At 36.6% G+C, this 144,179-nt stretch overlaps 1 long non-coding RNA gene across 1 annotated transcript; it reads left to right on the forward strand.

Moving 5' to 3' along the window:
* Positions 1-18,998: 18,998 nt before the first annotated feature.
* Positions 18,999-111,336, forward strand: LOC120587702 (uncharacterized). The gene is made up of 4 exons (XR_005649065.1): positions 18,999-19,344; positions 28,766-28,900; positions 67,460-67,537; positions 110,631-111,336. It is a non-coding gene; the product is annotated as an uncharacterized LOC120587702 (long non-coding RNA).
* The last annotated feature ends 32,843 nt before the right edge of the window (positions 111,337-144,179 follow it).

The raw sequence follows: 144,179 nt of genomic DNA on the forward strand, positions 1-144,179 counted from the left end.
CGATAAGGCTTTTAAGCTAAAATGAAAGAAATGACGTGGGGTACTTGGAGGTCCAGGCCATTCCAGATAAAGAAAATATTATATTAATAAATATATTAAATTATAAGCCAATAACATTAACTAAGGCATAAACCTAAGAAAGTATAAAATGGGCATGTGAAACTACCTGCTTGGCTAAAGTGAGGAAAAAAGATGAAATTTGTATTAGGCCAGCTTGTTTAGAATTCTTTCTTTAGATAATTAGTGAAAGTGTTATGTATCTACATATCAAACAGGAAAGTTACACAGGGACTGTATTTAGAATTAATATGGCAGTTGAGTATATGGTACATTGCTGAGGAGACCATTGCTATAGTTTAAATTAGAGGTAATAGGGCAAACACTTGCTTCATGGTCCTAGGCAAAAGAAAGAGATAGCAACACCAAGTATTTGGGGTAAATTTCCAGAGAAACCGATGGCACCATTAACAGAATTGGGAAATCAGAAAAAGGGGAAGCTTTGCAAGAGAAAATGAATGAGCTCAGCCTCAGATTATGCCTTAGAGATCACAATTCTGATAATCTAACTCAAACAGGAGTTAGAAATCCAATCTTGAAACCCAGGAGAGAGATCAAGATGGTAAATATAGATTCGAGAGTCACCCGCTGCCTAGATGCAATCACAGAAGCTGACAGATCAGATGAGAGTGTTAAGGGAGTGATTGCAAAGGGAAAAAGGCAAGTCAAGGACAAAGACCTTAATGTCTTTCTTTGGGGAGTGAAGATGTTGGCTTTCAAAATAGAATCTGCTTCACGAACTGAATATATATATATTTTTTTACTTCCAAAATATAGTAGGACTTTTGGCAGCATGCTTAAGAAAGAAGTTCTCAATACGTTGCTTACCAGTAGTTAACATTGTTTTTCTCTAGAGATTGGCTCTTCTAGAATTGCCCTCGTGTGTTATATATATGACATTGGTGATGATGTCGATGCTGGTGGTTATACATGTGTAAAAGCCAGATTTTTCTTAACAGAAAAGCACTTGATAGGGAAATGTATACAACCATTTCCATCATAATATTAACAGTATTACTAAAAGCATGAATAGTTCAATGCTATGCATTAGGAAATCTTAACCATTATATTTTCTTGTTTTGAGGTTATTTCTGAATCAATGGTAAATCATAGTCTGCTAATTAATCTTAATATCATTACTTATTTATATTTGCCTTATTTAATTTCATTTTGAAATATATATACAGTAAAATTGACTATTTTGGAATACAGTTCTGTGAGTTTTAGCACATGTATAAACGCATGTAATATTCATCCTAATTAGGATACAAAACAGCTCCATTACCCCCAAAATATTCATGGCCCTCTCCCTTTTTAGTGCTTTTTAAAAAAAGTACTTGAGGTAAGAGTAACGAGTTGTAACAGCTAGAGGAAGCCATCTTGGTTATCCACGAAGAAACTCTTTCAAAACTATGCTGCAAGTAAAGAAAAGAGTCCCCTCTCACCACCCCCCCCCAGCTATATAACTGCTGTGGCAGACAAAATCTAGGAGTCTGTTGATCTCCAGAAGTTCATAGAAATCATCTATCATCCTCCACAATCTACCAGGAAGGCATTCGAGGCCCCCATCCACTGTGACTTGTCACATAGTGAGCTTTTTCACGACTGAGGTAAAAACCAGGCTCCTTAACTCCCAGGCCTCGGGAAAGTACACTTCTAGAAAGGGAAATGAGACTCTTCTCTCAGGGTATGCCACAACCTTAGAGAGTAAAACTAACAATTGTACTTAGACTGTTTTAAAGATGAAGATATATATGCTGTGTTTGGAACTTTAAGGATTTTTCCAATGGCATACATGAGTATGTTTATCGAAAATTTCTCTATTTCAATGTTCTGAAATTATAAACACTAATTTAAAGTCTTCTATAAATATTTAAATATGAGTGATATCCTTTTTTAAATATAACATTATGTAAAGAAGTTGTAAAGTGCTGGTTCCATTCTTGGCATTTTGAGGTCATTATATGTAAACCAAATGTTTAATGGTAACCAAATATCTCACTATGTTAATAACTATGCCTCAAGTTACACTAAACAACATGAGCTATGATAGCTTATGAAGTCTATACATTTAAGAGCAATGTTCACTTGTTATACCTCTAGTAATTATTATAACATATTTGCTCACTATTTGGTGTCATGAAATGCTTTGTTTTGAGATCTACTGAGTTTGGGAGACAAAACAAATACTAAAAATTCTGGTATTTTTTACTGAAAAAGAGAAACAAAAAAAAAAATGCACTGGTTGACAAAGGTATATTTAAAGCTAAAGTTCATTTCTGCTTTACATGTAATTTCAGTAAAGAGAAATGCTGTCCCTGGAAGTGTAAATTTAATGGGAGAAGGGATGGCAGAAAAGGGTAAAAATAATGAGACTACTGTCCATTTGCCTAAAGATTAGTGATATAATTACACAGAAAGCAACCGTAGACTTCTTGTTTCAGGTTCCACATGTAAAGAGCTTGGATGTCACCACTCTGTCCTAACAACAAATAAAATGCTGAACAGAAAAATCAACTTTTTTAGATTCATAAGAAAGGTTATGGCATAGGGAAAACAGTTGCCCCCAAGATTGGAGAGGTAAAAGGGGGGGATGTGGGAGGCAGTTTCCTAGAGCAGGAACTCGAGAGGAGAGGCTGGAAGGAAAACCTGTAACTGACAGTTGCTGAAGGCTCCCTGAGCACATCTCTGAGAGTTAAAGACTTTTCTTCTTTACCTTAACATTGTTAAAAACTACAACCCAATCATACCTCTCCCTACCCCACAATAACTCCAGAAAGCAACTGTGGCTAAGAAGACCAGAGATCTGTGACCTCTGAGAATCTGCTGTGCCTTTTAAGCATGGACCAATGTCCAACCCTTTTCTAGCTAGTGAAAATGAAGACAGATTATGTTCTGCATAGATTGTTTATTTCTTTTATAATAAAGACAAAATAAGTCATTGTTTTTGAAAAATACAGGAAAATGATGAAAGCGCAAGCTTAGAGAAAAGACCAGACAAGTCATCCTGGATGCAAAGTATAGACCCTCATGGAGAGGTGAGGAATGGGGTGGTACCCAGAGCACAAGACAGTGCCCTGGGAAAAGCCAACATCTCTCTGGTGACAACTGATAATCTCAATGTTTCTTGACAAACTAGTTTTTTGAATATTTCTTAATAATCATGTGCAATCTATTGATTTGATGTTTGATACTATTTTATTGCAAACGAAATGCATATTTTTAAAAGCCCAGGTGAACCCTCAGTGATCTCTTATCTGCTCTCTAAATTCCAGTGTCTTAAGACTGGAATGAGGAGGACTTACTCAAGAGTGTAAAAACCAACAGACTCAGCTAAGAGTAGAGTTTGGAAGGAGTGTTGGACATGGAATTAACCTGAAGGGTCATAATCTGAAGGAACAAAAGTAAAAATCAAATTCAAAATACCAGAGCAAGTGCTCCTTAGCTGAGAGTTAAGAGTAGATTTTAGTATTAATATGATTTTTGATAATAATAAACTAATTGACTATCTGTTATTTATTTATTTTTTTTCACATCTTGCCTAAGCCAGATGGTCTAGAAATAGATGCCTGCTTTTCATTCACTGATTAACCTAGGGTTAACATTTGTTAACACAATTAGGGCAAAATTCTATATATAGGCTGAGAGAACTAGGGGTAGCAAACTGTTGTGGAACAAACTACTTTCTCTACCCTTTGAAAACACTCCGCCATAGAGATTTAAGTGGTCAGTGTGAAAGTCTAGGCTCTTTTTGGTTCCTATGCATTCTGACCAGACATGTTAACAGGATGACTGTTAACTCTCACATGTGACTCTCACTATTTTCAAGAGCTTTATTCCTTATTGCTAGAGGGATTTCACTGGCCTTAAGAGATACACTGCCTCTTTCACAATGGAACACACACAAAAACAGCTGAAATCCAACATACACACATATGACCATCCATTTATCCGGCGCACAAATACCAGTGTGAGTAGGGTAAGTACAGCTGTACTTAGAGCCAGATTTAACCTTTATGAAAGCTGTTTTACAATAGGCAATTATACTGTTCATCTTTGGAATTGAACTGAATAAGGAAAGAGTGTTTTTAACCTATTACCCTTGTCAATTTTTCCAGATCCTCCTTAAATAAAAAAGCTAAATTCAAACATCCACATTTCTGGAAGGCACCTTTTAACTTTTCTAAAAGAAATCATGCTGTAATTATCATATTTTTTAAAATTCTGACATAAAAATCTCAGCATTCCTGAACACTAAAATACCAAGTATTTATTTTTCAAAATATTTATTTTTTAAAAATTTTAATTATTATTATTATTATTTATACCTACAACACCTGGTCTTCCTAGGTGGTCTCCCATTCAAGTACTAACCAGGCCCAACCCTGCTTAGCTTCTGAGATCATACATCAGCCTTGTTCAGGGTGGCATAGCCGTGCACCATGAACAATGGCTCCACTGCTGTGTGAACCCAGGACCTTCTGTGTGTAAAGCAGATGTGCTAACCGGTACACTATGGAACCATGTCCTCAAAATATTTCTTTACCATCGTCCAAGTGAATATATATTTTCATAGTTACAATCATCATATATTCTACTTCTTTCTTACATTACATCATATTCTTCGCCTATGTTTTCTATATTGTTTTCAAATTTATAACTTCCATAATTAGTAATTAATGATTTAGAACTGATATTGTCCCTCTACATGATTTAAGACAGAACATGTTGTATTTATTTACAAATATAGAAGAAATACATTCATAATAGAAATATAGATGTCAATTACTAAGGCCATGTTGAAATAATAGAAATTCTTGGCTATAGCTCTGTAACCAAGGCTACTTCTTTGATTTGGCAGCCTAAGTAATTTAAACTGATTTTGTGTTTTTGAGGTGCTCGGTAATTGAATTTAGGTATAATTTTCTAGTACATTGTATTAATCTTAGATATGATGTGAAAGTTTATCATATGTGATCATTCATATTGTTAGATACAGGAAAGAAAAGTTACCTAAATATGTTGGTGACTCACCTATCACTAATCTCCTTCACACGGAGTAGAGAGATTCTTATGTGTACCTTGAGAAATACTTTGAGAATAAGTGAGCCTTTGTATTTGATTCTTCAGGTAAATAAAATAGTTGCAACTCTTTGGATTGATGACAGCTGCTCTTGCAATTAGCCCTTCCCCTGACCTCATGGTCAACCACAATAGCCTTGGAGATTTTGAGAAGGGAAACTATTACTTTTAAGATATCTAGACAAGACCTGTAAATTAATAGAGTAACTGTTTTCTGTGCTTTATTCTCTTTTTTCTCTCTTGGTTACAAATTGTCCCCATTCATATTTGACAGGAACATCTGGATACCTACTCTAATGGGTGAAGAAATAGATCTAACAGGAAGGGGAAGCCATATAATACTCCCCAGGAATATTTAAAAGAGGATTCCTCTGGCTTTCTCAGAAAACAGGAGTCTTAAGGGGACATCCCAGGCTATTCTCCTTACTTCTCTTAGTTCAGAAATAGAAGTATGTAGAATAAGATGTTACTTACTAGGATGGATCAAGAGTATAACAATACAATACAAAAATCACGGTTTTTAATAGACTGATGATAGGTTTGTATTGAGCTAAACTTCCTTCCTTTCCTTATTATCCTCAAATCGCCTCATCTCATGGAGGGATTGTGGGCTATGAATATTCACTCTATTCAAGTCTGTCTGCTTAGTCCAGAAGGCAGACTGTGACTCAGAATCTAGTTTGGAGTCATTTTGGAGGTGGTAAACAAGCCCTAGCTCTATTTATTCTTCATGCTGCCCTTTGATTTCAGTTAGATAGAGTTGTCTACAATCTGTGAGAAACAGAGTTGAATTGGAGAAGGTCGATCATTCAATGACCCCTGTCTGTATAAGCCTAACACATAAAAAACCTAAGAGTGAAGAGTAGAATTAGAACAGTAAGGGAATAAGGACTGAGGAAGGCGGTGCTAGGAGCAGAATAGATGGAAATATGGTGCTGGAAGCTGCGGGAGAAAGAAGGGAAGTATTGAAAGCCAAACTTCGAAGCAGATGAATGGTGAGCTCTTAGCAGAGCTGACCTGGTCAGCAACAATGGTGGAAGCTTAGGTGCACTATATTGGAATACCATAGTAAAGCAGTTTTCTAAGCTCTTTCAGGGGGTGACATATACACATTTGCCTAAACAGGTCAAGGAGAATAGGAGTGGAAAAATAAATGATAGTCTCAAAGGAAGTGAAAAATGAATTCTCATTATTTTCCTGAAGGCCTATGAAAACAAGATTCCTGAAGTGCTGTCCACTCTTCCTGGTCATACTCCCAGAATTTTACATAATAAAAGTGAAAACATAACTACCTTTTCCAATTATATTTTGTATATTATGACAACCTTATCTAAATTACTTTCCATATTTCCATAAAAATATGGAAATATAAATCAATAAACATCAGGAGAGTTGAATTAATAAAATAAGGACATTTTTATGTAGTACTAGCCAACTAACCCAATAACATATCATAATCAAATGATCATGACAAAAATACATTCTTTGGAATTATAGTTTTAATCTACTTTTATGTACTATAGTTGTATATTATAATTTCTTAAAATATAGAACATGCTTTTCACTTTTACTGTTAGAGCTTCCTTAGTTTCCAGGGCACATAGAGAAACCCATGGCCTAAAAAATACGAGTTTATTTGATTAACTAAGTATTATATGACAATGTACTTAGTGTGACCATGGGGGCTACAGTATTACACAGGAAACATTTCGTAAATGTTTGTCAAATGAACTAAGTAAAAAAATAAAGGTAGTTGCAACAAGTATTTAAATAGCAGAAACAACTTTTAAATAAATGAAAAATTCAAAGACAGTTCTAAGGGGAAAAAATACTCTCCTCTAGTTATGCAACAAAAAGACCCAAGTACAGACAAGAAGTGAGACATCAATGACAGTGGTCATTCCAGGAATTCCCGATGAAGTTAGCATTTAAAATATTTCCAGTAGAATTAAAATTTAAACCTTCCTGTGAAATATCACTTGGCAAATGGCTTTATCCATGGGGGTCAGAGAGCACTCTCCAGAAGACAAGGAGAATAGATAACTCTTTTATTTCAAGTCTCTTATGCACACTGCCAAGCCTTCTGCAGCTGTCTATATTTAAGCTTCATCAGAGCAGTGCCCTAGAGATTTTTAGATTGGCCTGAAGTTGCTGCTTTTACTGTATTAATGATATTAAACCAATAAGTAAATGGATTATTCAAATTGGTGTCCTTGAATGAGCTCTAGACCTTTATAGCAAGTAATTTCTAGGTGCTAAGAAATTTTACTTAATTAATGCTAATGGCATTGATCTTTAATGAGAACTTTTCTGTAAAAACAGTTGTTCGTTGTTGTTGTTGTTGTTGTTGTTTTTAAAGATAGAGCTGTAACATGTACACCAGTTGTTCTCACTTAGAGTCAGTTTTGTCCCCTGACCTCATGGCAATGTGGCAATATTCGGTTGTCACAACTAGCATCTAGTGAGTAGAGGCCAGAGATGATACTAGACATTCTGTAATGTGTAGACTAGCACACTTCCACACACCAAAGTGTTTTTAGTGACACTATTGAGAAACTTTGATATACACGTATGAAGATAAATCATCATGCACTTTTAGGGAGCACACAAATGACTAAAGACACTTTGAAATTTTGATTTATGGTCATAAAATATTCTGACATAATACATTTCTCCTATGCCTAAACTACTCCCTAATAATAAATTAGATTTCTTTTGACACTGCATTAACTGTTTAAAACCACTAGGGAGCTATTCAGTGTGTTACCACTTTGGTGTATTAAAGACAGCCTCAGGGTGTTAAAAAAGTTAACGGAACTTTCAAAAGTAACTAATTTACAGCTGAACATTAAGAGAACCAACACATGTGAAAAAGACATAAATGCACTCAAAAGAAACACATAAACAAGCTTAAATGTTCAGAGGACATAAAGTGATCTAAGTTAGGTGTGTGCTTATGTGTATTGAACAGAGGGGGGTCATTAGTTTGGAATGGGCAGAGGTGAGTTTTGATCTGGGTTTAAAGGAAAAGAAAATTGTATATTAATTAGGAGGACATTCTAGCAATTCAGTAGCCTTTGTTAATATAAAACAGAAAGTATTTAATTGGTAATTCAATTTCCTGAGAGAGTTTTCAACAAATAAGAGTTGAAGAAAGTGATTAGTGTCTACTGAGTGAAAACTGTTTCAAACTAATTTATCTTTTGATTAATTTTAAATGGATTTTTATGATGTTTAAATGTCATGATATCTAGAATATGGTTGATTACTTTAAGGTAAATCTGCTAATTAAAAAATTATAACATTTCACTATGTCACATATTTAACATATTGATCACACGAGAAGAGAAGCTAGCTCAAATCTATGCTGGTATTCTTCATTTAAAATTGACAAATTTTAAAAGTAGTCCCTTTAACCATGGGAGTTTAAATGCAGTGAAGATGCTTTTTATTTTTGCTTTTTTACAGATATTTCTGGATAAAAGAAGAAACAGCTCTGATTGTTAGATCCTTTCTCTTACTTGAATATTCAGTGGAATACATTTCGCACATATGAAGAGAGATAGGAGGCAGAATCAGACAAGTTTGTGAAAACCATTGATAAAACAGTATACTTAAGAGCAGATATTATCTTTTATTTTCTGAATACGATTTATACATTAACCTTGGTAGATATAATATTCCATCTTTTGAGAGAACTTGAAGAGTGGAAATAATTTCATGACTGAGTGATTATTAGGGCAAATTAAGAATTGTGGAGTATTACTTTCTCCTCTGCCAGGGCCTTCCAACTTTTGAGCTCTATGGTGAATAGAACCCACAAAAGAATACAATTACTATCTCAGCTATCAACAGACTTGTGATGGTCACTGTTATCTGTCAACTTGGCTGGGCCACGGTACTCAGATATTTGGTCTAATATTATTCTAGATATTTTGGTGTATTTTTACAACGAGATCAATAGCAAAATTAAAAGAGAATCACACTGCAGATGGTACAAGCCACCAAAAAATTATTAGTAACATGTTATAAGTTCCAGTAAATACAATTATTTGGACTAAACTTTTAAAATTTCTTTTAAAAATAGCTTACCAAAACTGAAAAAAAAATAAATAAAAATCTGAATAATTTAAAATTTCATAAAGAAATTGAAACTATTAGTAAAAACTTTCTCACATAAAATATCCAGGCCCATTTGTCTTCAATGAGTAATTCCTCTAAACATAGTAGGTAGAAATAACACTAACCTTCGGTAGACTTTTCTTAGAAATGAACTAGTATTCAAGACATTTATACTGAAAATTCAAAAGATTATTGAGAAGTTTGAAAAGACTTAAAAAAATAGAGGATATGGTATGTTTATGGATTGGAAGATTCAATATTGTAAAAAATTTAATTCTTCCCCAATTAATCTGCAGATTCAATACAATCTTAACAAAAATTGTAAACTCTTTGTAAAATGCATATGGAGATGTAAAGGGCTTAGAATAGCCAAGGCAATGTGAAATTGCAAAGTTGAGAGACTTAAAATAAGAAACGTCAAAACATAATCAAGCTAAAATTATTAAGGCAGTACCATACTGGTTCAAAGAAAGACAAATTGACTAATGGTAAAGCATAGTGTCCAAAAATTAGTCCATACGTATAAACATCTGACTTATATCAAAAGATGCTAGAGTGCAGTAGAAAAAAATTATCTTTTCAATAAGCAATGCTGGGTCAATTTGTTATCCATATGGATTAAAAAAGTGTCCCTTGGCCCTCATTTCACATCATACACAGATACAATTCTAGATGGATTTCAGATCTAAGTGTGAAAGGAAAAACAATAAAGTTTTAGAGGAAAACTGAAAGACATCCTTGTGACCCTGGCACTGACAAAGTTTTTGTAACCAAGACACAAATGGACCCAGCTATAAACAAAGAGACTAAAGATAAATTTGTTTTTACATTAAGAACTTGGGTTCATCAAAAGACACCATTAAAAGGGTAAAAATACAACTCAAAATTGGTAAAAGTTATTCTCAGTACTTATATGTCAGTGAGTCACTTCCAGAATACATTTAAAAAACCCAGGAAATTAATAAGAAAAAAACCAGATAGCCAAAAAGGAAAAAAAGGGCAAAAGAATTGAACACACCTTTAAAAACAGACGATATTAAATGGCTAATAAACATATGAAAAACTCTTATTTCATAATCACCAGGTAAATATCTACTAAAATCACAAAGTGATAAAACTACACATATACCAGAACTGCCAAGATGAAAAAGACATTCAATATCAAGTGTTGACAAGGACATGGAGTGACTGGAACTCTCATATATTACTTATGAGAATATAAGTGGTTTATTTGGAAAACTGTATAGTAGAATCTTCTATAGGTAGACATACACAAATCCTATGATGTATCAATTCTCCTAAGTGTACATGAATAAGAAAGGAGTTCATATGTTTACCAGGCCCAAAGTGAAAACTACATGAATGCCTATTAACAGTACAATGAATGAAGAAGTTGCCATATATTTATACGATGAAATTACACAGCACTGAGAATGAACAATAATATATACCCATATGGAAAATATAAATGAATCTCACAAATATGGTATTGACCACCACCAACAACAAGCTAAACACAAAAGAACACATACTATCATATACACTTTCATTTATTTAAAGAGAATAACACAGCAAAGATAATCTACAGGTGGAAATCATAATAGCGGATAACCATATCAGGAGAGTGTTTAATCTGCTGTAGGGAAGTATATGGACCTAAAGGGGGGCACGAGGGCTACTTCTGGGGTGCTGATAATATTATGTTTCTTGAACTGAATGTTTGTTACATATATGGGTTCAGTTCATAAAAATTATCAAGCTGTATACTGGTTATGTAACCACTTTTTTGTGTATATTATTCTTCAATTAAGGAAAGAAAGAAAGAAAGAAAGAAAGAAAGAAAGAAGAAAGAAAGAAGAAGAAAAGAAAGAAAAGAAAGAAAAGAAAGAAAGAAAAGAAAAGAAAGAAAAGAAAGAAAGAAGAAAGAAGAAAAAGAAAGAAAAGAAAAGAAAGAAAGAAAAGAAAAAAAAGGAGGAGGGAGGGAGGGAGGGAGGGAGGGAGAAAGACAGACCTGAACTCTGGAGACAGAGTGCCTGGGATGAGGTCATGGCTCCCTCGTTTAGTAGCTATGTAAGCTTAGGCAGGTTACTTACCTGAACTGTTCTTGTTTCCTCATATGGAAAACAGTCATAAAAGAGTACTTAGTCTCAAAGGATCACAGTGAGGATTAACTAACCAAATGCATTTAAAACACATAAAACACTGCCTAGAATAAAGTTACCACTCAATTAGTGGTTGTCAAAGAATGGCTCATAGAAACCTTTAGCTAGAACTCAGCAGAAATTTACTCACATAAAAAGGAGTACAATCAGCATAGATTGTATCTCTTAAAGGTGAAGTTTAAAAGGTGAAATCTACACATGATCTATGAAACAGAGAATCTTATTTTATTTTATCCTAGGATAAGCTGATTGACTAAAGATATCAAGGAGGGCAGTTTTCCCTTGGAAAGTCGAGCAGATTGGAAGAGTTGCCGGGGAGACAAGTGTAATTTGTGGGTTTTCTAAGAATCCTGCGCTCTCTAGGTGTAATGGTGGTATGCTCCTTTGGTGGGTGCCTCCACCTTAAGCTAATTCTGCAGTGTCTCTCCTATTATGATTCTCAAACTCCTCTTCTGGTCAACCTCAGCTTCCGGAGAAACTAAGCTAAATTGCTGTTATCAGCTGGATGCCTGCTCAGAATAACGGTTATGCAGTATTTAGAAATACCTGCAAATCAGACAGTATAGGGAGGAAAAAATATGAGGAACATCACATTATCATAAGAAATGCCTAGAACTTACTTTGTTTCGAGCTTTCTTATTGGTCTCGGCCTAACGAAAAGAATAGTCCCAAGGATTAGTTTGGTTGACTTTAGATAACCAGGTGACCTTTTATTGCAATTGATTAATTGATTGCTTTGCTTTTTCTGAATTGCTTTCCCAGATGAAACAAGATATTTCGGTAATTGCACAGACTCCACCTTTGATCGACAGTAAATGATTGAGAGCAAGTCAGTTGCCTAGAAGTATTTTAATAGATTAATGTATGCTGTTCTAATAGGACTTTAACCCTTGCGCTGTTTTATTTTCCATCTGGATCATGTCAGGAATAAATTGCATAACACAGCTTACTTTGGAAACTCCGAGCCAAAGTAGAATTTTGTAGAAACCAGTGAAATCTAGTGTCTCAGACTCCTTCTAACAAATGAATATAGCTTTGTCTTAATAAAATACAAGCGACCTGGAAGTTTGCATTGAAAAAGAGCTAGATGGCCATATATAAGGCACAGGTCTAAATTTGTGGTGATGAACACAAGAGAGCATCTTATTTCACAAAGAAGAGTAGCCCCAAGGGTACAAAATGAAGGGATACAAATGTGGCTTATGGTAAATGATAGGTAGAAACTATTGTCTGAATTTGTTGTTCTCATTACAAAAAACTAATACTTTGGGTGGAGTTAAATCATATAATCATTTCTACACAGTTAAAGGAGAAAATAATTTAACCCTAGTTTCAATTAAGACATGTAGGTTTGTTTGGTTTAATGATGTTTATTCTTCTATTGAATGCAACAGGAAATATGATTATTACTGAGAAACTTCATTGGCCTTGTGTGTCTGGCTATAAGATTCGTATTAGAGGGCACAGGTGCCAGATGACAAAACCAACAGTTTGAAATTGACACAGATGCTTGGGAAAGGAAAATTAGGAAGTTGAAGAGTTTGTAAGAAATAAGATAATTGAGAAAGGGGCAAAATTTTACATAGTCATTTTAATTATGCATTGCATTGAACTAATACAAAAGAAAGAATATAATAAGCAACCAGAGAAACAAAATAAGAATACGTGAGAAAGAAAATAAGAAAATATGACTGCCCCTCTAATTATAGGTTTTAATTCAAAGGTCTTAGATGGGAGTTACCTACAACTGATATCATACTTTTGATTTAGAAACACTTGAGAAAACTCTCTACTTCTGGATTGAAACAATTTTGAGGCACTTTAACACATTTTAGCCTCAGAGCTTAATCTCCAGAGGGAATGGGTATCCAGGTTGTAAGATCCGTAGGACATTTATACTGGGAATTATAGATCCATAAGAAATATGCTCTGTAGTTGAAGAAGCCATTAAAGTGACAAACATGATCATTTCCAATGACTCTGGATGGTGTCTTTTTTTATAAATCTAATCTCATGGTTGTATATTGGGTAGGAGTGTGTCCAGTTGTGTCACTTTTAGAGTAGCAGCTTACACCTGTTGGGCATAAGGCTGTGCATGTGACAATCATTTTTATAGTGCCTAACAGAATCAGAATATAACAAGGTTGGCTCTGACAAGAAGTCCTTAGCTTGCCACTGCTGTTAGAAAAAAGCCAATTTACTATACACTGCCCTTAAATTCCTTTTCCTCTCATTTTCACATGGGAGCAGGAACTTATTTTTCCAAAAGCTTGCCTTCAGTATAAATTTCATTCCAGATGGCCAAAGCAATGAACTTAAACAGCTGTTTCACTACCGTAGGCTGTGTTGATCCCAGTTCTTGAATCACTAGATTTTCAGGGCCTTAGTTTCTATTGAACCAGAGAACCAACCTCAGGTCCCTTCCATTTTCTTGACTTTTGCTTTGTTGCTTGCTGTCCATTCTCCGTTCCAAACTCTCTAATGAATAGGGGCAGTGATGGCAAAACCCTGACCCTGACGAACTTGGTCCTGAAAGGAATATATTGGGTAGTTCGTAGAATTAACAGGACATAGGAGAACACAGTTCTAGAAATGGACAGAAAGCAAAGGCAGCCAGAAATGCTGAAAAGACCCTATACTAAGAACAGCTGGTTAAAAATACTGTGGTCACTGCTCTAGGGTGATACCCATACTGTGACTAATACTATCATGACAACTGCTAAATACTTGTCACCATCACCAATATCACTGCTGCAAAACTACTGGGCACAGAACGAGTGGTTTTCTGTTTCTTCATCTGTGTGTCACTGCATTTAAATTCAAGGTTCAGGATGGGAGCATTAGAGTTTAGATTTTGCGTTTGTGTTCTAGATGCCAGATGTCTGGGAATGTTGAAAGAATAAGAGAATACTTCACAATATCAGGGAAATTTCAGAACCTGGTAGGAAAAAGAAATGACAAATTTTCATTACGCAATCTATAACACAACTTTCTGATAGATTTTATGCTAGGTAAGGAAATAGATACATAGGTAAATAGATACCTGCATGCATGCTTCAGATCTTACAGGCTTTCTTCTCTGGCTTAAATCTTTTATACTTCTTGCTTCCTTTATCTGTTTACTATGGTGTATAGTCCTAACAACACGGTAAGGTCCATAAGGAAAGAGAATATATCTTATAAATCTAGCATCTTCTACAACTCCAAACAGAAGATGTACAGAATACATCCCTGATAAGCAACTATTGATTTATTGATTCTTTCTGTCAATATCTCCTTAGACACCAATTGATTCATGAGCAAAAAGAAAGGCTGGGATGTCAAAAGTAACCTGCAGCTGTGAAGATAACTACGGATATCAAGCCATGGACAAGTTCAGAGAGTGTGGCATTGAATCTAGTAGGCATGAAAAAGACTCATGAGTTTTTTCTTTGAAATCCAGGAAAGACAAATGGAAATCACAAAAGACTGAGATTGATCCTACGTGATTCATTTTTTAAAAAGTACGCTCAATGTAACTACAATATCTACTCATTCAGATACCATATTCAACTATCTTAATAACATACAGTGGGTTTTGCTGTTTGTTTTTCTTATTTATTTGTTTGTTTTGTTTTTCCCAAGAGAATAAGTAAAGGAAAAAATGTTATTTTATCTCAGGCTAAACCTAGATTCATCTGTTGTTAGATAAGCATAATTTTAACTTGTAAATCTAGGCATCTAAAGTAACTAAAATAACCTTGTAAAGTATTTTGTCCTTGCTTACTTCATGGCTTCCAATTTTGTATTTGCCATTTTGTGCTAATTAGTATTGGCCAACAAAATTATACAGATTACTTTGACCCTGAATGATAAGTTTTACCCATAAACTGAAACAACGGCAAATTATTTCAGTAGCAGACCCGATTGTATTTTTCAAGCAAAATCTGAGGGGGCAAATTTTTACAAAGAAATATATTGAACTCTTTAAAAGCCAAAGAACATTTCTTAATTAAAATGTCATTGCTGAAAAATTCAATTATACTTTAATGTTTACTCAGCTGGTTGTATTGACATATAGAGATGTATTTCAACATGACGGCAGTGTTGAATGGTCTAGAATTTTAATATGCAGAACTTATTAGTGATTATGAAAAGTAACTATGAGGCAGATCAGCAAAGGTTTAAGTGACCTAGGTCATGAGTAAAAATTTTATGTGAGAAGTGTAAAGATTAAAAAAATATAACCTAAAGTCCTTGTAATACTTCTTATTTCAAAAGAAAAAAGAAAGTGATAGGAAGACATAAAAGAAAGCATGCTATATTTGTACCTATCGAAATAAATTTGTACATGCATGTAAAGATATTTGAAAACCAAACCAGTTTGTGGAGATGAAGTGTGCATTGAGAGAGAAGAGCAAGCTTGATAACATGGTAACCCCAGCAACCTGAGTCTTTAGAAAGAATGAGGCTGGTTTACCCACAAAGGAAGCATGAGATGGAGAATGGATGTGGGAATGTTCTCATGGTCAGGTGTAATGCAGATGATCAGGACCAGATATCCATATGCTGTTCTTGATCCTTATCCTCAGTCCCAGAAGGATAGATGCACAGAGGAGTCTCCCAGGAAATAGAACGATGCCTATTTCTAGATGGTATTTTGTGTTGAGGTCACTCAAGGATCTCCTACTCCTGAGAAGCTGGAATGAACCCACTGAGACTCTCCTAGCCTCTTTACTGCAAGTTCTGGTCTGGAGGAGGATTGAAGTGGTCTTTGTCTTTGTTCCTTTTACCCAGGTCAGCACCTGGATATTGGCCCTTTGGATCTCTGTACACTGCAAGAAGGGACATGCAAAAGGGAGCACAAAGAAAACTTCAGCTCAGACTTGAAGCAGACGAGGTCTTCTCCACTGATCTTTTTTTTCTAATATACCTTTCCACGTTTCCCACTTAGCCTTCCTAAAATTGGAGAGGCCATATGATTCAGGTCAATGGTTCTCAAATTGGGCTGTACATTGAAATTACCTGGGCAGATTTGAAAGCTACCAATGCCTGGGCTGCACCTCCAGATATCCTGTTTAATTGATCTGGGTTTATGGCCTGGACATCAGTTAAAAGCTCCCCAGATGATTGTAATAGATAGCCAAGGGTAAGGACAACTGAAAAGGCCAGGGGTAATAGAATAGCTGCAAGAATAGAGTGACAGAAAGAGCACAGCAATCTGGAAGGATCGTCAAGAGACAGACAAGAAAAAGTGATCTGGTAAATGATAGCAAACCATGGGAAAGGGCTTTTTTTCATTTCTTTGCTGAACCACAATCCACTTCCTGTTAATTCTGATTATCAAATCTGTTTTTTAACTCTGATTTTAAGTGGGCAGCAGACAATTTCGCCACAATCAGATTTCTCTTGAGATAAGAGGGTTTGCTTATGGCCTATTTGCTTTTATTCAAAGATACAAGTACTCACATCACTTTATTATCATTATTCTCTTCAAAAAAAAAAAAATTGGGCTTGGTTAATACAAATAAAAAGAGAAAAGCCTATCCCTTGAAAGAGTGTCTTTAACAATTTCTATAGGCAGTCAGGTTTCCTCAGAACAAAAAGTTTTTAAACTTTTTAATAGCGTATCAAATAAGAGCTGACTTTTATGAGCAAGAAATGCCTACACACTCAGGAAACACGATGAGAGGAAGGGACTCTGCATGCGTTAATAGGCTTGGGTGGCTGGAAACAAAACTCAACTCTAACGGACCTTAACAATGAAGATGTATTGGTTATACAAAACAGAAAATCTAGAGGTAAGGGAGGTTCTACAGCTTGGTCAGGATTCCAACTCGGTTTCTCTTCAGTCCTCTGTTTTGCCTCCTCTCGTGTTGGCCTTGTCCTCAGGCTACTTCTCTAATGGTAGCAAAATGGCAACCGGCAGCTACAGGATCCCCTGTAAAAATCTCTTTGGTTGGTCCTTTGCATTTGTAACAAGAAGAAATCTGATTTTCCGACTGTGCTCTTGCAAGAGTTGGAAACTTCATTTCCTAGCAAACGGCTCACAGAATCTTATTATCTCAAACTGGATGTTAACGCCCATCCTATCACCATGGCTGGTGGAATGAAACGCACAGAATGGCTTAAGAAAGTCAGAGCCCAGTCCTGAACTGGGGAGTGGGGCTAGCCTTTCTAGAATCATGAGTCCTCAGATGTAAAAATATATGAAGAGAGAGAGAGAAATGGGGCTTGGTGACAAACATATGTGCAACACCAACTTCTAACAGGAAACCCACATGGAAACCAATGTAATTAGGTTCCGATTTAAATTCTGCCAACTGGTTTTGTGTCCTTGGTTGAATAAGTTACTTACATTGTTAAAGTAGGTGTGTTTGACAAAGCGATCTTACTTTCGGGGTCCCGTTTAAACCTAAAATCCCTTAACTTTACAACTAAAATATCTTGCATCTGAACCGCTGGTTTTCAGTCCTATTTTTTAAAAACATTTAAAGGAATAGATCTGATTTATGGTCTTGGTCAAAATTGTCAAAGGAAATTAAAGAATGCTTTCACTTTTCTTCAGTAACATGGGACCCTCTGTTCTCTTTAGCGTCTACTGGTGGAGCTGACTCCTCGTTTCTCTTCTACTGCTTCCCAGGGTGACTGATAAATCAGAGCAATTGCTCAGACTTGTAGAAGAATGGATTTTCCTGTATTTGTTTTAAGACTTCCTAGAATGGTTCATTTTGGTACCACAATTCTGTTGTGCTCGCAAAATGTTATGTGACACTGCTAAGGTAAATTTATTGAGGCTCTCAATTTTAATTAGTTTTTTTCTCATATTTTCTCTGAAAAGTTAATCCTCTTTTAATGAAATTGTAAAATATAAGCAAATCTTACATGACACTTTTATCACCTGCTCATTTGAGATCAAAAGTCTAACTGGACTGCCTTCTAAAATTATACCAAATTTTAAGTGCATATTAAAATTGTAATTTTTATCTTGGATCAATGGTTGAGCTTTAATTTATTTGAGCAAAATAAAAAAATGTAGATAATGGTTTAGTGCTGTATTTCAACATGTTTTATGATAGTAAGATATTATTATAGTGATTTTATCACTGTTTGAAGTATAGTAGGAAGCAGATTCTTAACTTGAAAACTTAATACGTTGGTCTAAACTTTCCATCAGAAATGAATCTGCCAAATAACTTCTCTACGATGAAAAGGAGAGGTACTTTCGTATTGCAACCAAGTTTTATGATGTAAAATAGTGCCTGCTGTTACATTTCTGGTGATTGTAAAAAGCCGGTGCATGTGTGACTTTGCCAGTTTAATAGTGTTATTCCTTTAGCTTAGTGATAAAGAAAATATTTGTACCGTAATCTTTCTTCTGAATTTTCCAACCATATCTCTTACATTGAAGACCTGAAATGACCTTTTTGGATCTAAGAACAGAATTGTTATTCTCCATTTAATTGGGGCACCTCAATTCATATTGTTTTAGCTTTCTTCTTTATTTATGATCAAAGTATAGGCTCACTTTGTAGCATTATGCTGACAATTTATGACCAGCTCATAAATGCTCTTAGTCTTGTGATTTATGCTGGGCCTCCTACTTTCTGTCTATGACCTCTTTCTCCCAGGTCCCCATTGATTGCTCATCTCAGGCAGCCAGTTGAAATTCATTAGCTGAGGTACCTGTTGAAAAAGGAAAGCCAGTATTTAAACAATGTCCACACTATCTTCAGGGTCTTGATGCCAGAATTTGAAAAGAGTGGAAGATCACTGTTTGGCCTGAGCACATCTTAGAACATAACTTTGTTGAAAATTTTAAGTAATGCTCACCAGAGGAAAAATAAAAAACAAAACAAGTTTTGGTGATGAAATTCATTGAGAAAAAGCCAGTTGAGCTGTCAAGAGAGAAGAACCTTGAGAAGAAAGGCAGCCTCTAAAGGTCAGTACTCAGCATGCCGTAATCTTTACCATCTGTGTTCTTACTGGTATGATTCTGAGACTGTCACAAGCAGTGTTTTTTTTCTGAAAATAACAGACAAGGAAAAAAAGGCTTGTTCCACAGGGAGCCTGGATACACTTAGCTGGATAGAAAACAAAACACTATATGGTATAAAACAAAACACTATATGGTATAAACTTAGGATGACCCTTAATTTTCTTTCACCTTGACCTACATGGATCTACAGATAGTTTCAGAGAAGTAGTGCCACAGCAAGGTAAAATAATTTCACCACCAATGGAATGGAATGTGACATTTATAAGGCAGAACACCAGGCAGCTAGAATCAACGTAAGCACTGTCCATCGTCAGACTCTGTATTTTGATGAAGGTTGACAAGACCTTCTCCACCTTTTTCTAATAAAAAAAATTTAAAATAAGTAGAAAATAGATTTGGGTTCTTAATATCTAAAAGTTTGAAAGATATATTGGAAATCTAGAATCTCTATATAGAAACATGTTTCTCTTGTTAGAACAATTAGAGGTTTGATGTTCTATATGCTTTTTAGAAGATTTATAATATACCAAATGTCATTGTTACTAAAAATCATAATTCCATACACTCTCATTTTATGAATCTGTAGTATTTTTACACAAATAATAAATGATTGAAAGAATAAATTATGTATAATATTTATATATGTTTATATGTAGTGTTTATATATACTTACACATGTATATGTAAATATTACATAACTATTATACATTGTTATTTATTAGATAAATTATCACATAAACTTAGAGTGATTTTATTAAAATTTTGTGCATTCTGATTAAAGAAAGTGTAAAATACTCTGTTTTATCTCCCACCATTATATATAAAGCCAATGTTTTCAATAATATTCTTGGAATATCAATTTTCATTTTTTTCTAAAAATCCAATCCTTTGAAGATTTTCAACTCTCACTAATTCTTTTTCTGTAGTATTACCACCATCTATCTATTACCTCATCTGAAGAGCTTTTTTTATGCATATTACTTCATTTACATACGTAAATCTAGGAGATTCGTGACTACATATGTGATTTTAAAGAACCGTGTTGGCCATATACGTCTTCCTCATGTATCATAGATACTATTTTAACCATGATAAGAGTGACAGATTTTACAAAGTATGCTAACATCTAAACTTCATAGATAAAGCTGAAGGTTATTTGATTTGTTTTCCCTTCTGTGAACCCCCTTGCTTTGTTTTAGAAACACAAAATAGAAGGCTTGGTCTCAGTTACATTTGTCACTGCTTCCACAGCCTCCGAGGAAAAGAGAACCCATAAAGTCTGAGACATAAAAAATAATAACACTCTCTAAATGCTAGTTAATAAAAGGCTCCACCTCTTTAGGAGAAAGAGATATTTTATTTGTATTCATTAGGGTGACCTAACCACTCACTTGTACGCTTTATTATACCTCTCCTGTGTGATGTAATAGTGTGAACACATGAAAATAAAGCATGCAGATCGTATTGTTTTCTCTCTCCACATATTTAAAACACAGATACTCCTTGTTTCTCCCTTTCCCCACCTCCCTTTTGGTTTCCTCCTCTTCCCCTTCCTCTCCTGTTTCTCCTCTTCCTCCTCCTTGTTCTGCCCACCAATGACTCCCCTAACGCGTCATTTCATTTTTATGTTCTAGAGGCAATCTTGTTGGTTAAAGCCCCCAAGAGATTACATGAGCGGATTAGGTTTATTTTCTTGTTGCTTTGACATCTTGAGTTACATATTACTCGCCTCTACTAGCTTATGTTGACCTAAAGACCTTTTCTTTTTGGAAGAATGCATTTTTTTATATCTAATAAATAACCAGGAAATAATCTCAGTTCATGAAAATATAACTACAGAATGACAATCTGGTTCTAGAAAAAGAGAACTAGAGAAAGAAATAAGCCATTTACACATAGGGTGCAAAATAGATGTCTCTTTCCCTTACTTTTGGGGAAATAAATCTTACCATTAAATGATACTCTCTGAGCCCATTAGATAGACTATTATATGTCACTGTCAATCACTTTGTAATCCACAGAGCAATAATTCTCCATAATAACTGCCAACTCTAGTCAATATATTTGCATCATTTTACTTTGGAGGCTTATGAAATGCAAATGAAAATTCTAATAATAATGCTTCTTATTTAATTAGTTCTGCCTGATGGATATTCTCTTTCTTCAGTAAAACCTTAAAAATAAAAATTCCAGTTCCAAGCCTGATATGGCCATTTGCCCATTCTTTGTTAGTATTGCTGGCCAGGCCCATTGCTTTTAAGTTGTTGACCAAGGAGATGAGAGTCACAATGTCCGAAATGAGACTCTTTCTTAAGAAAAGTTGCACTCTACAGAAATCTTTCATTCTGTATTTTAAACCCAGAAAAAAGGCTTGCACCTATATCATATTCTTAACTAATTTTTAAAAAATCTTTGGAAAAAAGATACTGTGCTTTCATAGAGGTCAGAGCCATCCACTTTGAATGTCCTGCTTTGTACTGGATGTGTGCGCAGGTCTGCCCAACATTCCTCATTTTGAGAAGTTCCTGCTTTCCCTTACTCCATCATAATTCTACATATGCATATGGTTGACAAGTGACACAAGTGCCTAATCAAAATACTTCATTACCCTGAGCACAATTAGGGATAGAGGTCGTACAGCTCCTTGCTTGTAGACCCTAGAATCTGCTCTGCTGCATAGAAAGGATTAGTCGGTGCACCAGATTTCTATGCTCTTTTCACAATCTTTGGTTCCATGGAGCATGGCTTCAGACCAGGATTGTCAAGGAGGCATGGACATTGAACTGTACTCTGGACCCTAGGTTTATACCATGAGGATGAGGTGTTCACCAGCAATTGGGAACAATATGTGTCACACACATGTGATATTAAAAACCTTTTATAGGACATTCCATCCTATCTTTATCATTGATGTGACACAGTCTTAAACTAATTTATTTTGGGGAGTTCAGGAAGTGGTATCCTTTGTTTTTTTTTCTTTTCTAACCCATTTATAACTACTGATTTTACATGTCTCCAACAATATATTTTGCAGAGAAGTGAAGCTGCTTTGGTAGAGCAAACCAGAACCTTTTAATTATTTAATTTAATTTAATTTAATTTAATTTTATTTTATTTTATCATTTTATTTTATTTATTTTATTTTATTTTATTTTATTTTATTTTATTTTATTTTATTTTATTTTATTTTATTTTATTTTATTTTATTTTATTTTATTTATTTTATTTTATTTTTACTTTTGCTGTGCCTGCACTTTTCCAATCTCTTGTACTCTTATGTGAGTCCCAAGATTACCTTCTGGAAGCATGTCTCCACAGAAAATATGCTTAAAAATTACAAAATTATGACACTGGATTCTTGAATGTATAAGAGTCATCTCTTCGGGCTCACTAATTCCAAGTAATATATTCCGATGGCATCGACACTGTCGCGGTTCGGTTATTCATTTCTTTAATAGAAATATATAGAAATAGGTGGGTGAGAGGGAGGATGGAAAGATAACTGAAGACAGGTAAGTATTAGTGAAGGAAAAATGAAAATAGATAATTGCAGAGTACTGAGTAGAGGTGATGGTCATGCTATAATTAAGGGAAGCCCTGATATGCCAGCAACATAATTGTGGGTCCCTACAGAAAAGAGGTTGATTTAAAAGAAAGGTAAGAATAACAGACATGAAGTCAGGAGTACATTTCATCTACTTTCCAACTTTGCTGAGGGATAGGTCCTGCACAACCGACTTCTTCCTTGACTTGGTATTATATAGGCACAGCCACTGCTAAAAATAAGGGTGGACCCATTTTGGGCATTAAGAAACTGCTACCCACACCCATATGTGCTAATTTGTTTCCTGCCAAAACATGTCTTTTGAATCATGTAGGCTTGTGCTAAGGGAAAAAGCAGGCAGCATGTTCAATGGGATATAGAGAAATATTCATGAACTCATGGGTCTGTGACTTCCCACAGGAAGTTTTGGTTTCTGCTTTCAAATTAACCTGTCCAAATGCTGCTCAGAGGCATATAGATTATGGAGATCAATCCAAAATACCCACAGTAATTGCTTTTGTAGTTAAGATTCTGAGTTTCTATTAGAAAATTCCTAAATTGTTTGCAGAACAATAGGCATAAAATATATATCACAGTGCTCAAAACATTTATTGGACTCAGGGGTCTAGATAGGTTGTTCCAGTGTCAGGGAGGGACAAACAAAACAAAACACAAAACCTGTAGTTCACACTTAAACCCTCAAGGTAAATATGCACAAAGAATAGACTATATTTTTCTAAGGCATCTGGGTGTAAACCTTTTTTTCCCCCTCTTTGCCAGAAACCATAGTGTTTATAGGCATGTTTTACTGGAAATCTGCTGCTTCTCACAATGTTTCCTGCACAACTGTCTTAGTAAAACTACATCTGGAAATGACAAGCACACAGTTGTAAATCTGGAAGTCAGTGTGTCGTAATAGCTTGCAGCTACAATATGGCCGTCTTGCTGAATGCCAAAGAGCCTTACAAAGACAGAGGCCAGCTGTAGCTACTGAAATAGATACTATTTTTCGGAGGGAATAGAAGGAGTTTTAAGAGGGTTATAATGTCTCTTGTCAAACTGTCAGATGAACCAGGGTAGCATCGAACTTATTGTCTCTTGTACAAATCAAATAAGTTCAGAGACTTTAGCCACCAGATTGGGTAGACCAACCATGGTTTGTTGGATGGTACAAAAACAGATAGAGAGCCATTGAATTGTAGCTTTCTAGAGTTAGACTAAGTCCTAGGGGACTATCTAAGGCAGACATCTCCTTGAATAATGAGCCTCCCTTCTCAAGAGCCACAAGTTGCCATCCTCAAGTAATCAGCTTGAACATCTCATCAGTTTTTGGTCCTGGATTACCAATGTAATCCATATAGATCCAAACAAAGCAATCTATGTGGTAATGCTGAAACTTGCTCCATGTGTCTTTCTCTGAGTCTTTTAAATTAATCTGGAAATCAAAGAATGATTTATCACTATGGTTGGTTCATCAACTCTCATTTTTATATAAAAGCCACGAGTGAGAATGACAGTAATAAATTAAGTAAACACTATTTAGTAATGAAAAAGTGAAAAAAAAAATCAGGCTACTCCTTATTTGCTTATTATTTATGTAATAATTGAGTATTGAGTATTGGTATAGATACCATGAGCTTTGGTTGTAATATGTAGGTATTTGAGTTTTATTTATCTTTTAAAATGGCTTCCACTTTCAGTAATGTCTCTAAGCCTGTGTTTAAAAGGCATATATTTCAAATAACTAGAGTGCCTTGCCTCTTTCTTATTTCTACCTTACTTCTACTCTGTTACTAGCATTCTCTTTTTTCCTTCCTTTCTGTCTCAGAGGAAGAGTAGGCTCTCTCTCTTTATTGGGCTATGCTTCCTTTTCTTATTTTCTCTATTTCACCTCATTCCACTCCCAAAGGTAATTTGTCTTCCATTATTTCTTTTTTTCTTGTGTATCTTCCGTATTTGAATTCCCTCTTTAGACCCTTTCTCCTTGCTTTCAACCATGCATAAATCTTATCTATAGAAAAGTGAAGGTGGTCCAAGGTGCAGACTTTCAGTTATAAGATAAAGAAGTGCTGGGGATGTAATGTACAGCATGATGATTATTGTTAACGATGCTATACTGAACATTTGAAAGTTGCTAAGAGTTCTCATTACAAAAATACAGTATCTTAGTATGGGCAATGGATGTTAATTTATTGTAATTATTTTGGAATGTATATATCAAATCATTTTGTATATCTTAAACTTACATAATGTAATATGTGTCCATTATATCTCAATAAAACTGAGGAGAATAATTTGTAAGTGACTTATACAGCCTACTGAATCTGCCAGAATCAGAAGAAAAAAAAAAAAAGAGCTTTCAAACAAATGTTTTTGTAAGATGTGTGAGGCATGATGTTAGGGCCAGTGTCTGTGGTTCACTGGTATTCCCAGTATCTAAAAGAATGACCAGCATAGTAGATGCTCAATAAATATTTGTGAAACAAATAAATGAAAACAGTAAATGAATAAATATATAATAAATGTATGTATACTTGCTATCTCAACTCCCTCATAATTTACTGGGTGTTTTCCTTTTCCTCCTGCCAAATTTCTGAAAAATTACCTTTATCTGCTAGCTGCTAAGTCATGATTCCAATAGCCTTTCCATCTTCATTTTCTCGTCTTCACTCAATATTTGACACTGTAGACTCCTTCATCACCAGTATCACTTCCTCAGCACACATACATACACACACACACACACAAAATATACACATACACATTTGAATAAATGTCTCTTTCCTCTCTTTCATGATGGGACATCAGCCAGTTCTTATCCACACTGTTTATGCATCTCCTTCACTGTCTCTTGTTTTTCTCAGAGACACTTTCCCCTTGGTTCCGACTCTTTAGGCATTGAATTTGGACTTGTCTCACTTCACATCCTGGTGATCTAATGGCCTCACTTTCCTGAAAGGGAGGAAAGGAGTGAGGAGGAAGGGAAAAGCAAAGGCTGAAAAGGCTTACGTAGGAGTTTGTAGTTGGGGAACGCTTTCTAAGTGACCCAACACTTTCCCTGCACCTACTTCCACACTCTATTTGTTTCTCAAATGGTGACCCCCTAGACGACATTTATTTCTAGGCACTACATTAGTCTCTTAGTCCTACGAACACAGAATTCTAGAGATGGGACCTCCCAAATCTATATTAAAAAACGAATACTCCTTAGATGATTCTAATTTACAGCCAAGTTTGGGGACCACTGAACTATATCACACTATATAGAGGAGGATAAAGTTAAGAAAAAAAAAATGAGGGATGAAAACATGCATTCAAAAGCAATGGCACCTGGGTCATTCATCATGACTGACAACATTTTGTGCAGCCCCCTTCCTTTCCAGCTGAATAAGGGTCCTGTATTGAATTTAGCTATGTTCAGGGTACTGAAGATGATTTGTCAACTTCTTACCTTCACGAGGACACCTCATTCTACATGAGACAACTCCAACAAATAGCTTTCTCTCAAGTCAACTATGACGTTTCAGAGAAATTGCCTCAACTAAATGCAACACAGCAAAAATTCAAATTATATGACTTGCAAAGACTCTAATATTTCTATTTTATTCAAAACCCTTCAAATCTTTGCTTCTTTTTAATCTTCACTTTTTATCTTTACTACTATATTTTTGATTTTCAAACTCAAATCGATTTTTAATATTTCTGTTTTTCAAAATGAAATATTTTTGTGATATTACATATATTAGCAACAAACATACAAATTGCTCTTTAAAAATATAAGGGAAGGCATCATTACAAATACTTGCTATAGAACATGGTTTACTTATAAAGCATAAGCGTATGATAATGGGACAAGTTTATTGCGACCCGCAAAATTAGTGACAGTTCTATGTGACAACACATGTAGAGTAGAAAAAGAGAGAAAAGAGAAAAATTGATTAACAACCAATGTAGTGCTCATTAACATTTGTTCGTTGATATGCACATGACTTTACTCTGTGAAACTCCCGAGGAACAAAGGGTGTGTATGCTCATTGGTTCCAGTCCTGTCCCAGTTCCCAGTCATGCCGCTCTTTGGCATTTAACAGTGATACCTCTCCTTAGGGACCATGCATGGTGTATCCCCTATGCATGAGGAGAGGAAATACTGCCACGAAACATGGGTAAGTCTAATGCCTTCCAGAGGACAGCTTGGTTAAGTTCCTACAGCCTTTTTATCAGGCCTTTAAATTAGAAGAAGGAACACATAAAGTTTCAAATGATAACTATGAGCACTCGCTCTTAGTTTCTATGCCTTGTTTTTGACTTGCTTTTTGTTTTTAGTCCTTCCAAGCCACTATTCTTTGAGAAGCTCCCAGTAATATCTAGGATGAGACATCAGGAAATAAAAGCATCAAGTCATAGAGTATTAGATGGTTGGCCGTGTTTTAACCTTGACATTTTTAATATGCGATCCAACCTCACCTACATATGAGTTGTCTGTACTCTAGCTATTTCTGAAATTTGGGAGCCATTACCTATCTCGATGCAACTTGATTTCCTTCTTCTCGCTTGGGAAAAGCTATATTCCTGTTATCATCTTTATCTCTTTTTTTCTATGTCCTTCTACTAGTTTGTTAATGTTTCTCTTCCTAAATATAATATTTTTAAAAATATAGAAAATCTTAATGTAAAAAAACACCTCAAAATGTCATACTCCTCATAATAACATCACTCAGAGGTACTTATTGTTAACATTTTAATACTTCTACCCAATTCTTTTCCTTCTCTGTCTTTTTAGAGTTGAAATCATAATATGTATTTTTTTCTATCTGGATTTATTTTCTTCAGCATTTTGTTATAAATATTTTCCATTTAATTAAAAACTCTTGATAAATATAATTTTAATGGTTATGTGATACTCTACTAAATGACAATAACAATTTATTTAAACATTTTCCTAATTGATAACATTTAAGCTATTCCCTAGAGTATAAATTTCATATATTTGAGAGATGAACATAAAGGAAGATGTATGTTTATACATTCTTAACTGATTTGTTTTCCTGGGACAGTTTACTGATGAATCGGTAGATCGAAGAGTATATTTTTATGTCTCTTGACACATGTAACTTGTCCATTTCCAAACCTGATTTTAGATTTTATCTTACTCTAGATTATTGTGACTACAGGTAGTTAATATTTATTTATAAGAATTGTTAACTAAACGTAATGGAAATAATTGGGAAACAAATGTAAAAAGAGGGGAGTAGTTTTCTAGAAATGTCTACATTGAGGAGTTGTTTTGTCTTTGATTAAATATTATATAAATTTTAAATAAACATTTCTCACCATAGGGAGCATGCCAGTCTTCAGTTTTGCTTTAGAAAAAAATCTTTGGTGTTTTTCCTGCCTACTCTCCATTCTACTTCTTAGATAAGTTTAGACTCACTCTTCTCTGTTGTGATGCAATAATGTGATCTGGACAAAGGAGAAGCATTTCTTATTTTTTTCCCTTATTACTTGGTTCACTTTCAACTGTAACACAAAGCAAGTTATCCCTCTGATTGCTAAACATTTCTATGCCCTCAATTCTACTCTGTCCTTCATATTCTGTTTGGCTGCCTAAAATCTCTAAGTTCGTTCACTTACAGACACTGCAGGATGATACTTGTTGGTTAAGGTTAATAATCTTATCCAAATGGTGGCTTGAGAATTATATACTCAGAGGGTTGTCGAATGTCATCGTTCCACAATCTTTTAGTGAAATTTCTTTACACTGTGTCAAAAGGTTGTTAACAGTCTAATATAATCCCTATCTTTTCTCTCTTCACGAAACAGAGCTGAGTCCCTGCTGAAGCCCTATCTTAGAGCACATCTTCCCTCTGGAGACAGAACTATGGAAGCTCAAAAACAGCTCGACATTGCAACAGTGACTTTCCCTGACAAGCAGCCTGTTAAACAGTGAACAGGAAGGTGGGTGTACATGGCTTCTCTGACTTGGCTTTTGTGTGCCTCTGAGCAACTGATGGCAGTGGGATGGGTAGAAACTTAAGAAACTACTCCTTTCATTTTCAAATTGAAAACAACATCATTTTACTAATGCAATTCTACATCTAACAATGTTTCTTAGGTAATTAAGCTAAGAATTCAGTAGTGAGAGTCCCTGGTGTTCTGCTGGAGGACTTCACTAGTCTTCCCTGTGACAGATTGCTGGAATGTAAAGCATTTGATTTTTTACAAATGCTTTTACTGGGGTTGGAAGCCCTGATCTATGTTTCAGGTCAAAGGCAAGAACACGCTTTTCCCTATCTGTTTCCTGTCTCCAAGCGATCAATCATTTATTCCCCAAGAGAATTGTAGTTCTTAGGCATGTGGCCTGTTTTCCATTGGCTTCTATTATCATTTGCTAATTAGATTACAACTTAGTATTTACTTTACTCCATGGCTTTGAGACCTTCCCCTGCAGTGTTTTTCTGTTAGCTTTACAAATGCTGCAGATCATGCCTTCTTGGCCTATTTTCTTAAATCAGGCAAAGTGGGGAACTTTATATTCACATCTGATTTTTTGGGGGGAGGAGAAAAGTAAAAATTTACAATGAAATTAATCTTACTTTATGCTCAAACATGATTCAACTTTAAGAATATGAACTTAAAAAATTTAGGGATTTTGCCATCCCTGGACTACCTTAGATTTTAAAATATAAGTCTTAGCTTGAATTGATATCTTGTGTAAGCTTGATAAAAATTTGGTTTTTTGACATGGAATAGTATCATGTCCCACTATGATGATTAATTTTATATGTCTACTTGCTAGGCTATGGTGACATATTGTGTGGTCAAATACTGATCTAGATTTTGCCGTGAAACTATTTTTTTAGATATAATTAATATTTAAATCAGTAGACTTTAAGTAAAGCAGATTACTCTCCATAATGTGAGTGAGACACATCTAATTAGTTGAAATGAATTCTGCCTCAAGATTGCAAAATAGAAACTTTACCTGACTTTCCAGCTTTTGTACTCAAGACTTCAACTCTTGCTGATTTTCTAGACTGCCCTGCAGATGTTGGACTTGCTAGCCCCCACATTCACAGGAACGAATTTCTTAAAATAAACCTCTGTATCTCTATATGTATATATCCTATTGGTTCTGTTTCTGTGGAGAATCTTGACTAATACACTCACTCTTCTTCATTCACTTCTTTTCTATTGCCCATTAAGATTCTATTTATCAAGGAAATTTCTTCCAAAATATGACTCCACGGACCAATATAACTTAGTTTCTATTTTATTCTGGTATTGATAACATTTGTTGTTGTTGAATTAAAAACTATTGCCCTGCGGAAGAGTAGGCATCACAAGGGAATAAAAGATAGCCTAGATGCTAAAGGCAAGAGCATTTCTCAGTAGCCTAGGGGAGACATTCATTATGATAGGATTATTGTCTTTAAACTGTCAAAGACACATTTTCAAAGTAGATGGAAACTTGTTTGCTCACTAGCATTTTTTAAAGTTGGCTACAGAGGTTTTCTGTGCGTTTGGGGACGTGTTATGGAGCATATATCAGAATATCCTGTGATATTCTTGTGAGTTTTCCATTTCATTATGAGAAGACATCTTATTGGGTGGATCTCTGCTCATGTTACTTGCCAAAGCTTCCCAGGACATGCCCACAAGTACTTGTTTTCACCATTTGACTAACCCTGGAATAGAACAGGCAGAAAAGAGCTTTCAAACTCAGAGAAAATTTCCATCTAAATGGGCAGTCTAATTTGTATGATGAAGACTGGTTTTCAAGGATTGTTTGCAAATTTCTGTCCAGGAGTCTTGGCAGGATTGATCATTTCTGTCTAACTCCCAAACTCCCAAAACTCTTTCTAACATAGTCTAGAATACTCATTATAGGGTTTATTAATTTCTTATCTTTTATTAAGCATTTGATTACAAGTGGTGTTCAGGGTGAATATGTGTAGGATGAATCTAAAAAATACAAACTAGCTGAACAGTAAGACATTTCACGTGGCTGAGAACTCTAAGTAACTTCAGGAAACAAGAATGTGGTGTATCTACCTTTGCCAAGATTCCAATTTCGTTGAGAACAGAGGACAAGAGACCCAATAAACATAATGATAGTACCCCAGGACTGTAGAGTTTCCCAGCATGAAGTTCTTTTAGGGCTAAAACTGAAGAGTCCCTGGCAAATAGGGCTGAATTAGTTACTTCAAGTATCAGGCAGAAACTAAGAATGGTAAAAATAAAGAGGAAGCATCCAGGTGAGGCTGATTGGAGAGAGAAGACCTCCTGGGGTAGAGAACACTTTAAGAAATTAAGGATGAGGCAGATTTGCCTAGGCAGGAGGAAGGAGTCATTCCAAGCAGAAAACTCAGCAAGAACCAGGAAACAAGGCAAGATAAAGCCCAATGTGTTCAGAAGACAGCAGGCAACACTGGCTGATGGGGAAGGGAAGGAAGTAAGAGATACAATTGGAAAGGCTGGTCGTGGCCAGATCCAGGAGTTCAGATTTTATTCTGTTAACAATAAGAACCAGGCAATTCTGAACAAGTCCTGTGATGGTCTGAAAAAGGTTTTAGTTGTAGACTATACAAAAATTTGGATAGGAGATAGGACAGACTAGAGTCTGGGAGATCTGGTTTTTACTAAGTAAAGTTTGAGGAAATAATAAGATAAATTAGTCTGATTGCAATAGAAATATAAAAGTAAGAACAAATACGTTAAAGAAAAAACTAGCAGAATCCTGTAACTGATTAGGAATAGGAGTGAATAAGGAAAACGCCACCAATGATACCATCAGACTTTCTGGAGTCTGAATTGCTATGAAAATACTGGCAGCCTGAGAGCTCATTCCCTTTCTGGGAAAGCTGATGTCCTCAGCAATTAAGATGGTATCTTCTCTAAGGGCAAATAAAGAAATTTAACTTACTATTGCTAATGCCTTAGATCGTTCAGTGACTGATATTGAGTGCAGGTTTGTTTTGGGTATATCACTGGTTGACAAACTAAAAAATTTCTGAGTATATTTTAACTTAATTTTTATTTTTAGTTCACTTGAGCCAGGGCAGCAAAATATTAAAATCAGGCTTTGGAACCATAGTTCTTTTCCTAGGACTATATCTAAAGTCTGAGTATTTAAGGCAAAAAAGAAAAAGAAAAGAGAAAAAAGAAGAAAAGAAAGAAGGAAGAAAAGAAAGAAAGAAAGAGAGAGAGAGAGAAAGAGAGAAAGAGAGAAAGAGAAAGAGAGAAAGAGAGAGAGAAAGAAAGAGAGAAAGAAAGAGAAAAAGAAAGAGAGAAAGAAAGAGAGAAAGAAAGAAAGAAAGAAAGAAAGAAAGAAAGAAAGAAAGAAAGAAAGAAAGAAAGAAAAGAATGGGGAAGGGGCAGGAACAATCTGGGCTTCAAGTGTTCTTTCTAGGTGGTCCCTGAAATATCAGTCATATTCTGGAATTTCATGCCAAAATGACCCTCATCTTTTCCAATTAACCTTTGCATGGCCAGTGTCCCATTCAGCTATGTCTCTACATTGTTTGTGGGCTTACATTCTGCAGCTTTTATGGTTTGCTAGGGCAAGAAATTTCTACCAGTTGATCTAGGGTTCCAGCCACCTCCATTTACTATGCAGCCTCTTTCCTGGAGTCTATTTGCCACCATGATGTTCTGTTCTTCAGAAAGGAAGGGATAGAGCTCCGTTAGCTGGGGCTCACTAAGTACTCATGCATTCTTTGTATACTTACCATCTAGTTCAAGACCTTTCAAACTCTTTGTGATGAAGCATCAGTCTGTCAGTCCCCCCACTTTGTCATGGATCAATATTTTTATAAACAAAAATAAAAGTGAAATTTTAAAAAGACAAGGTCATTTATTTTATTATATCATGCTCAACAGATATGCAATTACTGTCATATTGTTATAAATATTCCTAAACACTTTTTCTCAATATCCGTACTTACTTCTTTGAGGATTGTTCCTATGCATGGGCCTCAATCCATAGTCTACACCATAACTGGCTCAAATCTCATTCTCTATTGTTGCCCTGGAAGTATCTTTTCTGCTTGGGGATGGAGTAGAAAAGAAATCACATAAACTATCAAGAGGAAAGTAATATTTCAAGATATCTTGCCACATACTCAGGTTTCAAGTTATGGTTGTCTGAGCATTTCATACACCCCACCCCACCCGACTCCATACACATGAAATTATTTTGAAATTATAAACCTTGAAAACTATTGAAACCCTGAGAACCTCATTCATCTCATTTATAGAATGTAATTAAGCATTGTACCTATGAGGATTCATAGGTACATGAAGATTCCATAAGGAAATGTCTGTAGAGCATCTGGCATGTCATAGGTGATTAGCAATGGTGGCCATTACTATCACCGTAAAGACACAGGCTCAGGGAAAAATGAAGTTAAGAGCAAAGGGACTCTGCCGTCCATTTCAGGAAATAAGGTTACAAAAACAAGAAGAATTAGACCTACTCGGTATGTCTTTGGGTCTTATGGAGCTCTAAGTTCTTGCTAAGTGTAATCTAATTAATCTTCCCCATACTTATGGAGGCGTCATGTACTAAATCATAGCGTAAACTATTGGATCATTAACTACTGGGATCCTCACCACTTCTGTGACTCAGACAGCTATCTTCTAGATGGCTTTACCACTCGAAAGTTATATGAGTCCCTGGTATTTATGGTTTTTAAAGCACTTTTGGATGCTGGAGGATTAAACACATTGTAAGAATATCTATATTGCAGTAATAATATCATGGTTTATTCTTGCAATGTTAAATAACTCAAAGTACAGGATATTCAATATAATCTAATGCAAACAAATCTTTAAGCTATCTTTCTTGTTAACTAAAAATGACACAAATTTAAATTAATAACTGATTTAGCAATAAAGCTGCTAAAAGATAGGATTCATTGTGCATTAAGCTCTAGGTTTTTTATTTAGGTTGGAAGTGATTATGTGATAATAGGATAAATGCTTTGCTAAGTGTATAAAAACTAAAATACTCTGTATATCACAGAGGCACATTACATTTGCAGGGCATTAATTTACTTCATTATGCAATAAAAAATTTCTTTTTAAAGTGAAATCTCAAGGAAAAATTACTATGCTGAATAGAGCTCAAGATATGTTAACCTTGGATAAAAATCAGCATTTGGCATAAGTTCCATGTCATCGAAATGGCTTTCTCTTTACCTTTAAAAAAGAGGAAAAGATTCTAGAGAAATCCAAACACACCTTGGCAAAGCACCAAACATTCTATTCTACTCATTCAAGAATTTATTCTCAGAAGAATTATGTCTAATCCCTAATACTTACAGATGATAAATTAATCATCATTTTGAACATGGGTACTGCTATAAGTAAGAATAGTTTAGCACTATTTTGAGAAAATAGAGTAAATAGTTACAATTTAGTAATGACTACAAAGTTAGTGATTAAACAAACAAACAAAAATCTATGGTGCTGCTTGGGTTAAAATATGACACTTTCATATTGTTTGACTACTGAAGAAAATACATTCTGTGGGGTCTTTGTTAAATGGCCATGGAAGTAACCAGAAACATAATCTATTAGGTTCTTCAAGTCAAAAGTCAAAGAGTTAGCTCATCCCTCTCTCTTTATTTCCTTCACTCTCCCCACATGTAATCTATCATTTATTGTTAAACTTCCAAACTGCATCTCAAACTCATCCACTTTTTTCTATATTTTCCAAAATCACAGTCCAAACCACCAACATCTCTTGCTGGAACTCTTCATTTGCTTCCTACGTTTTCTCCTGCCCCATTAAAGTCTACTCTCCACATAGCAGACAGAGAAATACATATATATTTAAATGTAAATCCTATCATACCACTCCACCAATCAAGACTCCAGTGACAGTCTAATACACTGGGGGAAAAAAAAAATCTATGTCATTTTCTGGGCCATCTCTTTCTCTGCTCTGGTCTCATACCACTCTCTTCCCTTTTCACTATGATGTAGTCATGTTAGCCTACTTTCATTTCTTCAGATTCCCCGAAGTTGTTCCCAATTTAGGGTCATTACACATGCTATTCACTCCCTTGGAATGTTTCTCCAAAATTCTTCACGGCAGGTTCCCTCTCATGAAGCATATCTTACCTTCTCAGAAATGTCTTCTCCACCCACCCGATGGGATGTGATCATTCCTACTTACTTTCTATTCTATTATTTTCTTTGTATCACTTATCGCTCTCTGAAATAACTTGTACCTTGGTTGGTTGGTTTGTGTTCTAGTTCCATGGGCCAGAGTCTCTGTAGGACTGATTAGTGATTGGGTCTGTCTTGTCACTGTTGTATCCTCTGAGCCAACACAGTATCTGGCACTCATTAAGCACCAGTAAATTTTAACTGGAAATGTTCATTGACTAATGTGTGTAAATTCTGATAGGCACAGTGCTGGCTGGTTGAAAGGGCTTTCTGGCCTGCCCAAAATTGAAATATAAAAGGACAAGTATCCAACTTATTTGCATCATCTTAACAGCTTTCATCAAAGACCATTTTCAAAGAAGCAAATTCATTTAGAAATGATTGGGTTGTTAAGCCCTTTGAACCATCTCTAGAGGCTCATGATTGCCTGATGACATTTCCTGCACTTTTTGAAAAGAGTTCTTAATGTTACTACATTCTCTCGTGGACTATTTCAGAATTTGTGTTGCTATTTGCCATTTTTATTTTCACACCATAAAGTACATAAATCAAAAATGATGTTGCTATCATGGATGATAGACATTTTATCAATTCTTATTGCCAGCATCAAAACTAATGTTTGGACTGTTCCCCTGGGCGTGTAGTCAATTCTCTTGATAAATTAATGACTGCCTTGGCCTCTGACAGAATAAATGAAACTCTTCTTAATCTCTGCAATTAATGAAATGAGCTCCTATGTATGTTTGCTTCAGGATGCTAGCAAGACAGGCATCATACTGCCAGAAACATAGATTCCAATAGGGAGTTAACCTGAATTACTTACAGCTAAATCCACTCAGTTTGCCTTAAATTGTTTAAATAATGCTGAAATGAAGTTGAGAACTCATATAGGGAAGTAGATGGAGGAAAGTGTGGCCTTAAGGAAAAATGACATAAAGAAAATGAGAAAGCAAAATACAAAACATAAACACATTCCAGTTTAAAGTTTTCAATAGGATTAAGTAAAAGAACATATTTTGGAATCAATATACATATTTCCACTTATCTTCATTGGGAAGTCCCTTGAGATACTGTTTTATCTAGGTTTCGGTTGGCATTTTCTCCTGTCCCTTTTAAGAAATTTTTACTATTACTTCATCTGGAATGTACCTCCAAAGGTCAGCCTTCTCTCCAGAATGATCCACAAATTTTTTAAATGTCAAGGATCAATGGCTGAGGGTGGGCAGAAGTAGAGGAAGTATATAGGTGCATATGGGAATTGTCGGCTAGACAGGAGCATGGAAGAATAGGAAAGGTAAGCTCAGGGAGATGGAGTGAAGTGAAAAGTACAGAATATAAGCATGATGACATCAGGGGTCAGAGGAAGCCACAGCCTGACACAGAGTCAAGCGAGGTTGTCTTTTATGTCTGGAGGAGATGGAGGCCTGTGAGATGTAGATCACAACTTTAAAAAAAAAAGAAAATGCCAGAATGCAAGGCAGTAAACCCAGCTGGTGCAGAGAATGGGCAGGCCTGGATATTTCCTACCAAGGTACATTCAGAGTGTACTTATTTCTAAGGCTCACTCAGGGCCTCCATGAAGTCAGGGTGATCAAAAGAAAGTTAGAAAGTGCCTAAAAGATATATAACATAATTGTCATTCCTCTTCTCTTGTTTGGTTCTTCTCCAAAATTTCTTTCCTAAGGAATCTTCTAAGTATCTTTATGCTTTTAATATTTAACTGACATTTTCACTTTCCTACTACTCCCTTTCTCACTGTTTCTCTGAGTACTTCCCCAAATTGTTCTCCATCTATACTATTGGATGAATAGTCAATAACTTAGTATAGTACTACCTCTTTTAAGTATTAACCATCATCAGACCCTTAAATTAAAGAGATGAGAGAGAGTGAAAATTTAATGGACGATAGTAATACAGTTTGCTTGATTTTGTTTACAAATACAACTGTTATTTTCAAAAGATCCATGCTTAGCCAGTGTGAACTTTGGGTTTGCAGAGAAAAATCTGCAAGAATTGTGCATTTTTCTTTTTTAGATCAAATGAAATAACAGTAAGTCTCCATCCTTGTAGGGAGGTGGGATAGTCAAATTTAGACATCACCACTCCTGTGCCCATTCCCTTGATCTGACTCCTGGTCAATTCAGATGAGAAAACAGGATATTTATGTGATGCCCAGAAAGCAGGGGCATAAATGTCCCTCCTGGTGTCTGCCTTGTCCAGGCCTGAACAGGCTCCTTGACAGCAGATAGATGTACTGCTTCTTAGCCACATATGAGGCCAGGGAATCTTTGCTGAATCCCAGCTACATTCCTGCCACTCCTTGGAATATAGCAAAGGAATAATGGGAAAAGAGAAAGATCCAGTCTGGGTATCTCTGGGAGAAATATCTCCATCTGTTCTCTTTCCTTTTCAGAAGAATTCCTAGTCGGCCTCTCATCATCCTCAAAATTCCTCAAGAAATCTCACAAATAAATTCCTTTTCTATTTTTTTTTTGTTACTACCAAAGTTATGACATAACACCCAATCATAAGTCATTATAGGGATCGAGCGCTAGCTGTTGAAGAGGTCTTCTCAGTTTGTTGGGTCTTGTTTTCAGTACAAACTGTCTGCTCTGCTCTAGACATCTGCTGGGACCCAGCTGGCCCACCAGGCACAGGAAGCTGCTTGGCAGAGAAGTTAGAATACCCTCAGCCAAAGCCCAACTAGGGAACAGGCTGCCATGTGCCACTGCAGAGGACCTAAGAGATCCTGCTGTTTTAAACTTTGATAACTTACTTTTGGCTAGTTTGTTTGTGGACAACTCTATTCTACTTCAATTTCTCTGACAATCAGCAGAGCAGTCCATGTCAATCTTTTTTATTTATTTATTTATTTTTCATTCTATCAGCCTCTCTCCCAACAGCATACACACATACAGGTATAATTTTTTGTCTGCCCAAAGCTGTAAGATATGGAAATGTTCTGATTATATGTACATGTACATATATATGTATATATGTATATATGTGTGTATACATATGCATCTGTATGTATATATGCATATTCTGTACATATATATACACTCATGTACATCATCGATGTGGGCCGCTTGAGACTTCCTTCTCTACAACCTCTGCAAACACCATTTAGGTGTCTACTCCATAGCACGGAACCTGATGCTTACCACTTAATAAGCCAAATTATTTTTCTTTTCTATAAATGATTTTGGAATATGTGGCATTGACTTGACTTCTCTCGGTTCATTCTTAATAGAGCACAAAATTATTTCTTGAAGAATGTCATCTATTTCACCCAAAAGTAACCCTCATATTCTAATACCAATGAAAATATTAGGAGGAATGCCTTATGGTTTTTATATCTATATTTAATAGAAATCTAGCACTATCTTGAAAGAGGGGGTATAGTGCAATCCATTCTGAAAACGACTTTACTGGGTACTGGTAGGCAGTATTAGTCTGTAAGCATTTGTAACATAGTCTTTTGTTTTGGGTTCCATTTGGATATTCCAGCCTTTTACAGAGTCGGCGAGGTGGTTGGAAGCTTAGTAGAAGCTTTTCTGCTCATTTCACTGTTTTTCCTTCTCCAACTTCTCTCACTAGAGGAGGGGTTTATTTTTTCACCCCCTCTTCTACCTTGCTGGAGGAGGAGGCAGCAGATTGCAGAGAGGTAGATAGGAGTCCCCATTTGAGACACACTGGTCAATGGCAGCTTCACAGGGAGGAGGTCATTTGAGCCAAGACCTGCACGATACGGAGTGGAATCACGTGGAAAGCTGGACTAAGAGCATCATAAGCCACAAGATTCTCAACATAGAGTGGGATTCCTCCTCCCAGGGGTCCTTTTGCAATTGTGTTGGAGTGTGTTTCGCTGTCAAAATGACTGAGTGGGCAGCAACTAGAAAAGGAAGCACCGGTGCGGGTAATTAATTAGTTGATGGAAACAAGGAAGCCCAATGTCCTGCAATCCATAGGACAACCACAGACAATGAAGATCATTCCAACGGAAAAGGCCCGTAGCATCCTCATTAAGAAATACTGAATGTTAAAAGCAAGTGCGAAAACCTTGAGGCTGAGGTTCCACCCCCACCCCATATACATTTCTTCTTTACCTAAAGCAGGACTACTGTGATCCCCAAGTCTTCACATTTTTCCCAGCTGCCCTATAGCATGGCCCTGGAGCAGCTTGTGCTGCGTGTCTGCCCCTCTGTGATCTATGTGTTTTATCCCAGGGCTTGGAGTAGAGTGCAGTGTTAAGAGCCCCAGGATGGGGGTGCTCATGGTTGTCCTTCAAACTGTAAGGTGAGCTGCTGGTAGTGACTAATTCAGTCAGAAAAGACCAGCAAGAGACCAAAGGTCTCACTCATCTTGTGCACATGCAAAAATTGCCTATTGTCTGGAGAGCTATTTCTTAAAAAAAAAAATAGGTGAAGTTATACAACATAAAATACTCTCAAGAATTTTATTCACTGCTGGAAACTCTAGCACAAATTAACAAACACTTTCCATTGGTAATTTAGACTTAAATTGATCAATTTATGGGCTGTGCTTGTGGAGAAATGATGCATTTTGCATTTTCCCTTCACATATATGTGTGTTCATGATTTCTTTGGAAATGAATTCATCTGGCATAGTTGCCATCTCCTTCAGATATAGTCTATAAATTTGTTCTTTCTCATTTTAGTATAAACTTCTAAGATAGTAGGAAAAAAATATTAGGCTATACTTTGATAAATCTAACTCTTTAAAAATAAAATAGACTTTCTATGGCTTTAAAATCCATTTACTATAATCCTTAGATATGTTTGAACTATTCTTCCATCTCCCACTGAAATCTTACATGTTTATTAATAATTCTGTTGTTTAAGCACTTATGAAGATAAACAGGTATAGCCAGATAAGCAACAGATTTTATTCTTATTTTTTTTTCTTTTTTTCCTGAACAGAAAGAGGTATTAAAAAAATTGGCCTCCAACTAAGGTTCAAGCTCATTGCCTCACAAGAACCTGTAGCTAGCAAGCCATGCTATGAACAAAGTCTCTGTCAAGGGGTTGGTTCCAGTAAACAGAGCTACCCTGGTTGGCGAGACCCATGCTTCTATACCAAGACGAGATAGTTTGTTGTAAATCAAAGTGAAGGCATGAATTTAAGTAGGACTGGAAGCTTATCTCTGATCATTTCCTCACTTGATCAAAATCAAAGACATTTTCTATTCTCTTGTCATTCCACACTCTGATAACTCTTGCAGAATTGGCTTATCAGAGTTATCCTCCACCTAATTTTCTTCTCTGCATCCAGAAGGCCTTAACACTGCATCTCCTGTAGCACTTTGCTCTTTGCATGTTTAACCTGAGCTTATGATCCGTTCCTGGGAGGGGCTATTAAACTCACTGATAGCCTGGGCAGCAACTATTTTAGATAATTTTCAATTGTTAATAGAGAGAGATCAGTCAATGTGTCGGTCAATGATTTGGAGCACTTTGGATCCGGAAATCTAACCTATGGCCTAACTTTTCTTCCTCAAACTGATGACAGCCACATTTTCATAAGGACAACATTTAAGTGTTTTACTTGGTGAAGAATCTAATTCTTCTCCTTGTGGGCTCTCATACATCTCTGGGATAAGAGCCTCACTGTCTGCACTGGAATGAGTATATGAATAGCATAGAGTAGCTCTTTGCGCTCAACTCTGTACCATCCAACTTAGGGCATGTTTAGAGATTCTAGGTGATGTCTAATATTTCCAAGGGGAAAGTGCTAAGACCTGACACTGTCATTACCAAAAACATTGAAGGAAAACAGTTTCTATGAGGTCAGAAGTTCTTCAATAAAACCCCATAATTATATCCACTTTTGAAGTCTTGTTGCAATTAACTCAAACTTATTATTAACTCATAACTTATTATGGCACTCATTTCATTCTTTCTTTTACTAAGGTTATTTTTCTGCCTGATCTTTCCACTTGGATTATAAATTCCTTGAATATTTTATTATCTCTGTTTTTCCATGACACCTGCTAAAACTAATATAGATGCCCATGAAATGTGGGCTAAACAAATAAATTAAAAACTGGTCATATACCTGTCCGGAATTATTATGATCTCAAGAATCTTGAAGGATGATCATTACTAATAATTTAAGACACAGGAGTTTCAGGTAGAATAGCTTGTTTTAGTAAATATAAACTTTGTTGAGTTAATCAGCTTTTAAATGAAATGCGATACAAAATATTTTCATAAACAAGGAGATTTCTTCCCTAAGATGTTCACGACAACTCATAAACATTATCCATTATCAAAATAAATGTGTCTGTGGCCCTAACTAGAATATGAATCTCATTAAAGCAGGTATTCTGTCTCCTCTAACTAGAAATTAAATGCATATATAATGTTTATGTGTCAGTGCTTTACACATGGTAGGTGCTCAATAAATGTCTAAATCATTTTTAGCAATTTTTCATATTTTGGCCCTAAAGTATATGAAAAATTATTTAACTCGCTTCCTCTCTCACCAATATGACTTTAGACTTTGGGGTCCAATGCATGGCATTTAAAGAGATAAATGCAATTGAATTATCCCGGTGTGGCATGCCACCTGTGTGGGGTCAAAATAACCAATCACTTGTGACCTTGGTAAAATCTTGCCTCTTCCCCAGTCTTAGGGTGAGTGTTATGGTTAATACAATCTTACTCATGAGAATAGCTGGAGCATCATGGCAAACTGCCAATGACTAGGTGAGTATGGCAAGGCAGGGCTAAGGGAACTAGCCTCATAGATGAAACCACAACGACCCCAATCACTCTGTCCAAAATCTGAGACCTGACCTGACCCAATCTGACCAGGTAGGCTTAATCTGACCACATAGACAGGGACCTAGCAGCAGGAATATTTGGACACTAAAGATAGTCCTTTTATAATTGCATAGATCTCTAGAGGTTCACTTTGGCTGCAATAGGGCCCTGATCTGGGGTCTGGCATTGTTAATGCATACACAAAGCCTAGGAGGAGGTTGCCAGTAATAGCTAACACCAATCAAAGATTATCTGGCAGTTGGAATAGTGCAAAAACAGTTGAAGTGGTAGACTCATCCCCAAATATGAAGGTTAGTAGAGGAAGCTACAGCTCACTGACATAAAGTTACAAGGAGGTGATTTTTTATAAGATCTCAAGTTAGATTCTGATTGGTTCAAGGACTGGGCTATGCTGAGAATGTAGGCCTCTGTGCTTAAGTACAGGTTACCCACTCAGTCCTAGGTCTTTAAACTCTGACCCTACTTCAATTCCTAATGTGTCATCTCATCATTGCTCTCACATCCTTAAACCAATTCTTGGTCAGCCATTGGTACGCTACTTCTAAATCACCAGGCCCACCTATAATAATGTCTCTATACAGTCAGCTTCTCAGCTGATTGGTCTACTAAAGTCTCCTAAAAGGTCTTGACCTCCAAGTACTTGATAAATCAAGCTTGTCCATAGATATGGTCATTTTCATGACATGTGTAAGAAATCGACACACAGAAATGATTTGTGACTTGTCACAGAGAAATTAATCCCAAGGCTGGGAATATACTAGGAGCTCTAAAACTCTCTATCATGCAATGTTATTTTCTTTTCCATTTCCAAAATGATATTTTGCTCTACTGTGTTTGACAAACTAACACTCATTCTAAACTAGGTCCTCTCATTTCTTTACTTGCTGACTCTAAAGAAACCATCTGTAGCTAGCTTCAGGTTAAGTTTCCCTGTCAAAGAGCATAGAGAAGTAATCACAATATTGATATTTTTAATGAAAGAATCACCAAACCAACCTAATTAAAGAAGGTCAATTAAACATAGCAGTAAATCATCTGAAGTACAAAGACAATTTTCTATTTAGAAACTCAAGATAAAGCAATTGCCTGGTTAATTTGACATGTAACCAGGATGTAAATTCGCAAAGCACAATCCTGTTTCTCAGACTTTTGAGTAGTTACTTTATACTGATTTTTCACAAGCATTCATTTATAATGTAATTTTTTTTCAAAGTTTGCTTTGGAAACCACATAGTTGAGTCAGATTTTAAAATCAGTTTAATGTAGTTCGCCTCCATCCTGTTGTTATCTTACCAAGTGCATCTTTTGGTCAATTCTTGGTTTAGTATCCAAGTGGGAACATCTTACTAAAGTTTTTATTTTTATTTTCTGAAAAAAGCAGTCAAGTATTCTCATTCTTCACGAATTCAGAAAACTAAAGTGGTTCTCAAAATTTAGGGTTAAAATATCAGCTGGAATTATGATCAAAATATAAATTTTCAGGCTTTCCAGAAATTCATTCGGTCAGAGATAAGGTGCAAGAACTTGCATTTTAATAAACACACACTAGCAGTGTTTTTTAATTGTTTTAATTTTTTTTTTTTTTTGCATGGGTCCACAGACTACATTTGGAATATTCATTCATTATAAAGCTAATGAAATATTAAATACTCTCCAAACCTTCTTCATGTCCCTACTCGTCTCAATTTATGATATTAACCTAGGTTGGATGGTCTCATGTAGTAACAATTCCAAGGACCAGAAGGTTTTCCAACTCTACCTACTACTTTGTAATTTATCTTACAGAGTTAAATAAAAGCAACAACATCTTGAAAATACATCATCTTAAGTTTATTCTTCTCTACTCAGAAAAAAGTCCAGAACCTGTATATATGAAACCTAATCTCCTTAATCATGTGCTTCTCTTGACTTAAGGTTTTTATTTACTACTTTTCTATGTCCCTACAGAATTGATTACTGGGTGAACCATTTCTGGCTGTCTCCTAAAGTTGATTTCTGTGTGCTTTATAGATTTGGACAGGCCCATCAGGAGTCCCAAAGATATTATATAGGTGGCTGCATAACATTTAGAGTTAACAGGGATGTGAGAAAAAGTCCCACAGGGTACACAGTTTTCCTTTTTTTTCAAAAACAGAGTATTGATGTAAACAAAACATTAGCAAAGCATCTATTGTTCAGCATGATACCATTAAAAAATTATGGAGAGCAGATATATGAAAAATAAACCCATTTGTTTTTAGGGCTCAACAGTATTTAATATGAGGAACTGTCTAAATAGTGCCGCAAAGAGTGCTTTCCAGCCTGTAATCTCTCTCTTGTTCTGGTGAAAGTGCCTGTTCTCAAAGCACGGACCTGGGTCAATCTTTACAAACTGACCTGAACTCCAAGCCCATCTCCAGGGCAGAGGCTAGGCCTGGCTCAGTGCATCTGAACCTCAGATTCATTACAAAATGCAGATAACCCTTGCAATGGGGTCCATTTTAGCTCTACTTTAGACCAAGGAACACCTCGTTCTGGAGCTGTTCCACACCTACTACTGGCACCAGGTGGCCTGGGACTCCCTAAGGTATGAAGTCATGATTCCGAGGGAACTGCTTGGTTACATTATCCATGCATCTCCAAAACAAGTCACCAATCCAAAGAGCCTATGGAATGATCCATTGGCAGGCATTCCTAGTTTCTAAGCAAATTTTCCTCGAATTCAAAGCGAAGTTTTAGGACGGCTAAGACCCCAGGACTTTGAGCTGCTAATAAATGTGCCCTTTGCCCAGAATAGGTTAGTGGTATCTGTAAACTGTTCATGTGCTCTTTCAACTACCCATCATCAAAAACTGCAGACCTGCAGGACCTCAGAGAATACTAAATCCAAGAATAACCCATTGCTTTTCAAACTGGCAGATACACATGTCCAGGACTAATGGTGGTGTGCCAGGGAGGTCTGTAAGTTCATAGGATCTAAGCGTGGTATGGTTTTCTTCAACCCCAAATTAGCCTGAAAATTATAAAGGAAAAATTTATTTTTATATTAACCTCCAAATACTATGGTATAGGGCACAACATTTGACTAGATTCTGCAACGAAAATACGATTCCATAGAAAATTATTGCTTATATTGGCCTCTTGGAGCTCTGCCTCTTAAACATCTTAGAAAATGTGTTTACTGCCTTCTGTCATTCAGGATGTATGTTTAGAAATATTGCGAAGCAATGTGCCAATCTTCTCATTCTGCAGATGAGGAAACTGGGGCCAGAGAGAGTAAATCATTTATCAAAGTCAACAATGAGCCAGTGTGAGAACTAGCTGTGATACCACTGCACGGGCTCCACTTTCTGATCACTTATTCAATCTCCCCTATACACCCTAAACCACATCAAAGGTGATTCGTCAGATTTTTTTTTTAAGGCTTAAAATGCAAATAATCCCAATAAAGATATAAAACATTGTTATTTGGGGTATAGATGATAATACTTATTCATGTCTTTAACATTTTATAAGAAAAGGGAGAGGCAGAATATGATAGGGCTTTGGGAGTGAGCATGATTGCTTTCTTAAGTGTGTGTGCGTTTGTGTACACACTTTGCATGTGTGATTATATAAATGTTTATGGGTCTAAGTGACTGAGTTTGTCTGTAGACATGCAGCAGAGTGGAAGAAATACAACACACCATAGGGGGATAACTAAAGAAAACATATTCCTATTTTGTTGTTTTGCACAATGTAATAGTAGTTGATATAACCCAAGTGTTGCTTGCCTACCTTCAGCCTTTTCCTTGGAAAAATCTTTACTTCTTGAATATTTCCATCACTCGTGTGAAAATATCACTAAACGTCTTTCCACTTGCCGCTGCTTGAAGTAATGGATTATGCCTTTGAACTTGCCAGTAAACTTCACAGTACCGGCATAAATATCAGACTTGTCAAACTTGCTTTCCAAGGAAGCCCTATAATGAAAAGCTTATCTGTTTGGGGGGGTAAGTTAATGCCTCAACTTCATCTCAAAGTCAGATCCTGAGAACATTTTGGTTGTAGAGAGCTTCCTGCCTGCTCTTGGGGGTCATCTCTGGCCAGGCCCGGGGGCTGGTTTTACCGTTGGGACTTGGACGCTTTCCTGGCTTCCACAAAGTCGGGCAATCTTGCCATGAGCTCTGTGCCTTCCTCTGCTTTACTCATTCCCTTCCCTCTGAATAGGCACATCCGAGAATCAAAGAGGTCTGCATGCCAGAGGTGCCACCAAAAGAAGGGGAAAGAGTTGGTGAGGGTGTGAGGGAATTTTAGCCAGAGACCTATGGGGTGGGTGCCTAATGCTGCCCCATAAGCAATGCAAAAAAATAATACTTAGCTTGCTCTTTAACAGGCCTCCGGTGGCAGTCTTGTGGGGCGGGGAAGGTGGGCAAGGGAAATTTCTCGAATCTGAAATGCAATGAGATAGCCAACAGTTGTCGTCTTTCTGGGAATGAGATCCTGAAAGAAAGTCTGCCTTTTAACAACAAAACCACCTCTCAGTGTCAAATTTCAGAGGGTCTAAGAGTATTTTTTTAAAAAGAGGCGTTAGAACAGAATATTATTATTACTAGTAATAAGAATGGCTTTAGAGTAATTGACTTACAGATCTAGTTCTTGCAAACATTCATGTCTAAACCTCGTTTTCACAAGGAAACGCTTGCTTTATCCTCACACAAGGGCTGTTGAATTCTTAGCTGTCTCCAACTAGGTGCCGGCCATTTGGGTCACATCAAGAATCCTCTGTGGGAAAGTCAGGAGCTTTTTGTTTTCCCCTTAGGTAGCTGAGGAATGATGGCTAATGAGAACCTTCTGGTTTCTTTAGACACCTAAAGTGTTTCCACAGTATGCCCCAGAGAAAGGCTGTGCGTTTAAGGCACTCTGTGGTACTAGACAAAAGGAGAAACTCCGTGAACAATCGCTGATAATCAGGCCAGGCCCTCTGAACAAATGTTTCTACCTGGACTCACTAATAAAGACACCAGACCTGTTGTTTCTTTTTCGTTTTCTTTAAAAAAAGAAAAACACTTGTAGATCTGTGGCCAGCTGTATTGTAGTTAAATTTCAAAATACTCATTTGGCAGCTTTGTACAGTGGTACTATAATGTTTATAAAGCCCCTGGTGCTAGTTTGAAAGTGACACGCACAGATATGCACTTTAAAGGGGGCATAAAATGAACAAAATGCATTACCAAATGCAATACACAGTATTAACCACATTCTTATGAGTTTTGTATTTGATCCAATAAACCAGTGGTGCCAGATGTAAAATTAGCCTGTAAAACTTGCCCTCCTCTTTAACCATCCACTGTTACTACTCTCAAATACTTATGTACAAAGGTGGCATCTTTCTTAAAAAAAAAGTGTATAAAACATATCACATACAGCACACATGTGTTTATTACATACAATATATGTTAATATGTATAACATATACAACCTGTTGCACTATATGTAATACATAATAGTTATAACAATTTCAATTATTGAGGGAATTAAATGAGGTTCTTTCAGTCCCAATTTGACTCACTTCATGTCAGAATGTGCACAAAAGCCAGGCCTGGTTAAGTGGGTCACGTGGTCTCCACTGCCCACAGGTGTTTGGTCAGGATGGCCGTGTGAACCAAACCAGAGCCATGAGATGTAATACAGGCTTCTGTTAGAGTCTTTGAGAAGAGAAGACGCTTGCCTCATGAAACTTGAATTTCTGAGGATATTCGCGTATGGCTCACATGAGGACATCTTCAAAACAGAGGCTGCCCAAGAATGGAGTTGACTCAGAAGACAGAATCAAAAACAGAGAGAAGCTAATCCCTGAGGGCATTACTTGAGCAGCCGGCTCCAGGTGTGTGGAAACCAGTTCTTTCTTGAAAGTTTCAGGAATGAGTTGACGAATCCCTTTCTTTGCCTAAGTCAGTTGGAGTTAGATTTTCTCTCTTGCAACTGGAAGTATACGACAAATTCATCTTTATTTAGTAGGTTCCAGTTAATTTCTCTCAATAATCTCTGAGGTAAATATTACTATCTTCATTTAACAGATTAAAAATCTAAGACTCAGATAAAAACCACCGAGTTAACTAAATTGCTCAAGACCACACAAGTAGTAAGTCATAGGAGCAAAATCTAAGTCTAAAACCTAGGTTTTTTAAAATATAAACTCAAGGTTTTTAATGTCTTCAAATGTAAATATTTTTGGAAAAAGTAATAATTTAAGCAAGTTATAAATTTAAATTTAATAAATGAAAGACCTAATTGTACTTTTAGTAAACAAACAAAAATGAGATTCAAACCAAGGTGGCCTGAAAGAAGGCTGATGCATATCTGTGCTGACTGGCAACCCTGGGAAAAAGCAAATGGTAAGAGCTGACGTTCATTGAGGGAACATGTAGGAATTGACTTCATTTTCTTCCAAACTTTGTAAGGTGGCTACTATTATCATCTGCACTATACAGTTGAAAAAAAACCGAAGCATAGAGTCCATATCACGTCTAATATCATGTTCAAAGTTATCCAGCTCCTAGATGTAGGCAGACCTCCACATTTGATTTTCATCTTAATGTATATGCAAAAACAGTAGATGAGTTCTTATATATAATGTGCTGACAAATACTGGTTAATTGTTCCTCTATAATCCTACAATTTCTAGAAGGTGGTTTGATAAAATGTCATCAAACAAATAATTCATTTTTGATACTTGATTTTAAGAGAAACTTGCTATTGTATAGAAATGTATTATAAACAATTATTTTCCACTGAGATATTTGGATAGGTAGTAATTCCAATTATAAGGCGCTCACCACTAAGAAGCTTTTTTGGCATCATCTGATGTCCTAGGATCTTCATATTTTAGGAAAGAAGGGAGAAAACTATCAGACCTTTCTTGCAGCTTAACTGCCAGAGATAATACTGGAAGTCGTTTGCTAATTACAGACTCTGTGCTACAGAATCCGAGGTACTCAATAGAGTTTCCAATAATTATTTAACATCATTCTTGAGAATTTAGGTAAGTTCTGAAAATATGAGACAAAAATGGAATATGGGAAGGAGTAGTCATAGCTGACATATCTGTACTAGTAATCTCCAAGACTTCAGAAGGTTTATTGATAAGGGAAGGAGTAAAAGTTATTATCTAAAATACTTCCCTCTAACCAATATGGATTCGAGTGATCCTGCTCTCAGTCCATATCCAGTGGGCTATGGCTTGTAGGCAGCTACAAAGAGAGCTTTTTCTAAGCAGGTCTTTAGATAGTCTTGTATGACCTTCCCCTAATTTCTCAGAAAAACTGGGCTGATTTTTTTTTTTTTGTAAGAAGTCAGGCAACATTGTAAAAGAAGATAAGAGAGGTGCTAAGAAATAAAGAAAATGTAATCCTTTCTAAACCTTGCCGTAAGCTTACCTCCAGGTGCTAAGCATAATATTACATTATAGGTGCCTGCTGCTTTCAGGTCTTTTATGTAAAAATAGCAACTTTAGAGGAGCTTTTATAATGGTCATTTTGACGTGCTGTAACAGGGTTCTTTCATATTAGGCCTCAGCTCTCTGACCACAGCTTCCCTGGACATGACCGAAAAACAAAAAATGAAACAAAACACAAAAACTCTCCAGCCTATGAAAATGCTTGTAACTGCGTTTTAATGGAGTCCTCTGCTTACGAGGGATGTGTAAGCAAGACATGAAGGAACATTGACTAAGACTTTTTTAAACATCTCATTTAATTTTTCTGTGATAAGATGGAGTCAGTCATTCAAAAGAATTATTACCTCAGAAATGGAAATAGACTTTTCTAGGAGACTCTAAAAACTTAGAACTACTTAGAGTCTCATACTATCTGATTTTGACCCTAGAGATTTTTTTAAATATATAAAGAAATGCACTCCAAAGTTCACATTTATTTCTCCCTTTCATTAAGAATAGCCAAGGTGGAAAAAAAAAAAAAAAAAAAAAAAAAAAAAAAAAAAAAAAAAAAAAAAAAAAAAAAAAAAAAAAAAAAATAAAGAGAAAGAAAGAAAAAAGAAAATGAGCAAATTTGTAATGGAATCCAAATAAAAGCATTGTTCTCTAAAATAGTTTACTTAAATAGAACTTAATATGTCTAAAATATAATTTTATTCTTAAAAAATTTTTTTCTTGCTACTTACCAGGAAAATATCTTACTAAGTAAAGCAGATTTCAGATATTACTTAAATCAAATTTTATTTTCGTTTCTATTTTCCTCTCAAATGGAAGTATTAACTAACTGTGTGGGGGAAAAAAAAAAAACACTTTTTTTTTTTTTGCCATCAAAACTTAATATTTGGTAGATACACGCTAATGCAAATACTTCACAAACTATAACATAGAGTGGAACTCAGAAACAACGAGAAAAAAATAGTTATAACTATCCTATACTACACCTATGTAGGGTGTTGGATTATCCATATTTTGGTTCTTCATTTGGGTGGTTAATGGAGGAGAGACTATAATTGTATTCAATTCTGTAAGGCTGAATGCAGTCTTAAATCCTAACTCATTAGCTGACCATTACTCATTAGCATCACAAATGCTCTCTTCTCTTAAAATGGGTGCTCTTAGATTCTCTGAAAGGCAGGATTTTATTAATTTAAGATTTAAGAATTTGCCTAATACCCTTAGAAAATAAAGATTAATAAACTCTGCCCTACAAAAGATAAATTAAGCATAAAATAATTATATTCATTTTAATAAAGTGACTTTATAATAGCCTGCCATTAAAAAAATCAAAAATATTTAGGTTTGGTTACTAACAGGTATCTCTACTTAATACATTGCAGACACTGAAAGGTGATTTACTTCAAAAAAATAACAATATATTAATGTGAAACAATTCTGGAACATCAAAGTAAATAATATAACAGAAAATCAATATTCTTGGAACCTTTCTTGCCACCTATATTTTGCTTAGAAAATTTTATAGAAAAATATCTGTGATTTTCCTTCTACCATTTCTTTACTCATGCTAGAATGCATGTTCAAGGCTATTTGTCTTCGACTGTGAAATTAATCATCCACTTAATAACAATTTTTTATTTCAAAAAATAAAAAATGATATTAAATATCTACTTTTATTTACTAACTGCAGTAGTAAATATTCATTCCTATTATTACAAAATTTGTTTTCTTCTATATTACATTTGAGTCTAATTACATTTCACTTTCAAAATATGAATAAATGTTGCATTTTGGTTCTTATATGCATGCTTCAAAATAACACTTTTCCCCCTTAACTCATGATCACTATTTCATTTTTAACATTCTTAACATTAATAGTGTGATTTTAAGACATATGAAAAATACTAATATATATAGTCTGAACTTCTATTTGGTAAATTGTATTATAGTTTTAGATTTTTTTCGTTGTCGTTCTCAATCAAATTACCTGGTTTTAGAAGGTATACGAGGTCTCTTAAAGGTCAGCCAGAAGACACTGACAAATGTTCAGCTCCTTTAAAGTTTTTAAACCTCAAGAACAGATCACATTAATTTCTAGCTTTGAATATTCTGTGAGCTTGTCCAAGAATTTTGGCAGCTTCTACTGTCTTAATTACTGGTACCCTTCTTTATATAAAATGCCTTTCATTTTGATTCAATATCTTATCACGATTTTAAAAAGAATTAGAAAAATTGAATTTTGATCTTTAGTGAAAACTCAGCTGCACGTGGAGTCACCATTCCCCCAAATCTAATTAAGGGGACAAGAGAAGGAGAGTCACCACTACTCACAGCTGATCTCACATATATGCAGTCAAAGATCGCTTACTTGTTCACTATTCCTCCCTGCCTGACACCAAGGCCAACATGTGACCGAATACCACGAAAAGTAAAATTTCAAACAAACAAACGAACAAAAATTTGGACCTTAGTTTCAACTATTTCTGCTATTTGAAATTCTGTTAAAGCCTCATATTCCTTTTTCAGAATTCTTTTCAAGGACCTCATATCATCTGGCGGAAGGATCTCTCTCTCTCTCCTACAATCTCCTCTAGCGCATTTTATTTCACGGTTATATATGTGTCTGTCTTATTTATTCCACTGGATTGCAAATGTTGAAGCATGCATGGGGACTGTCTTTCCCCAGCCACATTTAGGCTGGCTTTCTGTGCCAACACATTCCTATATAGCTCTGAGAGTTTCATTAAAATTCATTCAGTGCGAAGGCTTAGGTAACGCTACAGGTGACTCTTTATTGAACGAGCCATCTCACAGTTAACAAACACAGGAATTAGTGAGAGCTCCTGTAATTGTCAGCCGCCTCCAGTGTTCACACAAGAGGAAAATCATTTTCTTGCTTTCCAACAGAATTCCAGGGATGATGTTCTGTGTGCCAAAAATGTCCATTCCGGTTGTGGAAACAGGTTATGAAGAAGAGCAGAATCCGTTTTTCTTTACAGTAAGACATAGCAAATGCTCAATTTAGTATCTTCTGAATGAATGGCTATATCAACTGTAATATGTATGTATTAGTTATCTATTGTTTTATTATAACGAATTACCCCCAAATCTAGCAGCTTAATATAACAAATGGTAGCTCACAGTTTCTGTGAGTCAGGAAACTAAATTGATGCTTAGCTAGGTGCCCCTGGTTCAAGGTCCCTGACGATGTTGCCATCAAGCTGTCTTCTAAGGCTGCGATCATCTCAGGACTTGAATAAGGCCGAAAGATCTGCTTCCAAGCTCATGTATGTGGTTACTGGCAGGCTTCAGCTGGACTAGGGGGCCTCAGTTTCTCATCATGCCATGTGGGGTGCTCACAACATGACTGGTCACTTCCCTCAATACCAGTGACCCAGAGAGAAAAGGGAAGATAAGAGAATGGAAGAGAGAGGGAGAGGGGCAGAGAAGGAGGGAGGGAGGGAGAGAGAGAGAGAGAGAGAGAGAGAGAAGAGTATGTCACAGTCTTTTTCTTTTTATAAGTCAATATCAGAAGTAATATTCATTTTCCATCACTTCTTCCATATTGTATTTCTAAGAAAGAAACAATAAATCCAGCTCTCACTCAAGGAGTCAGGATTACACAAGGGTGTGAATAATAGGAAAAAAAGATCAGCGAAGTTCGTCTTAGAGGCTGCCTACTACAATGTACATGACACAAGCGCTGTCATACCATTCTCCTTTTGCAATGTGTTTTACTTACGATTATATTGTAAATTTAATTATCCATATATAGAATGCCCTTTCTTTTAGTTATTCATTAAATATTAGGTCTAAGTTGCCCTCAATCATACATTTGATGGAGTTGTCTGCCACCTATTTTGTCTAGATCATGTTAGATGCTACAGCTCATCTCTGCTCCTCATGGCTTTTCATCTGCCAGTAGGCTAGACTGAGCTTCCTCATATCGTAGCCTAAGATCACTGTTCTGCCACAGTGAGAGTAGAAACCGCAAAGCCTCTTGAAGTCTAGGCTTGGGATTTGCATGGTGCCACTTCTGTATCGTTCTACTGGTCAAAGCAAATCATAAGACTAGCTCTTCAAAGAGTACAAAGAAAGTCTTCATCTCCTTTGAAGTGGGTATGCAGATGGAGATGGGCAGAATTTCTTCCCATTAAATTATCTACCACACTCTTATCTCTAGTCACAATATTTCGTATTTCTCCCCCACACAAAACATATTCATCATCTCTAGAGAACCCCTCACTCCAAATCTCGTGTCGTGATGGCGTCAGGCTTGAAGTCTACGATTTTGCTAACTGCTTTAAGTCTGGCTGCACATGAGTTTCCTTGAGCATGGCTCTTCAGGCATGGTTGCTTAATTTAAAGACCTGTGAACTAAAAAGACAAGTCATCCAACACTCACATAGATAGCATTCATGGTGAGCCAGTGACTGGCTCACCGTAATAAACACATAAAGCACAGAAGTTACAAGAGTCCAGATAGTCCAAGACAGCCTCACTGCTATGCTCGGCAGCAAGTGCTGATTGTTGGCCAAGCCACTTTTTCCAAGTAGCCTCTCTTTCTCAAGGAGGCTAATCTGGCTTCTTCACATCATGGTTGCAGGATTGCAAGAAGGCAGGAGAGGAAACTGCAAGATTTTTTGAGTTCCAGATTTCAAAGCCACATTATATCATTTCTGCCACATCCTATTGGTCGGTGCAAGACACAGGGTAAATCTAAATTTAAGGAAATGAAAAAAGCATTTGGGAGGAATCGTTGCAGCAATCTTTGTGAATATCATTGACCAAGGGAGGCTACTGGCCATCTCTCCCCCATTGTAATGCCTACAATATTTAAAGATTTTACTTTAGACATTTCTAGGATTAATCAGTATGTATCTTTATAGTGTAGATATGTGTGTGTGTGTGTGTGTGTGTGTGTGTGTGTATACACAATTCTCTTCTCCACTGGAGAGGTGGCAAAATTGCATATGCAAAAGAAGGGATGTAAGCATTTCAGAACACATAGCACAAAGAAAGAGAGAGTTAGAAGTGAATATTTCCCTTGCCTCACCATCTTATCTAACTGGGACCTTGTCAACGGCTTTTAGACAGAAGTGCTAGATGATGCTTTAGACTCAGAGATTTGGGAGCAGAAGAAATCAGTTGTTTTCTGATTGTAATAAACGCACCAGAAACAGCTGACTGTAATTTGGAGGTCAAAAGAAACAGAGGGAAAGTGGCTTAGCACCCTAAATCCGAATGGGAGATCACGTAGGATAATTAGATTCCCACTTTGATTGACTTGCAGAGCGTGTGTTTTTTCAGATTTATTAATGATGATCATTGAGGGCAAAAATCCACAACTAAGATATTACATTGATAGCATCGATGTTAACCAGTGACTTCTTCTTTTTAAAAAGTTCTTTACATAATGATTTAGTAAAATTCTCAGATACCCAGTGATACTAGGTAAGATGAATAGAAGAAACTCTGGTGTTGCAATTATTTGCAATTATTAATTATGGAGAATCATTTGATGAAGTATCTTTTAAAAAAAATCAAGGAACAAAAGGGAACTATTATCTTCTTTCTATACTACAGTTCTTTCTTTAACCTTTACACAATTTCTTGATTACAGCTCAATGTAAAAGAGAAAAGTAAAATAACTTTCTACTTCGATTGTTCAGTTTGTTTTTGTATTAATTGAAAGATCAATACAATAGAAACAACTAGAATATTCCTATAGTTGGCCCATTTCTTGTTCTGTTGGAATTACCCACTGTTCATTCAAGCCTGAAAATAGCTTCTAAGGGGAACACAGAACAGCTAATGGAATGTGTGGTAATTATTCTTTCAAGGATTAGGAAAGCTTAGAACTAATTGGGAAGGAGCAAATACAAATAACTCAGAAGGTTCACCCTCCATGCCCCCGATCCACACCCTCCCTACAATACATTTTTCTGGGAAAGAATTGGAAAAATATTCAGCAACAGCTCTGAGCTGTTATCTGCCAAGGGAGTGGGCACTTAGATACACAAGGCAGCGTGTTCCAAGCATGGACCACAGAGCCCGGTGAAAATATAAGCAATTATTCAGAACAGGGCCTTCATTTTAGGTGAGGGGGGAAAAATGACACCCAGAAAGCTGCTGGAGGTTACGTGCAAGCTAACGCTGCAGCATCCAGCAGGTAGGAGCCCCTTCGCTTTCCAGCTTTCCCTGCAGTGCGCTGCAGTCAACAGCTACCCTGAATTCCCCAGCCGTTGCTGTATCTGGCTGCTCTTCTGATGAACTCTCACACCTTCCCAGATCTAAGTCGGACCTGCAGCAGCCAGTCCTCTGGGTCAGTCCCACCCGACTCTGCTTCTGCTTTTACCTCTGCCAGCCTCTCAAGACCTGAGAATTTATGAACTTGATGACAAAGTAATTCCTTTAAAAAATGCAGAAGTTGCACATAAATAGATTTATACCCCTATATCTTTCCAGCAAGCAGAAACATGTAGGTGATATTTGACAGTTTCTCACTGAATCTGCAGACTGTTCCAGAAGATAGCCACAGGATAGCCAGCTTGATGACAGACATTGGGGAAGGGAAAGGACATTTCTGGTTGCCTTTTAACGGCAGGTTGCTGGCTCTTTGTTTACTTTCTCCTCTTCCTTCTTTTCTTCTTTTCCTCTTTCCATTCAATTAATATTGATTGATCACCTGCTATGCAGACTCGGAAGGAGAGAGTCTAGTTCAGTTGGTTTGGAACTCCAGCTTCATGGAGATCGTATAGGTGAGTCTGTAAGAGGTCTGAACCACAGAATCCAGGTTCAAATCCAGCCTGAGCCACCTATTCGCTGAGCTAATAATAGTGCCACCTAAGTGATATATAATAACTTTTAGCAGGCCCGGTTAAGAGTTAGCTATTCTAATTGGCCTATTACTGTGAATTCTCCTCTAAATTTAGCTAATCCCTAGGGTTGAGGAGGGACCCAGACTTGAGCTGAATAGATCACTGGCTGATATTATCACATTAAATAACAAAATAATCATTAGTTTGATTGACTTTACCTAGAAGTAAAGAAATGGCATTTTCTGTTCTTAAGTGGAAATAGAGGCATGTGGTAGAAATTAAGGTGAATTATAAGAATCCGTATTTAAATTAGCGTCATTATCTGTGTGTATTGTGAAAATATTATACCATTACCCATGTGATCACGATAGAGTGTAACAAGATTAACAGCGGAATGGGGTAAGAGGTTTTCATGCAGGAGAGAGCACTTCTCATGGGAAAGTATATTTTTGCTGCAACCAGACAAGTCGAGGGTGAGATGCATGGTGAGGATCAATGTAGATTTTTTCAGACCAGGAAATGAAAGAGAGATTGGCAATCCCCAAACTGGACATTTGGCAAGGCTGGAAGCAGTACCTAAAAAGAGGTCTGTTAAGGAGCTAAGGTCGGACAGGTAAGGAGAGGCCAGACTTAATCGAGACAGCAACGAGGAGTCTTTAAAGGTTTAAGCAAGAGATTTATAAAGTTACTTTACCTTTAATATCTTTTTTTTTTTTTTACCATTTCTTTTTCCCAGTGGACAACTGATATTTTTATTTTAAGAGGATTCTATGAGGATGGACAGTTAAGAAAAGAGGGACATCCATAGCTATAAAAAAATTATTCTCTCTCTCTCTCTCCCCACCCCCACCCCCATCTGTATGTGTGTGTTTTAATTAAAAAACACAATTCGGTTTTTTAAAGTTTCCACCACTTTCAACCAGTAATTTCTGTGGAAAGGAGAGCAACCTTCGATTTTTTTTGCCAGAAATAACTCCAAGGGAGTCATTGCCAGAAAGAACTGAAAGAGCTCAAATCCTCAATAAAGGAATGTAGAGAAATAAAAGAATGTAGAGAAAGAGGAGGAAGCATTCTGCTTGTGTTCCCCAAGGAAACCTTCTCTCCTTGCTTTGACTTGTTTTGCATTCACTCTTATCCTTCTTTTCCAGCATACACACACATTTTTTTTTTTTTTTTAAATGAAGCATCTGTAAAACATTTGGTTACCGGGAGATTCGAACACATTGAGTCAAGTGGTTGCCAAACAGCTTTATTTTTGCTCTCATATTCTATCAGAAGACCTTGTGATCATTCTGGGATGATGAAGAGAAACAGAAGGATTTAGGACCCAAAATGAAGCTGTCTCTTAATATCCGAGCCATTTCTTACTCTATTTTTGAAATATGCTGGTAAAGAGATGGAAATGGATCCCTTAAGAAAGAGCTAGAATGATTTGTGGCAATATATAAGAAGGTATAAAAAGATATTCAAAACATATTTGTTCAGTTTACATTTCATGTGCTTTTCAAAAGAAAAGAAAAAAAATCCTTTCAAAGAGAAAGGAGCCTTCGAACGTGGTCAATAGTTGTACAATTTTATGACCAAACGTGAGTGTCTCGGAAAATGTGGAAACCCATGGGCTGGATGGGAAGAACGGAACTTCTTTTTCTCTGTATCAATAGCTCCTTTTGTCCTCACTCTGCGTGACCATCTAGAGTTGCCAGGAATTCTCATTGTCTCAAGTCAAACACCCATAAAAATTAATTGTGTTACATTTAATACTCATTTAAAATGCCACAGAATGCCACCGATATTACCTAAAAGTTATTTGTTTTTTATTTGAGTTATAAATTCATCTCATATCTACTTATCCATCTATTTATCTATTTATACACACATTTAGTTTCCAGTTTAACCAAGCTCTCCCAACCCTAATTTGACTGTAAAGTCTGACATTACTCAGCCTTAGATCACCAGTCATCATTGCTATGAGGTGTCTAATTTGCTGTACACTGCTTTATAAACACTCCTAAGGGATTCATGGTCTTCCAATTAACCAGATTGTAATTTAAGAATGTTAGAACTGAAAGAGTTGTCTAGTTTTCAATTTTTCTCTTCCCTCTCATTTTTTCCCCCGAAAACAATGTTACATGAAATATCAGTGCAGCCAATATATCAACAGATACACACATCATTGCTTATTATGAACCAGGGAGAAAGGACCAAAACTGCCCATTCAACCACAATATCTTCATCCTCTTTTATCAAGGTCTTTCTTACAGTCTAAGGAAATTCTGTGGGAACTTGGAACCCCTTGGGAAAGCACTAAACATGTTTCAACTCACTTATTTTACTAATGAGGAATCTGAGTTCTAAAGAAACAAGTTCATTTGTATAACATCTCAGAGTAGTGACCAGCAAAACTAAGACTTTGACTCAAGGACTCTAAAACCAAATCCTGACTCTTCAGTATAAGATCCTTGATATAAAAACTATGTGCTTTATTTGTTTTCACTTGTCTTTCTCCTTCAGTGAATGATTAGAGCATCAGGGATTTACATAAGCAACAAAGGTACAGAGTAATGAAATGGGAATATAGAACCTAAAGTGAGGAGATGGATTGGTTGCAAAAATTGTCTGCTAAGAGCTCAGAATATACTAGCATTGCCTAGATTCATGATGATCCATTAAGTTCCAAATAAAGTAGGTTCTGAAATATTTTATTGCTTATTCTGAGCTACTTCTTTGTAATATGACTTAATTAAACTATCTGAAATAATGACAATGCCAATAACATCAGACATACCCGTGTCCAAAAATAAATATAAAATGTTGTAAGTCAAATATACATGCCTTCTGGATTACCTACTATTTTTGGATTATTCTCACATTGTTTCTCCTCATTAGCACTAACGATCAAGAACTAATAGTGGAATTAGCTGAAGGGTGAACATCATATGTCAAAATAAATTCTTTCCATCTTTTGTAACGAAGAGCACACTTGAATGCTAACTCGTTGAAAAGTAGGAATTATAGAAAGCCACAATTACATTTAACCCCCGAAAAGGAATGTAAATACTCATGTTTTGCACATCGAAGTCCAAGTGCTTTAAACAAAGAAATCATACATAAATATACTTTAAAACTTCAATTTTAAAACATAGTAATATGAATTATTTTTGTCCCAAATAATTGTTTTTATCTAACCCTTTTAGGTGTCAATTTCAAATGTTTTGCAATCACTGTGGCACCATTTGGAAATCAGTTTGGATTATTGCTGTCAGGGCCATGTGTTTTGGATTTTCAAGAAGAGTTTTGACTTCTGGGCAGTCCTGATTGCCAATATCCTGCCCTACTATTAAGCCATGTGTTCCATGATTTTTCATTTTTTACAATTTTTGGTAAAGAAAATATTCACTAACATTCCAGTTAAGTTGTTCTGATAATAACTCATCATTCCCGTTCCCCATCTTGGAAGTCCACTCAAGCAGACATTATTCCAAAACTCAGAAGCTTCCCCTTGGAATAGGGAGGGAGCATTCCAATCTGTATAGGGAAAATATGAAGCATCTATTTATAACAACCTCAGAGACTCAGAACTCCACAGGGTAAGATGAGCAGACACAGAGCCATTTTCAAACTAAAGTGTGCCCTTGTCCAAAGATAAGTTGTCAGTATGACTTTAGTCTTTCACTGACCCAAATCCCTGGGATGGTGCAAGAAGTTGATGGAGTTCCCCCTAGGAGAGGTTTATTAGTGCTTCCCTCTCTCCTCTCTCTTACTTAAATTGCATTAAAAGGCGGCAGATTCCAAACTCTATGGTTTGATGAATGTAGTGCAGATGGAAGGCATAAGAGAGGTCAGTCATTTGCCATTGGGCTAAGGGTGTCCTACTTTCATGCAAGTGAAAAAGATGACTCAGAAAATAGAAAACTATTGTTCATGCAGAACCAATGTTAAACTAACAAAACTTTCTTAATAAATAACAGAACTTGTCAGTGGTAAGGGTCTCATCTAGCAGTTCACATGACTTTAAATACTGTTCAGTGACCCACATGTCATAAGCAATATCTGTAGATATGAAAAATTGTGTCGTCTGTTTTTCTTAATACTTGTGTGTGTGTCACTCTCTTGAGTCCATTTAAAAACGTAACAAGTATAAATTTACTGTAAGTAAATGAATTAAAATATATCATTTTTACTATTATTTAAATTAATTTATTGGTAAACTTCACCTGGCTGCAGGGTGGGTAATCCACAATGCCAGAATTCAAATGCTTACTGAATTTAGAGTATTTTCCAGTTGTTTTAAATCTGGCTTGGCCTTGATGTACATCATGTGGTGGCAATGTCATTGGATGGGATCCTGGTGGATGAATAGTTACTTCCTCCGTGAGTTAGACATCCTCAAAGGTGCTCTAAAATGTGATGGAGTCCTCAAGTGCCCATTTAATAGCCTTTCACAAGTGGTCTCATGATCAAAAAGCCTCAGAACCCCATAAACAGGATTTATCTTGGACTGTAGCTATGCAGCTGGTTACACAGCTGGGGAACTGGAAGAAACAACAGTCAATCAATTCATTTTGGCCATTTCTATGATTACCAGTAATTGCTCCAGCTGCACTGATGTGTGGTGATCAATATTCATTGTAAAGATGGCAAAATGGACAGCATGGATGCCCCTCGTCTTTTCATTTCACACATGTTGACCTGGCCATATACACACAGAACAATTCATTCAACCAGCAGCACCTAGCTTCTAATTCTCCCAGTGCAGAATGGCACAGTAGTAAATGACTATTAAGAACAAAGCAAAACAAAACCTTCTAGCAACTGAGTGCCTTAATTAATGCAAAAAAAAAAAATAGTTTGGCAGGTGTGGATCAATAGATCGAGAGGATGGCAAAATGCCAGCGTTCCAACATCTGCAGTATTTAGATGTTCAAAACTGCATCCCAGCAGGATCAGCTGAGTCCTTGAACCTATCCCACCCCTCCCCCAAATTCCAAAAGATGGACTTCTTAGAGGATGACTAAGAAAGTGAACTCCAAGGGAGAACCCAAGGAATCCTCAAAACTACGGGACAATAAAACATGTCAGTTTACCCTTATCCTTGGGCCTCAGTCAAGCTATCTTCCTTTAGGACCACTGTTCCTTTTCTGTGTTTCCATTGACATACTGAACAAATTCCTTAGAGTTGGCTCTCAAGAGTGAGCTGCCAATAAGTGAGATGCCAGCCTCTAGAATGTGGGAATCTGCTAAGGTCACTGCCAGACCAGAGATTTTAGATTCCTTTTGTTTTGGTCAGACTGGGAATTGATATTAGACTGCTTGTTTGTTTGCGTGTTTTGGTCAAAATAGGAAGAACTCCTCCTTGGCATCCTTGAAATCTGCCTTGAATCTATGTCAAGCATACTTTAATTCTCCCTTTGAAAAAACAGCGAGTTCTTCAAACGCAACTCATTGTCTCCTATTTAAGAACTCTTGGATGTGTTGAATGGGAAATCGAATTTCTAATAAAAGATTTTTTAAAAGTTGGATGAATGGGAGAATGAATAAACGATAGCATAAATGTAACAGAGGGTGTATTCTCTGTAGGAAGAAATATAACTAAAAGCTTCTTTTTAAAATAAAACATGGATTTCAATTAGCGGACATAATTATATTCTAGGAGCTAAAAAATGCTTAGCTTACCAAGCCAACCTTCTTTTTCTAACTTGCTGTTAGTTTTTAACATGCTAATTTACTTTTTCTTTCCCTAACTGAGCAGAGTCCCCCCTCAGCACTAGGTTTGGGTATTAACTTTTACTGGTCTTATTATGTGTTCTAAGACAATCACTTTATCACCCTAGACTCCAGTTATTTCATTAATAATAAAGGTTAAGCCTGGGCTTCTCCAGAAACTAGGAGATCTTAGACCAGAAATTGCTTATAAAGTGGGGGGATAGTAATTCATTTTGTGTTAAGAGCTCTTGAGACACAGCTCCTTTCTGCTCCCTCTCTCCTTGTCATAATGGAAATTTTTTTTTCTACCAGCAAATGGAGGTTGTATAACATCAGGTAGTCTCAGCAAATTGCTATCTGATTCAATTTAACAAAGATGCAATTGATTATATGAGAAATACATAATATTAATCCTCATTATCACATAAAACTTTCAACTTGCTTTCTCATACATTTTCACATTTTTGTTCGCACAAAACCTTGTAACCTCACTTAGTAGATAATGCTCTATGATTCTGGCCCTTACAGTGTTCAGGCTTCCAATGACAAGGCTGGCCCAGTTTCTGCCTGTCATATTCCTTTAGTTTGCTGTTTTCAGAAAAACAGATGTTTGGCTTCATTTATAAACCCAAAGAGGAGTGGCGGATCCTAAGCCAAAGGCAGAGGGCAGCAGGGCCAGGAAGCCGGGACTGCACCTGGGTCCTAGACCCACCACCAATTCTAGACAAAAGTGGAGAGAAAATGAAATTTCTCCAGGTTTTCGTTTCCTTGGCTCTAAAAGGAAGGTGTCTGACCAGGCGATGCACGTTGTCTTTCCAATGCTGTGAGTTTTGGAACTGACAGCAGAGCATCATTTAAATTCTAATTACTGAATTTTCAAATGATTTCAAATGCTGAATATATTTACTTTTTAAAATTAATATGAATGACTCCCATTGTGTCTGCATCCTTGATTGTTCTGGGGAAATCCAGTTATAGCAATACAGGGAGTCTGGGGAGTGTGGGCTGGTCTTGCCTGGATGCGGAAAGTTCTTGGTGTCTGAAACATCTTATTACTGTTAACTACGTGTGAAACACAATGTTAAAGATTTGATTTGCTTTATCTCATTTAACTCTTCAAGTAACTCTTGGATATGTTCATTGACATTTCCATTTGCGTGTGGGGAAACGAAGACTCAGAGAATTTAGATTATATGACAAAAGTCACACTGCTAATGAGTGATAGATCTAGAGTTCTAACTTCTGTGTGACTGATTCCAAAGATTCTTAATAATTACCTGATACTGCCTACTAAGAAATTGAATGGCACACATAAGCACCCAAACAAGCGCACACACACAACGTGAGCCACAGGAAACACATCTGTGTAAAAGTAAGCGAATGCTTGATTGAGAAATGGATTACATAGATGAATGCAGTCAACAGAGCTCTTGTGGGTGATCATGACTCACGCTGGTTCCAAAATGTCTGAACAAAGTTTTATGGAGAAAAGCTCATCCTTCAGCTACCAACAAGTCATTCCAGGTCAGCTTCCCTGACAAAACAATCTTCTGATTAGCTGCCAATGTCATTTGGTCCCCCGGTTATTTTTCAATGTCCTTTACCCTATGAAATAGACCACAAACACAGAGGCAAGAAATATGTTTAGTATATTTTGAAAATGTCTGTCGTGCATAGGAATCCGCATAATTTTGGACGGAATGTAAAATGTCACTTTGAGAGAGCTGTCTGCAGATATCGATTTACAGTCTGGTGACTTCACTAAAGTAGATCCTCCTTTTCAAATGAAGATTACCTATTAAGTAGAAAAAGGAGATTTTCTTTAGAATAGTACTTCAGCACAAATAGTATTATCACATCAGTAACCAGTCCAAGAATTGTTTACTCAAGAAATTGAGCTAGGCAATCAGACTGCCTTAAAAGTTTATGCATTGCATTGAAATTCCCCTAGAATATATTTCTTATATAAAGCAGTAATAAGGCATAGACTGACCAAAAACATATCTATCTTTCTGTCTTGTGACATGGCTACCATTTCTTTTCGTTAAGAAGAAAGCCTAGTTTCATTTGGAAGTCATTACCCCTCAGATGACCAAATCCTGCCCAAGATGCCTAATATTTACTTTGCCTTTGAAGCATAATGGTTAAAGTTATTTCCCCATCTGCATGATTTTTTAAAACTTCTTAGACCCTGTCCAGTCATGACAGAGACCGAGATTCCACAATGTAAATGTGCCTCATTAATCAACTCTATTATTTGGGGGAGTAATGAACATTTTGCTATTTGACATCTGGTAATGATTTACAGTAACAGAAACAAGAATTTCTAGTTTACAAAAGTGCACATGTATGATTTGATTTCTTTTGGTGTATTAAAAAAAAATCCCCCGCTGCTTTTGGCCAAAAAAAAAAAAAAAAAATTGCGGGAGACGGGGAGCTCTCTGGGTAGGGTTAGACTGTAAACTAACTAACCAGCTTAGAGCAAAATGTTGTGTGAGCTATGTAATGTGTAAAATCTGGTGTTTATGTAGCTCTAGAGCTGGCTCAATACCAGTTACTAGTGAGTGATATCTAAACATAAAATAATTTCTACATAAACTGTGGGTTTGTAAAAATGTAAGCACTATATTTGTGTGTAGTCTGAAAGAAGGTATTCTTTGAAATAGATTATTAGTGTAGGGCATGAGTCCACCCAACGGTATTTTTGTGAGTTTTTCTTTTCTTTTTTGCCTTCTTGGAAAACTGATTGGGGAGTTGGGCCTTTCCCAAAAAGTCAACATGTACTTATAAAAATCTTGATATGCGATACACTGACTAAAGTGAAGTTTATGATTTACTTCAAGTTGACTTTGCTACTGTTCAATGAAAGCTTTAAATGAATGCATAATCATGAGAAATGTGTAGCCTCTAACTAAGCCATTAGTGTACAGGTTCTTGGTGGTATCATCTTACAAACAACACTGATGCTATGCTAATGATTAAATACATGAAAAAAATCACTCAGCTGGAGGCAGAAAGAAAAATGAGATTAGAAAAGATTTTCAAATCATGGGAATTAAGCATTAATGGGTGGTTGTTTAGATTTAAGAAATGCAATACTCTCTTCTAGAGTGGGCTATGAAATCAGGTATTTATCCCTTTTAACAAATTCCACATGTGATGCATGGACATATCAGTGGTACAGTTATGATGCTCTTATGAAGAGAGCTTTCAAGGCTTCTTTGCATATTCAGACTTCTTTATGATCCTCTTGTCAGAGTCACTTCCAGCTGTTCACAGATGTCTAAGGAAACACCAATTGAAAGCAGAAGGCAAAAGTAGGCATGGGTGTTTGGGTGGTGTTGATAAAAAGAGCTGCCACCCAGACATGACCCAGAATTTGAGTCTAAAGAACAAATTCAGTGGTTTCTCTTTATTTCTATCCACATCCTACTAAATGAAGTCAAAGCTGGCAAGACAGTTCCTGGTGGTTAGTATTCTGGAAAGAGAATGGCTTCCTGCTAGATCAGTTGTGACTCTTTCTGTTGCAAATGACAGAATTCCTCCTAAAAATGGCTTAAGAAAAGAAAATTAATATGTTGTCTCACTAAATGAAAATTCCAGGTGTATAGTCAGCCTCAGGTGCAATGGGATTTGGAATTCATACATTTTCATCATAGATCAGTTTCTTGCCATCAATTCACTCTGCCTTCTGCCATGTTGGCTTCCTTTTCAGGCTTCACATAGAGATTCTCAAGAGCTCCAGGCTCACATCCAATGCATGCCTTACACCCAGGCAAGTTTGGGCTCCTGTCCTGCACGCGTGCTTTCATGAGCCCAAATATCACAACCCTGAGAAATCTAACTACCAGAGACACTTGGTGTTTCCATCATTTGCAGTTCTGAACTTAGCTCTGACACAGAAAAAACTATAACCTCGAGATCTGCTCTGGTGACTAACTCTCTTCAGGCCCCCAGGGAAATACTTCTCCCTATCACTTCAAAACAATTAGCAGTTGCCTTCAAAGGCTGTGAGGCATGTGAGTTGCCAAGTTGCTGACACAGGAGGTGGCCACCACTTTGGATTGGAGTACAAGGACTATTTGAGCAGCGAAGCACTTAGATAAGAGAAAAGAAAATTCATTAACTTGTCAAATCCTTTCACAGAGCAAGAATTCAATCGTTTCTCCCATAATGAGGTGGATTTTTCAGGTGGGTCTGAGTCTCCGTTTTCTGGTTTCTCTTTATATTCCAATCCTTGGTTCTGGGAGAATACAGGGATTAACACAATATTTACGATAGTTGAACATAGTGGCTGAGAAATATTTTGCAATATTAAGCAATTTGTTTATTCTTAAATTTGTACATATCCAGGTTGAGATAAAACATAAATGATGCATGATATAAATTCTTTACATAGGCTAATGGATGGACATTGAACACTAGAATAGTAAATAGTCTTCTTTTTATGAAAATACTTAATAAGATTTAAGTATATTTCAAAAGTTAAGTAAAAGTTGTATTAATTTAACATTCACATTTAAAATTATTTACAAGTTAATTACAATTAATTTATCATTCTTTAATTTTGACAGATTTTGAATATTTTAGAAAACATTTAGGAAAAGAAATTATTTACTTTTCTGATTTTAAAATTTGCTTTAATTTACATTTTTTATGAAAATATACCCAAGAAATATATCAAATATACTTTAATATATTTTGATTAAAGTATACTTTGATTACAGTTGTATTTTATCCTTAGCCTTTTAAATTATTAAAAGTAAGCTGAAACAATATTTTACTTTCTAGTCATATAAAAATAGATAATCATCATTTATAAATACAATCTAGCAAGATATCTGCTCTTCGATAGTATATAATTAGAATAGTTTCAAAGGACTGAAAATCAAGTAGAGGCTCACTAATAATTATAATATATAACATTTTAGAAAAAGTTTTACATATTTTCAAAATGCTCTGACATCCAAATATTTACATAGCATTTACATTACATTAGGTATTATACTAATATAGAGATGATTTAAAGTATACAGGAGAATGTCCAGAGGTTATATTCAAATACTTTACCATTTTATATAAGGGACTTGAACATCCACGGATTTTGATATCCTTGGCTACTCCTGGAACCAGTCCCCCACAAATACCAAGAGAACTGACTATATAGGCTAAAACTAAGTCAGTAGGGAGCCGTCCGGTTCTATAGGTATCTTACTAGCTCATTTCCAAACCTTAATCTTGAGAAGCGAGAACTTGGGGTGAAACTATTCACATAATGTTCTGTTGAAAATTAAAATTACTTGATGGGTTTTTAGTTCACACCACTCTCATAGAAGCTTTCTTTAATTCATCTTCCACATCCTGTCTGATCATTCCAAAAAGAGGATTCTGGGGATGCTTCCAACTCTCACACTGAGAATGCACTGTCGACCATTTTGTTCTGCTATATAGTCAGCCAACTACCAACACGATTTAGGTGAAGAAAAAATTGTTTAATTAGCCTTAGGCTTTAAATACCAAAGCTGAACACTTAGTATACTAAAAACTCAATAAAGATACATTCTTTAGCTAATTTATTTCTTTATTATCAATTTTCTAGGTCTGTTATATATTCTACTGGTCAAGGAAACCAAGTTCCTCCCTTAGGCTTTAGTTTCTTAACAGACTCGCCATAAAGGTAAGTACTAGAACGACGACCTAATGCGTACCCATCGCTTTGCTTGAGCCAGATATGAAAGTTTGTCTTTGGACTCTGTAATGGAAAGTACGAAACTAACTGTTCACTGTTAAACCACAAAAGTGTTTATTAAAAGGATTCGGTGACAGGACAAGTAGATGCCTCAAAATGAGTGTTTATAAAGTAGGTGACCTCACACCAAGATACTCCATTTCTCAGATCTTCTTAGCTATTCTCTACACAGCCGTCACCAGCCTCCTACACTCTTGTGTCTGGAGGAGTGTAGTGTTTTGGCTATGTGTGGGCTCAGGGCTAGTCGCAACAAAGACTGGTAAACACCAACTGAGCAACTGCCTGAGAGGTGGGGCACCCTCAGATTGTTCTGAAGGCTGGATCCTGTTGATTTGCCATTGTAGTACAGGGCTAACTTGAAGCGCTTCCCAGACACCTCTAGTGTGTGTCGGAAGATGACCCTCTTCAATCAGGAAAATTTTAGAGGGAAAATTCTCTATTAATTAATTTGATTTATCTCAGAATGTAAGAATGTGACTGTGCCAAATCAAAGGTCAGCAGTTGCAATCTACCTACTATATCAAAAAAGCCTCTGGCGCTTTGCCTTGCCTTCTGGCTGTTCAGTAAATGATTGCTGCTATTAGTATTGTTGTTAGAGGAGGGAACACACTATGGGATGTCTTAACCAGTTGCAAGGAATTGAGTGTGTAACTACTCACAAAAGTGGGCGGAATGGTGTGAAAAGGGCACTCTACTCTGACTGAAATCGATTCCTATTTGTATGGTAGTTCTGAACTCTCAATTTTTCTTTAGTCCAGACAATCCCTTTGCTCCCTAGCTGCCTACATCCATTCCATAACACACACACACACACACACACACACACACACACGACCACCACCACAATCAACAACTACCCACCTGGCTAAAGTCTCTCTATCAGCCTAAGTCTCATTCATCACCCTGAATTGTCCTCGGATCCAGAACACGTCCTTAGACCCTTTCAGTCTCCTGGAATATTCTTAGAAGCTCCTCATTCCCAAAGTGTCCCCAGGGTTGTGCAACCCCACCTTGCACATTCCATCTGGTCAGGTAATCCCACTGACCTCAACCATGCCAGAATTACACAGAGCGAGTTTAGATCAGTGCCCTTGATTTTCAACTAGATTCATACAATTTTGTAGAAAACAAAAGACCCTTTCTTTTTTTACCAAAAGATACATACTAGGAAATTGTTTTCTCAGGGGTGTGAACTTCTGACCTATTCAGGCAGGAGATAACAGATGATGAAAGAAAAGTCTACATGGCCCCTCCAGGCCCGGGGGTTGTCCCAAGTGAGGGTCCCCTTTGAGAAGCCTAAGATACCTGTAAGAGCAGGTGGAGGAGTGGAGGTGGGGAGTTTGGGGAGGGGGCTGCTCATTTGACACCCAGTGCTGGGGACTGGCATTGCCTTTGACTTTGCTCTGATGTCCTGGGTTTACTTAGGGGCCCAATTTGTCCTAGCTTCCATCAGCTGCAGATCAATTTCTAAATTGTTCTGGGAAAGCCACATAATGAAAACTTGTCAGTGAAGAAAAATGACTAGCGTCAGTTGCAGCCTGACTCGTGACCGGTTACTAGTGGGGGTTTAATGTTCATCGGGTCTCCCTTAGTGGAATATTATATACACCACATTCTTAATGTGCACCATGGTGTGAATTAGCTTTCTGAAACTACAGAAGAGCCTATAATTTAGGTACTGAGGGCCATAACCACAGCAAAGGAAAGGATTAAGGTCAAAAATAGAATAGTTCAAAAATACCATTGGAAGCGTTTCTACCTAGTGTGAAGCTTTTGCCAAAAGAAAGAGCAGCCAGTATGTTCTTAATGCCTCCTTGGAGAACATTAAATTCAGAAGTATGGTTTTGGATTTGTCGATTTGATACATAAAACCCAACATTCTATGGCTATAATTAAATCACTTTAAAACCTCAATCTAAAACACAATAACACTTTCTTCAAGTAATTTTATTCTGCACGAAGGATATGAACACTTTAAGAGTAGATACTTGAAAATTCTGCGTTTGAGGTCTTTGGTAAATTCTGCTGGTAAACAGGTAAATTTTTTAAAGGTATAATTTCAGTGTATGCAAATGAAGTTATTTCTAACTCCACCTAAACGAGTAACTGGAATATGTTGGAGGAGTTTATATGAATTGAGAGAGGATGTGTTTTATGCACCTGCTCTCATTATTATTAAAACATACATAGACCAAGTCAGTTGTTTGCATGTGTTTTCAATGGCAAAGTCAGAAGGCAGGGCTGGAAAATTCAAGTGCCTTTTTGCATAATAAAAAGTCATGAATATGGAGTCCCATATTTTTATACTCCTTATATAGAAAAAGGCTACAGATTTGATCTTTGGCTGAATAAAAAAATAAAATAAAATTCCCTAAGTAATGGTAGACATCGAGACCTCTGGTTCCCTGATTGTTTGGGATGTAGTTATAGCTCCTGATTACATCATACCAAAATTAATTGAAATTCTGTGTGTAGGAGCTAACCTAGACTATTCATTGGAATTGCCTTTTAACTGGCTTCTTAATACTTCCTCTTGTTTCTATAGAATCTTTCTACGTAGAATTACATCAGATTATACCTTTCTGATACCTTTCAATACCATCCAGTCTTCTTACCTTGGCCTGTAGTACCTGATCTAGCCCCCGCCTCCCTCCTAACCTTATCTCCCATCCCCTACCTCCTCGGTCCCTGGGCTTCAACTGTCCTAGCCCTTGAAATGTTCCTAACAGGTATCAAGCTATTTTGCACTTGCTTTTCCCTGTGTCTGAAACGCTGTTCCTCAAGCATTTTCACATGGCTTCCTTACCTCATTCAAATCTTGGCCCAGTTGTAATTTTCTCATACACTTTCATTAACTTTTTGTAGCAGGAGCCACCATAGCACCACACCTCACCCTCTAACATCTTATCTTTCTTTTTTTCTTTACAACACTTTTCACTACTAGATATTACATAATAAGTGTATGTGTCATTTAATGTTATATTCATCTCCATTAGAATATCAGGTTCTGCCAGGGAGGATCTCTTCAGTCTTATTTTTATTCACTGCTATATTCTCACCAGCAAGAATGGTAGATCAATAAATATTTGTTAAAATGGAGAAATGTCCATAAACAGCGGAGGAAGGAAAACTCAGAAAGAAAGGTACAAGTTAAAATATTCATAAGAATCATTTCTTAAATTTAGTGCCTTTATATTTTAGCAGATCATAAAAATCACTTTGGTTGCTTAAAACACAAGCATACGGATTCTCAGGAGCCATCTCAGACTTAGTAATTTAGGAACGTCAGAGGAGACCACCCCCTACACCCTTGTTTTAGTCTGCTAGGGTTGTCGCAACAAAATGCCATGGGCTGGATGGCTTGAACAACAGAAATTTACTTTCTCACAGTCCTGGAGGCTGGAAGTCCCAGGTCAAGATGCTTGCAGATCCAGCGTCTGGTGGAGGCTCTTTCTGGCATGCAGGAGCCTGCCTCTGGCTGTGTCCTCACAGGGTCCCTTTATATTCTTCTCGCTTTGTAATGGCACCAGTCCTATCAGATCAGCGCCCCACCCTTACGCCCTCATTTCATCTTAATCACCTCCCGAAAGGCCCCATCTCTTAATACAGTCTCACTACGGGTTAAGGCTTTGACCTAAGATTTTGGGGGGAGGACACAATTCAGTTTATAATAACCCCAGAAACTATATTGATAACAACACCCAGCATCTCTAGGTAATTCATATGGCCAGGAAGGTTTGGGAAGCAGTTCTTTATAATAAAAAGAACTCCTCCTGGCTGTCTAGAGAATAGGACCTTGTGGCTGAATAGATTCTTGGTGGTTGAGTCAGTCTGATAATATGCAGGGAAAAATCCTTAGAAAAAGATGGTGATGCTAAGCTAGGGTTTTGAGCGTGTTGAAAGAGGAACTACAAAAATACAGAGGAAAGTAACCAAGTTTTTTTTTTTTTAATTAAAAATTTCTGTAGAAATTCAAAATTGCTCTTCAGTCTTAATGAGATTTAGCCTAATAGTCTTTTATGCGACAGTCTTAACGGGGGTGCTATAGTAAAGTGTGGGTGAAAAGAAATGATCCCAATATTTTCTTCCATTGCTGCCTTCAAACATGTCCTGTCCAGTCTCCCTGATGATTCTGTGGCGGAGCTCAGAGCTTGCTAGTGATCTCTGTTTAGGAAGCTGGTTAAATCTGAGCCAGCTTCAAACTTGAGTCGCTAATTCAAACTGGAGCGTACATTCTCTCAGCCTCGGGATCCAGAGGGGGATGGGGCTGCATTTTGCCCTTTCTGGCTACGCCCCTTTTATTTGTTTTAGTTCCTCAGGGTTAGGAAGATTGGTGGAGAGAATGAAAAGGATAAAACTGTTTTTCTTTAAGTGGATGCTGTGGTCATTGATTGAGTGTGGCTATCAATGTCCCACTGTGGGACAATAGCCGACATACCACCTGTCTTGGGGGAACATAAATGAATTAATTACATATGAAGCACCTTGGATGAGATCTCTCTACTTTGCAGAAAAATGTTCTGTTTTAACATTTTTTGGAGTTCCCTGAGCTTCTTCTCTCTGTGGATATCCTCTAAGCCTCCTGTTATTGCGGTGATTTTGCCCATCATTCACAGTATGTCACTGATCAATGGAAAAACGCAGGCAAAACATTGGCTAAATGGCGCCAGTTCAGGATGTTTCAATGCTGAACTGTCTCTTCTCTCTCTCTCCCTATCTCTCTCTATCCCCACCCCCCATGTTCTTTTCCACTTGCTCAAATAGACAAAATGGTAAGTCGGCAAGTCTGCTGCCCAAGCTGAAGTCCAGCTAGGAGATGAGATGCCAGCTTCCCTCAAGCGGCCCTCCTGACTGTCTTAGAACTTCCTCTCTCCTGGGTCAATTAATTATGCGGTGGTGGGATGAGCTGACGAGCGGACGCTGACAGCAGAGATGACTGGCCACGCCTCTACAGGCCCATAGGCTTAGGGAGGCACTAGCAGTTTCATTTTTACCTTAGAACTTTAGCTGCGATTTCAGACAATGGGAAAAGTCCCATTCGCATGCACTTTCAAAAACTCTGAGATTGACATCTTTGATGAATGGTTGCATTTCTGCCGAAACAGACGATACGTTATGGGTCCTCTGTCACTGAGGTGCTTCTAGAAGCTGTTGACGAGACAGGTTGTGTTTTTTTATTTTTTTTCCCTTTACCGAGTTAGTAAAGTCCTTTGGTGGACTGGCTTTTAAATTCATTATACCTCTGCTCAGCTTTTAATTATTTTTCCTAATTACTCCTCCCCTGTGAAATTTTAATACCACATACTGTATAACTCTTTATGTAATATCTAAGAGTTTTTTCCACCTCTCCCTCCAAAGAACCTCTTTTTATCCCCTTGGGGGCAATATTGGACCCATTGTGAATGCATGGGATTAACTTATAACATTGAAACAGGAGAATTTCTGAGTACTCTTAAATATACTATTGCTTTATAAAGCTCAATTACCATAAATTTTAACCAATGTAGTTGGTAAAATGATTGAAATAAACACTTCAGGTCTGTTCTGTAGCATCCACACAGATTGCACAGCAGAGTTCTCACATTGGGGGGAAAAACAATCAGCAACAGATCCCTAACATAAACATTATCTCCATTACCTGGACGAGCTCTCTAATAGCCACCCCGCATTCCATCCCCCACGCCCACCCTCTGCAGGAAACTTCCATTTTTAACACTCTCAACATATTCCCCATTGTAATAAGTCCTTACCTTCAGCTGATGGCCTCGTTACAGACATTGAACTTCATTCAAATTTAACCTCTGAGGACAAGCCAACTCTCTGTTTCTTTTAATATATAAGTGCGACCCTTTGTCAAAGACTACTTCTCTCTCCAGTCTGGAGTCTCTTCTGTCAGAGAGAGGCAGAATGTGTGATTTTCTGCTTTTACCTTAACTGTAAAGGCGAACTTCAAATTTCAATTAGAAGTAATAGTCTATAAACCACCACATAAAAATGTACAATTTTCATTCCCAATACTTAGTCTTATTCTTCCTCATTAGAGAGCCATAATGAACAATGGAGCTTTGCATACACACGTTAATGAAAATGCCATGCCTGAAAAAAGTCATAAAATGCAAGCCCAAAACAAAAGGCTTGAGAAATTTATATAAAGATTTGGGTTTTTATTGTAATCCCCCTGAACTAATGCTATGCACAGTGCCTTTTAAATCTGTGCTATGACTGTGGAGAGGAAAATTGAGAAATAATAGACCATTCCTTTACTCACACACACACCTTACCTCCCCTCACACTACCACCGCTCAACCTAATCAGCTAAGAATTCATTTCTAACAATAATTACAAAATTAGGAATGAGAATATAGACCCTTACAGAGTAGTTACATTTTCTATAAAAAGAATTCCATTGGAATAAAATACAAAAAGCTGAGTAAAAGATAATAATAAAAGTTAAGAGTTGGGGGTGGAGGGTAGAAATGCCAGGAAATAATCTTTACATTTTATAATAGATTGCATTCAGCTACAAGGAACAGAAAACTCCAACAGTAAAAGAAAATCCTTGAGATGTGCCATGATGTCATGAATGGCTCGATCATGTCCTCAAGGACTGAGATTCCTTCTACCTCTCTGTTCTGCCGTTTGTCCTCTGAGACTATTTCCCTCATGGTTATAAGATGGCTGCAGCAGTTCCAGGCATCCCTCCAGATCTATGAAAGATAAGGTCAGGTTTTTTTAAATTAGTCAGGACAATTTTTCCTGGAGGGCCCCTCCCTGACATACCTTAATTTTCTCCAGCTAGATCGATATCACATATCCATGCTTGGAAGAGTGATTAGCTAAAGGGATTGAGATCACCATGACTATGTTAGAAAAATTCCCTAAGGGCTGCCCATGGAGCCAACTTTTTAATGAAACTGAAAACTGAGCAGAGGAAGATAGAAACCAAAATAACTTTAAGGCTCTGCCAGCGTGACTGAGGGAGACTGGAGTGGAAATGACAGTTGGATCGACAGTTATCAGTGTCTGTTCCATATTCCCAATTATAGTGAACAGAAATAGTTTCATTTCTCCTTTAAAACATTTTGAGCTATAAAATGTTAAATTTCTTGAGTTATTTTATATGTTTTTATTGAACACTATAAAGGTGAAGCCCTAATTCACTTACTAGTGAAGTTCAATGTCCTCTGCCAGTACCTTCCTTGGTGAGTGTCGGAGAGGGAGTTTCAACTTAGTATTTCCAGCCAAATGTGACTGTTTTGTTTCAGAGCTGAAGCAAACTTCCAAGCAAACTTCCTTGACCTCAGTTGGGTTTTTCACTGCTGATCTCTCTCATAGCCCGTTCTCCTCAATCCTCTTGAAGTTCTCCCTCTCAGTGTTTGTGAACATTTGCCTCCATCCCACGTTTCTCTTCCAAAGTCCAAGCCATTTATTAATCAGGTTTCTTTGTCTTTATTTTTGCATCTTTGGAAATATCATCTGCTTCCAGGGTGTGGATGGCCACCTGTACAGAGTGTAGCTTAGAAATAGCTACCCCTGTATTTTATATTTCCTTAAGGAAATAGCTTCAAATTCAACATGGCCGAATGTTATCACTAAGTCTTTCTCCCCAAACTGGCTGGCCATCGGAAGTTAATGGTGTTATTGTAGGGGCAGACTCAGACTCCAAACCCCTATCGCGACTGACTAGTTTTTACATTAGCTTTTGTGTTATCAGTCAAGTCCTGCTGTTTTATATTTTTCTACGGCAGTGTCTCTTTCACTGGCTTTTTAAATGAGGTAGTGCATGTAAAATACTTAACAAAGATGCCAACCTCCAATTAGAAAGTCAGTATGTGTTTGTTTTCTATAGTTGCGATTACAATATTACAGAATATCACAGTTGGGTTACTGAAAAATCCTATGTATGCCTACTCTACTTCTCCCCAAATTCATGCTTTATATCCACAATTGCATCATGTTATTACCTTATTTACAATTTTTTCATTCTCTAGTACCTTTCTGATTTAGCACTGACATCAACAAGGCTCTCCATAATCTGATATTCCAAGGTTATCTCATTGACTTCTCAGTACAAATCTCTCCTTCCACAGAATCAATCCACTTTTCATTTCTTCTTCTCCTCTTGTGCACAATGATGCTCTAACTCTACATCCAGGGTAAACCGGAGTATTTAATTCAACGCCCTCAGTGTGCTGATGTGAAAACTAAGCACCACAGACTTATCCAGGGTCAGGTGATCACTGAGAGAGAGACAGAGTCTGGGCTCAAACCCAAATGCTCTGTTTCCCCATTCAAAGTTCTTTCTAATTTTCCAAATCTATTAATTCAGCACAATATTGCTGCTAACTTATATTAAATTTGCTTTCAACTAATCCTTGAGTTCATTTTTTTATATAAATAAATATAAGTGTATCCTTACTGGTGTCCTTAAACTTTGACCCAAAATGAGGAACGCGAACTTAGCCTCAATAATTTTTTGAATTGTTTTCAGTTCAGTGTTCCAGTCTATGAAAATCACTTTAGTACTTTTGCTCTTTGTATTTCTACTGCTCTTTGAATCAAAATGCTATAGTAGACAACAGTTCTAGTCATCAAAGAGGGCTCATTAACTACCTGACAACCTAATGTCCCCTCCCCGCAGAGCACAGGTTAAGGCGTTCATATTGGTTAACCACAGATGATATGTTTTGTCCCATTTATATTTAACCAAACCAGTGAATCTGGCCTCAGATAACTTAGCGCAATTTTTATCCGACCCTCGAGGCAGAATTCTATTTAACGTGGCAAATAGCCTCATTAACCGGTCCCCAAATCACTTTTTACAATGACTCTATTTTATAAACTGTGCGGAGGAAGGAGAGGAAAAGAAACAATAAGTAACCAAATACTTAATCTGCAAGATAGAACATATTAATCGATAGTTTCATGATCATAATAGCTTTATGTTCAAAGCTTCTACAGCTTTGGCCTTTGGCTTTCCCCAGTGATGCAAAGACTAATAATTAGGTCCCTGTTATCTCAATCTGTATTTTTCTATCAACTTTCTCATTTACATCATAGTCTTCCTATGCAAAAAAGGGGGTGTAGTCAGCTTAACTCTCAGAGCCAGAGAAAAAGAGAGGGGAAAAGTGAGGTGAGAGACTGGCAGGAAGAAAATGCACAATCTTTGTTTTAAAGAAGTTTTATGTTGTGGGACACCTGGATCAACTCTATATCAGATCCCAGTACCTCCAAACAAGAGACAGGAAATATAAAAATATCCAGAATTTAGTTCATATGCAATAAAGTATATGCAAGAAAGAATAAAAGTAGAGACAAAAGCAAGACATAGATGAAACATCTTTATGTCTAGTTCCCTTCGGCAATGTCTATACCACAGAACTATTTCTCAGCAATCTTTCATAGTTGTGTATAAATGTTGACGTTGGAAACACGCTTGGGGATAAGACTCAGAGTGGCCTTGGTGGATCAATGAGGAGCAAACAGGCATATGACACCAGCAGTACAGAAACAGTTGCTCTATAGTGATGCCAAGAGCGAAACTATTTTGGAGAAGAAAAATTAGTTTTTCTTAAACCAAGAGAACACAAATTAGCCATTAGCGCACATCCCTTGATTGCATTGTGCTGTTCTGGTGATGTACTCAGTAGCGTGTAGACCAGATTTCTGTATCCTTATTTAAGTCCTCATACATTCATCAGGCTTCATTCTTCCTTCATTTGTTTAGGAATATTTGGCTATTAATGAAAATAAAAATGTCTCCTGAGACAAAAATTGTTTTCAAACAGTCTCTAAGCTGACTCTGAATTTCTGTACCTGCCTCTTCTGTTATTTATATATCTGACCTATTTTGTTTAAGTGCATCATTGCCCCAGGGGAGTTATTCTCTCTTATTATGACATGAGATCCAATTATCCAATAAGTCAGTATCACCCAGAAGATACTGGGTGATACATACATATTTTTCCCTTGAATGTTACTTTAGGAAGAATGAGTCGATTTTCTCTCTTTTTAAAGAGTCCAATAGGATTCTCTTATAAAAGCAATGATGTATAGCATGATTAATTTCTCATTCAAATGTTACCTGATGTGTCATTTATTCACTTAGTACAAAGCAGTTATTGATCAATTATTGATATGATTAAGAGCATTTCAGCTTCCCTGAATATAATGATGAACTCTAAATGATAATGAGGAACTACTAAAATCAGAGTTGTTTTATCTTTTATACTCCATATACTCCCTAAATACAGAGGATCAATTAACTTTAGAATAAATTCAACAGAAAAAATATCTATTTCAGTCATGCTTCCTAAAGCTGCAATATTTATTTTCTACCCCTGGGGTGGCGGGGGGGGTGGGGGGGTGGGCGGACATCATTCTTAGCAGCTAAATGCAAATAGATATCTACTTTCTCACTAAACTAAAAGAGAAATGGTGTACTCAATTGTCTTATTTAGTTTGATCTCTGACCATCCTTTTTTGTTTGTTTGTTTTAATATGATATCTAGCATTTCTTACTAATTTTCATCTCCAAGTCACCTCTGCTAACTAAAAAATGATTTGGTTGTAAAATAGTAATTATTTGAAAGATTAAGAATGCCTCGATGAGTGCACATGAGAGATGGGACCAAAAGGAGTGAAAGATATGTATGAAAATAAATATATACAAAGTATTAGTCAATCTTGAAGAGAAGGAAATCCAGTCATTCGCAACAACCTGAATGAATGTGGATGATATGCTAAGTGAAATAATCTAGACAGAGAAAGACAAATATGGCATGGTGTCGCTTATTTGTGGAGTTAAAAAAAATCAAACTCATAGAAACAGAGAGTAGAAAAGTGGTTCCTGGAGGTAGGGGAGGGGGAGGAAATAGGGAGAGGTTGTTCGAAGGGTACAACCTTTCAGTGAATGAGATGAATAAGGTCTGAGGACATAATATAACATGGTGACTGTAGTTGGTAACACTATATTGTATAATTGAAATTTGCTAAGAAAATAGAACTTAAATGTTCTCAGACACACACACACAAAGGTGAGTATGTGAGGTGATGGATATGTTAATTATCTTGGTGGGAATATTATATATATACCTATACACACACACACACACACACACACACACACACGCACACGCATATAATGTATAATCATCACATTGCACACTTTAACTATTTTATAATTTTATTTGTCAATTATACCCTAATGAAGCTGGGAGAAACATTATTTCCCAGCTCTTCCACTGTTTGAATGATTTGCAGTTACTAATATCATGGCCTGGCTTGGGGTGCATGTGTTTCTGCATATAGCTTGTGTTAGGGTTCCTATTATGTGATTAATTTAAGTGGGTTTCTGTCTTTCTGAGTGTGCTATAGAGGGTTTACCTCATTCTGGGCATTAGCAAGTGAAAAGAATTCTTCCTTTTGTTTATGAGGCCAAGTGAGAAATGAACCTAGGGTTAAATCCAAACAAGGCTGGGTTCTTTCAGTTTTGGAAACCTACTTATCGCTTTCATGAAATTCATTGAGTTCTCAAGATAGGCAATGGCTCAGCAGAACAAAATTTTGATAAGCTTCAACAATGAGGTCTTGAAAATACACATAGCTCGTAGGATACTGCTATTCAGAGATTGCCCAATATCTTATTTTCTGTTGATTGATATTTGTAAATGTCTTTGTGTGTGTGTCTGTGCACGTGTGTGTGTGCATCTGTGCTATTTTAACAACACAAATAAAATGATTCTATGTTAAGTTTATTGGATTAGCATGCCTACATTGTTTTTTATAGATTATCTTATTATTTTATAACTATCAGATAAGTATTTATATTCTCACATTACAAATAAGAAAAGTGCTCATTCTGCTTTGTTCTCAGATATGCTATAGAACACAATGTCACACTTATGCTTCCAGTGAGCATGAGTTTCTGACAGCTCGTTGAGGACGTACTTCTCCATAATGGTTTTTGGATTTAACCACCTTGGCTAACAATGCAGTTATTTCTCCCCATTAGCGCTGGTATTCTGTGGGACAAAAATTCAATAATTGTATATTGCACAAATTAATAGATGATTATGTTTTCCTAAACAGAAGAAGATAAAAAAAAAAAAAGCAATCGAAATTGATGTCCCTTTAAACGCTATAATTAAAACTAATAAACCAAGTTGGGAAATCTATATTGGGTTAAAGTTTACTTTGATTCCCCAAAGGTAACCCTTTATAACAAAATCCTTCACCACTGGCTCTGGTGGGCTAGAAATCCGTGGCTTAAATTGCTTAATCCTCTATAAAAAATAGCTTTTCCTGGGGATCCTCCAAGATAGCTGGGCCTTTTAGGACCTAAGGTCTCCTTTCAAATGCAAGCAAACATAAACTTGAAGCACCAGTGCATGGCCTCTTCTTACACAGAACCTACTTTTCCAAAGCTCCTTGGCACACACCCAATATATACCCTTTTAACTCTTTCAGAGTAAATGAATTTGCACCAACAATATAAAAACTATTAGGCCAAATAAATGGACCACTATCTCAAGCTGCATATCATTTTTACCCTATATTCTACCTTAAAAAGCTAAATATATAATATTTTAACATATGAACTTATTCATTCCTTCTGAGGAATGAACAATGTGGATGATGACCAAACCAGGAGCAAAAAGTGGGGAGCCAGTTTTTAAACAAATGTATTGATCTTAAAAACAGTATTTTATAAAAGGTACAGAGTTGCTTCTTAGACTCTTCTGGCAATGAATTACTAACATTCTAGCTCATTCCAATGAAAAAAAGGTGGTGTGGCATATAAAAACAACAGCACCGTTAAAATTAAATAGTTCTGAGCCTCACATTCCTACAATAATAATATTGGCCTTTTGCCTCTGTTACAGTAAATGTATTAAATATTCATGTTGATATTTATTTTCTAAATGTAAAATGGAATTAGGATAACAAATAAAGTCTACCATCTGGTGATAATATTGGTTATATATTATATATTTTTTTGTTTCAAGGGCTTTTACATGTTTGATTCAAGGTATCTTACTGAATAATGCATAAACATCTTTAAAAATGCATTTCAATAGTTGAGGTTATAGTTGGTTGTCAGGTTCTCATCTTGAACTAATAACGGTGATTTTCTTTTTGTGCAGAACAAAACTATAGAGAAGAGAGCCATTAGAAACCTAATCAGTGCCGAGTCAAAATATTTTCATGATATAGATTCTCTATCAATGAGTTCATTTTCTAGAAAGAAACCACAACGATATTCTCTATAAATGTTAGTTTTCATGAAGCGTCTTCTCAGGAAATCTTTGTGTGTGTGCGTGATTGAAAGTAATCTAGAAATAATCTAAATATCTAAGAAATAGGCTACGCATACAAAACCTAAAATGAGTAAATGATGAAAGCTATAGAAGACAATATATATTTTTGCTATAGCTCTGTCTTTTTGAAGGGATCCTTTTCATCTCCCTTTTCAGCATAAACAGGTGGTACACGTATTTATACTTTTCTTTGAAGCCAAATGGCTACTAAAAGTTTAGCTTCTTTACATCAGATTTTCTAAGTAGTAAATGTTCATAAACACCACATTCTGGGTTCTGATTCTTTGTTCTAAAGGTTCAGAAACCTGATTGTGTAAGCCTACTTTATGATTTTTCATGTTGGTGGCAAACCACCTTTAATTAATCAAATCCACTGAAGATTGATTGATAATATAAAATCTTATTTTATTAATTTTCATTGAGAAACATAACCTATGAATTAGAATCAGGACTGGCTACATCTTCAGGAGGGCCAGCGCAAAATGAAAATGCAGGGCCCTTGTTCAAAACGATTAAGAATTTCGAGACAGCAACGGCAGAACGTTAAGCTGAACACGGGGCCCTTCTAAAAGCGAGGGCTTTATGTCACTCAGAGGTCGCGCGGTCATGAAGCTGGCCCTGATGAGACACATCTATCTGCCAACGATTGCTTGTAAGTACAGAATTACAGTAGGAGTATTTGGACATACACCTGCATTCCTGAGAGCACTGGTCGCATCATTCTTTCCAACATTAATAAGTGTGTGGAAACACATTAGCACTTCCTACTGTTGGCTCGTCTTTATTTAGCACATTGTTCTTCTGTTGTAGCGAGGCAGGAGCTTTCTCCCTCGTGTCACAACCGAGGTGAGCCGATAACAGCTTTTTACCAAACACCCTGTCTTCTTCACTGGACTCAGTAGGTGACCTCGTCACATCAGCTACACTTTCAAAACATACCTTAGCGTGCAATGTATTTTATACGCAGTGGCTGGGTTTTAGTAGTTTTCATTTCAGAGGATGGCCTTTCTCAGCCCTATTCCTGAACTCTGAAGAAGCATATAATAATCATCTCTGCACTGACAAGGCTTTATTCTTTTATTTAACACATTATTGAGTACCCACTATGTATGTGTTAGGTGCTATAGTATTAAAGCACATACTTGTCAACATGTGTTTAATCATGTATATTCAACATATGCCATTCAATATATGTTATTCTGAGAATCAACGTATATATTTGTCTGTTATGTTGGGCGTATATATTAGTCAGGATATTTGTTTGTTTAAAAAATCCCAACTCAAACTATCCTAAAAATTAAATAGATGACAGAGATAGATGATAGATATATGATAGATATATGATAGATAGATGATAGATAGGTAGAAAGTGGTTTCAAGTGACTGGATTCAAGAATATAAAACATGTCATTAGAGCATCTCTCTTTCTTCCTCCTCTTCATCATCTTCCTTCTCCCCATTCTCCCTCTTTTTCTCTCCATTATCACTCTTCCTATGAGCTTACTTTGTGGTCAAGCTGGATCACTTCATGTGGTTGCAAAAATAGACTCAAGTACTTATGAGCTTAAATCTCAGAGGAGAGATCATCTCCCTGGTTTGGGCATCCAAAATGATATGTCAAATGACTGGGACTTCCTGGGGTTGCTCGCCTACCCTAACTCAATTAAGTAGGTCCTGGGGCCTTGGATTTTATTATTAGTCATCTATAAAACTATGATTGACAGTTCCATTGAGAGGTGGAGGGGCAGTTAACAAAAGACAAAGGAGGAGTTTTATTATCAAAGAAGAAAACAGAATCTGTGCAGGTACAAAAAATAGATGTCTCCTCCAGCATGACACAAGAGGACCCTAGAGCTGAACGTAAAGATTTGAAGTCTGGAGAAAGGTATGCGCCACTAAAACCTGTTGTCTGTGGGAATGAGACTGAATCACGGGAGCAGAAGAGTTCATCATTTTGATTCTCAAGGAAACATGAAGCAGAAAAAAAACCTGTATGTTCCACAGTTCTCAGAGGAAACTCTAAAAAGTTTACAATTCAGGATAATCAAGCCACTTAGTCTGTCCAATTTTGTTGTATATATAGATACCATTTAAGTTTTTGAATTTGGTCAACATGTTTAACCTTTAGGAACTCCAGTTCCCAGACCATAATATGGGCCAAATACTCCTATTGTGCAGGCATCCACCACAGAAGAAGGGACCCGGGAGGCGGGAGCCAGCAATCTCAGGGTTGAAGCCACGACTCAGGTTTTGATACTTCCGAAAGTTGCATTAATTCTTGTACGTCTCTCAGCTACTTCCTGAGTTCCAGAAGGACCGGGGTTTTCTACCCCTCCTGCCTGACTCCCCGCGAGGACTGGCCAGAAGCGTTTGCATACTTTTGTACCCATCACATCTGCCACTCAGTAGAGTTGATATTTCAAAATTCTTTTAAATTCTTTTCTTCAGGTTTGTTCTCACAATAAACTTTGGAGAAAGGTAATAGTGTTATTATACAATGTTGTGTGACTTGGCTCATGAATGGACTTGTTCAGGGGCACGATAATAATTAAGCCCGTCATAAGGTCCATTTCTGCTCCACGTCATATACTACAAGGCAGAACAACCACGTAAGACGCGGCGGTGCTCCGCACATGGAAAGCACGGGTTCCCTTCTCCCCGAGGCCCCGCCCCTCCGCCCACGCCCACACTCCAGGACTGTCACAGTTCACTCTGATCCATTTGACAACACATCGGAAGAATGTCGCTCTTGTCCGTATTCTTTATCTGTGGGGTGATGGAATGCTCAAGCTTGTCTCCAAAACTCCTCAGTTGCATCAGGGAACCCTTCTGGGAGCCATGGTGACAGCCGATGCTTATCCCATCCAAGCAGTAAACCGAAGCCCGTCTCCCTTCAGCAGCTTTGCAGAGATGCTCAAGCCCCTTTATGAGACAGCAGGCCCCACTGTGTATTTGTCATGTTAAGGAGATATTACAGTCACAGAAACGCTAAGATCAGTCAATCGCTGAATATTTGAGAAATACTAGTAAAAATCAACAAGACTATCAGCACCAGAAAGCCTGCCAATTGCACGATTCTGTCAATACTGGTGTGGTCACTTTAGAACAGCCCGGATATTATCGTCTTAGTGTAGATTCTCAGCTAAAGGGGTTTTTAGAAATCTGGGCTTCTGAACGAAAGGGATGATACTGCCATCAGGCTTACGATAAGGGCTGCGTGGAGACCCAGAAGGCAGCGACGGGTCCTTAATGGATAACGAAGACATGCTCAGAGCATGGATTAGCCACAGACATGACACCGAGGTAAAAGAAAAAGAGAGAAAAATTGGATAGTATGTCTTTTTTTTGTTATTTATTTTAGGTGGGGGAGGAGGGGAGGGGGAACGTTTTAAAAAAAAGTTGTAGACTCAAGTTCCAGGAACCAACTAAGGAAAATTAAAAATAGCCAGCTCCCTAAATAGAGTTTAAGGGCTGTCAGCAGCATGGGATCTGGGGGGCTACACCTCCCAGAGAACCTACCAGCCCTCTCGGAAGTCTTTTGTTTTCTCTCTTAATGGAGCCTTCTAGCACTTTAATATCCTCAGATACGTTTGATGGCAGTGACGTCACAAAAGACCAGTTGGCAGGTGTCTGTGGGAGCAATCCTGTTTTCAAAAGGCATGATTCTTCCCACAGCTTCCTCCTCACAGCCCACTGAGACCAACAGGAATATCCTTTTGCCCCCGCCAAAGAAGAAACAACCATGATTCTATTTTAGATTTTCTTTTTTGCCTCAAGTTGCTGAAACTTGGTCAAAAGAGTCAAAAATGAATTTGTGAAAATTCATGAAAATAATCTTGTTTGCATGAAGTAACGGCAACAGAAATAGCATCTCTAATACTGGCTTCAGCTTTAATTTAATCCATTAAAAAAAATCTTTCACTACTTCATCATGCTCACCAACACATTGTTTTCAACACTTAACTTATCTTCAGACTTCTCAAACCTGAAAATTCTTCGGTCAAACCTTTCCACTATGTAAGTTCAGACACTGGCCTCCATCAATACTCCATTTTTCCTCCTTACCCATTCATTTAAAGCTGCCCTAAGGCAAAATCATAAAGTCGGTAGTATTTGCCTATAGCGTCCCTTTATCCATCTTTCATCACTTTTCCTCTATTCTTTTAAGAGCCCTTGCCTTCCCTTCCCTTAGGTCACCAGTGTTCCCAGACCTTCTGGCCATTAAGAAGCCTCTTCAGTTATAAGGATTCCTTCATTAATCTACGCCCAGGCCAGCTTCCCCAGAAGCCCTGGAGGGCAGGAACTGTAGGGAAAAACTATACCGGAAACCTTGCCCTGCCGATCACAAGCTGTGAAACTCTGAACAACTCTATCTCTCTGAGCCTCACTTTCCCCGTCTACGAAATGGAACAATACTTGCTTCAAAGTGCTCCCTCACAGCTGGAGGCCTCCTCGCACTCATTTTCTCCCAGCGCATCCTCCTCGCCTCTTTGCCTCGCCAGCTCTACTCTAGGCTAGCCCATCCTTCACGCTCTACTATCACGCTATCATCAAGTTTCAGCCTGAAGTTTACTCCAGAGACGTCCTTCCAGCCCAGCCTCAGAAGCCACTCCCCTCCTACTCTAAGCACCCTGTTCGTTTAACTGGCACGATTCGTGATTTTCTAATATTATTTTATCATTTTATTCATGTTTTATTTCACCTTCTTGGAGTGAGGTGGGGGGTCTGCCTCTCTTATTAGACTACAAGCTCCAATCATGAGGGCAGGAGTTCTTTCTAGCTCCTTCATCTCTGCTGCTCCAGGCGCTGGTACAGAACAAAGTACTTGGCACCTGAAAGTCTCAATAAACATTTTGTTTGCCCTCTGCTAACATGTGTGGAAATAAACTAAGACCACCTCAATTAGAATAAACAGAGGCTATTTATTTAAACTATGCTAGTGCTAGGGAGTCAGCCACCATTGTTTGTTTGGCAGAGACTCAAAGTTTTGGGGAGTGGGAAAGTTTTATAGTAAAAAAAAAAAAAGTGCTCTGAATGGTGGTTGTTGCCATGGGGAAGCTGGAGGCGGGCCATCTAGAAGCAGGACATTTTAAGGGATTGGTATGGAGGGCATATTTGGCTATCTCTACTGGTCCTGAGTTAGAAGTGGGGGCAAAACATAAAAGCTTGGCAGTCATTGACAAAGTCCTAATTTTGGAGACTGATTATGGCAGAGATTGTAGGTCAGAATTCTACGTGATCTGGTCATTGTACGTTTGTACTTTCCATCTCTCACATGATGCCTTTTTTTTTCTTTCTGTACTCAGAACATAATCTGTATTCTCAAAGTATAGACGGACTATATTAATTAGCTTAAAATAAGCTGTTAATATAGGACAATATCTTGAGGCATACCCATGTTCAAGATAATTGGCATTTATTAGAGCTGTTGAAGACTCGAACGAATGGATGGATATGAAATAATAAAGATGAGTGAGGAGGGCAATGTTGGGGATAAAGTATTGCACTGCTTTATCCTATTCACATAAACTGCAAGAATAGTTCTGCTTAGTTTTTCTCTTTAAGATAAACTGATAATAAAATGTTAAAAACTTCAAAGACAATAAGCTTATTTAAAGAAGACCAAAAAAAGAGGCCTTTGATGGCTCTGCGTTGATACCTGGACACGCCAAGTCCATCCACATCTCTGTGGTGTGTTTGTCTGGGACATTTTGACTTTCTCTAGACCCTGCCATTCAAGATGAGCTTTAAGAGTCACCCTCTTCCAGGTCATTATTGTCAACAGTAGGCTCACAGCTCTTCCACTGTCTAACTTCCTAAATCTCTTATCTGTGTCACTCAACACTGAGTGACGTTTTGCAGTGGGGTATTTCTCATGTTCATGTTCTTTCTTATCAACTAAATTAAAAGGTCCTGTGATTCTTGTGTATCCATGACAGCAACCATAATATATACACATTCAATTCATTCAGCTGTGGAAGTGATTTCTTCCTCCATTAATAATAACTGGAAATTGATAGACATTAAAATGTAAAGGGAAGAAATATGAATATTCTGTCCTGTGTATTTGGGAATAGTGTATACAATATTTAATGACGTGAACTCTGGTTTAGGCTGTGTGGTACACACCCAGGTTTGACTGTGTTACAGGTAAACATTTTTAGGCAAGTTTTAAAAATATTCTTAAACTTTGGCTCCCTCCTTTATAAAATGATGATAACATATGCCCTGTACATAAAATATTGTATATAGGATCAGGGAACCTGTAAGTGATCAATGAATGTTAGCTCTTATGATGTCACTTTAAAATGAACTAAAATCATGTTAATTTTTTTTTAGGGAAGATCTGTTTATAAAATATATACACATATTTCTAAAAGTTGGATTGTTTTAAATGTGTTTTGGTTGTTTTAAAGGTATTTTAATTGCCATAGAGATTATGTCTATTAAATATGTACAGAATATGTTGGTATATAATTATTTACTTCAGTTGAACACCAAACCAGAGGAGTCATGGTCCAGCAAGAAAAAAATAGAAAATATATGTGTATTTCATTAGTACACATCAAAAATAGACAAGTGACAATGGAGAGGTAGCCTTTCCTTTTATTTTTTTCAGGCAATAGACTCGCCAACTGATCAGATGTTAGTTTACTAAAACAATAGGGGCCACTGTGACGTGATATAAAGAACCCTGAGCTCGGAATCAGAATTCATGATCCAAGATCTATCATTTGTTAACCATATAATAACTGTGGTAAGACCACATATATTCATTAAAATCTTACCTCATTTGTAAAATAGAAATAATGACACTTAATTCAAGGTTAATATAACATGAATGTGAAGGGACTTCTGTTTCTGGCTATGATTGACATACTTATAGTAGACCAGCAAAGCACCAAGAATAACTGGAAAAGACAGATAGAATATATATAAATAAAATCTGTGCGAAGACATTGGAAAATTGCTTAGGCAGCCAGGATTTGAGGGCTAAGATCCCAGGAAAAAGTGGCAGCCATTGAGATAAGCTTAACTTATACATGCTTCTTTTCCTTTCAGGGCATTTGATCACTTTTGATATGAGTAAAAGATTGTGAATCCAGGTGGGAGATGGCTGCCAAAAAAGAGGGGCCAGCAGAGCTTTTGAAAGGATCATAGGGCTGGAAGACAAAAACTGGCGTCCAGGCCATTGTTCCTCAATGATCATGGAAAATAAAGAGGCATAGAGAAGGAAGCCTGACCTTGTTTGTATTCTCCATTAGGCATTTGCCAACTCCTTGCTGAGCAGCGTCAGAGGTTAAGAAGCTAAGTAAAAAGCAGCTGACAAGAAGGGAGTTTTTGGCAATCTCACAACACTGGGTAAACAAAAAACTGGAATTCAAGACTGCCAAGGAAAAGAGATCGTAGTAACTACTTCAGTCTTTCAGTCGGAACACTTGGCAAGATTCACTCCAGAAACTGGAGGTGAAAAGTAGACCAAGACTTAAAGAGACTGCAAAATAGTGTTGGGTTACATCATTTTCTGATTGAATTGAGATGAACTCCTCTTACTTAGCTGCAGGATACGATGAACTGTAGCAAAAACAGATAGATCATGCAAAACCTATCATACTTGCTATTGACAGTGCCTGGCATTCAACCAAAATCACTATGCAGAACAATAGATATCACCCCAAAATCAAAGGACAACAGAGTCACGAGTGAAATTGTATACTAGGCTTCTCAGACATAGCCCTTAAGCTGATTTAAATTAACAACTTCAAAAAAAAAAACAGATGGCACAAACAAACTTCAAGAGATTAAAGATCCATGTTTTAATATTCAATCAAAAATGCACAGGCCTACCAAGAGACTAGATAATGGGGCTAAAACCAATGGAAAAAAGGACAATGGAAAGAGGCACAGGTGATGCAGATCTTAGGCTTTGCAGACGAGCACATTAAGTAACTATTAATATTTTCAAAGAAGTTGAGAAAAAGATGAAATAGATAAAAAATAAAAATTTCCACAGAGCAGTTTCATATACAAATACTTGAGATTATCTTCTTTAGAATGGGTTAATGTTTCCACTAGTTAGAAAAAGTGGGGCTTATCACTTTTCTCCAATCAAGAACCCAGTCGAGGCCATTTTTGCAAAGTTCAGACTCAGTCTATCTCTGGTTCTCTTTTATTCTTGAAACATGGCCTTCCAGGTCATTTGAGACTCCAGGCATTCACACACAAAGGCTCAGTCCCTGGCGGGCCCTATGCTCTAATTTTAGTCTACTCGACAGTGTGGGACTGGGCAACATTCTGGTTTACTTTTCGGTTGTTTCCAACTTAGCTTTTTAATCTTCCACTTTACACAGCTTCGAATTGCAGCAAATGTGTTGAGAGAAAAACCGACTGTGTGTCGGAGATCTCTAAATTCTCCATTTTTGTCTTTCTAGCTTTCTAGAGCTGCACAAAGTCTCATGCATTTGCCGTTGTCCATCCCTCTTCCCAGGGCAGATCCTGGATTCTCACCCTGCTGTCCATACCAAATGTCTGCAAATCCCCTGGCAACCAAAAGCAGCTATACATGATAAACTCACATTTTTTACTTCTCCCTCTCTGGAAGCTTAGCCTTTCTGGTCCCTATTGCTTCACCAACTCTCTGACTCCTTTAAACAAATTAATTTTACTTTATGTAGGTTGTGAGCTGATCTCAGCAGAAGCGTTTGCCTTCCTTAAATTATTCCTTCCTGCTTGATAAGACTAACAATGCCAAGTGTTGGCAAAATGTCAAGCAACTGCAACTTTTATGCCCTACAACTGAGTGTAAATTGGTACAACCATTTTAGAAAACTGACATTAATATGTATAGCCAATGACATAGCAATCCTACTCCAAGAATTATACTAACCTAAGAAATGCATCCATATGTTCATCAAAGGACTTACACTAGAGTCTCAAAGTGGAAACATCCCAAAGATGTACCCACAGCAGAACGAATACATAAATTGCAATACGTTCATTCAAAAGGAGATCAAAACCACAACCACAGACAACATAATAAATCTTGCAATATTTGGCAAAAAGCTGGACACAACATAACACCTGAAATTTGAAGAAGCATTTCAAACAGCAAAGCACCACACGTATAAAGAATTATCATTGGTGAAATTACAATGAAAAGTATAGAATATTGCTATGCCCTGGGAATTTTATTCTATATAAATTTAACTTCTAATATTCTATATAACTTCAGTGAAACTCCACACACTAAGATAAACAATAATGAAAGATGAAAACAAAAACAGGTCAAAAAATAAATACCAGTCTTGAGATAAACTTAGTAGTATCAAGACAGTGCTAACAATGCCATCCATTGCTTTTTATTTCTCTAAATTATGCAAAGCTGCCAACGTAATCAGCATCCCACAGTTTTTTTTCATCTCCACTGCTTAAATGCATAGCTGTACATTTTTGCTTTGGCTTGATATATGTCTCTCATTTTTGTCACTTATGTTTGAAAGTGTCAAATTCTAATTTGGACTGCTGTATCTTAAATCTGATATTTGTGGAGTTTATGGAATGTAGTGGGTGCATCACATGGCTTGTCTCAATGTTTTGACAATGATGAGTACTTTTTCCAGTGATCAAATGTCCCCAATCTCAATCTGTGTTAAGTATCAGAGTACTATTGCTTTACTCTGCACAATATTACTTTTCCAAAGGGAATATTTTGAAAAAGATCTGAGTCCAAAAGACCTTGATTAAAATTAAACAGTGTTTACAGTAGAAAAAGCTTAATATCAAGGACTACCTTGATATTATACTTGTATAAATCTCATCAATAAAATAAATTTTATATGAGGCCAGTTTGTCTCAAAGATACAAATTTTTGAGTTTAGAAATGTCAACATGCTTGATAAATGTAACTTGTCTGAACCTCAGTTGGGGACTATTACACATAAGAAGTTAAATATTTTTGCAGCCAGACATTGAACTTACTGCTTAACACATCTGGAATATCACTTCGTAGTCCAAACCAGGCTGCTGATTTTTCTTAAGAAAAGGAATGTCTTTATGTTGGGTGATTTTTTTCTTTTCATTTAGGACTTTTAAAAATATCTCTTTATTTTGATATAGTTTCAAACTGACAGAAAAGTTGCAAGGATAGGGAAAGGAATTTCTATATATTCATATACTCACACTCACCAATTATTTATTATAAACGTAACCCCTTGTTTTACCATGTTCTCTCTCACTTTCTCCTCTCTCTCCTCTCTCTCTCTCTCTTTCCTCACCCTAAACCATTTGAGAATAAGTTGAAGATACCACGCCCATATCCTTCATTCCTAACTCCTAAATACTTCAGTGGGCATTTTCTAAGAAGAAGAAGTTCACTAGCCCTCCTTTATCCTTTTGATATTTTTAACTAGTGAAGCCAATTGGTTTGCAGAATATCCCACAATTTGGATGTGTCTGTCATTACATCACGATTTCATTCAGATTATGCATTAAAAATGCAGGAAAACCGCAGGAGTGACGGTGTGCTCAGTATGAGGTCAATAGGGACACAATGCTAGTTTGCTGCTGGTATCAAGCTTGATCATTTGGTTAAGGTCTCTGGATTTCTTCTTATGTTTCTCTGCCATTAATTTATTCGTTTATTTATTTAATTACATTATTATGGACTAAAAGATTCATGTTTTAATCAATGGGCTATAATTCACTTGCATTGTTATTTGTTTTTACACTCAAATTGTCCAAGATCGGCTGTGACTTCAAGCTGACTTCCGTGTGTGTGTGTGAGTACGTGTGTATGAGTGAGAGTGTGTTTGTGTTTATATACTCCCATCATCCTTTGAGCACTTTCTCACTCCTGGGTTAAAAATAAATTCCAAGCTCATTTTTCCCAAGTCTTACATGATTTTTTTTTTTTTTTCCTCCAAGAAGTCCTGGTTTCTTTTAGCTGAGAGTGGCATTTTCCAGTATGTCAATTCTTTTAGACACCCTCAGCAGACAGAGTTGGGAAAATAGACATGTATGTCTATTTTAGGTATATCTACATTTACATCTATAGATATTAAAAAAATCAAGAGTTTGTATTGATACCTTCAATTTTGATCTAATATCGTAGGACATATTTTAGTCTTTTATCCTTCCATTTCTAACTCTCCCATGACGTATTGAGAGAATTTGCTTTTCTCTTTCTCTATTCTCTCCTTCTCTCTAACTTTCTTTCTTCCCTTACTTCCAAATGTATTTTTTCTTTTAAAATATACTAGTTAAAATCTTTCAAAAGTTTCAAAATATTAAGCTAGTGTTAAAAAAAGACCAAAAAAGTTGATACTCTGAACACAATTCCATGAAATTAGTGACTCCAGTTTTAAATACTACATTTTGCCTATACCTGTGTCTGCTCTACCTACTATATTGTAGGTTTTTTTTTAAATTTATTCAAAGGAATATAATTGTATTAACCAATGTTACTCAAATAAACTTAATAAAATTTATTCAAAGGAACTCTTTTTTCTTTTTTTATAAATATATTTTTTTAAATTAGTTTCAAGTATACAGTACATTGGTTAGACATTTATATAGTTCATAAAACCATCCCTCCAATTGCTCCCTCCCTCCCCTGGCTAACTGCATTCTCTCTGCCATGTTCCCCATCCCCTGACCAATTATCAACTACTAATTTGTACTTCTTTAACTCTTCACCCCATTCTCCCAGACCCCCAACCTCCCTCCCCTCTGTCTATCACCAAATTGTCCATTATATTTGTGAATCTATTTTTGATTAATTTGGAACTCTTTTTCTCTTAATCAGGGTTATATAAAGGTAAAAAGAAGGTAATTTATTTGGAAAATGTTTTCATTAAGTGATTAACTGTCAAATTGGATATTCCTCTGATTTTGTAAAAGTGTGATGGGAAAGGGACCTCTTTCATTAAAATTGTCAACCAGTGTTTGTTGAGTGCTCATGGCATGTAGGTCCCACCATTATATTCTGCAACCATCGAAGCTGGCAATAATGACTGAGATTACTTTTTGAAGAATGATACCCTTCCATTGACTTCCTAGGAAAATAGATAAATATTATGCCCCAGTATCTGTTCCCAATGCCCTTCTTGAAAGTGTAATCTACAAATAATGGGCAATGGAGACATAAAAATATTTAAAGTACCAAATAGGAAACCTCTGCTGACAAGCACACGTGAGGTGCATTGCTCTACAGTTGCGAGAAGAAGAATGTGTCTAATAGGAGACAAGGCAGAGAATGACACAATACCCATCTAAGTAAACAAACAAACTTGTTAATAAGAAAGACAGTAAATAAAAATTCAGAGCATGAATAATTTTTGTGAGAATTTGTCTTTCAAATAACACTTGAGTTGGAAGCATTTCTTCCCTACCCATGAAACAGGTGTAATGACCCACTGTCACTCTGAGCACACAGGGATAAAAAGTATCATTGGGGCTAAAGAGAAAATAAAAGAAGGAATGACTTCTGGACCAATGCTTCAGAACAGACTGGAGAAATGTCATGATGAATATTGAGTGTGAGGCCAGATTGTTATTTTAGCAGTTGGTGAACAAATCCCAAACGAGCTATTAGACACCCAAGTCCCAGTTCCTGGTTCCACTAAGATAGAGCAAGATGCTTAGAGGTCTAGGAACGTGAGGCAGGTGTAGCATTACCAGAGAGAGAACCATGGCCCCAAGAGGTAGATGAAAGAGTTGTGCACATGCTAATGCAGTAACAGAAATCAGAGCCTCTAAGAGATTAGCATACCCACTGTCTGCAAAGTGACACATATTAAAATAAAGGCCAGGTCTATTGTTGTCATAGCTGGACTTTATTTGTTTTTGGTATTGTCTTTTTTTTCCCCCCTTAATTAGATGGAGAATATTGCTACATATTCTGTACACGGCTGTGCAGGAATGTGCAAATGCCAACAGGCAAGTGGGAGAAAAATAGAGTAACAAAAGCAAAACAGCTGCAGGAAAGGCGGGCAGCCTTAGGCATTACTAACCATGGAAGCCACACCTGAGAACTCTGGGGAGCAGGACACCTGGACTCTGGGACAGGATGCCACCCACTCAGACAGATCACGAGGATGATGCAAAAGGTCATCAGGGCCAGTGACCTAACCTCAACCAACTCCTGCCATTGGACACCTGCTAGATGCCAGGCTCTTTGTTTTACCTTCACAACAAGAGCATGAGATAGGAGAAAGTCATTCCCATTTTACAAAAGGGGAAATTAAAGGTACCCTAGCCATGACTTGCCAACCCCAAGCCTGGTGAGCTTTCTGCTGAGCTGTGCTGCTTTATTTGGGGCTAGAATTTTTTTGTTGTTGTTATAATTTCTTTGGGGATTGAGGGAATTAAATGAGATTATACTCATTAAGTGACAACTGGCAGAGAGTCTTATACAGGGTGTTCTAAAACACAGAGGTCTGTATGTTGCTAAGGGGAGCATTATTAAAACAATAGTGGACTTTTATTTACTGCCGTTCTGTGACATTCCCTAATCTAAAGATTTTACATATATTTTACATATATGAATAAATCACAATAGCGCTTGGAAGCAGGTATTATTATTATCATCCTCATCCTACAGGTGAGGAAATTAAGACACAGAAGGAACTTGTCTAAGGTTACTCAGTATATTAGATTGCTAGAGCTGCTGTAACAAAGTACCACCCACTGAATGTCTTAAACAGAAATGTATTGTTTCACAGTTCTGGAGGCTAGAAGTTGATACCAAGGTATCATCAGAGTTGGTTTCTCAGAGGGCTACGAGGGTAGGATCTGGCCCAGTCTCTTTCCTTGGCTTGTAGAAGCCTTCTTCTTTCTATGTATCTTTATGTTGCCTTTATTCTGTGTGCTTCTGTGTCCAAATTTCCTTTTCTCATGACTACACATTATATTGTTTTAGGGGCTGCGATGGACCAAATTGTGTCCCCACCAAATTCATATATTGAAACTTTAACCCCAATGTTTTGAGAGGTAGAGCTTTTAGGAGGTAATTATTGTTAAATGAGGTCATAAGGATGAATCCTAATCTAATAGGATTGGTGGTTTTATAAAAAGAGGAAGAGAGAGATATTTCTTTCTCTCTCCACGCACATGCATCGAGGAAAGGCCACGTGAAGACATAGTGAGAAAACATCTGTCTGTAAGCCAGGAAGAGCCAGAACCCAATCATGTTGGCACCCTGATCTTGGACTTCCAGTTTCCAGACTGTGAGAAAAGAAATGACTATTGTTTAAGCCACCCAGTCTGTGGTATTTTGTTATGGTAGCCCAAACTAAGATGGGGGCAGGGGGGAGGCACGGGGACAGCCTACTCTAGTATAACCTTCCTTAACTAATTTCATCTACACTGACCCTATTTCTAATAAAATCACATTCTGAGGTGATGAGGTGGGAGTTCAACATGAATATTGGAATTTGGGAGGGTATAATTAAACCCATAACATTCAAGTTATAAAATTAGTCAGGATTCAAATCCAGGTAGTCTCAGTATTAACCACTCTGTTGTATTGTTCATGAAGTAAAACAAGATCTTAATGCAACAACTATTTATTAAGCACCTGCTTTATGCCTCCCTTTTCTTTGTCTAGCTAAATAGATCCCTCGCCTTTTCTAGAGAGTTTTTTCTCTTTTCGTCTTCTCTGTTTCTGATAAAGTGAGACTTCTTTTTCTTACCACTGAGGACATTTTTCTTGTTTTCAATTAAGCAGTTCATTTAAAATTTACATGTCACCTACCAAAAATATGCTTGTCACAATTTTCTCACTTTCAAATAAATACTTAGCAGATCCCTGCATGTCTTCTGCTCCAGACTAAATATTTGTGTCCCCCTAAAATTCATATGTTGACGCCTCATCCCCAATGTGAAAGTATCTAGAGGTGGGCCTTTGGGAGGTGACGGGTTTGAATGAGGTCATGAGGGTGGATCCCCCATAATGGAACTGGTGTCCTTATCAGGAGATGAAGAGCCCATAATTCCCTCTCTCTCTGCCATGTGAGGATAGAGCAAGATGACGGCCATCTGTGAACCAGGAAGGGGGCCCCCACTAGCAACTGAATCTGCTAACTTCTTGATTTTGGACTTTCCAACCCCTAGAACTGTGAGATATAAATTTTTGTTATTCATTAGCCAGATGGTCTCTGGTATTTCGGTATCTCAGCCTGTCGCCTAAGACATCTTCTTTCCTACCTCAGGAACTCTGCATATGTTAATCTCTCTCACCATTGCATTCCTGGTGCTTGGAATATAGTTGGAACTCAATAAATATTTGCTGAATGTTACTATTTCAAATGAATTTAAAATCCAGACTTGTCATTGCCCATGGTCAGAAGTTGATTGGGTTTAAATAGGTCTCATCAGGCAAACCTACAAATCCTCTCCAATTAGAACTAATAGACCTTATTCTCTCTAGTGAAATTATCTCTGGATAAATTTAAATAGCTTTTCATAAATGCTTACATGTCACAACAATAATATGAGTTAAAATAACCCATAGGAAATGCCTGTCTTTTTATAAACTACATCTCAAAGAATGGCAGTATAATGCTTGACTGCAAAATGTATAAATTCTGTGGCAAATTAAGTGTTCTGCTGTGAATTTATGGACAAACACTTAATATGGTTTAAATAAATGAAGGTAATGAGTAACTGATTTGAAATTAAATTAAAATGCTACAGAAGTCATGTTTTCCCACAAATCTTATGGAAACTGCTGCTGAGTGGCCCTTCTTCCTTTTTTTTAATCTCCTCTTTTCCTCAGCCAGCCTTTTACACTGCCCCCAAAGTCAACTTCGTAAAACATAGAGCTGACTTTGTCACTCTTGTACTTCAAAATGATGGTACCCATTGCCAACAGAATAAAACACAATTTTTTTCCAACTTATCTTTTTAGCTTTTATCTGACTCAGCCCCAAAGCCTTATATTTTCATCTCACTGTTCTATTAAGCTGATATGAGCCTTCCCTGCACCTTTCTGCTCTGGATCCCTTTGTGCCCTGGGTCACTGCCTAGACTAAATGCCATCCACTCTCCTTTTTCCAGCCCATCCCTATTAATCCCCACAAGGCTCATTTGAGAAATCACTTTCTCTGTGAAGTCTTCTTTGGCTTTCATCTCCTATTGTAAGGAGAAATAACCACTCTTTCATCTACATTTGTCTATAACATTCTCTCTATTCTACTATTTCTCCACTACAACATAAACAACTTGAAGACAGGTGCCATTTTCAGCATCCCATATGGGCAAACATACCCCCACAGAGTAAGTGCTCATTAAATATACGTTGAAAGACAGGAGGAAGAAAAGAAGAAGATCAAGAAGGAGAGTAGGAAGAATGGATACTGTGAAATAGTTTAAAGAAAAATCACAGTTACCTAATTCAATACAACCACCTGTGAAATGAAGAGGAGAGCAGACATTCATTTGCTTTTTTTCCACAGATGCAGAGAAAAACTAAAAGACAAGAAAACCTAATTTTGATTTATTATGAAAGAATACCTGCCTAACTAGAAGTAACCAGGTAAAACAAGTTTAATAATAAAGAAATGAATTTGCTGAGGCCTGAAAATTATGCCAGCTCTATAAGATACTCAATAGTTATGCATAACCAAGGTTAAATATCCAGGTGGAAAATAAAAATCTGTTCTTTCATCAAATGTGTCTCAATATCCAGATGTTTGGCATGGTGATAGACAAAACATCTAGATGACTGATTGCATTTTTTATTGGCCACTTACATGTTTTGGCACAATTGGTGATGTTACGAGTCTGGAGTTGTACATAAAGGCCCCCCTCACTTATTTATCCTGTAGTTTATATAGTAAGCCATTTGCCAAGAGGAGAAAATGCCAACATGGTTAAACAGAAGGAAATATAAACATGATTTCCTTTGAGCAGAGGATATTTGATGTAAGTTCTGATTACTAGAATAATAATTTGTTAAGTTTCTTGGGAAAGTTTAATAACAAAAGAATTTTTAGTCCAAAAGCACCCCTAGTCTTCCAAAATGCTGGCTCGAAGGTAGGCCAGGCAGATTTCTTCAAATTGTTCGTGGTCATGTAGTTTTCAGGGATTGGTTATATGACTACACCAAAAATAGTTTAAGATTCATGGTAAAGTTTATTTTCCAAAGATAACTGAAACACTACCCCTATCCCATGTGTTTTTTTCACGTTGTAACTCCGACATTCCTCATAAAGAGATGTGGCCACATTTCCTTCCTGAGCATAGAGATGATCTTGCGTTTATGGCAGAAGTAGAGCTTTGTGACTCCTGAATCTATAGTATATGAGATGATACAGCTTCTGACTGGTTTTCTTAGGCCTCTTGCTCTTCAGACCCATCCATCATTGTACAGAAGGAAACCAGACAGCCCATATGGGGAGAAACTGAGGCCCCCAGACCAAACTTCTGGCTAAACTCCCAGCTAACAGCCAGAACCAATGTGCCTAGCCATGTGAGTGAGCCTTCCTGGAACTAGATCTTTTGGCCTCCATCTGAGCAGCTGAAGTTGAATTGCATATGTAAACAAATAAATGATTATTGCTATTTTGGGGTTTTCTGCTAGTTCAGCAATGATAACTAGGAAATCTCCTAATAGGAAACAACATACATTCTAACTTCCACCTTCCTGCCATCAGAAAGTATATTCTTTAATTAAAGTGTGTGGTAGGCATAATAATGGCTGCCTAAAGATGTCCGCATTCTAATCTCTACAACCTGTGAGTATGTTACCTTACATGGTAAATGGACTATGTGATTATGTTAAGGAATCTTGAGATGGGGAGATTGTAATGGTTTATCCAGGTGAACTCTCAGTGTAATCACAAGTGTCTTTATAAGTGAAAGGGAAGGCATAAGGGTTAGAGTTACAGGAGTTGAAGATGCAGTGCTGCTGGTTTTGAAGATGAAAGAAGAGGCTATAAGCCAAGGGATGGAGATGGCTTCTAGAAGCTGAAAAAGTCAAGGAAACAGATTCTTCTCTACAGTCTAGAATGAATGAAGCCCTGATTTTAGCCAATGATACCTATTTCACACTTCTGACCTTCAGGCTATAAAATAACAAATTTGTGCTTTTTTAAGGCATAAGTTTGTGATAATTTGTTGCAGCAACAACAAGAAACTAATAAAAATATTTGTCATTCTTTGCAATCTGTACTTCCCTTCCCCTATTCTCCAGGTCACCACTAATCTGGTAGTACATAATTTTATTTAAAAAATAATACTAATAATTTTTTTAAAAGAATCATTCTAATCAAGTTCATTTTGAAGGAAAATAAGACTATGAGAAATAAATTGTTTTTTATAGAGTAATATAGCTTTTTAGGGACAAAAGGAGGTTAGAATTCAATTTTCTTGACTTCCATGTTTGGGACCTTTTCACTAAATTCTTTGACCTACTTTCCTGATCCTATTTTCTTCTTACTTGACCCCTCTTAGACAGTATCCATTTTGAATGAATTTGAGGAAAAATTTCTTCTCTGTAGGTTGGAGTCACTATATTAAGAGAGAGACTTCCATTCCGACAGCCACCGGCAGCTGCCTCAGAATAGGTTTATTAACCTTGAGAAACACACCAAAGATATCTCAATCTTCTCTTCTAAAAGAATTCCCCATTGCATTTCACTTTCTTTGTCATAAAATAATTCAATAAACTTTATGGAAACCTGAAGTTTCCAACCTGCCAATCTTATAGAAAAACACTGTTTTTCAACAACGGAAACATTAAGAAGTAAAACACGACACTGAATTTCCATGTTATTGAAACTATATTACTTCATAAATTGTCCTATGTTGGGATCCTCCAGAAGTAGATTCTGAATCAAAGATTTGAACCCAAGCAGTTTATTATGGAGGTGCTGGGAAAGGACGGGGAAGTGAGATGGAAAAAAGCACAAGTCAATAAACTTGATATTATGTAGCAGTTTATCACCTTGGGCAACTGAGGTCTGGTCTTGCTGGGGAACTCTAAGAGACACTCTAGATTACACCTCAGAGGTAGTCCAGCTGAAGGGTGAGAAGCTGGATTATTTGTCCTCCAATTCCATCAGTCATTGGCTGAGTGTTTCTCTTGGGGGCATAAATTCCCTGGAATTTCCTACCTACCTTCCCCATCTGTGAGCGCCATAAGAAATGGTGCTCAAGGTGATGAATCATGGGTACTTGCAATAGGACATTTATGGTATGTGCTGGACTGTTATGTGACAGGAAGTTACATGCAGGGCACTGAAAGTATCCACTAAATGAACTATGTAATGATTAATTTTGAAATGGAATCTCAACTCAAAGAATCATGGAGTTTTTATTGCTCTTGTAATTTCACTAATAAAGCTGTAAGCAAGTTATTATGATAACCTGTAAGCCCCCTGAGAACAGGATTCATATCTTGTTCATTATTGTACCTTCAAAAGGCTTAATCATAACAAGTGATCAGCAAATATTTAACAGTGACTTTGTAATCAATTGACTGAATTACTTTGCTGTGAACTACATTTAGAGTAGCTATGGGATTACATGTTGCAACGGTGAGGAGCTTATACTTTAGAATCAGACTGTTTAGATTGTAGCCCTGCTCCATCCCTTATTAACTAACGTGACCTTGGGCAAGTTTCTTAACGTCCGATTTTTGTTTCTTTCATCCGTTACATGGATATAATCATGATTCCTATGAAATTGTGTTGCCATAGGATTAAATTTATGGCAAACATAATGCCTAACACTTGTTAACTGCACAAGATCTTTTAGTTATTAATATCAATAATCACTTGAGAGATGAACCTTAAGACCGATCATCTAAAGTGACCATATTATGGTTGGTGAAATCAAACTTACACATATGTGTGATTATTATAAAATGATTGTAATCTTGTCAGAGAAAAGTTTGTCAAAACTGATCACTTTCTAGTAAGAAACAGACATAATTCTACCCTGATCTTTTCACTCTTTAACATTGTGTTTTGAAATGTTTGACTTATTCGAGAAGTAGCCCTATATTTTGTGTTAGGTAGATATATCAACACAAACCATTTAAGTAAACAGTCTAAGGTGGGATTTCAAATATTATTTTTCAACTTTACAGATAATAAATTTTATCATGCACCTAAACACAAATTGTACTGTCTCTTAGATTTTATTTGTGTAGTTTCCATTTCTGTTAATGGCTCATTTATCTTAGAATTTAAGGATAGATTTACCTTTTGCTTTAAATTGTTTATTAAAGTACTACTAGGTAAGAGGCATCGTGCTAGATGCTTGAGGTCACTGGACCATTTTCTGCTTTTATATGAAATATTGAATATATCCTAAGTAGAAAGGAATTTACCCTAGAAAGAATTTTCATAGCATTCTCAAGAATACACCGCTATAATAAATAATTTTCAGTGTGTGGCATACAACTTAAGCACCTTTCTTCGCCTTTCATCCCTAGTGGAAATGAAAAAGCAGCAAGCTTTGTGAATATACTTGAAAATTATCATTGATTATCTTCATTTCGCCTGGACCAGATAGTCTGTGGTCTTTTTATCTTTTGAGGGAAACAGCAAAAGATTGTAGAAAGATTACTTAATAGGGGATAAGAAAATATGAAGTCGGATCTTAGCTTTGCCTCCAAGCCTTTGATTCAGTGGTTTCACAGACGCTGTTGATAATACTTTCATTCAGTGATACAACACTGTGGATCAGATCAGAAGTTTAGATGTATCTGAAAAAAATCTAGTTAGATTCTGGGAATATAGGTTTAGAAACATAGCCACCAATTGATAATTATATGGACAGGGTTTGGAAATGATAGAACAATCTAAGGTGGACAGGGAAGATGTAAGTAGCATTATTCTATACAGAATCCAAAATCTGAAGTTTTTATTTAAGAGACGTTGGAGATATATTCTAGCAAACGAATACAGCAAGTAGTCAGCAAAAATCTCATCTTCTTCAGCAGGAGAAAGGAGCCCAGGGCCTCAGCTTGGTGGCTGGGATTCAAGGGAGAAGACAGAGTCAAGACAACAAGAAATGTGGACTGTGAAATACAGAAAGTGTGACATCCAGAGACAGAATGGTGGCAGAGGGCAAAGACTTAGTGACAAAGGATTGAGAAATTTTTTTCACTGGGCTCCAAAAGCAAAACTGGCCTCATAAACTGGGGAGGGATGAGGAAATGGTGAGTCTATTGGTTATCTATTGCTGTGTTACAACTCACCACAAAATATATCCACTTAAAACAATCAGCTTAAAACAATACGCGTTTATTATTTCACAGTTTCAGTGGGTCAAGAATAGAGGCAAATGTGTCCTTTGGCTTAGAGTAACCCACAAGATTCTGATCAAGGTATTTTCAGGGTTGAGATCTCATCTCAAAGCTCAAGTGTAAGAACTTGCTAATCAAGCTCAATCATGTTGGCAGGTTTCGGTTCCCAAAAGGTGGTCCTTACTGGCTGTTGACTAGGGGCCACCCTCATCTCTTTGTCATATGTGCCTCTCCATAAAGCAGTTTAGAACATGACATTTTGCTTCCTCAAAGGCAGCAAGGAAGAGTGTCTGCTAGCAAGACGCAAGTCAAAATCTCATAAAACCTATTAATGAAAGTGAATCTTATCACTTTAACTGAATTCTTTTTTGCTAGAAGTAATCAGGAGTCCAGCCCATACTGAAGGAGGGAGGGGATTTCACAGGTCATGAACACCAGGAAAAAGAGATGATTAGGGGTATTTTAGAGTTTGTCCACCACAGGGAGCTAACATTTTATTGAGTATTTACTATGGCAAGATATAGCATTAAGCGCTGTTACATATAATATTCACTTACCTAAAAGTGTGGCTCTTAAGTTGTGTGGGCTTTAAAGGCACAGAATCAGGAGGGATAATGTAGTAGTTGGAGTAAAGATTTCCTCTTTTCTCCACTTCAGTTTCTTCAGCTATAAGAAGACAGGGTCTGGATCAATGTCTCATCCAGTTCTTTCGTTTCATCCCTTCAGGGGTTCCATAAGCCCGTCAAAGCTTTCACAGTTCTCCAGATTCCTTTTTACTTGTGGAACCTGACATTGTACTCTTCTATAAAGGGTCTGCTTGAGTGTAACGGGATCATAAGGATCACTCTAGTCTGCAAGCTGTACTTTAGCACATGCAGCCAAGCCATGTCTGAAAAATAAAGTACAAGCCACGCTTTTGTACATGGAACAATTTTTTTCATTAATTATGCCAATTCGCCATAAAAACAATCCTATTCAAAAAATGAAAGTAGAAAGGAAAAGAAAGATAAAAGCAAGAAAGAAGGAGTAAAGAGAAAGGGAGAAGAGGTGAGGCAGAAGCAAATGAACACTATTTATTGAACCCTGTCGTGCACCAGGCAGAACGCTAAGAGACATTTGATCTTATCACTTTATTTTGAAATGTGAGCACCTACTTTTTCAAAGATTCACTCATACATTTTATATGTAATTCTCATCTTTTAAAAACTCTGGCCCTGTGTATTTCTTCATTTTCTCCAATTTTTTAATTACCGTCTCATATCATCTAACTACCCTCCTCAATCTCTTGATATTAATTTTATAAAAAAACATATTATATATGACTGTGATAGTTTATATTTTTGCATCTACCTAGTAGGATAAAATATTCCTTCCCAAGATCCCCATGGTGACTAGGATTCAAATGTAATCATGAAAACCAAAAAGGAATTTACTGGTTGCTGTCTACATGCTAATGCTGGTTGGAGCTAGAACTGAAATTAAGGTGACTGTGGCTTCTTGTCTTTCATGAATCAGTGAGGGTTCCAATGTGTGTTGGAACAACCCTTCTCCACTGGGTCAGCCTTCTGGCTGGATTCAATCATAGTTTCTAACTTGGGCTTATTCAGTAGCTCAGTATAGACACAGATTCAGTCCGTGGTTTTTACTGCTCTAAGACCAGTTTTCAAATAAATAACTGGTTAAATGATTTCCAGATGCTAAAATAAAAACTATACAGATGCAAATACATTACATTTAATTTCAGGGCTGTTTAAGGTTTCTACTGTGCCTAGGGAAGACAGCTATAAAAAATGGACAAAACTTTATTAGAGCATACTTCATCAATTACTCCATTAACAATAACAATGTGGGAAATAAAGGGTGAAATTGAGTACAATAAAGCAGTGAAGAAAATGAACATAAACAAGAAATGGAAATCAACAAGCAATGAATTAATATTGAACCGTAGCTACACAGAGGAACGCGTAGGTCTTTCTTGAAAATATGATGGTTCTGACCACTGAACAATAAGGCCAGGATTTTGAAGCACTTTTCTCATAATGAGACCTGTGTGACCATGCTCCTCCTTACAATCCATAGTAAACATTCCCAAGACTGCTCTATGGTGGGGAGTAGTCTTACAAAAAGCCCTCCTGTCAATCAGTCTAAAATATCTCAGCACTCATATGATGCAAGGTGAAAATGGATTAGTCATCCTCAAGGTCACATGGCTGGAGATATAAGTAGGCACACCAAAGAGGAAAAGTTGGGACACAGGACTATCCTCATTATAGCTGGAAATTGACATCCAATCAGAAATCATACACTTACCGCATTAAAAATAGATAAAGCAACAATCATATTAGTTGACAATGGAGGAAAGCCTCTAGAGATACAACATATCAGGGAAAAAAATTAAAGGGTGAGGTTCACAAAAATTAGATTCATATCTGTTTTATGGAAACCATGATCTTAAATTGACATGATCTCAATTATATATATGATTTTAATCCATGATGTTTCTTGGGAAGATAGAGAGGAGAACTATGTCATTGAATGGGGCTATAAACTTCTTTTTAAAAAGGACATTTAAAACTCCTTTGATTTACTTTTATGGCAGAAAAGTAGATCATAAAGAAGAGAAAAATTATCTGGTTTCGTGAGAACTCGTTTGATAAAGCCAAGATGCTGAGTCAACTGTTCTTTTTCAGTAATCTTATAAAGTCATGAATAATAATGGAAACCCTTTAATTCCTACTATGGCATTTGGTGAATGGGCTAAGATAATTATGAAGAGAGAAGCCCACAAGGTTAGTGTGGGGTGTGGGAGAGAATGGGAATTTGAGTTCCTCTGAGCTGAAGCAGAGAGAATTTTTGAATGATTGTGTTGACCGTGTGAAGGAGGTACATTCCTACACATGCCTAAGGCTGAGGGAGCCAGATAAAGAGATGCTGCCACTGGCCTTTCGTCCCTAAAGGTTTTAAGCTCCATGGACAATAAACACTTGAACTTTCTCATTGCTTCTGTATCTGGAGGCTCCTGCTCAGCCTGGCTTCAGATTGACAATTTATGAACTTGCTTTTTTAAATTAGTAAATTCATTTGGCTTCCAGATCTACCTACCTTCTTCAGCTGTTCTCTGTAAAGTCCAGAGACCTGTGAACTCTGATGTGGTATTCAATACAAGCTCCCGAGGCTCCTGGTCCTGACTTCAACACTGTTTTCAATTTTTCTAAAAGAGGGAAATATATATATATATAAACTGTAGACCCACTTTGTGAGACCGAAGCAAGTTCTCCTTGATACAATATGATCCATGAGGATTCCATTGGTACACGTCTTCTTTGTGTTGTGCATGCCTACTTTCCAGCCAGCACTTGCTCTCCAACCTTGCCCTATATCTCCTCAGACACCTGGAAGGAATTCCACTGAGGAGGTTGAGGAGAAAGCATGAAACACAGGATAAAAATCACTGGGTAGGGAGGTAGGAGACCTGAGTTCTGGGTCGACAGATACCATCAGTTAGCTGTGTGACCTGGAGAAAGACACTCCTCTGGTCGGGCGACTCACAAAATCAGCAAGTGAGACTCAGCCATCAAGACTCATGACAAACCAAACTTCCGATTTTTTAGCAGAGAAGACAGTATTTTGAAACTTTTAGGAATCTGTTTTCCAGCTTCTAATGGGTTGGATGAAAAGTGACAGGAACTTAACCGACATTCTAGTGAAAGAATCTTTGCATGTTTGCCTGTAGTTTCTTTCCTTAACTTTGTTCCCACTATAAAACTTAAAAAAAGAAAAGAAAAATATATCAAACATATATCACATCCATGAAAAAAGGAACTTGCCAAGAAACTTTCTATTTATGTGCTCAGATTTACTATACTGCAAACCAGTGGGATCCTAATTCATTTATTTAAACTTCTGTCGCCATCATTGTGAATATAGCCAGAGGTCTCCCATGGGCTGCTAGATGAAATGCTCAGTGGCATCATAAGTAAACAAAGAAGGATCTCACTTTCTTGTCATATTGGGGCCTTAGAACCATGTAGAGCAGCAGGAGAGACATACTGGTCATTTTTAAATAGGAAAATGGCATGATCGGGAGGCATGGCTTGTCTATTACTTGGAGAATGAATAATGTTGTACCTCTTTTTAATATTGAAGTTAATTACTGAAGCCTTCACTGTTCAGATTAGCAGAGATTCAAGTCCTTTGTTCTAGGCCTCCATCTTACTTCCCACACAAGTCCAAGAACTGTGGAGTATAACTCAGTCCAAAGAGAAATATTGTGCTTCTAAACAGAGAACTACAGGCCAAGAGAAAGAATGAGATCATCTGTTTTCTGCTGCCTCTGCTTCTGTCATTGATGTTGTTGAAAGTGACTTTCTCTTTTAAAGAAGTGTTTTCTCAAAATCTGATGTTTTCCTTGCTCACTGCTGTAAGAATCACACTGTTTGATATATAGTATTTTTTAAAGTAAAGAAGATGGAGAAAGTAGAAATTTCTGCCCAGTTATGGCTGCCTCTCTAACTTTAGGCTTGGCACAGAGCTTTATATCGTTATTAGCTTGAGCTTTCAAAATTCAATTATTGTTGTTTGTTTACACCATCTTTTTCCTAGGTCCCCCAGGAAAATTGTTTCAGAACAAATTCTGGCATCTGTACTAGACCCACAAATACCTTTGACCTCCATATTCTGTCTTCTGAGTTTAAAAGTTTTTCCTCATCCTCATTCAAAATCCATATCTATTTCTTGTTGCAGAGAGACACATATATGTGGAGAAAAATCATGCTGTGTTACCACTGCATTTTAGATAACAGCTTGAAGCAATTTCTTAAAATGAGAGCAACCTGTACAAAAATTACATGGTGGTGTCTAATCAAATAAATAAGAATTTCTTAGATTACTAGGTCTCTCCTAGACCCAATAAACAGAAATGAAGCTGGGGCTGAGAACCTGCATTTTCAACACATTCTTCAAATGATTTTTACACACCATAAAGTATGAGAACCATTAGCAGATCTGTTGAGGATAAATAGATCAGGAGGACACTAGAAGCTGGAGACCAATTAAGAAGTTATTGTAATCATATATTTAAGTCATGATGAGAGTTTTTACTATGATAGTGATTGTGCTAAAGGTGGAGAGAGAGCATGCTTAAGAATCATTTCAGATACAGTCTCCAGAAGTAAATTTCATCCACTGGTAGCATTCAGATTGGAATCAGGTTAAACTGGCTTATGAATGTGTATGGAATTGCCACTATAAGAAATGGTTCTCTCTGCAAATTCCCTAGATTCTTGGCTTGCTGACTAGGCACACTATACCTCCATCCAGCAGATTCAGTGTATCTACAGAATGGGGACTTGAAGCAGTTTTGGCCACACTTTTGGTCATGCTTCAGCTACTTGACTTTACGCTCATCTGTACTAAGCAAATAAGATGTGCAAAGAAGGTGTCAAGGTAGATGGATGTTAGACAGACTCTGGAGTGGGATAGCCAGCAAAACAAGCAGGCTGCTGACCGCTCTAAATCTGAGCAAGCTTTCTGAAGTTTATTTTGGTATCACATGGCCCTGCCAGGTCCTCTCTGCAGCTTCTTGAAAACTCAGAAACCTTAAGAGTATTGCCACAAGTCTTCTTCTGTTTTCAAATCTTAGTCTAAAGCCTCCAGAGAGCATATACAGGGTCATCAAGAATGAGGACATGAAAGAACAGAGAATCAAGAACTGTGCATTAAGACAGTAGTCCCCACCCTCTGTTTTAAGGACCTCTACCCTTCAGGAGGTCAACGGGTTTATCTCAATAGTAAACACAGCAAAAGAAATTGGCCAAATATGTTTAGAATATGTAGGCTTGAACAACGTCAGACAACTTTCTTTGCTGCACAAGCTCCCTAGGATAATAGGGAGCCCTAATAAGATAATTATATTACAGAAGCTGTAATATAATTAATGTTTAAGAACACACACTGTGGAGCAAGAATGCTGAGGTTCAGATAGTAATTTGGCCACTTACAAGGATATTGATCCTCTTTGTGCTTCAGTTGTCTTGTTGATAAAAGCAGGTAATAATCATACCTGCCTCATAGAGTTGCCAGGAGAATTAAACATATGAGATAATGAGTGCAAGGGCTTAGAGCAATGCTTGGCACCTATCAAGTGCTTAATAAAGTAAACTTTAGGCAAAAAATCAAGAAGGCAAATAGCATTTTGTGAACTGACTTGACCTAGGATGATTTTGGAAGTGGGATTAAGGAACATGTATACATAGAAGAGCATTCTTTAGGACATGGTTTAGGAAATTCTACACTAGAAAGTACTGGTACTTAAGGAGTTAAGGAAAGGGGACGAAGTCAGTAAAAGAGCCTGAGAAGTGATTAGAGAAATAGAAGGAGAACTAGGGTTTGAATGGTGATTCACTGCTGCCCTTTTTGTTGTTTCTAACCTCAGTGACCTCAGGGAAGCAAGGTCCAGTTCCAAGAGGGAAATGGGTTTTGGTCCATAAATCAACAGTGCTGTAGCTTATCCCTGGCGGATTTTACCCTGTTGGAGGAGTTTTATGGTAGAACTCATGGCAGAGATGTATCATATCAGGCTTACTGACAGTGATGGTGAAGGTCACCCTTATCCCCATCTGGTAAGATCGAAATCTGTATCAGAATCAATGTTGTGTCTCCCCAGATTTCCTTGGCTTCATCCTGAGCCCTCAATTATTTGCTCAAAGAAACACCTGGCCACTGTAAATACCTCTTTATCTCTCGATACCACTGTTGTCTCAGCCACTTCAATCATGATGTGCAGATATTGGCACGGATCCTATCACAGCTGATGAAGCAAAAGGCTCAGCAGCTATAGCATCTATTTTGTCCTTTGAAAGGTCTGGATCTTTTTACTGTTTCTAGACCTACGGGAAGTACCGCTGAGCAGGATGTGGTATTTTGCTTCTCTAGTGACCATCAGGAGGGTCCCAAGAAATATAACCTGGAAATTTAAGAGATTAGAGACAGTGAAATGAACATTGACCAGTGATAGGAGATGAGAAGGAGATACCTAAATTCCTCTCCCTGCCTTCCAGCATGAAGAACAGTTCCAAGTGGCAATGATTCCATGTGGTCTGTCTAGAAACTGGCTATATACTCTTAAAATTGTGACTGTCTCAATAACATGCCACCTTCTATTTGCTTTTCAACTTTCTCTGCCTCATTCACCTTTTTTACTGACTCCTCCTGCCTTAAGATTGTGTGGAAGTTTTGTCTCAGTCTTTGTTTTTAGGGAACCCAATCTAAGTTAAATTCTGTATCAAAAAGGACGACTTATATTTCCTGCTATCCTTTGAATGCCACAGATATGACCACATATCTCTGAATTTTGGAAGTTGATCAGGGAGAGAAAGCCTCCTAAGAATCTTTGTTACATAGATTTCTATTCTAGGGAACTTATTTTTCCGATTTCTAAATCAGAGACTGTGGTTTGAACAAGAAGGTTTCCTCTCTACTGAGAACATATGAAAAGGAATAATGTCTATTCTTCTCTGCATTTCTAACAGTTTGAGCATTTTAAGCACTAAATAAAATCTTACTGAATAAAATTTCTTATAAATATACCTTTAAGCAATTTGGATAACGGGAGGATAATTTGTTTTTCATTTACTTTGCATAATAATAAAACTAAAACTCAAAGGTTAATGACTCACAAACCATGATCTCTGGACCACTTGCAAGTCAAAGTTGATTCATTGCTTAGGTGGGGACTTGATAGATCTCACAGTAAACCAAATTTTCAACTAATGCTGCCCGTAGAAACTTGGCCTAAAAATGTGTGATACCTGTTAAACATCAGCCTTCTCCATCTACTGGAAAGCTTATTGCAAGAAAATATACTGTGGCAAAACAATCTTTTAATGAATGTGTGCATCCTCAATTACTGTGAATCTCTGGATGTTTGTAATGTAGATAGAGGCATGTTAATTTATGTGAGGCAGTGATTTTAACCTTGTCTACATTTTAGAATCATGAGGCGGGAGTTAGTGGGGTAGGGGAGAAGCTTCAAAAAGTCATCCAAGGTCCTGACCTCAGAGATTCTAATTTCATTGGTTTAATTAGAACCTGAGCTTTCAATTTGTTTTTTGTTTTGTTTTGTTTTTTTAATTTTCCAAAATATACTTGATATTGGTATCCTTGGCAAAAGATATAAATTACATTATAAATATATCAAAAGACTCGTTTACATCATGTTTCACATAATATTTGTAGGTAAGTAGCCATTTTCTTTAAAGAAAAGATTAACATATGTGAATTAGAGACTATCTGGGAGAATTTTAATAAAAAAGTTGTTTAAAAGAGCATGAGGATACTTATGAATACCCACTGGGTGGGTAGGAAACTACTTCTAGAAATGGGCTCAAGAATGAAAAATGGGAGATAGGGGCATAGAAAACATACTCTTAATCTCCTTTTTTTGCAGAAGGCAGTTGAAGGCATCCGTCTTCATGGCAATGAACCCTGAGGAAGAGAAATGATGGCAACGATGATGATGATGATAATGGATATTATGAGGGAAGATAACAATTCTCGAGTCTCTACTATATGATAGAAACTGGATATTTTTTTCTCGTTCAGTTCTCACATAAAGTTCTAGGAAATAGATATCAAATGAGAATATATAGTTTCTAGTATATTATAACTCTTTTCCTCTTTCTCCTATAAATAATTTGGTATTCTTTGCTTTTTAATAATTTTTGAAACTGGGAGTCACCGATATGAAAAATTAATGAATTTTCTTGTGGAATTAGAAGCTGATCCAATTATATAAATTTTCTTTCAAAATAAAAAAGTTTGATGCCACAGAGGACATGACTAAAAGACAGGTGTACACACACACACCCACATACACAATGCCCTCTCTTGTGAACTATTGACATAATAATTTATGAAAGCCCTTAGGATGAAGCCAAGAGCAACTTTCGAAGTGAAAGAATCCTTTTTTCTAGTTGCCTGGATTCCAGGTGCTCTCAAAATAAGAAGGATGTTCAGCTACACCAAGCATGCAAGGCATTGACGTGATATCATGTAGAGCCTGGTGGTCAACCAGAACACTTGAAATGAGGTTCAAATCCAGATGTCAAGGGCTACAAGCAGAAAGGTTCAGTCCTGATATTCTTCATTCCTGGGACAAAAGTAACAGACAATTATTGTCCTCAAGTCTTATAGCTTTATCTCTGCAATAATTTGAGTTTAGAAAGAGCCATTTTGGCCTAATTGTTAATCTCTTGATATAATTGTTAATAGTAGTTAAAAATTCTTAATTATTTTCTGAGAAATTTGTTGGTGAAAAGAAAGAACTGCCTGAAAGTTCCTTCATTTGCCTTTGAATAATATAGTCCTTCTAGACAATCCATTAGGAAACTTTAATTTTTTCACTTACCACTTTTGAATAATATAAAACAAATTTTTGCTCAGCTTCTGCCAAGACGATGCTTCGAGGACTTCCCATATTCTCTGGGAATCATTACTTTGTTTTGGTTTGCTTGGGTTCAGACCCCTTGAGATGGCCCTTGAGTTTCAGGTTCACTTAAACTGCTAAGATGGGCCTGGCTTCCATCTGCAACCGTAAAATTGCTTTGAATTTTTCCAAACTCAGCCCAGGTTTGCTGAAAACTCATCTAAGAGTTGGCTAGGGTTCACTGAGAGGTTTGCAGATCTATTTGATTATTTAGCTGTTCAGAACCCCAATATCCAAATTGCCAGGTGAAAATTTCACCTGGTTGGAAATTTTCTCATCTGGAGGTGCTTCCTTGCTACTCAAGCCCAAGTTTAAAGGTTGCCTTTTTTCTTTAAAGAGCTAAGGTCTCTGAAAGGAGAATACATGTCTCCAAATCTCAAAATGTCTCTTGAATTTCCCTCCAAATGAATAATAAAATCGTTCACTTATCGAACCCTTCTTGTATAGAACACGTGTCTGCATCCTTATTAGGGTGTCCTTTTTCATTTGAAGTTACTAAGATATGGTTTCCACTTGACCCTGATGTGAGTTAAAATTTAGCAAATGTGACTGAGCTTGAAAATGTTTTGATTTCAAAACCAATTAGAGACTAAACAGTGTGTGGAGAAAGTAGTGTATGTAGGAGTATCTACGTGCCAGTGTGAGTGCAATTGTGTGATTAAAGGTAGAAGAATGGAAAATGGGATATATTTTTGAGTTATGGAGGAAGGTATGGGGTATTTTCTGGTGAAATGGTTTGTCATAGATGTAATAACTTAAGTTCTAAAATTTGAGAAGATTTAAGGTTTAATACAATTACAATTTATTTTCTTTTTAAATAAATTTTAGGGGCAGTGGTTAATTTCATTTTTCCTCCCTTTCCATTCTCCACCAAGCCTTGCTAAATTCATCTTAAGCTCATAGACTTCAGAATAATTGATATCCAATTTGGACATACTATTATCATTATTTAAAATCATATTCTTAACTTGTAATAACTTTTGAAATGCTACTGATCAGCTACTGCTTAACCATATCCAGAACTATGTATATGGCTAAAATTAAAACTACAATTAGTATTTAAAATTACTTTGAGATCATTATGGCTAACATTTTTAAAAATCATTTTGATAGAACTCTAGTAAAATTCAGTTTTGATGGTGCTAAAATATAGTTTTACCTTGCCTCTAAAAGCTCCAATTTACATGTCCTTGCTACAGGTTTCACAGTCCAATAATAATTATATGGAGAAAAACGAGGAAATAAGACCAAAAAAAAAACCTAGAAAGCAAGATAATAAACTAGATGGAAAATAGATTATTATGCTTATTTTTCCTGGCACATAAAACCATTTAGGTCATGCTAAATTTGTCTATAACATAAAACTGATATATATATATATATATATATATATATATATACACATTGCTAAAATTTTACAGTTTGTCTTGAATATTCCAAATATAGTTAGGGACACTTTTTAGAAGTTTCGTAATTTTGCTAATTTTTACCTTCTTCACAAAACTTCAAAACATTGCTTACTTACAATGTGCGTATTAGTTACGATGATTCAGATATAAAATTTAACTATCCAACCAGGGCACAATCTATGAAGCCGAAGTCTTCAAATGTAGTTCTGATTCTAGAGAGAAAGTGCTTTTTGTGGTGTGATTATTTTCATGTATTTGGCCTCACCATGTGCAGCTGGTGGAAGCATTGATGCCTAGATTCCATGTCTTTGCCATGCCCTGGAATAATCCACTGACTTTTTCCAGGCACTTTGGAAATGTATGGGGTTGGCTAGTATTTTTGTTCTTGATCTGGATAGTAATCCCTGTTTTTTGGCTTGCACGATGCTCCTCAAATGAATATAGACTTAAGATCGTTTAACCTGTTCCCAGTTTAGTCACTTCTGGATGAATTCTATCCACAGTCTAGCCCCCAAGAGAGGCACCCACAGTGTTCACACTGGGAGTCAAGTTGGGGTGTGGGGGACTTTAAATACGAGTCACTTGTAACAAAAGAGATTAGGAAGGAGATGTGTGACATTAAAAATGGCAAATGCATTATCTTTGTCTTAAAATATGTGTAGAGCTTCTAAAGCACCTATTTGGAAACTATTTAGGCAAAGAGGAAAAGAACCCACAATATTTGGGTTTGGTTTCTTTAATCTTTTTTTTACTATTCCAGGGGAAAAAAAAATAATCATCACGTTAAAAAAAAAAATCTATGTGTAAAACCTAGGGTTTCTGAATATGATTGTTTCACAGTGATACTTCTAGAAGTTCTAAAAACCAAAAGTTAATAAGTTTCCTCTGAAACAAAAGTTTTAATTTACAAGTTTTTTAAAGTTTAGATTTTGTTTGCATATAAAAACTCAAAAAAGCATCTGGTTTTGCTGACCTCTTAATTGTTTTATACATTTATTTATTTATCTTTTCTGTATTCATAAAACATTTAATCACTCATTCATAATTTCGATGATGTTATGGACTGAATTGTTTCCCCCCCCCTCAAAATTCTTATGTTGAAGTCGTAAGCCCCGTTACCTCAGAATGTGGCTGTATTTGGAGATAGGGTCTTTCCAGAGCTAACTAAGTTAAAATGATGTCATTACATGGGCCCTAATCCAATAAGACTGGTGTCCTCATAAGAAGAAAAGGAGATTTGGGCACAGACACACATAGAGGGCGGGCTGTGTGAGAAAGAGACATAGGGAGAAGACGGCGCTTTACAAGCCAAGGAAAAAGGCCAGGAGCAGCTCTTTCTCAAAAGGAACCAAACTTACTGGTGCTTGAGCTCAGACTCTGAGCTACCAGAACCATGAGAAAATAAATTTCTATTATTAAACCACTCAGTCTGTGGTACTTTGTATGGCAGCCCTAGCAAACTAATACAAGCCATGAAAATGCACTGACCAATCAACTACACAGAAGTTGTACTGTTCTATATTATGCAAAGACTGCAACGAAGACTTCAAGAGATAAGGATCCCCAACACTGGTGTGTGTAAAAATGAGGTAATGAAGGGGGAGATGAGGTGGAGGGGAGTGAAAGGGAAGCAACGTTTGTGGGATATCTATAGATGGCAGTCCTCTGCCAGTCGTTTGACATGGGTCACCCAATGCCGAACACACCAGCTGGGGAGCGCAGAGGATCCTTATGATAGCTGTGAATACAGGGTATTTCTTGGCCAGCCCCTTACAGCAGTAAATCCTCTAACAAGGATTTCACAGAGAAATCTTTGTTAAAATCTCTCTCTTCTGTTTCCTTGAGGATGAAAAAAGATCTGGGGTGAGGAGAAAGGTACTTAAGTGTATTTGCCCCCTCGGGCCTTGTGATTTCTGCACAGAAGCATCTTCTAAGTGGCTGGAAGATCTAGGTGACCTTGAAGTCTCTTCTTATAATATGTCTCAGGGATACTTTTTTTTTAAATAATTAAGTGACGGTGTTTTCCTTTGGCCACAGGGCAATTCCTCCATTTACTGCTGTGTTTGCTCCCAAAGGCCATTTCAGCAAAGAAAGCAGGTGACATCCTTCATCAGCTGTGTGATCCAGATGCCCTCCTGATAGGTCCATTCATAGTAGACATGCAGTCTGGGCACATCTCTATCACCTCTGGCATTCTTAAGTTGCCTTTTCTGATCTTCCTCACAGACCTCTAACTGTCTTTTAAAGACAAGATCAAGATTAGGATCATATTATAAGTAAACAGCAGAATCTGAATTTGAACTCAAGACTTTATGAATTTCCAACTCCAGTCCTGCTTCCACTCTAAGGCTAGGAAGTAGGTAAAATTCTGGCCATTTAAATGAGCAGAATGTCTCATAGTGATATTTTACTCTAATAGGATTCTAATGTAATTCCTTAGGGTAGTAGGACCCAACCTTGCTGAGCATTAGAATCGCTTGAAGGACTTTGTGAAACACAGATGCCCAGTATCACACCCCTAGGGATTTGTTTCAAGTGTTCTGAGGTGAGGCCTCAGTATTTTTAGAAGCTACCCAGAAAATTCTACAAAACAGCCAGTGTTGGGAACTACTGCCATAAACAGAAGCTCTACACTATTGGAAGGAGGATAAGAATGGGCAATCCATTCTATTCGAATTTCAAAGCAAATGAAATCTGTTAAATAGAAGTTTCATAATTAGCTGAAGTTTCTGATTTAGTAGAAATACACAAGGAAGTAAAAGACAAACAAAAATCAGCCAATTTTTTTCAGAATATTCAATTTATAAACATTAATAATCAGTATTATTATTTTAAAACATTTATTGATATACTACTTTCTCAAATACTGGAAAAAAATATTGAAAAATCAAAGCCTAAATATGTATATTCTATGAATATCTAAAATGTGTGTTCTGTTCATATAAATTTTACTTTTTTAGAAATAATTAAAAACCTCTGGTTGAGAATTCTTTTTGGCCTATTTTAAGGTCTTTCATCAAGCTACAGTCCATCCTACTGCCCAGCTCTTTCTCATTGTCCCGAATCCAGACTATAAATATAATGTTTCAGTGAGAACTAAATGTTTTCTTTCTTCCTTCGGCTGAAAAATTAAAGTCATGGTTTCACTATTTGTAAAATCTCAAATTCAAGCTGAACATGGATTTTAGCTACACCACCATGTTTAAACATTTTTGATAGAAAATGCTTTATTGCCACTGATTCAAAGCCACAAACATGCTTTGAATCCAATTCAATATATTTCTTATTTGTTTCTGATTTTCTTTTTTTTCCTTTTAATTATTATTAGAAGGTATAAATTTCCAGAAAAGGTTGGCCCTGACAAGGCTCCATTATTTGCACATGACAAGGTTTATCAAAAACAGTTGGATTTTTCTAAAAAGCCTTTTATGTTTCCTCCATAAAATATAAATAAATGAAAAGGATTAGACTGAGGAAACGAAGTATAATTCATCACCAATGTGAAACATAGTCAACCGGTTGCAGATGGATAAACCGAAGAACTTGTGATACTGCTCCAGGCAAAAAAAACCCCTCTTGCCTGTGCCAATCAGATGTCTTTAACTTTAGCAAAGAAACAGGGCCTGTTTTGTGGTTGGTGATGTCATCTTAATTTATTAGCCTCCTTTTGTTTTTTAGTGTTTAGTATATATATCTAAAGCTGGTTTTGACTCTTGAAAATCTATCATATTCTAACATGGACTTAAAACTGTAGCAAAAGCTCTTGTCTCTCCCCTGCCTTCTCTCTCTCTCCCCCTATTTATCTCTCTTCCCCTTTCTTTCCTCCTAAACTTCCCATCCTCCCCAAATAAAACATAAAAATAAAACACAACAAGAACATACAAAGCAGTGAACACTACAAAGGCAGTGGCTCTTAGCTACATAAAACAAGTTTAACAAATTTTACATTTAAAGTCAGTGATTACTAATTTAAGAAAACATTCACTTTTATGTGTATAAATGCAATTTCTCTCTACTCAAACAAAATCAAATATTTTAGCTTGTTTAACCTAAAACATAATAAAATTACGTTGGCTTATAGATCTGTCTCTAATTTTGTCTGTACCGCTCAACATGCAGCCTCATTCTTGGTAAAATAGAAATTCATGGCACAATTTCTCCCTAAAATCTGTCTGAACTTTCGGAAATAAGAGACTTTTCAAGTCCCATATTTTTTCCCTGAACTCCCATTTCTATCTAATAATAATAGAGTGCTTTATAATATATAAATCACATTTTCTGTTTAAAAGTGACCTTCTCAATGACCTTTTTGTCTCTGCCTGTCAGCACATATTCTTCTAGTAATAATAAGCTCCAGCCAGGAATGAGTACTCAAAATTAGACTGATTCCAGGAACCGCCCTTATGAAGTCTGGAATATAGCTCATTTTGAAGTTAATAACTTAACAATTTTCCCCCAAATAGACGTGAACTCGATGAGTCATTTTAAAGAGAGAAAAGTTTACAGATAGTTTTGAAAAAAAAATAAAAAAATAAGCCCAAAAGTTCGCAGTTGCAGATAGCCCTCTGAAAACGATAATCCAAGTATATGTGTATCATTTTCTATTAAAACCGAACTGGGAATTTATTATTTCCTTTTAATCCTAGCTCAGTTCTTAGAAGCCATAGGAAATTAGAAACTCTGTCTGCTATCTTTTTATCTGGAATTCTTTTGATCCCAGAATTCTTCAAAATTTAAAATACTTTACTATAATGATTCATTTCAATGGGACGCACTATATTGAGAACTGGCACTTTTTTCCTGTGTATTAACACTCAATTACAAAGCTTTTGTACAAATGAGATAGGCACATAATATTCTAATTTTAATATTTTCTCAATAAAATGGTCCTGCTTAAAGACTGTCACAACCATATTTTTTATTTAGAGAAAAAAGATATAAAACTGAGCCCATAGAAACTAAGTCTCAGAAATTTTTGAAACTGACTGCCTGATAATAGATGGAGAGGTATATTTTTCCCCTTTCAAGTAAATGATTTCATTTTAAACAACTGGTTTAAATTTTACAAGAATTTTATTTCAGAGTAAATCACAATAAAAAAAAAAAAACAGCTTTCTTCCATTAGGTCAATTTATATTTCAACCTATTCGGTATTCAAGATTGTCTTGTAACCGTGAGCTAATTGCTTTTACCTAAATACACAGCTGGGGTGTCAAGGGAGACCAGGAGTGCAGTGTCGCGGTATATAAATGACTTCCCTACTACTAAAACATTTTTGGACAGTCCTATCAATGAAGAGTGAAAGAGGAACATGGGCTACCTCCAAGACCACAGAATCACAAAATGTCAGCCCTGACATCAGTGTTGGAAGTCATCTGCAATAGCATCCCCCAGCATTTTCTCAAGATAGATATACCACAGTAAGGAGGAGTCTAGGTCAAGGATCTGGAGAGATCCAGCGTGCTGTGTCTCCTCTTGGATATTCACTTCCCACACTAACATGTGATGGACTCTGAGATATTTCAGAAGAAAGCAGCCCATTTATTGTGGAAAGTCCAATGCTCTCACTGAACATGAAAAGAGTTATACGTGGTGAATCCAACATCTTTTCCCTGTATTAACACTTAGTTTCTATAATTTTTAAAACAATGGAACAAAGCCCAGAGAAATAAAATATTAGCCTCAAGATCTCATAGGGAGCAACCTTAAAACCTCAGCCTCTAATTTCATATGCTTTGCAAAGCACCTTCAAAAAAGAGACTAATTTACATACTACTTGTACACAAGTGCATTCATTGCATGCAATCTGCCCATATCCTTGTCTTGAATGATAAAGATATCGTCATGAGAGGCATTTTATTTGGGTACCCATGGGCTACAGGTCACATGAATGATCATGGAATTGTCGTAACCTGAGTCTTTCAATAACATCTTATCCAGTCACACACAAAGACACATGGCTATACTCACCGGTAAGATGAGTGAAATAGAAGATAAAAGACCCAAACTCATATGCTTAGACCCTGCCTTTAATAAATATTATCCTAACATCTGGTTCACTGGCTGAGTTCCCCTGGGTATCTTCAAGTGGACCCAGCATCTCATTTTCTTTCCCTGGTGCTTGTGACAGTTTGGGAAGCGCAGATTGTGGGTAAGGTTCTTTCTTCTTCTCTTACTTACATCTGTGTATAGCTTTGATTTCTCTCAAATAATAGTGAATGAGCTCACAAGTCAACCCCATTGCTCAAAGTGTTGTAGAGTAGAGAGATCTGGAGATACTAACTCCTCTGGCATGGGATTTGTCTGTGAGCCAAAGTTCAAAAGGAACCATTGATGGATTAGAAAGATCCTTAATGGTGAGCAGAGAGAAGCTGCCAACAATTGCTGGTCATGATACTCACCACTGTCCTGTTGCCCCCATCAGCATCTTTCATCTGGGTGCTTTGAATGTCCACAAGGGGCCAGGTGGGAGATAGCTAGGATCAGTGGAATCTTCAGGGTCGAGTTTAAAAGGAGGATCAATTGGCAGGTGGCAGTTGAGTTATCAAGCTGTACTCTCTTGTTTGTGTCAGCAGCAAGCTATTCTTTTTGTTTCTGTCTCAGAGACAAAGTGCAGGCCCCAGACTTATTAAAAGCAGTGACTCAGAACCATAAAAAACTCTGTAGAGGAAAGAGACATGGTGCTTCTTTTCCTTATGGAAGTGATTGTTGATCAAACTATGTTTAAATATGAAGGCAAAACAACACAGATGCAAAAAAAAAAAAAATCTATGGATTCTTAATCATTCATGGTACTGTTTCTCTTCAACACCAGCTCTAAATTTCTGCAAGATATAGTTTTTTTCCTTATTATTCTGCCTTTTAGTAAAAACTATAGTGAGTGTTTCTCACTGTTTAATATGCATACTAACCACCTGGAGAACTAGTTAAAAAGCAGATTCTGATTCAAGGGGTCAGGGATGGGACCTAAGATCTACATTTCTAACAAGCTTCTAGGTGGTGCTGATGCTACTGGTCAACCACCACATTTAAAGCATCAAGGCTCCAGTATATTACAATCATGGCTGAGCCGCTACCATTGTTAGAGTTATACACCTGTGAGCCGACCACTGAGCAGCAAATTGAATTTTCAAATAGTTGTTTTGAGTTGATATTAAAAGTAGGAAAGGTCACTCTTCTAACGTAGGAAGACTTTTATTGAGGATAATTGAATGAAACAAGAACATTTCATTTCGATCATTTTCCTTCATTTATTATCCTAGCTCATAAGTTTCAAAATTTTTCATCTGAAAATAAATGATAAAAAGAACACCATCACAGACAGGTTACAAGTGTTATTTCCCTGAACTTTTGTTCTCCTCTAAAAACTAATACTACTAATATTATACCCCAAGGGCACTTCAACTTTTTTTTTTTTTTTTTTTTTTTGGTCAACTTCACCTTTGCTAGACAGGGCCAAATATCAGAAGGGGAATTAGGTCAACATTCCAATGAGTTTTGTATATTTTTGAAATTTGATCCATTTTTATTCACTTCAGGCAGTATAAAGGTTAAGCTCTACATTTGAGAAGTACAGTTTAATCATGATTACTTATCCTAGCCAGTCTTTCTGTAAATATATTCCAAGGTGCTCACTCAATCTCTTTATTTTGAACAACTAAACACAATTTTCAGAGACCAAACAGTTCATGTGAATGCTTAAGTCATTGAATTGGCCTAGTGTTTTTTTAACTTTTTTAACAAATAGGAACAGTGATGGAAAGTCTCAGAACTTCTAAGGATTAGTGATAAATATGGCCTTAGTCATTGACAAGAAGTAGCATAAGACCCGAGACCTCCTTCATATATGCCAATGCCAACTGTATGAACCAGATCCAAGGTAATTTTCAAGACCCACTTTTGTAATGATTTTGATTATTTTAGCTAGGATCAATCTTTCCTTCCCATTTTTACAGTATTTTTAAGTAGAATTGGTCGTTACATTTCTGCCTCTTTTTTTAGTCTGTAAGCTCCTCCAGGTCAGGAAATTTATATTCTTCATCTAGGCATCTCTCAGAGAACCTAGTACAGACTTTTACATAAAGAAAGGGCCCCATAATGTTTATTGAATTAAAGCTTACCCCAAAAGCTATTTTCAAAATAATCTTTCTGACTTGGTATGGGGAGAAATGACTTTGAGTTTAACCAACTGTAAAGTAAGATAAATCTAAAACAATGTTCTTTACATGAAATTCTATTTCTTCTCTATTTTGAAAAGTTCTTGGGGAAACTTTTGATGAGGACGAAACATTTCTTGAGCTGACCTGAAGTAATTGGTAAAACATTAAAGAGGGGGCAGTGGGTTATAGGATGAGACTTTTTCTAGGAAAAAAGGATAGCAGAAATAAGACAACAGAGTTCTTAAAACTAAGCCAATGAAATGAAAGGAACTACACTAACAACAACTTCTATGTATATAATTAGAAGGGCAGATGGCTTTACATTTTATTTTTATTATCGTCTTTATTAAAACTTTAGATGTAATTTTACAGTAAGAAAAGTTAAATAACATTCGTGACTTTGTTTTTATTCTTATCCTTCAGGGATCCCAATACAAGATTTTTACTATTATCAATGTGAGCTCTGTTTTAGAAATCAAAACTTGTTCAAATACAAAAATTGCATGATGAATATTGGGTTCCAATATAGTAGAGTTTGTTAGTTTCTTTTAAGCAAAAAAAGTAATATTAATACATGAGGGTATTTTAAACTCTGCTGCCACAAACAAGAAATTCCCCAACTGCCCCCCTAACTTTGATTATTTCTTTGAGTCCCTCCCCTCTTCCCTCCTTTCTTCTCCCATCCCTTTCTTCTCTTTTGTTATCAAATAGAGATACTCTTCCATTATCTCCAATATACTTCAGGAAAAAAAAAGTCTTGATGGGATATGAAGTCAATATGGGATTACTTTACAATGGAACCTTCCAAGGAACCCTATTGTAGAAACATAAATTATAATGACATTTAATATAGATTTAGATAAAGGTGATAATTAATAGACAGAGAAACACTGAATGCTATCAATTAGCTTTATTATCTTGAGCATTTAAAAATACACTGTGCTTTTTCTGTATGTATTTATACACTGTTGGAAATGGGACCAGTTTTTGTTGGTAGATTGGTTGCAGTTTACCAAAACATACGTAGACAGACAGGATCCAGCAGTTCCGACTCTGCTACTTCCATGTTTATGCTCAATATGAAATCTGTTCTTCACGTATCTAGAGACTAGAATACACAGTTGCTCAATCTCAAACTTTATTTTCTCCTTTTTCTAGTTCTATTGGTGGTTTAATGAAGGGTTATATGTATATAATTTATTTAATTTACTACTAACAGGGAACATTTGCCTTAATATAATTTTGAATCAGTCTTTGAAATAAGAACACAGTTTGTCTTTAATTTTCCTCATACTTTTGACATCTTTGGGGTATTTGATATGAATAAAGAAGCAAAATGGCATGAACATTTCAAATGTCTTAAAATTTTAAAACAAACAAACCTTTAAATAATTCGCAAGTTAGATATCCGTAAGGAAACTGACTTCTGGGTAAGATATGACCTCAGAGCTATAAACCCTTACCTTCTAAGGGTATAAAACAAATTATAAAAGACTAAGCCTAAATTCTCAAGGTGTTAAAACAAGTTTATGTCCTAAGAATTGATTTTATTTCTGCACTGGGTCATTGACGTAGCCTCGTTTTACCTACTGAGATAGTTCCTCAGTATGACATCACCATTAACTTGGTTTTCATTTAATCTTTTCAATATGTTAGTTTTTATAGGGTAAAGGTTATATTTAGAAAACCTGTTGGTATCAGAATCCACTGTTGTTCTTTTCTGGACAAACCTTGTGGTAAATTTCTCTTTATGTTGGGAGAACTGAGTTCCTCTTCTTACTTTACCTTTTCCCTCTCAGTCTGGAGAGAATAAACAGCTGTCACTTATACGGATTTGTGATATTGAAGTTTAGGAAACATGCCTTATAAATAAACTAATTGAAAAGTCTTTGAGAAGCAGTAAAGCTTTGCTCCGATTCTTGAGTCTCAACCAAGACCAGGATGATTTACAACCAACCTCAGTCGAAAGCCACTGCAGTGTTGTTGGTTCTCTTCATTTAAGAATTTTGTAAAGCTCATATTCATATTCAGAGTTGAATAACAAAGCTTGTTAAAATCTTTACATGTATATTTCCCTAAAAGTTGTGCTGAATAACTTATTTAAGCCACTGCCATATTTATTGCACCACTGAAAACCTGGCATTTGTAAATATTTCTTATTTTTATGGGGTGATTATAGGGTGCTATGCCTTACACAAAATTCTCTTACAAGATTTTTCTATTCATTGGCTAATACGTAAAGTATTTGGCATCGTTATTTTTTTTTTTCCAAATTCGAAAGATCAAAATAAAATAAAAACAAAAAGAGAACATAAGGACATTTCTAAACAAATAATATACTCAAAATGAAAGTTGCTGTGCTCTTTTAAAACTTGTGGGAATGCTAGTCTCTCTCATTTCAAAGAGAAAATCTACCAAGCAGTTTGAATTAATTCAAGTTCAAATTCAGTCAAAAGATAAAGGATTACATATTATCCACTGTGAAATGCTGCCTGGGATTTCAATAACTACGAACACAAAATAAGCCTTGAGCTCGTCTCAGAGACAAAGTTTCTAAGAGCACGGTCTTTGAACTGAAGGAAGAGACTTGAATAGCCAACATTCATGAAGTGTCTAGCAATTGTAGGTGTTCATATGATGTGGCACAGATCAGTTCGAAATGTACCTATAACTTGTTGCATTTCTTTTTTAAAAACATTTTTCCGAGTATATTTTTAACATCCTTTTCCTTCTGAGATAATAGTCATAGAATACACTTTTCTTGTGCTTTTATATTTCAAAATTATGTGTTTTTCATTTGTTTAATCCTGTATGCACTATATTTATTTATATTTATACTATACTGATTGTGCCTATGTGTATTGAGGAACACAGCTACTGTCAGGTTGACCCACATCGGGAAGGGAGGAGTAAAGGCCTCTCCTATTCTCTGATGTCCTTACAGGGCTTCCTGGGAGCCAAAAACCCCCTAGAAGCCAGAGAGTCCACGTGCCCCATTGGTGCAGCACACAGACATTAGTTTCCCAAGGTCCAGAGTGGAATGGAAAAGAGAGAAGAATGGATCCGGAGAGCAAAGGCTATCCAGTACAATTAGATTAAAGATAATAGTTCCTCACCATGATAGGCAAATTCATAGAGAAAGAAAGCAGATTAGTAGCTGCGGGAGGCTGGGGATGGGGGCAGTGGGCAGTGGCCACTTACAGGGTTTCCTTTTGGGGGTAATACAAACGTTCTGGAATCGGAGAGCAGTTCCGGTGATGGTTGCACGTCATGGTGTATGTTGAAGTCATTAAAATGGCAACGTTTATGTGTTTTACCACAATTTTAAAAAAATGGTAATTCCTACGGGACAAGTGGAAATTAAAAAAAAGAAATAGTCCTGCTATCTCAGATGTAAGAGACAATTATATGTGGTGGTTGTCTTGAAAATTAGGATCATTTGTTTTAAGTAGAACAAACAGATCTAACTAATAAAGTGCCAGTTACACCGAAACAAACTCGAGAGCAATCCTGTTGACCTGGTTAAATCATTTGCGAATTGGTGTAACTTTTACAGAAAATTCATATACACATTTCAACCTTAGAGATTTTGTTTAAAAAGATAACTATTCTTCATAATCTATACCTGCTCTAGCAGTTTTCATTGTTGGCAAACCAGTCATTTCACTGAAGTGTCCTTATATGCCTTAGAATTCGGTAGTTGGCTCTACTGTGGGAAGAGAGATTAAAAATATTTGAGTACTAAGCTCCAATATACATGAACTCAATTGTGGTTTAAAGCAACTAAATAGAAGTACCTAAATATAAGACTTTTTATGGCTCACATGAGGAAATGATTCCAAACCACCGTTTTCTGTAACAAGGAATTTCTTCAATGTATTTTGGAAACAATTCTATAAATGTCAGTATGTTTTATGCTAATTCTTCATATACAATGCATTAATTTTATAGGGATTTAAATCACTAGATTTTATTATTCCTTTTACATTGTATGCTTCTTTGAGAAGAAACACGACTCCTTGATTTATCTTTATACAATGCTTTAATTGTTGAATGGAATAGGGTTCTTAATAACAGGTCAGGTTCCTTCAGAATCCAGTTTGCCGATAACTTTTGTATGGGTGCCAAAACTCAGACCCCCATCTGTGTATGCATGCCTTAATTAAATTAATAGTGTTCTTCTGATTGGGAGATGGTTTTAAATGGCTTTAAGATCCCTTCCAGGGCTAACATTCTATTTGGACTTACAACTCTGCATTTTTAAATGCTTAAACACACACACACACACACACACAAATGCACACATGATCATGTCGAATATTGAATCCTTAGCAACACTCGCACAGAGAGAGCAAGTATTTTGTCTGTTTTTTAAGTGAGGAACTAAGGCTTAGGAAGATTATGGGACTTGCTCAAGACCAAGACAGGATTTAAGGCTAGTTCTTCTGATCCTAAAATACCACATCATCACGTCTAGAGTCATATCCTGTACAGATGGATCAACTTTCTCTACCCGTATATCAGGGGAGATAAGCCTATCATATCAAAAAGTTTCCTTTTAAGCTCTAGACTCTAGATCGAAAGATTAGTTTCATCTAATTTATTGCATTAAATTAAAGGAGACTAGTAAGTATGGATTAGGTTTTGCCAGCCTGTGTCTCCTACAGATGACCGAAGGTTGACTTCAGTGAATTAGAAAAGTTACTATCTTCTAACGATATTTACATTAACATGATTTATTGTATGTCAATCATGGCAAAAACAAAAACGAACCACCCCTTGAATTTTAGTGTATGTCCTTTGAATGTTGCACTATTTTCATTTTTACAAAACATACACTTTGTTTTCACTTAAAAATATATTATAAACATTTTCCTTTGGCAATACAGATTCTGCTGGCATATTTTATGATCATCTATGTTTTATACTGTTTCATTTCAAAAATGTGCTGTAATTTTCTTAGCCAATTTTCTCTTGTTGGTCTTTTCAGTTATTTTATTTTCTTTCATTTTTTTTAGAGAAATAAATTGTATTATCAAACTCTTTATGTAGTTTAGACAACTTCCTTAGGCTACAATCCTGCAAAGGAAATTACTGGTAAAAGAGTTTGTACATTTTTAAGACTTTTGAAAAAATTTCGCCAAGTTTGTCCCAGAAGTGCTGTGAAATTTACACTCTGAAATGCAGGGTTTAAGATTTCCTAATACCCAATCTCTTTGCCAATATTTTCAAATTTTTAACATTTGCCAATTTGATAGTCGAAAATGGTTTTTCTTTACTGACATATTTTTGAGTGACTGTGACAATAAACATTTTCCCTGTTTGTTCTTAATTTTATGTATATTTATTGATTGTGTTTGTCTTGGGGCATAAATTTATTTTCTATGTAAATTGATTTAGTTTTGTGTTTAGAAAGATCCTTTCTATTCAAGTATGCTATAAATATTAATCCACATTTTCTTTTAGTTATATGATTTCCATGTATGTATGTTAATATAACCGGAACACATTTTGGTATGTGATATAAGTATTTCTCATTTTTCTTTCTTTCTCTTATATTTTATGGATTGTAATGCCAACATCATTTATTAAAAAATTATTTCCCCATGAATTAGAAATGCCATATTTATCAGATAGATATTAAATATTTATATGTAAATTAACTTTTGGGGGGTATCTATTCTTTCCCATGAATCACATTGATAATTCTCAGCCTGCTCCCACACTGCTTATAGTTGCTTTATGATATATTTTATAACCTGATGATAAAAGTCTTCCCACTTTACTTTGCTTTTTAAATTATTTTCTTGGCTATTTTGGACTACTTATTCTTTCAGATGAAATTTAAAATCATTTCCAAGTTTCAAAAAAGCTCCTGTGAGATATTAATTGGAATGATCTTAAATTTCAAAATGGATGAGAAAAAATTAATAATTCTCTGTATTAACCTATTTAGTTATGGATTTGTTCATTCTTTCAATCAACCAACACTTACTGGCTTTTTTCTATACTCCTAGTAATATCATCCGACTCAAAAAGGGCAGCAGCTGGGAAAATAGCCAAGAATTTTAGGATAGTTTCTAACATCCATCAGTAGTTCTCTGATGGTGTCCGAGTACTTCTCAAACTTTTTGAGGCATCAGAATCCCTTAAGGAATTTGGTAAAAAAAAACAAAAAAAACCACCAATGCTAGGGCCTGGTTCTATTTCATCAAGTCTGGGTCTTCGTGTTGCTGTTTAACTCTTCAGGTGTTTCTGAAACACACCCAAGTTTGAAAACTGTTGTCTTAATCTATAAAATAAATTGCAGGTAAGATAAAGCAAGTTTCAAGTATCTTAATAAAGATAATAATTAATGGTATTTATTGAGCACTTACATAAGTGTTTTGAAGAAAATAAATTAATTCTTACGACCAAATTATGTAGTAGCCACTATTGTCCCCATCTTATAAATGAGGCCTTGGGGACTCAGCAAGGTGATGTAATAACCTGGGGCATTTACCTGGTGAATATCACAGATGGGCTGGAAATATAAGCTACCTTGTTCCCTTTATTTCCTCTGCTTTCATGTCACCTCTACTCTTCTTCACTTAAATTTTATATTAATGCATTCTTTAAAGTTTAAATACATATATTTTTAAGAAGCATTATATCATTGTCATAGATTGAAAATGTCTATGATTTGCCAAAAATAGAAAGTACCTGCAAAAGTAAATTTAAAAAATGCAAAACAATGTTTCTCAACACTAGCCTAATGCTATTGTTTGGGCTCTGAGCCCAAGACCTCCACTTTGTTTTTTAAAAGAGATTGACATGTATTTAAAAAGTTGCAAAGATACACTAACCTCAATGTTAGACTCACTCTTTGATTTAATTGCAAGGCTTTAAAAAAATTAAAAGAACAAATGTATGCTGTATTGTTCAGAGAAATTTAACTGTGTGCGTGTACAATCTGGAATTATATGAATATGGCCTATCTTAAACATTCTTTGTGGCAAGAGTGGATCAGAGAACTAACTATAAAAGTCACAACAAAAATGATTCATAAGGCCCTTAAGTGCTAGACACACTCCCGCCACTGTCACTTTCTTCCCTTCCTTGGTTCCAATGACGTTAACATCTTTGCTATTTTTTAAACTCGCCAAGTAGGGCCAGGCCTTTCACTTTGCACTTAGTATTCCTTTTGTCTAGAATGTAAATTCCTTAAATATCTTTATAATTTTCCCCTTTAATTCATGAGGTTTCTGCTTAAATATCAGATTACCAGAACAATTATCTTTATTACTTCGCTTTACTTTCTTCATAGCAGTTATTTCTTCATACCAAGTTAAATAATCATTTGTGTGATTATTGATTATTCTCCCCTACTAGAACGTGAGCCCGGTGAAGGCAAGGGCTTCATTTGCATATTTAATTACTCCATGCCCTCCATCTCAGAAACGCGTTAAACACTTAAAAAAAAGTCACAAACAAAATGGAAAATATGGCAAACATTTGTTTAACATTGGATCAAGGAAGGACTTTATAAACATGAATGCAGTAAAAGAACACACAGGGAAAAAGTCAATTTGATGACAAAAAGTTTTAAACAGTGTATACCAAAAGAAAAACAAACAAATGAACAAAAAGTAAATAAACAAGCTGGCAACACAATCAGAAAATATTTGCGAAGTATATAATGGACAAAATGTTGCTGTCTTCTAATGGAATTCTTTCATGCAAATAATTTTAATAGTGCTAAATAAGTAGAGAAATGAGCAAATTAGAATGTTGATAGTGAGTTTTCTCTGGATCATGGCCAATTTTCTTTTGCTACATTTCTGTATTTTCTAGCTTAGTATCTGTTAGCATGTATTGTTTCTGTATTCTGGAAAATAAACTTCTTTAATAAATGTTATTTTTAAGAGAGAGTAGAAAAATAAATTAGTATGTAAATAGAGAACCTCAGAGAAAAGATTTATCAAACAAAGTACTTACATAGAGATACAATTAGTTCACTCATGGTTTTAAAATACTCATTAGTAAAATGTTATTCTACATGAAAAATAAGGCAAATCTACAAAAGAAGAAATGACATTCAAATTAAGTCACTCTTGTTTCTGTTTTTTGTCATTCTGTCTCTCTCTCTCGCTCTCTGTCTCTCCCTTTCTCTCACTACAGTACTCTAAGAGAGTACCATTTGATTTTCTAGAGCAATTCAACAGAGCTGAAAGTTCTAGCATTGAAAGCTGAAAAAATATATGTACATATCTCATTTGAGTCTTCTAAAAACCCTGAAAAATTAGTTAATCAATAATCGGTATTATGGATGTGGTTTTGTAGCTGTGGATTCAGGCTCAGCAACTTGACCTTCTTGATTATTTTTCTTAAACTGAATGTGTACTTAGAATTGCCTCCTGGAGTGGCTTTAACATAGCAGTCCAGGCCCCACCAGTTAATTTAGCATCTTGGAATGGGGCCCAAGTAATTGAAACATCTTCAAAATGTCTCAAATGATTTGAATGTGCAGCCAGGATTAGAAGTAAAAAAGCAAAATTTTGAAACATAATTTTCTGACTTAAATCCTTGTGCTAATTTTACTGTACTTGTCAACAAGGGATATATTATAAGAATATAGAAGTCTTAAAGCATATATTTTTTTTAGGTGTCTGAGATTTGGCATCGTTGTGATATTTGCCCATATCTATAGTGGTACAGACATTTGTTCTCATTACAAATATCTTAAGAAAATATCTATTTATCTATAAGGCTAATAAAAAGATAAGTCCATACTTTATGCATCATATATAAAAAATGGTCAAGAATTTTTGTAGCCTTTCTGTCCAGATTTGAAAAATCAAAAATTTTGGCAAATTTAGGAGTTAAAAGAAATGAAAAGTATTTACCAAAAAGTATTTACATATGTTGCTTTATATACTTTATGTATTTCACACTCAATTTGGAGACACTTATTTCAAAGCAGAAATATTTGATATATTATTTAATATCCTAACTTAGGGTTAAAAATTCTAAAATCTCAATAGCTATCAGATGTTAATTTTTAATAAGTATATTAACGAGTTAATGACCATGTTTAATAATTAATATACTAAATTATACATTCCAGCAAGTTTCTTCTTTGTACATTTATCGGGCAAGTAATAGTAATATTCACATTATTTTAACATATGTCTTGCCTGGCTAAATTCATGAAGCTCATTTCCAAGTCATTTAGAAGCTTTTTCTGGAAGAGTTGATGTTTGCCAATAGTGCTTCATTTCCTTAAATGTTCTATAGTAACAATTAATTAGTCACACAGGGTAGAGATCATAGAATTTATTATAGGTGCTTGGAAGACTTTCATTTCATCAGCAAAATATTAAAGATGTAACTAACTTCTTCTTTATGTTGCTAAAAATGTTTGATACGGACTGGCTACTTGATACAGAAGTTTATATAATGAAGCAAAAAGATGAATTAAAACAAATTATATAACAAAGACTGGGTGAAAATACAATCTCAGTTCAAAAGTTTAACGATACTAAACTGATATAGTACCAAATAGCTCTTTTCTTCTTTTTCTATTAAAAATATAATCTCATATTAAATTTTCACAACAAATCACAGTAATATTAACAAATGGAGAAAGGATTCCTATCAAAAGGAGACAATTTTGATTAATAGGAAGTACTTGGGATCTGAGGTTTGCAAGAGCTAGACTCAAATCTGGATCAGATGTTTTGCAGGCAAGTGAATTTTAAGCAAATTTCTTAAAGGCTCTTGACTTCAGGACCTTAGTTGCCAAATAGAGGTAAAAATACCTACTTTGTATATTTTTTGAGGATTACAAGAAAGAAAAATGTAGAACAACTGACACAGGGCTGAAAACATGGAGTTACATTTTTTCTTTGATGTGAAGAAATCCTGTAGCTCTTATATTGAATTGATTACAGTCACATAGCACCTTGCATTATATGTGACTTATTTCCCATTTTTTTCTTAAACATGTGGAGAGCAGAGGCCATGTTTTAATATATTTTTTAGTGTATAACACAATAAAGATAAATAATATTGAGCAAATAAAAAAGTGAATATATTTACTTACATTTATATTAAAAATATTATCTTTGCATAATATTATTAAGGAGAATGCAGTGAAAATACTTAAACTATAGTAAAATCTTGAGCTTTTCAGGGAAATATAATATGAATTTTGACTTCAAATGAAGAGACTTCTCTGCATCTCCACAGTCTTAGATTCTTGGCTTTGGATAGTGACTGCCCTTCATCTAATTAATCATGAGTGGGCTATAGGAGAGACATAGTTTAACTGTTGCTTCTAAGGACACACTCTATCGACAGGAACCATGGTGTGATAGATTGCAATGTTAGCCCAGTTTCTCTCCCTTGCCCCCTACCCACACTCTGTGCCATGCAACTTTGCATTGCAACTTTGCATTGACTTCTTGCTATAGATGGAACTGTGTGCCATCCTTTATCACCAGGGATAACCACATGATTTGCTGTGGCCAATGAGATATTAAGAGATATAATGCAGGTGGAGGCTTGAAATGTACTTGCATTCAGGCTGTAAAAGCACACCAGGGCTAGTTTGTGGAAGGGTAAGAGACACATGTAGCCCCAGCTGTCTGAGTTGACAGTCAGCTGACACCCAAACGTCTGAGAAAGCCCAACTAGATCAGCACAGTCACTTACCCAAACTTCAGCTTTACTCAGACATGTGAACACAAATTAATTGTTGCATGCCATTGGTGTTTTGTATCTGTTTTCTTAAACATGGTATTATTATGGTAACAGGTAACTGTGACAGCTATCCTTAGAATTTATTTTTTTAATTTTTAAGAAGGTGGTGTTGTGAGCTAAGCCAACATCCCAAAGCAATCTATTATACATATGCCTGCTGTTTTTGTTTTCTACAAAAGCTTACAAACTAAGGATAATAATGCCGGATTTTAATTTATTGTTGTTTCAATAGAGACACAGAAAGGTGACACACCTGGGATGCACATCCATTGGCTGTGCAAGGTTAATTATCTACACCTGGAACCTGAGCATGATGCTCTCCAGTGCCCAAGTAATCTCATGGCAGTAAAATGAGACTTTGTGTAAGAGCTCAATAAATATTTTCAAAGTATTAAGTCACATATAGTTAAACTTATGGACATGAAACTCTTGAACAGATATTGATGCCCAAGGCATTTGTCTTTCACAAGGCTTTTGCGGTGCTGTCACATTTTCTAAAAATAGTAACATATCAATCCATAAATGTCCACCTCCTCTTATTACTTTAAATCCCCCCATTTCCCACAAACTCCAAGTCTTGACCACTTGCCTGGACTCCAGACAAATGCATTCAATGGCCTGCTAGACATTTCCAACTGGAGGTCTAACCGGCACCTCCTACTCAACCTATCCAAAGACAAATCCACTATTTTTCATTGAAAACTGACACTTGGATTTCCTGTCTCTCTCGATGGCTCCACCCATCACCAAGCCAAGACTGGAGAGTCATTCTTCATCTTTCCTTTCCGTCAGTTTCCCTATGACTTCCAAACCTTATAATGACTAAGGTGGTCTGTGCATCTACAAAAACTATTCATCAAAATTTTCATGGCCTGCAGGAGCCCTGCTATTTGTATTGTAGTAATCTATATTGATCACTAAAATATCAAAGCCGTTCATTTTTCACAATAATCTGGTTGGAATAACGACACAGCCCCCGAGTAGAAAAATGTGAAGGCCTATTTTTGAACAATAATGTCAAAGTATTATTTGTTTTAATGTTCCTGCCCCCATGTAGGGTTTTGAGAACTGTCTTGCAGAGAACTCCAAGAAAGCAGGAATTCCCATCTTTTCTGTCCAACAAATAATCCTTTCAAAAGCCTTAAAAAAAAAAAAATTCAATGCAAGGCTTAAGGGCAAAAAGGGAATTCAAAAAGTTAAAACTCACCAATAGTTATCTGGCATGAGACTCTTGAAGAAATTGTTAATGTCTAAATGTTTCATGCTTTTCAGTGGCCTGGTGCCTGAACATAAACAGAACTTCAATAAAAGTCATACAGAAAAATAAATGGAACGGAATCTAAGGAGCTCGGCAATTATGTTAGAAATGTTTATCTAAGGAGAAAAAAAACTAAACATCAACTTTTAAATCTTTTTATTATAAAATAAAAGGGACTGAAAGCTTATCTCTAGATTGCATTGGGCAAATGAAATGCATATGTGTTGAATATACTGATTTCCCAAATAATGAATCTGCCATGTGGTTTATGCGACTCTGCTCTTGGTGTGAAATCTTGAGTGGATAGGGTGTATCTCCTTGAAGAATCCAGGAAGCTGAGCATATGAGGGTCCCGACAGTGGTATTGCCTTCTTCAAAACAGGTGCCTCTCTGAAGATATGAAAAACTTGAAGAAGTGACTAATAGAACTAACACGTTCAGTTTAAGTGATTCATTTAGGCTTTATAGTGAACATTAAACATTCAAACAGGAACCTCCCCACAATCTATTGTAACTGATATCTGTGTTTGTGTTGGGGTGTTATACAGTGAATGATGACATGTCCATTACTGGGATGTGGGGACAGGAATCCAGTTTTAGTGCATACTTACCAAGAAGATAAAATTTACACACCCAACTCTGTGGCTCCATCATAGAAAAAGCTCAGAGGATTTGGAATGGAAATAGTCGAAACCTTGCAGGGTCATAAAAACAATAAAAGAAACTAGTCTTTGAATGAGAAGTCATCTGAAGCAGCAGGCATTTATACAGCAGATACTAGAAAAAGCAAGCTATAGATTTGGTATCTAAAGCACAATGTACATTCATAAAAATAAAGACTGACCATCTTCTTAATGTGATATTGGTCCTGATCAAAATAAGATGAATCTCCATGCATAAGATCAGAACAGTGTGTGAGCACCAAGAAGACGTTTGTCAAGCTTGGATAACACAGAGAGATCAAGAATCTGGGCAAGATCTGAGTAAAGGGATTTCTAGGAAGAGCTTAAATGACTGGTGAGACATTGGAGAAAAAAACATCCCAACAACACTATCAAATGTAACTTGATAAATATAATTGTGACCAATTAAAATGGCCTCACAAGGTTATGAGGATTAAGTGTTAACATTTAATATTGAATATGCAGAGACATAGTATAGTGCTTGGCACATAGTAAGTACCCAGTTGATGCTAAATACTAAATCCACAGCTTTTATTTCACCACGGGAAATCAATGACTCTCAAAAGACCTTTTCACTGTTTAATGAAATCTTGAGTTTAACATGAGTTATTTCTTTCGGTAAATCAAGGTGGCATGCATTAGCTATCTTTCATTGCATAACAAATTATTCTAAAGCTTAGTGACTTAAAGCAACAATATTTATGATCTCATAGTTTCTGTAGGTCAGGAATGCAAACACAGGTGTACTGGGGCCCCTGGCTCGGGATCTTTCATAAAACTACAATCAAGGTGTTGGTGTGGGTTGCAGGAATCTTGTCCTAGTTCGAGCTGCTACAGTGAAGTGTCACACTCTGAGAGGCTTATAAACAACAAAAATTTGGGCTCTCACAGTTCTTGAGCCTGGAAGTCCAAGATCAGATGCCAACACAATCAGGTTCTGATGAGAATCCTCTTCTGGGTTGCAGATGACTGACCTCTCATTGTATCCTCACATGGCAGAAAAAGTGAGAGAGCTCTGTAGGGTCTACATAAAAGGGCACTAATCCCATTCACGAGGGCTCCATCCTCATGACCTCATCACCTCCCATCGACTTACCTCCTAACACCATCACGTCAGGATGAGGATTTCAACATATGAATTTGGAGAGAACACAGACATTCAGTCCATAATACATCTCAAGGCCTGGCTGGGGAAGAACCCACATCTAAGCTCACTCACGCAGTTGCTGACAAGGTTCAAATCTTTGCTAGGTGGTTGGACTGAGCACCTCAGTTTCTCACTGGCCATTGGCTAGAGGTTGCCCTCTATTCTTTGCCATGTAGGCCTCTCTTTGGGGTGCTCACAGCATGACAGTCACTTCATCAAAACAAGCAAGCAAGAACTTCCCATCAGAAGGAGTGCAAGCAAGGTGGGAGTCACGGTCTTTTTTCATCTGTTTGATTTCAGAAAGTCGTTTAACAGCTATGATGTCATGGTCCAGAGAGTGGGCTCTGGAGTTCACCCTCCCATTTCCACCTATGTAAAAATATGAAGAATTTTAATCCATGTGCCATGCCGTTTTGTGAGAATTAAGTGAATCGATACATATACATCCTTTGGAGGCTGCCAGGGAATAAAAGTAATAATGATAGTACCTAGTTAGCACGATTGTTGAGAGGTTTAAATGAGATGATGAATGGCAGTTCTTAGCACAAGGCCTGGCTAGCAAACATTCAGCTGAATGTTTGCTAGCCAGGCCTTGTGCTAAGAACTGCCATTCATGGTGTCTACTGTCATGAGTGTCTACTGTCATAAGAACTGCCATTGTCATGAGTGTCTACTGTCATAAGAACTGCCAACTGTCATGTGTCCTGTCTACATGTGTGTCTACTGTCATGGTGTCTACTGTCATAAGAACTGCCATTCATGGTGTCTACTGTCATGAGTGTCTTCATTCGCAATTGTAGAAAGAAGAGCCTCCTCCTGCTGTGGAAAATGTTCCCCCACCTGCTTTTCCCCAACGTTTCTATAAGAGGGTTAACTGATCTACGGAGCATCGGGAGCACAACCTAATAGGTACCCAGCATGCACTGAAGTTAGATGGTCTCATTATGGTTATATGACCCCAAGTGTTTCTGTGCGACCTAGCCAAGTGCTAATGAGGTATTTGGAAGGACATGTTCAATTTCACATAGTGAGAGGAGGAAAGGCATCCACAATCCCTCAGGAAGATCAGAGGGGCTATGACATCAGGCATGAACATGACAGCAGCCAGGAGCAATAGCACACTCCATCTTCTGCAAGGGGAGGTGACTCTTGTAGTACAGTGGAGTGGGACCTGTCTCTGAAGTCCTGGATGAAGGGGAACATTTGGCAAAATTTTTCTTAGGTTTTAATACGATCTTGCTGAGGTCCCACCAGGAAATATTTTTTTCTAAACATTCTGGATGGAAACAAAACAGTGGCATTTTCAGAGAGGGAGGGAAAAAAAAACTTGCTCTCTTACTTAAACCCAAATACTGGAATAAGTACTAGAATCTAAGGTCCTTTTAAAGTCATTTCAAAGCCGTAGAAAGAAATACAACAAAAGTTGAAGAAGGGTTTATGTTATGTAGTCATCCACACAAACAAACTGACTGGTCAGTAGAGCATAGTGCGATGATTAGAATGTAGGCCCCAGACAATATGTGCATAGGAAATTTCCTGCATTAGGGAACTAAGCCTCTTGTATTAAGTAAGGCACACTGAACATTTCATATGGTTTTCACAACCCAAACAAAAGTCTGAAAATGGAAGGTCCTGAACTGACAAGGGGAGGGAGAAGTTCCACTTTGCATTGAATTCCAGGAAAATGCATATTTTTTATGTGTTTTTTTTTTTTTCAATTAACGACAATGCCTTTTCTTGCATCTCCTCCAACTCAGACCACCCCCGTGGACTCACCGGCAGGCAACCTGTGTTTTAGCGACCTGACATCACAGATAACAAAGACAGATGAGAACTGAATGCCAGCCAACCAACCATAACGGAAACTTTTAAATGTGACCTGTTAAACACACTTGGATAAAGCAAAATACCATATAAAAGGCAGCTCTTTGGGACAAAAATTAATATATATTTATTATTATTTGTATATATTTGTATTTGTATGTAGGTATACAAATACATATACACATATATACCACATACACACATATGATACCAGCTCTAAAAGAATAATAATATACAGAAGCAATTATATAATATGTACACGTCATATAATTACATATCTAAAATTTTTTATTTTAAGATTAAAAGACAATGAAGTACAATATTATAACAGATTATACGATAGGTAGTCCACAATTACATTGCAGAATAATGACAATGACCTCTTTGGACGACTCAAGCTTCCAGAATTTAGAAATTCGGATTTTTCCCAACAATTAAGAGGAAATATTATCCAGTAATGGTAATTATAATAGGAGTTTTGAAACAAGAATCACTTCTAAGAAGAATGGTCCAAACCCCTGGGCATTTTTAGAAACAGTAGGCAGACATGCTCCTTCAGCGTATCCGTGGAGGGAATCCTGCGAAGTTTTATTAGCAGAGAATATCTGGCCCCTGTCTGTCTGTATGATGGAATTTACTTAACAGTCATCCTGAGAATACCAGTAGGCCCTCAAGCCTGATCTAGGGTCTTGGAAGAAGTCAGGGTAGGCCAGGTTAGCAGCAACGCAGGGAGCCAGGGAGCCAGGGCCATGGGGAACAGGCGAGGGTGGGGGTGACAGAAGGTCATGTTGCAGACCAGTTAAGAGTTTGAACTGAGGCTGAAAGTCAAAAGGCGGTGGATTCTAATTTCAGTTTATGCCTTTAAATAGAAGTGGGACGTCTGAAGTTTTAACTAACCTGGACAAACCCTCTTTGTCATCCTTAAGAGGGGATAATGAGATATGGCAGATTTCTTATATGAGGATTAAATGAGATAATAGATGTGAAGCACTCGAGACAGTATGCAGGATATTTTAAGACCTCGATAAAAGTAGTCACTGTTATCATGACCCTTGCATTTTAGATTTGAAACCACTTGTGCAATCCCCCCTATTTATAGGCCTTAACGATACCCAGATTATCTTAAAAGGAGAATATCGGATAGAACGACTTTCAAAATTAGCTGAATATATTAAGTTTCACATTAAGTACAGCAGAGTGCTTAACAACTGGAGCTAAATTTGAAGACGGCTGGGTTCAAGGGCCAGTTATGAAAGACGATGATGTGACCTTCAGCAACATTTGAGTTTCCCTAAGTCTCCTTTTCTTCCTCTGTGAAATGAGGATGATAAATAAATAAAACTGACAGTGTTTAGAATGCCCACTGAATGTCAGATACCAGGCAAACTACTTGTCACACATTACTACCTAAAGTGTTTCCCGTGGTAACTTCATGAGGTAGATCTATTTTACAGATGCGGATTTCGATGTTCAGAGAGGACTGGTCATTCAGCTAGTAGCAGAAAGGCTAGGTGGTTGTGACTCCAAAACCTATTCTGTTTCTCCTTTCTTATGCTGTCTCTTACTGTAACAGGTGTCCCTAGTGATACCTGGAGGTTCTTATGCCAATATCTGCAGTAAATGTGTGGTGATTATTGGCTGATGTTTTGCTTGACTGGAAAATAATTCCTTGTCTTTTGTCATCAGCATCCTTATTTCTATTTGGGTAAATCCCCCTCCACCAGGTGGGTGCTGCCTGACAGACCTGCTAGATGCCTTGTGCTCCCTACGACAAGGAAGTCGGAGGGCTGGTGGCCCAGTATAAGCCAATAGAAAGCTTCTTCCTGGGACTGGAATTAGAAACAGAGTGATATAAAGTTTAAAAACAATGGGAGCCCAACCAAGCTCTTAAGTACTTTCTGCTCCTTTGGTCCCTGTGCTTCTGAGCGTGTTCTCGGGACTGCTCTGTGATCCACTTTTTCCCCCATTCATTTCCCTTTTGGCTTAGGTTAAGCAGATCCAGTTTCTGCTATTTTTCAACCAGAGAGTGCCCAATGCAACAGTAAATCCACTCTGTGTACAAGATCAAAGAGCTGAGTGGAGGGAGCCATTCCACCCTCCAGCTTTGGCTCCAGCATGTTCTGTTCGGGAGCGCTAAAGGAGGAAGAGTTCGTTCACTCACATAGAGTGCATGAGAACGAGTGTTTAATATGTACAGTTTTACAAGAGTGGTTTAGGAGCAGTGGCTAGCTTCTCTCCAACCTGCTTAATAAAGAGAAGGTTTTATAGAGAAAGTTGGATCTGAGCTATTTGGAATGAAGTGGTAAAAGGGAATAGATGGATGACAGGTAGGAAGTTGCTTTTCGAGGAAAAAGTTGTTAGATAAATACTTTCACTAGGTACAGACAAAGGTCATTTAAATACAACCACGTTTAATGATTACTAACCTAGCCTGGGTTCAACCCCTATGCGCAGATGCTTCTTAATGAAATGTTTTATATGTTTGCATTTATCATAAGCCCCTGGCTTTTTGAGAAATATTTTCCACTCAAAAAAGGGATGGTTATTCAAATACTTCAAACTCTTCTATAATGAATTATATCAACCCCAATCTATGAAACCATATACTCTTCTAAGGGAATACCCAGTCTTGCTGGGTAGAGATTTTTACAATTCCTAGTTTTTGAGACAAGAGACCACTGCAGATTACTTTAAAAATACACACACATGAAAAAAATCCTGATGATGCCTCATTTAGTTATGCCTGGAAAAGTCCTTCTGCTGTTGGTGGGTTGACACTGATGGGCCTTTTGGAGAAATGAGACAAAAAGTAGTACTTCCTGTGGCCATAAGAGTACTTCAGTGTGCAAAGAGAGGGGACAATTAATGGACTCATGTCAGTATGGTTAGACTGTAAGGTTGTGCTATATTTTAAATCTGACATGCATAGTAAATATACAATTTATTTCTACCAAAATTTACTAGTAGCTTATTTTTGATAAATAAATATTTTTAATCACTTGTATATATAAGACACTCTTCCAGTCCCTTCGGAGGTGATCCCAGAGTTCCACATCAAAAAGAAATAAATCTTGCTCCCCAGAATCATACGGTCCGGTTTTATACCTAACTAGGGTTGGAGCGGAAAAGAATATGGCAAATGCCTGAAAGTAAAAACTAAGGCAGAAGGGAGTTACTTCTAAAGTTGGAGATTAAAGGAGTCTTGATGAGGAACTTGGCTTCTGAGCTGCTCCCTCCAGCTCTTTGCATGTGACCTATGCCTCCTATGTCCTATGAAAGCCAACAGTCACTGAATAAGGTGACAATTGAAGAAATATCTGAGGACGAAGACTAGGTGTCTGCTGGGTGGCAAAAGAATAACATGTGGACTTGTGCATGCTTGGAACCCAGTCACCCCTAAGGGCGGTGAATCTAAGGCTGCTCCTTGGACCCCCTCTCCCTGCACTCGTAGAAGGAGGCACAATGACCCTGCGAGGCCGACAGTGTGAGAGAAGCTCACCTGCAACTCGGGTGCTGAGAAGGCCTGAGTTTCCTACTGAGAAATGAGCTCACACTGTTCTCAAGTTTAAAGGTGAGCACTGTCCTTTCTCCTTTCTCCTTACATTTTTCCAGCTGAAATGCTTTATTTCTGACTTCTTTTCCCTTTAAAAGGGTTGTTAAGGTAAACTCTCACCTGCATTCATTTTTCAAAAGTATCCTTCACCTCTGTTAGGGATGATCTATTCGGGAGAGCCTGAAAAGTACACATAAGACAGAAACAAAGCCAAACATTACGCTTGTCCTGTTGCCTGGTTCTGTGGGCATGGTGACAAGAGCAGAAGTTTCACAGGGCTTCTGTGTGAATCCCTTATGATGCTGGGAACTGCCTCCACCACTGAGGACTTAATGTTAGCCAACTCCTGTGACCTACCCTCAACCCTTAATATGGCACCACAACTTAAGACCAGCAACTTCCTAGTAGAAGGCAGAGGACAGGACGCAATGTGTGCTTCTCAGAGGAGAGTGAGGCTTCTGCAGAGAAAACACTGGCTCTATTTCATCGCAACTAAGTGTATGCTATAGATCCAGGACCTCTGCCGATGGCCTGACAAAGGCGGGATTGGTCTTATCTTCACCCTTGGAGGGTCCACAACCAGCTGGTCTCAGAGATGAGTGAAGTGGTCAGCTGAACTTGGTTTTGTGCCAGCCTGGAATTTTTATTTGTAGGATGTTTTGTTTGGAGCCACCAAATAAGTACATGGTGACATGGCAAATATATGGACTTGGAGACCGAGGGGTGGAGTTGAGAGCGAGAGCCCCACAAAGCCCTTTAGGAGAAGGAAGAGAAAATGGACTCACAGATCAGACTTCAGACTAGGATGATTGATCCCCGAGTAGTGATGCCAGATTATGCAAATAAAAAAAGAGGATAAATAAGTATGTATGGGACATTTGAGACATATACTAATTTTTTTTTTCATTGTTTATCTGAAATTCTAATTTAACTGGGCATCCTGTTAGTCTATCTGTCTGTACTCATGAGCCTAGGGCTATAATGAAGGAGACAGTGATTCTGTAGAAACCAAATTGAAGCCAGGCAATTCAGACAGACCAAGGCTCAGTCCTCTTTACTAAATATGGTGAGTGACTAAACAGATATGATTCCTAGAAATTTGTTCCATAAAGACTACACTCAGTATTCCCACCTTACTCTCTCGGTCAGTAAATTTGGCCTATTTTCCACTTCTTTCTCCAATTCCCATCATCCACATTGTCTGGGGTCATCATTGCATTTGGAGTCTGCCAGGTTTATCTCGAGGGACACTATTGGATTGAAGGGGTTTGCAGGGCATTCTCTCCTATCTCTTTCTACCACAGATATCATTATTCCGTATTTTCCTAAACCTACTGCCGGTTGGATCCTGCCTTCCAAGGAAGGGATCAAAGAGTAAGTCATAATCAAAGCACCCTGGGGTAGGGAGAAAGGGAGATTGGAAAAATTACAACGATCTCATCCCAACCCAGCCATGGATGATAATGCATGAGAGAGAAGACCCTTTCTTCTTCCCCGCTCTGGCTGTGTCGGGCACATTTAGTGAGCATCTGCTCTGGAGTAGGTTATGGTGTTTGAAGAAGGGATGAAACTGTGACAAAACAGCAAGGTTTCTACGTTACTTGAATGGCATAACAATGGTGTTTATAGTCAACCTGTCCTAAAAAAACTATACTTTCACCTCCAAAAAGAGGGGGATAGAGAGAAATAGTGGCAAGACTGAGACAAAGTGTTGAAGGATGTACAGGGCTAGAATTCATTCATTCAAGAACTATTAGTTGAGGAAATCCTGAAGGACTATTTTTATCATGCAGTACCCAGAGAATAATCAAGGGCTAAGAAAATGTTTGAGGCCAAATCATATATATATATATATATTATATATATATATATATAATATATATATTATATATATTATATATATATACACACACACATATATATACACATACATATACATATATATATATATTTACTGACTCTAAGATACAGAGCAAAACTATAAAAATTAATGTTCATGCTTTATCAACTATCTAAAAATGTAATGTTATGTCAGTTATGCAACTCAACTTAAGTGAAAAGTTTAAACCAAAAGCGCAGATGAAATCTTTTCTTCTTTAAAATTCTCCAAGTGATAAAAGTTAAAATCTTTTTAATCTTTTCCCATAGAAACTATATTTAATATGAGATGCAAGTGTGTTAAGATAAAAGATGTTTTTATGTTCTAGTCTTTACGTATTTTGTATTGAAGTCCCAGGTTTTTCAATTATGTCTCTTCTTTAATTTTCTCAACTATAGGAATTAAGTCATATTTTCCCTTTCGTATATCTATCATACATGGAGTCTTCGCCATCTGTAGTCCTTCGTTGTTGTTCAGTTATCCACCAATAGATAATTGCCATTTTACGTCCTTGATTTTAAAATATATTTTATAAGCATTTATAGTTGTCATCATAAATGCATTAGCTCTGAAGTGTCTTTGAGAAATTCTCTGGTACAATCTCCTCATTTTACAGACGAGAAAATTAAGCCCCAAATGATTGAGCCGACCTAGGTCACATTTAATAAGTGACACTTGTGGGACTCCAAACCGGGTTTTCTCGTTCCACTTCCAGAGTTCATTTCACCACAGCACAGTAACTGAAACACTTCTCATACTCTTTCCCTCTTTTGCATAATAAAAATGCTGTTGTTACATGTAAACTGTTGTTGGTTCATCCTACTAAGATACAATAGCAATATTATTCTTATACTTAATTCTTCTGCCCAGGCACACAATTAGCCGTCCCCACTAACCTGAATGAAAATTATCCATAGGATGAAGATAATCACACTATTTATTTGCAAACTCTTCTCATTTTCATTCTAAGTTTAAAGTAATGCGAAATGAATTTGGATAGGAATATGTTAATCACTTCACTTTGCAATTATTTGAAATTGCAAAAGCAGATATTGAAATAAAAGTCTTTTGGGGGGTAACTGCGATACAGTATATTAATTTTAATTACACCATTCATGATCATAATATGAATTTATCCTTTGCTTCTGAATTTTCTTACACAAAAATCTATTTGTCCAAGAATTTCTATAGAACCTATAACCAGAGTACTTAGTAGCTCGAAATGGAGGGTGAGATTACAGTACAATAATAGCTTTCTTTTCTTTAGAAGAATATTTTAATGTAGATAAAGTGGGCTAAAATTGGAATCAGAATTATACACCAGATATTTTCAGTCTTAGCTTCAGGTAGGACAGTTTCTACATAGAGTTCTTAAAATCGTAAATATGAATGTCTTATGGAAAATATATTCTACATCAGTGTTTCTCTGACACTGGGGTCATTTCCCTCCAGGTTTAAATTTAATTTTTTAAAAATTTGTGCTTGTTTAACCTTTTTAGTTTCTTTTTAAAGTATTTATGTTTGGATTCTTTTTTTATAAAAGTCATTTGATCAGAAAGATTATATTCTTATTCTTAGAAAATATATATGTTAAGACATTTAAAAATATTTTTAACTTTTAAAAGTTATTACTTAGGCTCCTTATTATAGCTTTCGATATACAAGGACAAATACAAAAACTTAATTTTAAAAAAGTCTCTATTTTCTCTTCCAGTGACATTTCAAATTCAAAGCAGTTTAAGCACATTATTAGAATAGGCCTTTGGTATAATATTTGACAGATGGAGATGAATAAGGGGAAGCAGCTTTGGAACTCGTCCACTAACTAGTCGTAAAAGAAATGTCATCCCCTTTTT

Source organism: Pteropus medius, unplaced genomic scaffold (assembly GCF_902729225.1).
Source record: "Pteropus medius unplaced genomic scaffold, Ma_sr-lr_union100, whole genome shotgun sequence".
NCBI lineage: Eukaryota > Metazoa > Chordata > Mammalia > Chiroptera > Pteropodidae > Pteropus > Pteropus medius.